Source organism: Molothrus ater, chromosome 4 (assembly GCF_012460135.2).
Source record: "Molothrus ater isolate BHLD 08-10-18 breed brown headed cowbird chromosome 4, BPBGC_Mater_1.1, whole genome shotgun sequence".
Classification (NCBI taxonomy): Eukaryota; Metazoa; Chordata; class Aves; order Passeriformes; family Icteridae; genus Molothrus; species Molothrus ater.
This window is the reverse complement of record NC_050481.2, coordinates 6,608,839-6,753,017: the sequence shown is the minus strand read 5'-3', so window position 1 is coordinate 6,753,017 and position 144,179 is coordinate 6,608,839. Positions and strand designations below refer to the sequence as shown.

The following is a 144,179-nucleotide window of genomic DNA, read 5'->3' as shown; positions in this document are numbered from 1 at the left end:
CACCGGGACCGCTGAGCGAGGCCGAGGCACCGGGCGGACGCCCCTTCCGCGCCGCTCGGCTCCGTGCGGGCGGCCGGCCGGAGGCTTCGCCCCTCCAGCGTCGCTGCCGCGGCTCCGTCCCGCGCGGGAGAGGCGCCGGGAGCTCCCCGCGCCCAGCCCGCTCCCCCGGCGCGCGGCCGCCTCGGCCCGCCAGCCATTCCTACGGCGCGTCGGCCGTTGCGTCAGACGCCGCGCTTTACGGCCGCAGGGCCTGCCGGGAGTTGTAGTCTCGGACTGACAGCCACCGCTCCGTTTTCCGCCACCGGGAGCTGCGCTCCCGCCGGGGGATCAAACGGCTCCTTCGCTCCTGGGCGCGGAAGCACCTTAGGCAGCACCGCCCCTCCCGAATGTCCTTTCTTTTCCACTCCAACTCTTTTTTCTTTTTTTCACTCTGTTTTTCACCCCCTTTTACACTCTCACTCCTCCTTTTCCACTCTCATCCTTTTCCTTTTTCACTTTCTTTTCTTCCTTTCTCTTCCTTCTTTTTATTTCTTCCTTTCCTTTCCTTTTCCCTTTTCTTTTTTCTTTCTTTCTTTCTTTCTTTCTTTCTTTCTTTCTTTCTTTCTTTCTTTCTTTCTTTCTTTCTTTCTTTCTTTCTTTCTTTCTTTCTTTCTTTCTTTCTTTCTTTCTTTCTTTCTTTCTTTCTTTCTTTCTTTCTTTCTTTCTTTTCTTTCTTTCTTTTCTTTCTTTCCCTATATTTTTAATCTTGGCTTTCCATTCTAGCTTTGGAATAAAAAAGCAGCAGTAGAAACGTTCAGGCTACCTAGGAGTGCAAAAAACCCCAAAACGGTAATGATTTTAGGAAAACTATTTCCTCCATGGGAGCCTGAAATTTTCTACAGCTGCAGGTGACATAGAGCTTTTATTTCTTCTTCTGTATAGTTTATACATTACACTCTATTTATACAGCGCCCCCTGCCGTCTGCACCGGCGAACTGCAGGCACAGCGCCCCCTGCCGTCTGCTTTGGCGCACTGCAGGCACAGCGCCCCCTGCCGTCTGCACCGGCGAACTGCAGGCACAGCGCCCCCTACCGTCTGCACCGGCGCACTGCAGGCACAGCGCCCCCTGCCGTCTGCACCGGCGAACTGCAGGCACAGCGCCCCCTGCCGTCTGCATCGGCGAACTGCAGGCACAGCGCCCCCTGCCGTCTGCACCGGCGAACTGCAGGCACAGCGCCCCCGGCCGTCTGCTTTGGCGAACTGCAGGCACAGCGCCCCCCGGCGTCTGCATCGGCGCACTGCAGGCACAGCGCCCCCTGCCGTCTGCACCGGCGCACCTTTTACGACCGTCGCGCTTTACGACCCCTTTTGCGACAGTCGCGCTTTACGGCCCGTTTTACGACAGTCGCGCTTTACGGCACCTTTTGCGACAGTCGCGCTTTACGGCCCCCTTTACGACAGTCGCGCTTTACGGCCCCTTTTACGACAGTCGCGCTTTACGGCCCCTTTTGCGACAGTCGCGCTTTACGGCAGCTTTTGCGACAGTCGCGCTTTACGGCCCGTTTTGCGACAGTCGCGCTTTACGGCCCCTTTTACGACAGTCGCGCTTTACGGCCCCTTTTGCGACAGTCTCGTTTAAGGCACCTTTTACGACAGTCGCGCTTTACGGCAGCTTTTGCGACAGTCGCGCTTTACGGCCCGTTTTACGACAGTCGCGCTTTACGGCCCCTTTTACGACAGTCGCGCTTTACGGCCCGTTTTACGACAGTCGCGCTTTACGGCACCTTTTACGACAGTCGCGCTTTACGGCACCTTTTACGACAGTCGCGCTTTACGGCAGCTTTTGCGACAGTCGCGCTTTACGGCCCGTTTTACGACAGTCGCGCTTTACGGCACCTTTTACGACAGTCGCGCTTTACGGCCCGTTTTACGACACTCGCGCTTTACGGCCCCTTTTGCGACAGTCGCGCTTTACGGCAGCTTTTGCGACAGTCGCGCTTTACGGCCCGTTTTACGACAGTCGCGCTTTACGGCAGCTTTTGCGACAGTCGCGCTTTACGGCAGCTTTTGCGACAGTCGCGCTTTACGGCCCCTTTTACGACAGTCGCGCTTTACGGCACCTTTTGCGACAGTCGCGCTTTACGGCCCGTTTTACGACACTCGCGCTTTACGCCCCCTTTTGCGACAGTCGCGCTTTACGGCACCTTTTACGACAGTCGCGCTTTACGGCAGCTTTTGCGACAGTCGCGCTTTACGGCCCCTTTTGCGACAGTCGCGCTTTACGGCACCTTTTGCGACAGTCGCGCTTTACGGCCCCTTTTGCGACAGTCGCGCTTTACGGCCCCCTTTACGACAGTCGCGCTTTACGGCACTACCCTTTATGGAAATTTTATGATACTTTAGAGCACTTTACAGTTTTTATTTTGTTTTTCATTTATTTTTAATTAATTTTTTTTATTTCTAATTTTTATATTTTTAAAGCTTTTTATTCTTTTATTTTTATTTACTTATTATTTTTAATTTTTCTATTTTTAAAGCTTTTTATTTTATTCTTCTAAGTTTATTTTTATTTAATTTTTAATTTTAATTTTTCTATTTTTAAAGCTTTTAATTTTATTTTTCAAATTTTATTTTTTATTTACTTATTATTTTTAATTTTTCTTTTTAAAGCTTTTTATTTTATTTTTTTAATTTAATTTTTAATTTAATTTTTATTTCTAATTTTTCTATTTTTAAAGCTTTTAAATTTAGTTTTTAATTTAATTTTTATTTACTTATTATTTTTAATTTTTCTATTTTTGAAGCTTTTTATTTTATTTTTCTAATTTTATTTTTTATTTAGTTTTTATTTTTAACTTTTCTATTTTTAAAGTATTTATTTTATTTTTTATTTTATTTTTTATTAAATTTTTATTTTTAATTTTTTAATTTTTAAAGTTTTTATTTTATTTTTTTAATTTTATTTTTTATTTTTAATTTTTCTATTTTTAAAGCTTTTCAGTGTTTTTTTTATTTGCTGCTGCCCAGACCAACTGAAGCTGGTGATTGTGGTGGTGTTTGGGGGTCTTGCATTACGGCACTACCTTTTATGTAATTCTTACAGCACTTTACAGTTTTTATTTTGTTTTTCATTTATTTTGGATTAATTTTGTTTTTTTAAAATTTTATTTAATTTCTATTTTTAATTTTTCTATTTCCAAAGCATTTTATTACATTTTATTTGGTGCTGCCCAAACCTGCTGTAGTGCATTTTTATACTTTGTAATACTTTGAAGTCATTTTGTTTTGTATCCCCATATTTTTCCCAAATGGTTTATCCCCAACTGTACCCCCCTCCTTCTACCTGTGTTATCCCTCTCCCGGGATGTGATCATCCCCAAACGCCCACCCTGGCTCTCTGTCAATCACTCAGCCTCCCATCCCCCCCATGCAGAAGTTTCGGTCCAAGTCGTCGAGTGATCAGCCAGAGGCCAGGGGTCAGCCCCCCAAGCCTTGCCCCATACGCTGTCCTGTATGTCTGGATCCCCCAGCATTCATCCCTTAGGGTCACTTAATGGTTGGTAGATGTTATCTACTTTGGGTTTCCACCTCCCTTTAAATGTGACCTTGGCACATCTCCCTGGGGCTCTCGGCAGGAGGCCCCTGAGGTGCAGGAGCTCCTTTGGGACTCCTAATAAAACCTTGGATTAACCCCTGCTAAGAGTTGGCCCTTTATCATCTACCGCTGTCTCTGGTGTCTCTTGTGCTGCACAGGGGCCCAGCCCAGGTGCCCTCAGCACCCTCGGGGCACAGAGAGTGTCTCCCCCCAGCCCAGGTGCCCTCAGCACCCTCGGGGCACAGAGAGTGTCTCCCCCCAGCCCAGGTGCCCTCAGCACCCTCGGGGCACACACAGAGAGTGTCTCCCCCCAGCCCAGGTGCCCTCAGCACCCTCGGGGCACACACAGAGAGTGTCTCCCCTCAGCCCAGGTGCCCTCAGCACCCTCGGGGCACACACAGAGAGTGTCTCCCCCCAGCCCAGGTGCCCTCAGCACCCTCGGGGCACAGAGGGTGTCTCCCTGCTCTCGGCCGTGTCGGGGCTGCCCCCCCTGTGTCTGCCGACTCGGGACTGGCCGAGGGTTACTGAGAGGCTTGCACAAACCCACTCGGCCGCTGATTGTGGTGGTGTTTGAGGGTCCCCAGGACGAGGGAAGAGACGAGAATCTTGACTCCACCTTTCAGAAGGCTGAAATATTATTTTATGATCTCTATTATATTAAAAGAAAATGAGATATTAGAACTATACTAAAAGAGCAAGGAGACATCAGAAAGCTGGAAAGGAATGAATAATAAAAACCTGGGACTGCTCACAGCCCCAACACAGCTGGACCATGATTGGTCATCAAGTAGAAACAATGCACAGGAGACCAATCCAAGATGCCCCTGTTGCTAAACCATCTCCAGCCCACACTCCACAGCCAGCAGATTGTTACTGGTTCCATTTCTGTTCTGAGGCTTCTCAGGAGAAAAATCCCAGCAAAAGGATTTTCATCAAACACGTCAGTGCCAGGTGATGGCACAGGCAGCATCGGCCGGCCGAGGTCACTGTGTCATCCCTGCCAGCCCAGGTGTCACAGCAAGGAGCAGAGAGTTCACCCTGTACTCACCCTGTGCTCACCCAGCCCTGCCAAGGGACCGGCTGCCAAAACAGAGCCGTGCCATGCATGCCAGTGTCTGCATGGCAGAGAGAGGACATGAAAAGCCACTGAGGAAGCTGCCACCTCCTCCCTGAGCTCTGCCCTGCAGGCCGGGCCATGGGCAGCCACTTTGGGAAGGCTGCATTTGCTGCCCATCAGCTGCTCTGTGTCTGACAGGAATTGAAATAGCCCAGGTTTGGGTTGGTGCTGAGCAGAGGGCAGGGAGGAGAAAGGGAGAAGGCTGTGCTGCAGGCCAGGTGGATCCAGGCAGAGCCAATTTGGGCAGCAGCCTTGTCTAACAGCATTTCATTTTCCACTTCTACTACATTACGTTTCATTTTGCACTTCTGCTAGAACTGCATGTCAACAGCTTTCAAATATCCTCCTCAGTCCCAGCAGCCTGCTTGAAAGTGCTGTGTCTTTATCAGACCATTGATGGTCCTTCTGAAATGTGAGTCTCACTGGCTGCATCCAAACCTTGTGCTTGAAGAGCATTCCTAAAAATTAAAGCAGATTGGGCCTTTGGGGACAAAGGGGCTGCAAAGCATCTGCTAAAGCATTTTCTACTCCAATTTCATTGTGAGGAAACACACCTGAAGGATGATGCAGGGATTAGGATTGAGACAAAGATGAGTTTGGTAGGTCAATTTTACTTTGAGAGCTTGAGAAGCACAGGAAGCCCAAGTGATGATCCCAGAGGGTTGAACACAGAGGTTTCACCCTCCCAGATATACAAGGGCCTTACCTTAAAACCACTGCTCATAGCACGCAGCTGTCTCAACACTGCATTAATGTTTTCTCCTCTTTGTGCACGTGTAGAATTGAAATCCCTCTTAGGGAAGAAGCTTATTCCAAGTAAATTCCTAAACAATCAGCTGAAAAAAAACCTGAAATGTTCTTTCATAGCCTTGTATATTTTTAAAGCCTTTGACATTTGAAACACTGTTCCCCTGCAAGGCCTTCTCCTAAATCCCAGCTTCTCAGAAGGCCCAAGGGGACAGGGTTGGCCAAGGGTGGAGCTGTTCTGGGTTTGTTGGTGGTGCCTTGTAGCGAACGGTGTGTTCAGAGCTGCTCTGCTGCTTCTGCCCATCATTTGACAGGGAAGGAGTGTGCTGGGATATGATAAATCACTAAATTGTCACTTCTAAATGCTGCTTGCAATGAAAACACTGTGCATAAACCCTCCTAAATGGTGTTAAATTTGTCTCCTATATTTCTTCCCTCCCACCCCACCACTGCTGCTCTAAGATCCCTTAGTAGCTCAGTCTTTCTCTGGGTTTTGTTTGACATTTATGCCCACTTTCCCCAAAGCTCTGGGGGTTCTTTTTAAAATATGATATTGATTTTTTTTCTTGGTTTAAAAAAAACCCCTGAAATACACACACTAAAGAAGCAGGTCTCCATGGCTCAGCCCTGAGTGGTAAAGGAAGAGCAGCAGGAAGGGTGGTTTGTGGTGCTGGAGAAAGTCTCTGCCAGGCTTAAAGGAGCATCCCATTTCCACAGATGGCTTTTTTTTTTTTTTTTAATGAGTTATGGTGCTGGGAAGATCTGGAAAGAGTGCAAGTCCCTCATTCCAGTTTGGATGTCTTGTTTTAAGAAATGTGTTCTTTCAGTTCTTGGAGAGCATAGTTTTGGATTCATCCTCACATCCTCCAGTCTTTGCACCTGTGCACAAACCTGTTTGTGCTTTGTTCAGAGGAGTGGAATTCAGGCTCCAAACCTGAATGAGCAGTTTGGAGATGATCATGGAAGTTAACTGGAAGTAAGTAATGGAATTAATTTTAGAATATTCAGCTAGCTTTCTATGCCCTGCTATAGATTTTAGTATCCTGAGAGCACTCTAAAAAGGGATACATGAACAATTCAAGCCCATTGCATTGAAAAAAATCTCTGAATCCTGTGGCTTTATAAAGATACACTGAGTAATCTGAAAAGGACAGATAAATGAACCACTCTTTCTGTATATAGTAGAAAAGGTCTTTTCTCCTTGCAAAATTACCGAAACTGGTGGCAACTTTATTGCTTTAACAGAAATGGCAACTGTATAATGGGCTCAATGTTAAACTAATATGGAAGAGAGCTGCACTAATCCTTTTCATAACAGGGTCATTTTCATGGGCTGAAAAAAAAGCAGCAGGCAAGTTCTGTGAAACACAAAGTAATTTTGAGTATAATTACTGCAGCAATGAAAAAGGAGAAAAAAAAAAAAAGCCCTAATTTGTGTAAAACTGAGTTAAATACTCAGCCCTGCAGTTTATGGTGAAGCCAGGCAGTGCACTTGTAGTATGTCTGTGTGATGCTTGTCACTGCCATGACAGCTGTCATCATGTGCAGTTTTCTCCACCGTGATGCCTCAGTGTGGCTAACACTACCTGGGCAGGCCAGAGCTCTGCTGCAGTAGCTCCAGCTTTGGCTTACCTGAGCTTGCCTCTGAACAGCCCCTCTTGGAGACACTTGGCTTCACTTGGATTGTGTCTTCTCACCATAGCCATGGGTGGTGACAGCAGCAGAAACACACTGAAAATGCTTGAGGCCATGTAAGCTGCCTGTCTTGAGAGTCACAGTAGGAGAAGGTGACCTACAGTGAACTCACTGCTGGATGCCATGGCCATAAAACCTTGGAGAACTTGGGATGTATGAAAGAATAAACACACACACAGATTATATTTAATAATTGCTTATTTCTTTACACAAATGTTGCTGGTGTCATTTTACAAATGAAATGGCAACGAATACTTTTTACAGGGTAATGTCTACAGCTAAAAAGTGCTTGTCTTGGCAGCTGAATCCGGGCTGAGGACCCTTTTGTAATACAGCCACTTATTTCAAGAGCTCTTGGTCAATCACAAGAATGACTGTATAGATAAGCTGTTGAACCAAAAAACTATGCATTTTCACTGCTTATTGTGGATATTAAATGATTAATATAAGTAGCAACACTAACATGTTTAAAGGCACTTTTTTCTTTACTGAGGCTTAGCCTTACTTTTGAGTGTTTTTTGGCTATCTTTGAAACACTAATTTATTTAATAATAGCTTTTCAAGCTTGGCAAAGTTCAAACCTCACATTCAGAGGCATTGGTCCTAAAGAGACAGAGAGACTGATGAAGTATCTGAGGTAAACAGCCATTCCAAAGGCTCTGGCTTTCCAAATACTACCTTCAATATTGGTATTAGCAAAGGCTAGTTTTTCAAAGCAGTGACCATTGATTAAATCAGTCATAGGAGAGGAGGTCACTGTAATAGAATTGGTATTAAATAAGAGGTTTTATAGCACCACAGATAACCTTTGGTTAATGTGTCAACTGTCTCACAGCTGATCTGCCACAGAAATTTTGAGGGACAGGTTTTTCTGAGCTGTGTTGGGAATATTCCAGTTAGCAAATGTACTAAATAAAGCCTAACCTGTGCAATTTTGAAAATGTAATTAAGTTGTACGCTAATTGCTGCCCCCAAGTGGACAGAATTGTACCGTAATAGTGTGACATCATCTGCCAAAGGTGGCAAAAGGATTGTTTGATTACTGTTCTTCCTGTGATCCCTGTTGTTGTTACACTTACTCAAGTCCAGTTACAAAACTGAGGCATTTATGTCTCCTGGATAACCCTGGCTGTGGAAGGGTCCCTGGAGCTCTACTTCTGTATACAGTAACACTTGTCCCTTCCAAGGAAAAAGGGATTTACTTTACAGAGATTTGATTCACAGGAAGGACTTTGAAATCCTTCAAACTGAACTACATGTTTATTTCAAATCTGATTAAACTCCATGTCCTCACTTAGAAAAAGAAGTGTTTTGTCTTTTATCTTCTGTACAGATTCTGATCATCTTTCCCAGCTCTGGTACAACTTATGACTAGCAAAAGGAATAACTGAGAGTTTCTACATTGTCTTTTAAGAAAGGTATACCATATATGCTCTTAAGCACTGGTAGTCTGAAATCTTGGCAATTCATGTAGAGAGTCACTACTCCCAGAAGATTAATACCTGAGTGCAGAACTTCCTATTCTACAGCTTAAGAAGTAAGCAGAATACTCAGGGAGAGGTGGGATCAAATGAAACTGTACAAGAAGAGCACAGAAAAGGGTCAGTAAAGCACAGCAGAAGGCCTGGGTCTGGTGGAGCTGTGGGCCAGCCTTCAGGCACCAAAAACTGTCCCTCCTGCAAAGGCAAAAAGGAACTGAACGTATTACTTGAGTTGCCTTAGCTGAGCAGCTGGCTGATCTCTTTGTGAATGCACACGAGGAAATCCACATATGAGGCTCCTCCATAAATATTCTTGTCTTCTACTAGGAACTGGCGGAAAAGCATCTCTGGCTGCTCCCGCTGCTTCACTATCATCAGCTGGAGAGATAAAGGATACAGACAGATAATTTTAGGATGTAGTCAGACTAGATGGCAGCACAGTTTTCCTATGTAAGGAAAACTGTGACATAGTAAGAGACATAGTGGATGCTCTTGAGGTGGGGAGAACCCCCAAAACTAATAAATCTCCACATTGCAGAAGCTGGAGAGACTAAGGGAATAAGAGTGCAGAATAAAATGGTTATCCTTTAAACCTGAGTACCTTTGAAAATCAGCCTTGATTTGGAATAAAGCACATTTGAGATGCCTGTGCCTACAAATCATGCTCGAACTCATCTACGTGCAGGAAGAATCCCCATACCTAAAAAACCTTTTACAGCCACTGGTAAGTTTTGGCAAAGCCTGGAACGTTCCTTTGAACAAGTATCAAGAAGGAGTTGAGGCAAAAAGCAGTTACCTTCATAGTGTAGGGCTTTTGGCTCTGGATTTGCTCCAGGATATGCTTCAGTTTCTTAGAAAATGGATTGTCCAGGTTAGGCAGGGATGTCTGTCAGAAGGAAAGCAAATTGTTATAGTCCAGTCACATCTTTAACCAAGAATAGCTGCTGATAGTTACATGCTAAGGTACTGTGGATTTCATACTAAACCAGGAAAATCCATGTCTTTCACTAGAAGGTGTTATCTTGAGGACTCATTTTGCAATTTAAAATAATTACTACATGAAAATGCATCACCAGGAAAACTTAACCATTGCAAAGTGTTTTGTTCTAATTTTAGTAAGACACAGTTGAAAGGACTTGAAGAAGATTAAAGAAGTTGTGAAAACTTCTGTCCTCTTAGTGTTGGGAGTGTCCAAGTGTCAAGTTTTATGTAACTTAAAGCAATTCTGGTGTCTCAAGACCTTCTGCTGGCCACCTGCTCTTGTTTTAAGGCTGATGGATGAGAAAAGCCCTCACTTGTTTCTCTGATCTGGTCTTGCTAAATCCTCAATTCTTAGCGTGCATCTACTCACGGCCTCGGTGCTGATGTGTGCGAAGGAGGGCACGTTGAAAAGGCCCTGGATGAGCTCTGGGGACACGCTGGCTCCCAGCCACAGGAACATGCTCAGCCCGTTGGCCAGCAGGAAGGCCCCTCCCTCGGAGAGCCGCTCCTCGGAGCAGCGCACGGCGGCTGGCACCGCGTCACTCTTCAGATCCAGGCTGTGCTGTGGGGCAAGAGACACAAGAGCTCTCTGTGGGATTCACTTGAAAAGTAACTACTGAAAGGTTTGGTACAACTTAGTGGCTCCTTTCCAGGTAAGAGGGGGTAGAAATTAAAGTGAAAAAATGACCAGTGACTCACAATTGGCAGCAGCAAGGGGTAGAAGTAGAGCTGTGTGTCAGCCACCCCCATGGCCATGACCAGCTGGCGGTGGAAAGCCCTCTCATCAGTGGGGATCTCGGGCCTGCCAGCCAGCACACAGCTCTTCAGCAGGCAGTTCATGTACACAGGCAGCACCTTCATTGTGTCTGGCAGGATCAGCTGAGAAAACAAGACATTTAAAAAGAATCCAACAGAAATTATTTGCTGTGTAAGCTGCAGTTGCTGTCTTGGCTGCTGTCATCTCCCTGGAACACTGTTAGTTTTTGGGGCATTCTCTGGAGAATTAGGAAGAGAAATAGTGGTCCACAATAAATGACTCTGGTTTTTGACATATTTGGTCCTCACCAACAATGAACAGTTCACTGCCCAGGCTTGTGGTTACTGACGGCACCTCTGGGATGGAAAAGCCTGAATCTTTCTTTGAGTTGAATCACTAAAATGTGACTGAATAAATTAAATGGAAACAAATCAGTCACTCTGCTTAGTCAAAAATTAGAATACTACAACCATCCATAACAACCTAAGAATTAAAAATGAAAGCTTTGTGAGTCAGTGCGTAATCCCAGCAGGAAGAAAAAGGCTGGCTGAGCTCCTTTGTGTGAGTACAGGCATCAGTTTCATCAGTGGCATTGCCTTTTGTTCCAGAACAACAGTTTCTGTGTGCTCTAAGTGCCACCACTGAATCCCACCTGTCATTAATTCTGTTTGAAAGAAAAGGACAAGTCTGTCCTGAAATTTTGCTTTCTGGCTCTGCTGATGTTGTGGGGTGGTTGTGCACTTGTGGCAAAGCCTGGGTGGGTAGGACTGGGTGCAGGTTTTACCTGGCTGACAGCTGCTGGGCTGGCACAGTTCTTCTTGTAGCAGGCCAGCATGTGAGCAGTCTGATTCATTAGGATGTCCCTGACTGTCTTCAGCGGCTGGCTCAGAATGGCTTTAAAAGCTGCAAGCACAGAACAAAAGTGTGTGTTAAAAAAGACACTCTCTCAAAGTAGCTTTGTCTGCTGCTAGTTTCTCATTTTACAGACCTGAGGGCTGAGGCTGCTTTTCAGTCTCTTCTACAGACATCCAAAAACCCCACCAAACCCCCAACCTGCAGTAGGATGCCCACTGCCACTTACTGTACCTGCCCAGTTCTGTGTATTACCTATACACAAGTACTACTTTCATGGCACTTTGTCTAAAATAGGTAATTATTTGTCTTTTCAATTTCATAATACTTCAGGAATTGCTCAGGCATGGAGCAGCAAATTATAAAAAATTATTTCCCACTAGGTAATCACTTCAGCCCCCTTTGCTTCCCCTTCATTCATGCCAAAGTAAAAAAGGAAAAAATTGCTCTGTTGCTGTACCTGACTTAGCAAAGAAGTTGATAAGTGCATCAGTCTCACAAGTCCTGTAGACATCAGCTAACTGGGAGCTGCAATTCAAACCAAGGTTGTGTATGCGGATTCGCCTCTGCCCGCTCATCGAAGTGTACAGCACAGCACACTGCAACACAGGCACAAAGTGTCACCATGGGCCACCTTCTCTGGGCACACAAGGCAGATGACAACTTCTGCAGCCAGGGCAGCCAGGCAGTGCTGCTGGCAGCACTGGTGGTTCTTAGGGACATCCATCAGACATTACAGAATCAGTTACTCATATTAAAATTATTAAATATCCTACAGTCCCTAGAGGGGGAAGTGAGGTTTAGCAATAGAGCTGCCCTTGAATAGAGAGGTCACAAGGAATGCCACAGCAATAACAACTGCCATATAAGTAGCAATGAATCTCTGTCTCCACATAAACTTAATTACAGTGAAATGGAAAAAATGAACAGCTGATGAGGTCTCAGTGAGTGTTTAGAAAGGATTTGGGTACCCCTGAATAGAACATGCAGCACAGGTGTAGGGGAACACACTTTTTACTAGTGGTGTTATGGCACAAGAGTCTGTGCAAGTTGTGCCTTGTTCCCATCACTCCTACACCATCCCTCTGGCTGCAGAATGTCTTGCTTACCATTTTATGGTAGACATGAATTAAGGTTTTTTTACCTGAATTAAGGCCCCAGTGTCTTCATTCAGTTTGTCATCATGTTTGAACTCCACTGTCACTGCTTTGTCACAGTCAACTGCTGCCATCTCCACATCTGTGGTGTTGTTCATGTAAATGGCCCCAAAGAAGTCTGTAGCCCTGAAGCCTGCAGCCAGATTAAAACAGAGCATTTCATTTAAAAATGGCAAATTGACATCACTTACTGAAGCAGGAGCCACTTCCCCTCAGGGCTTTATGGCCTCAGGAGTCCCAACAACTGTCCCTGCTGATGGCATTTGTGAGAGCTGGAGAAAGGGAAAAGCTGTGACTTGGACACCCAGAGCTTCTGCCCAGCTGGCTTGGCCTCTGCGTGTGTCCCTTTCTCTAATACTTGCGTTTGAGCTAAGAATGAATGAAAGAAGCTGGATAGACACAGGAATGTCATTTGAGTACAAAAATGAAGGCACAGGTCAGTATCCAGCAGCAACACCTTCTTCTACAACTTCCTTGCAGCCAATGCTGTGTGCAGAGTGAGCAGAAGCCTTCAGACTTGAGAATCAGTTATTAAGGAGGCACATACAGCAAGTGCATGTGTGTGTGTACATATATATGTATATAAGTACCAATATATACACACACAGCCGTGGATTTTGCCAGTCTATTAAATTCATTTTCAAGAGGTACATAATGAAATTAAACCAGCCTGATCTTGCAGCGATTTGCATGGCACTACATTATTTAAAGTTCATTCCCATGGGTCCTATTACCTGTACTTGTCCGAACCCTCATTGTTGCATCAAATCCCATCTTTTTTTGGATGTCCTTCCTGAGGTCACTTAAGAACTGGGGGCTGTCAGTTTCAAGCTGCAAACACAAAGCACAAGGTTCAGAGGTTCAATACCGAAGGGCAGCAGCACAGCAGTGACCCAACATCCCCTGCCATGATCCCCATCTCCCCACAGCAAATCTGCTCACAGCTCTTGAGTCCTTTAAAAAGGATTTTAAATGTGATTAATAGAATCAGGATATGCAAGTGTCCACCACTCATCACCAGGCCTGAACATTAACTGGACATTCCTGCACTTAATCTTTCACAAAATTTTAGGATGCCAACCAGCTTATTGCTGCTTCAAGATCCAAAGTTGAGCTTGACCTGCCACTGTTAAATTTGGATTTTATCCCCTGTAATTAATAACCAGGTTTTCCAGACTCACTCTGCTTTTATGTTAAATGTCCAAGGACACACTGAAATGAGATGAAAAACAACAGCAACCCTGCAGCAGTTACTATGTGAAAGGCAGGAAACCCACACCACTGACCTGGAAATTGTTGTACTTGTACAGTGTTCCACCAGTGTACATTGTGACAAGGCCCATGGAGGCTACATCCATGTACTGATTTGGGAAGAGGAACAAATTCACACAGCAGCCATTGGCCACACAATCCTTGGCTAAGGCTTCATAATTTCCCTGTGGCTGGAAGAGGGTCTGCACAGGAATAAAAATGCAAGTGCCATCATATTAGATATTAATCACAACTCAAAGGGCCAGATGAAGACAAAAGGATGAAGTGGAAGTTTGAAGTGAGGCATGGCTATCATCAAAAACATGCTTCCCTGCTCATGGATACAGGGAACACGTCAGTATGTTCTTGGAGAACCCATCACTACAGAGGTATCATATAACCAAACCTTTTGTGTGAAAGAAAAAAGATAAGAAAGGATCAATGCCCTATTAAAGAAGTACAGTGTAACAGCAATCCCCGCTTTGCTCAGAGCAGAAAATACCTTTTCCTTATCTGTATTGAGCAGCTTTTTGTCATCTCTGTTTTTCAGCTTCCCTGGTGCTTCCGCAGTTGGCAGAGAAGAGTGGAAGATGAACAATTTCCCAGCACATTCTGCAGCCTGTTCCAAAGACACCACATTGGCACGTTTATTGCTGCAGGGTTAAGGGGCCCACACTCGCACCCTGGGGGCTCAGGGAACAGTGGGTGCTTCCTGCAAGCTCCTCTCAGCTCAGGAATTCATCTCCAGGCTCACAGCCTGATGGAATAAGCCCCCAGGGAAACGGGGCCTTTTCTCTCAGGAAGCAGCACTCCAGCACACAGGTTTGCTGCCTGAGCCATTCCAGCAGCACTTTCTCCAGAGGCAAAAGGAGGAGCTCCTCTCTTGGAGACTTTCCAATTGGACACAAGCATTATGCAATGGGCACAAAATACAAATACTCAGATGGGATTAAATTAAAAGGAAATGCAGCTGAACAGAAAAACTCAGTTCAGGCACACTGGTGCTCCATACATTTTTATAAATGGGTGACGATTCCATCCCTGTAGCAGGTTCCACATTGAAATCTACACTGCCAAGATGCAGGCACAAATCAGAAATCACCACGTTCACAAAGTATTCCACCTTTCAAAATCAGCTGTGGCATTCTGGCAAAACCAGAAGTCTCTCTGCTATGGCAGACACACAACTGAAGGCAGCACCTGACTTTTCAAATGGCTTAAATTTCACCCCTGATATTTCAAGAACAGTTACTTTTGATCACCAATGACAATTTCTTCAATTTCTTTGAAGAAGACTTCTGCTGAAGGCTGAAAGACTTCCCAAATACCTGTTTGTCCTGATATGCATCATGAATTAGTGATACCGGTTTGACAAAATTTCTAAAATGTATGTATTTTTAACTGAAGCCATTTATTCTTTTTAGACAAGGACTGCTTTCTTGAGCAAAGGTATTTGCAGATTAATAATTCAGAGAGAAAATCCTTAGAAATTATAACTTAAAAATCCTGAGCTAAATAAAATGTTTAATTAAGAGCTGCTTTCTTTTATAGCCACCATCAAAGGCAATTTACAATTACGGCCCTTACATTTGTTTTGTAGAAGTCAAATATTAGGAAAAAGCATTCAGCTGTGCTTTGCACACATACCTGCTGGTAATATGAATAAATAACAAGAAAGCAGGTATTAAATCAAAATATAAAAAAAACATATTTGAGAAATTTTTGTTCTGACAAATTTATGTACTCACAGTTCATGCATTATTCATACAAAGCTCCCAAATCAACCATTTTAAAGCACCACTCGCTGTTCTCTGCCCCTACAAATCTTGTGGTGAAGCAGGGTGGTGTGCATTTAACTGGCAATGCTCCATGGCAATGTCAGCACTTCAGGGGATGTCCCAGACAAACAGAAAGCAGCTGGGGAGAACCTCGGGCTGTGGATCCCCTGCCAGCTGTATCCAAGCTGGGAGAACTTGTCAGTTAAAGGAAACCCTCCAGCCATGGCCTGATTTGGTCACAGACAGATAGTTATAAATATTCTGTTTTGCACAACAAGTTTTGCAGAAGCAAGAGAATAACCAGAGCAAAGTCTGATGCTTATTATTATTATACTGACTTTCCTGCCCTTCACACGTGCAAGGACTGGGTATCTGTGCAGACACAAGAGTATTGATTTGTTCTGCTGCGGTAACTAAACGTGTCTTTATTTCTCTTAAATGCTGAACAAGAACCTGACTCCTGCTCCTCATCTTCTCCTAAACATCTCTCCTACACAGAATAGACTCTGGGGGCTGGTTTCCCTCAATAAGAACATCTGGGAACAGATGTTATGCTTGTCAGCTCTTATTCTGACTACAGCGGTTGGAAGGTACTGTTAGAAGAATGGAACATTAGTGCTGGAAACACTCAACACCTTTTTTCCCCTAATTTCCAGTTGTGATGGGACTGGCTTTTAGCAAACCTGATTTCAAGCTGCTTCTCTGACAGCTTCCTCTCTGACATAGAGGAATGTTCTAACCTTTAGTGCCTCCATGCCAGCCTGGATAACTGGAGCGAAGATGGTCTCACTCTCGTTAGTGTCTGCAAACAGCTCTGGAATCTGGTCCAACAAGCTATGAAAGAGAGAGGATCAGTGTCTCAGCTGGTCAGTGTAAGGTAATCCCCAAACACACCTTGTCTTCACACAGGAAGATGTTGATCATGAAAATTTATAGTGCAAAAAATAATACAAATTTTCCTTGTTCAATTTCTTAGGATCTAAGCCAGAATAAAAGAAAATATGCATTTTTTTATTTCCATGAGATGCATTGTTTCAAAGCTTGTAACCTAAAGGAACATGCAATAAATAAATAGCTAACCATTAAGTAGTTCTGCTGTCCTGTAAGGACTCCACATCATGTGCACTGCAAGAGGGAAAACACCATGTGGCTCAGAGCCTCACCCCCCTCCCAGCTCTGAAGCAGCACAGCTGAAAGGTGCCTTACACCTGGCCTACTAACTTTTCCAGTTTGGCACTGGAATGCCATGGCTACTGCTTTTTCTTTGCCTCAGAGGAGCAAACACAGGGCTTTGAAGCATCTGCAGGCTTCTGAAGTACTTCAATAGATACCTGTATGTCCCCAAACCCAACTGACTAAAAGGCATAATGCACATCATAAGCATTGACATCTTACTCTCGTGAAGTATAATTGTACTTTACTTGGTAACAACTGATCGGGATTCCTCAAAGTCAACCAGGAAGCCATCCAGCAAAGGAACAAAAACTTCTGCCACATCTGTGACCACCATCATCTGAGGCTGAGCTAAGCTGCTTTTTACATTGAAGAAGTGGAGAACCTTGTTATAAGTGACAAAACCAACTCGAATTGCTGAGGATTCTTCTTGCTCTTCTCTGTAAGAAAAACAAAACCCAACTGGTTGTAATTCTGAAATCCTGACCTTGCAATAAAAGCATCCCTTTGACATGCAACGCTGCTCTCTGATCATTATCTGTACTGGGGACAACAAAGCAAACAACAACCAAGCAGATATAATGGACTCAAGCTTGGCCTTAGGTCAAATTCCAACACCTCAATAAAATCAACTTCTCTATTGTTTACTCTTTAAAAAAAGGTAATAAAGTTACATCAACCCTATCAATGGTGCATCCCATTCAAACAGTCAAAAATCCCAAAGATAAAGAATAAACCAGGTTGACATCATAACATGGCAAAGAAAGAGCAGCACAATTACTTATGGAGCTTGATGAGCACAAAGTGCTATTCAATTTCAATACATACACCTCTTTGCTACTTCAAAGAGAAGCATCCACATCACCCCAGTCCCAAAGGTGCTACAGACCAGGTGTTTGGGACCTTTATTCCAGATATTGCTCTTACCAGTGTCAGTCTGCACTGCCCCACTTCCATCAAGTCCCATCATTGTTTCAAGGGTTAGCTTTAAGCAGCCAATTGTCTCTGTAGCTCACACTCTAGTTATTTTGGAAGACTCACAAGGAGAAACCTGACCCATATGCACAGAAATGCATTAAAATACTTTTTGTTTTTTATTTTTAATTATATACCTAAAAATCATAATTGCATAACTCATTACTCTGGTTTTCTGAACTCATAAGCACATTTCTACAAACACATTTCTCAGTATTTCTCAAGATACAGTCAGGGAGGGGGTTCTTGTTTGGAACACAGGTTTGAAAACATCTGCTGTAAAACTTCAGCAATTCTTTTTCTGCACACATTTCTTTGGTACCCAAAGTCCTTCCTCTCAAAGATACAAGTTCAAGGTGAATTCCCTGCCGAGGGCTTTTCCCTTGTGTGGGAACAGCAGAATATTTCTGCTGGTGTCTTTGCCCAGCAACAGAAAATGACCACACAGTGACCTCTGTGTCTAAGCAACATAGTAAAATTTTCACCATAGATTTTGGTGGAATGCCTTATGTTTGTCTTCTTTTAAATTAATATTGCTTAAGCCAACAGAAAAATCTGTGGAAAACGAAGGGCCTGGCTTTCTTTTTTCAATTGCTTTTTCAGGAGACATAAAAACTTTGGCCCAAATTATTTCACAACACATCTCTCAGAGTGCTGGTGAGAAGGATGAGTATGTCTCTTTTGTGATATGGATACACTTGCTTTCATTCCTCTTCTGCTTGCCCCATTCAAATTTCCAAACTGCCAAATGTTTTTTGTTACTCCACTCATGCCTCTTATTCTCTTCAGAATCATGACCAATCCTGATGGAAAACTCTGAGATATGCCCAGGATAGTATCAACCACTTGTGTCTCCAGTGTAATCTTCAGTGAAAAACTACTTGAGAGATGGCCTTACATGGGCATCTGATAAAATAAACCCCCACCCCGGACTGGAATTTCTTTCCGGCACTGGGATCCCAGAAGGCCATAAGAAAAAAGATTTTTAACATATCCCAGATTGTCCCAAGGAAGTCATCTCCCACCCTTCCTCACACTGCTCTCTCCACTTCTTAAGTCTGTTTTCTCTCTGCATTTTGTTATTTAGAAAGCATTTTAATTTTTTTATATGCCTTTATATGTAGACAAGAAACATCTTGTCTACTTCATTTTTCAGTCTTTCACTGCTCTCATTTCCCTATGTGTCTGTGCTATTTAAACTCTATTGAAAACTACATTGATACACTAAAATTTACACCAAAATACACTAAAATCATACACTATCAATAATATTGATGAGCATTAACAGTGCTGCTGTGTTTCATGCTCACAAAGCACATGTGCTCTATTTCATAAAATTGTTGCTGCCTACAAGATTTGTTCTCTCAGATACAAAGCAGGACAGAAAAGTCTCACAGAGCAGCAAGAAGCTTTAAAAGTTGTGCTAATTAACAGTAAGAGCTAAGATACAAGCCACCAGCACTATGGCTTTAGAGAGACTGGCTACTCCTGAGGATTCTGGTTTGGGTGTTTCCCTGTTGGATTCAATGAGAAAAGCAGGGCCCCAGCAAACACAACTGCTGCCAGTGAAGTGGAAGCTATGAGCTGTGGCTGAGCTGGTAACACCACTAGAGTTCACTGCAAGCAAGGAAAAGAATACAAGCTCCACATACAGAAGCATGGCAGATTCTTTCTGTTCATACAGTAAGGCCAGACATCCAAGTGTAACAATTGCCAGCAGCATTAAAATTAACATTTGGTCACTATCACTCAAAAAACTCCTGTTCTGGAAATTCTGACATTACCCATAGCTTAGTTTTGCCTTTCATCATGCAAAGCTGTATGAGAAGTGCAGTATAGTGAGTTTAAGCCAAGGACACTAATGCCTGTTTACCTTGGAAGTTTATCTAGCAGAGTCTTCAGTTCATCACATATGAGTTTCACTAGGCCACTCTTTATGTTTCTGTATGATACATCAATCATGAAGATAAAAGCTGGTGGTTTAGGAGGCTTCTTGTCCTATACAGGGGAAAAAAAAAGATTATTCACAGGGAAAATTAGACAGTGTCCTGTTATGAGGAAAAAATTTAGAGGTGATACCATAACACAATGCAAATACAGTGTTCAGTTGTTTGAAAAATGCTGTGAATCGTAAATAGTAACTACTGCAGAGAGCTGACACATATTGGGTAAAGCCCAGCCCTGGAATAGAACACTAGCACTAGAAAACAGCATCCTAATGGAATAAAATCTCTAAAGATAACAGTTCATTAGATAAGATTAAGCACCAACTTTTCTGCTGGAACTCAAGTGTTTAAAAAAATTTGTATTTTGGCTTTTTTCTGTACTCCTGTTTTCCTTAGGGAGTTCCTCTTATCCACAGTGTAAGTGGCACACAAATTGGGCCTACGCTACTGACACAAGCCTCTGTAAGTAAGAAAAAAGTAAGAGGAAGGTTTGTTTTAAAAAAAAAGTAATGCCAGGAGATGTACCTTGGAAGTTACTACAAAATGAACAGAGCAAGAGTGAACATCACACTCCCTGAAATGGGTTTTCTTAATTCCCATTAGATGAGTAGTGGTCATTATTTGGAGTCAAATTCAGGACAGCTTTTTCATTACAGTTTCACTTCCTTCATATAGAGTTCTGAGCCCTTAAACAAATCATACTTGTTAAACTAAACCCTAGAAAAATTACAGTTAAGAAAAATTAATCTAACCCTTGAATTATGACTTATCCCTAGTCCCTGGCAAACTTTAAACTGAACTGAACATTATTCCCTGCATCTCACTCATTTGGCTCTGCAAATCAGGACTAATTCCAGCGAACCAAAACCTGTTCTGTTTACTGTACTTGGATTCAGAAACTGCACCAAAAACTGCTTCTAAACTCTTGTATCAGATCAGCATTTAGAAAGAATCTCTAAGGTCTGACAAATATATGGCAGAAACATGGACTTGTACTCTCACCACATCCGCTTAGCAGGAGTGCAGTAATGCAAACCAGCTGGGATTTGTTAACATTCTTTGTAGCTCTTCATCCTTGTCATTTGATAAGCACAAAAGGAAATGACTTCTCAGTTCTGGTCTTGTACTGGATTTATAAAAGAAGGGAACCACTGCAACTTGGAGCCAATTGAAAAGTCCATTACAAAATAATGCTACATTTAATGACTTAGCATTTCCAGAGCAGAGTGTTATTTTCTAAGAGATTTCTTTTTTGTAACATCGCAGTAAGTCTGAGGATGCATCTTTGTAGCAAGCAGGCAGACGAGACTGGATAACCTGTAGAGGAAACTCTCTGGTTTAAGACAGGTGGCAGAAGTTGAGGCTTCAGATTTGATGGAGCTTCACTAGATGCATACTTAGTGTCCCACACTGTATTTCTGCAGCATCTCACCAAAATTCTCTCCTGCTTTGGGATTTAACCCAGGTTTCAATCAAATCTTAGAGGTTGGCTCAGAGATCTCACTGGATTTTGGAGCAGTACTCTAGTGAGCAAGCAGAACCAAACCTTTCCATGTTCTTCATCCCAGCAATATTTTGATGGTCTGAAGAGGGTACTGGTAGCTACTCCAAGATTTTGTATGACCCAGTTGTCTTTTCCAACCTTATGACGGCCTCAGCTCCACTCACAGGAAAAAAATTCTGCCTGATTCCAGCAAGAACAGAAAAATGTGTCCGTGCTGCAGTCAGATGAAGTCACACTTGCAGTTTTGTAAAATGAGCTGAAGTTTGAAAAGATTAAGTAATTTATGCTTTCAGAAGTATCAAATAGAGTTCTGTAATAAAACCAATTACAAATATTTAGAGTAACATGAGTGGGCTCTGGATTGAGTTCCTCACTGAGTTGATATTAAAAAGAGAGAACCAATTCTACTGTAACTTATCGGTCAGAATACTAAGAAGACTCTTGCCAGGAACAAATTCCAAAGTCAAATTCCTTTGCTAGGGTTTTGGATATTAGGAAGGCAATTTAGGCATGTGTTGGTCTTAAAAAATCAGTAGAAGACATACATCTAAAATGCAACAATGCACCAGAATTTCAAAGCTATCCCCTGAACAGTGCAACATGCTGGTAAACATGTGCACATGTCTCACTTAAAGACTGGTCATCCATGATTTTGCTGCACTGCTTGTTACTCTCACTTGCTTGTATCATGTTCTGCAGCACCAAAGAACAAACCACTGTATCCTCTACACCTATCCATATTTCCTAGAATGCTCCTGGAAGCTGATATGCAGCTTACAAGTGCATTTACTCTGAGGAGCTTGTTTGTTTTGCCATAACAGTGTACACTGGTTTGCACACTGGCAATACTCACTCTGCAATAATCCAAAGTAGCCACGTACTCATAGGATCCCAGGGACAGCTCAGGCCTCTCATAGTGGTCTATCCTTCTGCCCATGTGGTCCAGGTGTTGAAAGAAGAATGGGGGGACTACAAGCCAACACAAGAACAGGAACAAACATTTCAAACTAGGCAAATAGAGCAACAACACAACAAATCCTCTCAGCAGATGTGATATACTCCAAAGCAGTAAGAAATCAAATGGGTTTGCACCAACAATTTACACAGAGCCAGTCTTATGGTTCCTCAATGAGTACATATTCAGAATGCTTATTTTTCACATTTTTGCCTGTAAAAGTGCATGTGTGTGTGAGTGAGGGGAATATCAACCTACTTTCTTAGCCATTTTTAGTCCTTATCAATGATTTTCTTTTTGCTAAGTGCTTTCTGACTAAGTCACTGTAGTAATACCAGCATGATTTAAAATGATACTGCAACTTAAATGTCTTTCTTAAAGTGCTCCCAGTGCATCTAAATTTCCCTTTATGAGAGTTTAAATTGTTAACAAACGATGAAATTTATTATCTGCTATGCCTGCACAAACATTAGAGCTCCAGGCAGCAAAGCAGTTGGAGGGAGTCTGACAAGGTTCATGTTTCAGAGTTGAAAAGATGACTGTATTAGGGAAAGCACCCTAGCCCTCTGATCCAGCTGAGGAAATGCAGCTTGATACAAATGTCTAGAAAGGCTCATTCTGGCCAAGATTTGGGATTTTGCCAGGAGCACAAGAACAGTTATGAGTCACATGCAGCACACTTGAACAAATATGGCATGGTATCTTCTGTGAAAACCAACACTTGTCACAGCAAGATGAATAGATTATTTAACCATTGCACCCACAGTTATACACAGGAAGAAGCTAACATGGGTCTAAATATTTGCTTCTTACTGTAAATTTGCATTTCTTAAAGAAATTAATGTTTTCTTTCAGCACAAAAATTGCTTTCAATTAACAACACAAGTAGTTCTGTATCCTGTGCTGTCACAACACTTTTAAAATAAAGTTTTGATCATACCAGGCTGGATTTCATGAGTCAGCATTATTTTTCATATATTTTTTTAAACTATACTGAACAAGTATTTCCCTCTACTATTCTTGGGAATTTTTTTTTTTTTTAAATTTTGAAATAAGCCTAATTACTGCATCTCCCTGAACTATTTTTTGTTAAATCAGCAAGTCAAGAAAATAATTTCAGGGATGCAGTTTCTTTTTAGACTTATGGAATTGACAAGAATGCCAGATGAGAGAAACATGACTTACCATCATTTATACAGTTACAGAAGCCACACTGGTACCTCCTGCCCCCTTCAATGAACTGCATGAAGGGACACATGTAAGCTTTGCAGCGGTTGCACCGGATGGGGCCGGTCTCCCCATGGTTTACGAGATAAAGAGGGGTCTGTGGAGGAAGAGGTACAGAGAGAGCAATGTCAACATGACACCAAGGAGAGCTCCAAAGAGTTAATTCAGATTTAACTCCTTAGAGACCACCTGATTGATAGATCATTTATTGTTCAGCACTCACACAAAAGCTGTTGAGCCCCAGAGATCCCCTCAGGGGCTCTGTGGTGGTGTTCACAGGGGTCCCAGGATGAGGGGAGAGACAAGAATGTTGACTGAAACCAGAATGTTTCAGAAGGCTTGATTTATTATTTTATGATATATATTATATTAAAACTACACTAAAAGAATAGAAGAAAGGATTTCATCAGAAGGCTGGCTAAGAATAGAAAGGAATGATAACAAAGGCTTGTGGCTGACCACGACAGTCCGAACAGCTGGACTGTGATTGGCCATTAATTAGAAACAACCACATGAGACCAATCCCAGATCCACCTGCTGCATTCCACAGCAGCAGATAACCATTGTTTACATTTTGTTTCTGAGGCCTCTCAGCTTCTCAGGAGAAAAAATCCTAAGGAAAGGATTTTTCATAAAACATGTCTGTGGCAGGGCTAAATTCACAAGTTCATGGGCTGTATTCTGATGTTTATCAGAAAAAGAATAGATTCAGACCAAAACCCCACAAAGTTTTGCAAGCATTGGAAGTTTAGGGCTCCAGGCTGATTTTCTCCAGCAAAGGGTAATTTTTACAGCTCACTAAGAAAAATCTGTTGGAGTCAGGTCTTTTGGTTTCTGTATCAGGTGGAACTTTTACTAAAGAAATCTACTGCTGCTTGTCAGTTGCAAAGGGGTATTTGCTGAGAAAGCCCTTATTATTCTTAATATTTTGTCCTAAATGCTGCCCCCTGTGCTGCCTTGTTACATGTTACACTCGAGCTGAAACGATGTCAGGGTCACCAGCTAGAGGGGAGATTTAGGATAAATACTAATATTTCTTGAAGGAAAGCACATACAGCAAACAAGTACAGTACCTCAAGCAGTTGTCAGTTTAATTCCACTGACCACGCTCGCTTGCAGCGCCTGCCAAAACCCACGGCTAAGGGAAGACATTTTCCAGATGCCTCCTTCCATAAAAACTGCAGCAACTGAAAGCCTCCTGTGATTATTCTTAAGAGTTAGAAAATTCATACTTGAAACGATTGCAGAAATGGAAGTTCCCTCAATTATTGGTGAAACAATACTTTTTAATCTTTTTTTCCTTACTCCTGTCATCCCCAGCTAAAAATCTCAAAAGGCAGGAATAAGAAATGTCCAGAGTTTGGATACAGCAGATCCCTACAGGAAGAAAAATGCTGACAATGCCTTTCAATGCTAACACATCACACTAGCACCTTCTTTTTTTTCTTTAAAATAATTATTCTGTCTCTTCTTAAGGAATGGGTGTATTTCATCTATTATACAATTTATTTTTTACTGCTGCATAAGGATGCATTTTGCCAAGGATTTTCTACATACAAGTAGATTTTTACTACATGGGTTTTAAGTGCTCCCTCCTGCTCCACTGAAATATTCTTTTACTTTGTGTTCTTTCCTCTTTGCAAATTGAGTTTAACCCAAATTAACCAATAATGCCAGCTGGCAAACATCAGGGTCATTTTTCAGACATGAAAGCCTTGGCCATGAAACCTGCTCATCAGCCACAATGGCTTAATAAGGTTTAAAAGTTCTGGGTTTTGTTCATTACTTGGCAATTTTCTGATTATCATTCTGCTGTATTAGTTTAATGAGACCTGGATCTGGTTTGCAGTTAGTATTATCATAACATCTGACCTGGTATGGGAAAAAGCCAAGACTAAACCAACTCCTGATGTATTTATACACATTGATGCAGTAACTTTCAACCTTGGTTTGATGCATTTAATATTTAATATCCAAGAAAAAATTACTCCCCAAAAATGTTCACATTTTGATATATCAAAATTAAGACTTCTACATAAAAGGCATAAACAAGAACAATTAAAAAATAAATGCCATGAAGGTTCAGAGCCCAAGTATCTACATTCTTACACACATGTAATAAATTACCTCCTTGAAGACAAAAAATTAAGAGCAAAAAAAAAAAAACCAAGAAATGACAACTAAAAATGTACATAACAGAATTAAGGAGTTTGTCTAAAAAATATTTTTTTTAAAGCAGCCCTATTTGCCTCCTAAACTAATTTATTAATTGGAATTTTTAGAAAATAAATGAATTTACAGCTTTAAATCTGAAGTGTTTTCTTTAACACTTCAGAACATTACATCAATAATTAAAATATTTAATGAAAAAGCTATCTGCATGATAACTGCAGAAGAACTCAGACCAAAAGCATTCAGAATCCACTTCTTGATGAGAACAATGAAGTTGTGAAAGAATCTTCATCTCCAAAAAGCTGCCTTTCAGTGCATTGCACTGTAGAGCCCAGCATCCCACCACCCAATCAAGAGAAAGGAATTCCTATTTCTGTGTGCAAACTGCTATTGCACTTCCAAACATCAAAGTCCTTTCTGTCATAGTAAAACAACTTTTTAAAAAAAGTAGATTTCTGTGGGAACGTAAGTAATACTGTGCATGTAAAAAGTCCTGAGTTTAAATTAAGGATACATAAAAGAAAAAGAGTAATTAAAAAAAAAAAAAAGTGATACAGAATGGGAAAGTTTTGTTTGGTGTGCTCCACTCTCTGTAGATGTCACTGTACACCAGAAGAAAAAGCAGAGAGATCTCGTTATGATCCCATCAAAATCAGTGGCAAACTCTCATAGCAGCAGGGGAATGGGGTAAAATTTAGTAAGAGTTTTTTATATTGGGGGTGGGGGTTGTTTTTCTTTTGTTTTTGGTGTTTTTTTTTTGTTTTTTGTTGGTTTTTTTTTTTTGTTTTTTTTTTTTTGTTTTGTTTTGTTGGTTTTTTTTTTTTTTAGTAAATGCAATACTCGTGTTTCTTTTGCCTTTGCACCAACCAAGTATCAGCATTTTCTCTTGTCTCAGAAAGAATCTCCCAGTTTTGCTGGGAGGCACAACATTGTAATTTTATGTTAAAGCAAAGGAGGATTGGGCAGAAGATGGAAAATGCTGCAAGGGACCTGCACAAACCTAAATTTCTCAGGAACCTTGAGGCCCCACTGAAGTGCAAGCCCTGAGTGCTGATCTGATAAACCATAACTTAACCCCAAATATAGCTGCAATAAGAGGAGTTTTATTTTGGAAATATTTCAGCAAGACCATCTCTCAGGAGTCAGAAAAATATCACAAAGCAACAGACAGACATTGGTGGCACAGCTCCAAGATAAAACACATCCATAAAAATTTCCAAAGGGACTTGAACCTGCACTTTAAAGTCTGAGAAAGCTGAATTTCTATTGCTTGCTATAAAAATGAAGTCCTGACATGCTCCTGAGGGTGATGCCTGCAAACTATCACCATATTCCTATTGCAGGATGTGGACCACAGCTGCAAATTTGAAGTGTAGGAGTAAGGACTGTGCTAAAGCTCCAGATCATCATGGCACACCTCTGGGAAAGCACTGTAAAGAGAAAAAATCCTAAGGGAGAGATCCTCTGGAGAACAAGAGAGGCACATACAGATACTGAAGAAAATGACCCATTTCTCAGACAACAAAATCAACAGATCAGTGTCTCTATCACACCCTTACAGTGTAAGCAGTGCTTCTAGAGTTAGTGACAGTTACATTGATGAAAATCTGGTCACTAAAATATTCCTAGGAAAATGTCAATATATGCTATACAACATAACCTTCTAATGAACAAAGGAGAAGGCTTTGTCCAAGCATGGCACTGCTGCCCCAGGAAAATGTTGTGTTTAATTAGCACAGTAAAAAGATGACAAAAACCTCCACTGGATAATCAAAGGGAATTCTGAAATATAACACTGATGTTTTTGGAAAAAAACTAGGTCATGAACCAAAGTGTCTCTGTTTCCTAGCACTGTTGAAGGGGTTTGTTTTCTTTTTTTCTATCATCATAGATTGCTTTTGAGAAAGATTAACCAGTCTACAAATAATCCCTTGGTTTTGAGTTGCTTTACTGATTCACATTAAAACGTCAAGAAAGCATTTCCCTTGGTGATGTTCCCACTGTGTTTTATCAGAAGCCATTCCCTCTGAAGGCAGGAGTTATTCTGCCTATTCTTGGTTTTCAGATGTTGAACAGCTGATGACTCAGGCCAGTTTGGACTATCTCATCTGCAAGGTTCACAGCAGGTTCAACTATTTATTGTACCACGCTTTTCCATTGATTTCCTTGTTTGCTTGCAAGACTGCAGCAAGGCTAAAGCATCCCCCACGTGATGCAGACTCTCCTGCCTCAAGCCTGGTTTTCTCAGACCACATAAAAACGCCAAAAGCATGTTCAAACCTCCTTGCTCAAAGCCCCTCCAGGCCCAGGCTGCACATTCCTCTGCATACACAGCACTGCAAAACACACCATGGCATGGGAGCTGAATTTCAAGTGGACCCTGCACATGGGATATGATTCAGTATGTAGGAAAAAACCCAGAAAACCATTTATCACTTTCTGTGTATCATACCTCAGCCAAGCCCTGAAATCCTTCCTCAGCATTCCCTTTTTAAGGGGAATATAGCAATTAACTGAACAGAGCTGGCAGTGTGAAGAGTCTAAATACAGACTACACTCTATTCAACATGAGAAGGATTTGTGCGAGTTTGGGGATGGGGGAAAACACATGTAATAATGACACATGTATCATACAGGGGACAGAAGGAGAGGAAAAAAAAGGGACAGAAGTTCATTATCCATGCCTGAGAGAGGCGCCCCAAGTTCTGCTGGTCATGATCCCAGGCTGGGAGCCCCAGGCATTAAGAGGGCAGGGCTCTGCAGCCCCTCTCAGCTTTGCAGTGCTCAGTGCTCTTTGGATGCAGGCACAGGCTGTATCTGGAGGCACGGCCAGCAGCCAGGATTCACTGATGACAGAAGCAAGAGTGTGAAATTGGTCATCAAGAGATGGTGCTGCACAACACACTTCCACAATGGTAGCACTTGGAACCCATCAGTTCAGCCAGACCTGCCTCAGCCCAGGGCACCTCAACCCAGCAGGAGGGAGCTGCTGCAGAGGCACAAACCCACGGCAAGAACAAGAGCCAGACCAAACTGCCCCAGGACAGCGCTGTCACTGCTGTTGGCACCCCTGAGGGCGATAAGCACAGGTTCCATCACATGCCAGGGCTGTACCAATCCACAGTTCCACTTCCCCTCTTATCAGTATCACAGGTGGTGCAGCACTGCACCCCTGCTCCCAGACTCTAAGGCAGGATTGTTACACTAGCTGTAAAACCACTGACAAGCAAGACAGGCAATGTTCAAAGAGCTTCTCTACAGAAATGCTAAGTAGTAATTACAAGGGATTAGCTTTACTGGTCATAAGATTTTCACATTAAAATTGAAGTAGGATTTTCAGTGACATATCTGTCTGGCTTATTTTACAAAACCAAACAGAACTCTTAAAGACACCTCATTCAGGTATGATTTCTGTTTTTCTGCAAATCACTGTTGCAGAGTTCTAGAGAATCTTCCAAATGTCAGACTGAATTTGGGCATGAAATATTAATTTCTGGACAGAACCAGTCTCTTACTGTTTGGTGCTGTATGATTTATCAAGGTAAGTTTATCCTCTCATAATTTTTTTTAAGCTAGCTAAATAAATTATCAGCTCAACACCATAGTTTAAAACACAGGCACAGCTTGTAAAATACAGAGATAATTGCTTACTTGGCACATCAATTCTGTTTTAAAAAGTCCAAGACCATTTAATGCAGACAAAGCTGTGACCATTTCTACCTCCTTAGGACAGGCAATAAAGCAACACTCCAAACAGTGCTCATGGAACATGCAGCTCTAGGTTTACAGAACAGCTATTTCATGATACATGATTCATTATACATGAATCTAAGTGTGCTATAGTGACCTCTGATGCAGCACTCTCCTAGAGGAAATCCTGTGCCAGAACATTATCAATGTTGTTCATGTCTTCACAGCAACAACAAAACTAAAACTCCACATTGGATTTCAGATCCATTTTGGCCTGCTGGGCTATCAGCAACTTTAGGGACCAATCAGGTGTTGGGAATTTTTCCTTTTTATACACACACAGGTGGAGAGGCAGATGTGTATCCATAGACATAATGGATTTTATCAGCATATGAGAGAAAAGCAATTGCTGAGCTGAGACCATGCATGAGAATCTAATGAGTGGAAGGTTTTCCTCCTTCTCAAAACCAAGGCTGTTTCTCTTTTGTTAGAAGACATTACTGTGACTTTTTAAACTGACTATTCATGTTTGCATTCCTGAGAACTTTCACAATAGGAACTGTATGGTTCCCATTTCTGCACAGCCAAATATATTAAAGAAAGAAACTTTAATTAGGAAAAAAAGCATAGAAATGTTTAGGAGTATTTTAATTAGAGATGGAAAGAACAGCTCTGCTTATGTGCAGCCTTTCCTGGACAATATTTATTAGTGAACATATTTCCAAGGCTAATTAATTTATTTCCACAGAGATCAGTAAGAACTGAGCATAGTTGAAGCATCATGCTGCATTCCCAAGCCAACTAGAGCTAGCCAATTGCCACAGGAGAACTTAGAAAGTACAAGGAGAATTTTTGCTATGTGAAAAAAAAACAGCACTAAATTTCACCTCTGTAGCAAGGACATTTGGGATGAGTTTAATGCCCTTTATAACAAAGTCAAGTCCTTTCTAGGATGGTGGTTTTGAAGGTCAATAGTAAAACTAACTGTTACTTCACAAATACCACATCAGGTCACAATGTTCCCATTCTGTCTCTCCTTCATGAATATATTTGCTACTACAATAGCTGGGATGCTTCAAGCAGACTCCAGACCCTTGAAACATTAATAATATTTGTTTGTGACTTGCAACCACCCTTCTCTCTTTTATTAGTGCAGCTGAGTGTCACAACTGGGTGGAACTGAGTTAGAGCAGCGTGCTGCTTTGGGCTGTGTACAGTTACTTTTCAGTTACAGTTCAGTTTCAGTTACAGTTCCTTTTCCTCACAGTGCATGGAATGGAGCTGTGTTTTGGATATGTGCTGAACACAGGAGATAATATAGAGATGGTTCTGTTCCTGCTGAGCCAAGGCCTTTCCTGCTTTCCACAGTGCCACACTGGGAGCAGAGTGAGAGGGGAGACAGCCAGGAGAGCTGACCCTGCTGACCAGAGGGATATTCCAGACCTCATGGTCAGTAAGTAGAAGTGGGGAACAAGGAGCATTGGGGGGAACAAGGAGGAAAAGGGACACTTGGAATGATGGAGTTTGTCTTCCCAAGGCACCATTACTGTGAGGGGGCCCTGCTCTCCTGGGGATGGCTGAACACCTGGCTGCCCATGGGAAGTGTGAACAAATTCCTTGATTTGATTTGCTGGCACTTGTGGCTTTTGCTTTCCCTATTAATCTTTGTGTCAAGGCATGAGTTTTCCAGCTTTTACCCTTCCCATTCTCCCCCTGGCCCCACTGGTGGGGGAGTGAACTGCCTGGGGTTCAACCATGAGAGGAGGAAAGCAATCCTGTGAAGGACACAGAGCTGCCCTCCTGAGGAGATGATCTGTGCCTCTATTTAGCAAGCACACAACTTCCATGTAATAACACACCTCACATGGTGACATCCAAAATTCAACATTGCATAATATGCATACATAGATAAAATATGCAAGAAGAACTCCAGTTTAAAAAGCAAAATACAAACCTTTCCTCTGGAACTTACTCAATACCAGTGTGTTCTGACTCTCTGAAGTTTTCAAGGAATAGATCAATAGCCCAAGTGATTTTTAACTTGAGCGTCATTTTTGTTGGCAAAACAAATTATCAGTATTATTGGCCAGTTAATTAAATGGATATAACTATTACTTTTTATTTCCCTTTTATATGTACTGCTGTAAAGTTATGCTTTTCTTCTGTCATTACAATTCTGAAGGACAGTCAGAGTCTCTGACTTACCAGAAACTGTATTACATCATCCTTATAAAGGCTTCTTCTTGGTTTAAATTTCAGATTTGTATAAAATCAGTCAGGAACTCTGATTAGAACACAAATAAAATTTATATAAATGTCACATTTTCAGGTCATTGCTCTCATCTCTATCAGAATTACATCCTTACCCTAACACCAGTGATGCAGGGACCAACATACCACAGAAGTATTTTCAAGGGTACATTTTAGGACTATTTTTCAATGTACACTAAAAACCAAAAGACAGAAGAAAGTAAATGAGAAAATTTGCTTCAATTAGAAGAAGCTCTGCTGCAAAAGCCATTGCAAAAGCTAATGCAAAAGCCATTGCTAAACCTGCCTCTGAATTCTCATTCTAGTTACAGGCTAACAAAAAACTTGCCTCTTGATGAGGAAGTCTTGGGAAGCAATCCAATTCCAAATGATTTCCTACCAAGTGCACACTAGCACAGGGCATACTCCATAAAGAAAGCCTCATCTAATACAGGATTTATGCACCTCTAAATTAGGCATTGTGAAACCAAGCTTACAGGCACTGATCTCCAGAGGGGGGGTAACACTTGTGTAACACTTCCTGGGTGAAGCACCTGCAAGTGCTTGCAGGTTCTGAGCCCTCCACACCATGAATGGCAGAGTCTGGCACCTCAGAGGAGCTCAGCAAAACCCCAAACATTAACCTGCCAATAGTCAGCTAAAAAAAAAAAAAATAAAACAGCTTTGACACAGCAACAAAGATGGTCCTGCCCCAAGCAGACTCAAAACTATGAGCTCAAAGTCTCAGTCCTCTCCCAAAGGAGACCACCAAAAAGGATTCATTGGAAGTGGTTTTACTTTAATACCTGGAAAATGTGTGTATAGGCTCACACAGCATGGTATGCAGCAACATGTATTAAGTACCTCCCATATGCAGGGCTTCTACTCCCATCATGTTTTAGAACAAACACAACAACCCAAAGACACTGACAAAATCATTCCCTGCTGGATCGTGGACAATCCAGACACCAGAACATGCAAAATAATCCATAGTGACAACAGGGCAGAAGTGTCAACAGCAGCTCTTTTCTTCAATTTCCTTAGAACTATCATCTTACTAGCATTATGGACAATTTTACTGTCTAACTCTGCTCTTGTGGAGGGGTGTCATGACAGAGATGTCCTCATCTGTGTCAAGCCAGCCACCATGCAGATAAGCATGACCCAGTTGATATAATGTAACCCTTTTGAAGGAAGAACCTTTCAACAGAATCCCTCCTTAAAAGCTCTTAAATTAGCCGAGCTCCCATGCTCTAAGCAGTAACAGCCTCCTGTGAATCAGTAACCAAATAGAAGACACAAATCAAAGGGTAAAACCCAAATGATGGCTTTTTACAGTGCATAGGTGTTAGCAGCAAGCACCTCTGCTCCTCAGAGCCAGCTTATTAACACATTCCTAATAGAAAGGAGCCCTCAGCAGGATGTTTAGGTGGAATAATTTCATCTTGCAGACTAAGCATTCCTCACTCTCCTCAAATCCAAGTTCTGCACAAGCACAGAGCTGCTAATGAATGTGTGTGTCTGTGCAAACCTGTGCTTCAAACTGCAGCCACAGCCTGCCTGCCCTGCTCACTAGCTGTGAAATCAGGGACAACAGGACCTGGGTCCCACAGAGTCCAATCACATTTTGAGTTATCCACCTCAATTTTTAGCTGCTGCCGACCTTACAGCTCCATCTAGGAGCCCATCCTATCATCTCTGTAAAAATCACAGCTTTCCAAACAGCTTAGCTGCACTGAGCCTCATCAAATTTCACTATTCTGACAAGTTCTGAAAAGGTAAAATGGCTTTTAGCTCATGAACCAGCATTTCTGAGAAGCAATTCCCTTCTCTTAACTAATTCATTAACTGAGGAGAAAATGGAAGTGATATATTAGATTCCCACCAATAAATATTTCTAAAAGCTAATAAATTAAAATAAATAAGAAAGAACATGGCAGAGAACAATGACACAAAATTACTAAGAAGCAAAGAAGGCAAATAACTAAAGCTAGAGGTAAGTATTTTGAATTGTTTATTTTGGATTTTACAACATGAAATACTCTTTTAACTAACTTTTGATATCAAGTAGTATTAATGCTAAATCAAGATCACATGGTTTATTCAGGCTGTGGAAATATTCATCCATCTCCAAAACAAATTCATGCAGGGCTTGGTCTAGGATGATAACTGTGAGAGTTAGTTTATTTTTATGGACTGTTGCTAAAGCACTGGTGGACTAAAAATAAGTTCTGTCAAACAATGATACTGTACTCTCAATCTATAACAAACAAATACTTTCCATAGATCATCCAAATCAGGAGAGTGAAAATGAACTGTTACTTCTGAGAAATAATAAATAGGGACTTGGAAAGATAGGACTGTGAAATTTGTACTGCTTCTAAGACCCTGGCAGAGGAGGGAAGGCATGAATGTTTCAACAGCCTTTATTTCCAGTGATAAATAGTGCACATGCAATGTTCTCTAGTTCATGATTTTCTAGATTGGCTGCAGGCTTTTTGTAGCAACCTCTAACAGACTCTGTGCCCTCCATGGATTTTCCTCCACTAACTTTCAGCTTGAGGGTTTTTCTGAATAAATCCCTTTCACTTGCCCTTCTGAGGCTCAGTGCCTGCATGCCAAGTGCTGCTGCCTCACCTGTTCTTGGGGTATCAAATACAACCCTACAACCTTCTTTACCCAGTGGTCTCCACTAATGCCTTAAATTCACTCTCGTGTAATTTCACATTTCTGAAGTAAAGCTTCATTTGTGACCTTTTCCTCAGTGTGTCCTGTTACTGTCTCAATTTTAATTATGGCTTCTCCACAACGCTTTCATTGTGCAGCTTTACCAGGTTACATTTTTCATTTTTTTCTTTCTCACTGCAGGGGAGATTTGTTTGTTTGGGGATTACATTTATTCAAAGACATGCATGACATCCTTTCACTTAACGTCCTTATCTACCAACATTATGATTTCATTTTCTGCTCTTATTTTCTCCTACAGAGATAACTTGTAATCCTATTCCTTGTATCCTATTCCTTACTAGAAATGGAGATAACTGGTGTACACCTATTAAAAAGACATTCCTGTTCATTTTTTGGACAATTTTCTGTTCCTGACAATTTCTTATCAGATCTTAGCTAAAATAAATTTTAAAAAAATAATGCACTTTCATGTTAATATTCCCACTTCACTTTTGGAGGCAGGACACCAGCCCTGTGTAGACATTCCACTTGGCCAAAAAGAACCCACAGTGAATAATGAACTTAAATCTGCCTTTCAGACTTTTTGAAATCCCAAATTACCTTTTCCCCTTTGGAAAACCTTCCAAATCAAAGTGTGAGAATACTGTTGAGTCCCCAGATGGCAACTTTTTAGTTGAAAGCTCCCAGGATCTTTTATCTCTATCTCCTCTTGTATGCTTAGTGAAAGGAAGCAAATCCCCAGAACTCAATTTCCAGCTGAGTTACTGTCTCCATGAAGGCAACTGACAGCTTATTTTCTAAAAACAAAATCCATTACATTTACAAGTCATCCACCCGAACGGTGACAGTGTTCAATTAAGGAAGAGAGTTAAGATCTGTACAACTGGGCTCTCCCTTTCATACACATTCCTAACTCTGCTACTGCCAGAAGACTTAGCTATTTCTCTTCGTTCTTAACTAAATTTTGCTGCAGTTATTGTGTAAAACATGCTTTTTTATCAAGAAATAAAGAAAATAAGACATATTTTCACCTTGTAACCCAACAGCACATGATGAGCATCACCTGTAGACACTGTTAAGAGGCACTATCTCTAAAATAGGGTGGATACTCTGAAACAAAGAAATTGCTGTGCCTTGCAGTCACCAGTTTCAGGCAGAACACACCATACTAGGAAGTTCAGAAACACAAATAAGCCCCTGAATCTATTTTACCTCTATAAAAAGCCCAGTTCTTTCAAATTAAGTGGCTTTTCAAAATTAAAGTAGTTATAAATCCCATATGGAAGACCATTTTTATTAGGATATCTTAAGAGTAAGATCTTATTTTGGCAGCAGCAGTGAAGACAAAGGGCACACGCAAGCCGTGGAAAAACTGCCTCAGCTGAGACTGCCCAGCTCTTCCCACTCCAACACTATCTCCTTAGCTCTTACAATTTTACCAAGCTAGAATTGTTCTGACTAGAATTTTCCACACTGGGCTTTTGCCAATTTTGAGAGCCATTTTTCAGGCTCCTCCAAAGGAGAGGCTAGGGAAAAACACACTGCTCCTTCCAGATTAATGAGCCCCAGTGACCTTTGCAACAGCTCAAGAGCACTCACACTTCACAACGGGTGGATCACTGAGCACATCTTCTTGGCAACCCCAGGAAAACCCCCCTGAACTTGGCCAAGGACAAATGTTTGGACATACTGCAAATTGATGTATGCAGAAGAGATTTAGATTTTAGCAACTCATTGATCACCCTGTCCAAACACAATGCAGGAGACAAGGAAGCCATGTGTGGGAAATGTAAAGGACTAGAGGCAGACTCTGAGTGCAAGATGCACAAATGAAGAGCCAACGTGAAAATGGATTTTCTAAGTGCCACTTGGGCACAGAAACTGGGATCAAGGGTGGTAAAGAGCAAAGTGTGCCTGATAAAGTGAAGGCGTGGAGAAGCAGCAGCAGGAGTTTCATCTAGGAGAAAATGCAGGGGGGTGGCAACAAGCCAAGGGTGCACGTTTCCCTCAAGAACTGGAATGAAACCCGAAGTTGCTGTCTAGCAGACAAATGGTGAGACTTGGTATCTGCAGAGCCATCAGTAATACATCCTATTTCCCTGTGGACCACAGAGAAGATAACTGCAATCTACCCTGCTGAAATAATACTCTCAACTCAAACTGCAGAGGTCTGCTGGATTGGAAGTTATCCATCCTGATAAAGAGCAACATCTGCTTTTTTCCAACATATATTGAAAAAAAAACTACCAAGAATTTATAGTTAAAGAAAAATCAGACTGCAAAACCAAGCACTGAATGTCTTAGCAATTTTAATAAGGCTTTCCTCTGCAGGGAGTTTATGAGGAGTTTTTGAAGACACAATCACATACTACAATTTGATGAAATCCCTACTTTTTCCCCCATGACACAGCACTCTGGAGTAAATCAATGAAAGACACGAAAAGGAAATGCGTTTTGCAGACCTTGCAGAATTTGGAAGCTGAAGAATTTAGAAGCAATGGAGGACACAGCAGATGAAGACCAAGCAAGATAATCCCACAGATGATGTAGCTAAATGCTGCAGTAGAAAAATGCATTTATCCCTGCCACTGATAGAATCCTCTGGGGTGCCAGGAAACCTGGGTAATTGTTTTAAGACCAGAGAATACTGCAGAAGAGATCTGCAGAAGAACTAGGGATATGTTTTGAATATGGAGGGTCATTAGAGATGGTTATGTGAGAAAAGGTTAGTGCCTTCAAATGAGTGCTAAAAATGGCTGGTTACGTTTGTCCTCTTTCTATGACTCAGCTCATCCAAGTAGAAAACCCAATTATCTTCTTGTGAAATTCAATTATTTTGTAAAGATCTCAACGGAAAAATGTTGTTTCTTCAAATCTAGCTCTCCACACCTTAAAATTAACTTCATGCAGTTTGTGGTCATCCTCTTATAATACCTGTTCCTAAAACTACGGAGTTCCAGCAGAGTAATGGAACTGACAAAGCTGGCATGAACAAGAGGCAGTTGGGGAAACACCAGGAATCCAGGGGAGTCATCACTACTGTACCTTTTCCAAATGAAAACTTCTGTCCTTTGAAGTTACACCATGACCCAAGCACGCCTCAGTCTTCTGCCACCTCTTGACGAATTGGTCGTAGCAATTCCCAGTGTGGCTAAAACACCCTCCCCACCAACCCCGCGGCCCGAGGAGCGAGCCCAGCGCTCCGTACCTCGTTCGGGGGCACAGCCGCGAAGGGCTGGATGACGGCCGCCAGGGGGATGCGGGCCTGCCTGGCCATGTCTGCCGTCAGCGGGAAGCAGTAGGTGCTGCAGCGCAGGTACCGGGGGCTGGCGTGGCCTGCAAACACCACAGAGCATGAGAGGCTGCTAGGAGGAACCTGCCCAGCCCAGCACCCAGCAGGAAAATCAGAACACAAAGCAACAAGTGCATGTGCCACATTCAACACATTCCTTCTTTTCCTCCCATGCAGGCTTTACCCATCTTTCCTCCTTATATCCCAGCTCACTGCCCCTCCCTCTGGTTAAATCTTTTCTTCCTGAGTTTAAAGCAGAGATTTAGAGATTTAAACATGACAAGAATAAGGCAACAACTACTTGCAAGAAGAATCTCAGTAGAGATTACTTGGAAACATCCCATATGTAGGATCTTAGAAGAAAATGTGGATGCTATCCCAGTGGACATGTCAACACTGTACATAAAGGGACGAGGCAGACTGATCTCTACTGTTAAGACTGCTCTCATGAGCTACCTCTGATTCAGAAAACACTGTGTCTGTCTTAACATCACCATGCTCACCTACATTGCAAAATACAGGGTGCAAAGCCACCACCACAGTTCCAAGAGGACACTCAGCACAGGCCCCTCAAGGAGAAACTGCTGTGAGATGCAGGCAAGAGCATAGACAGGAGTTCAGGAATCAGCTTCCTGATGCTCCCTTTGTAACCAACAAACTGCAGCTCTGCTCAGTTTGTTGAAAGGAATTTCTTGGATCATCAGAATGGGTTTATCCCATTCTCAGATAATGCCAAAAAATCTTAGTGTATTTGTACATTTTATTCAAGTTATCTCAGCATTGATAAATTACTGTTGGGCTGAGTAGACCACCAGTTTAACCTGTATTAAAATATTGAGCCTGCTGTCAAGAGTGGCATGTGGAAGACTGCAACCCCAGGCTCCAGGCAGAAGCAAAGGCAGATAAATTTTTCCTTTGGCCAGTGTACATCAACTAGACAGCTTGCACACTGCCTCTATCACTTGAATAGAAATTAATATCCTAAAAGGTAACAGTACTGCTTCTTCCAATGTCCACCTTTCAAATTTTCAGAATAATCCAGAAAGGATTTTTAACTTGAAATGTAACACCTTCAAAAATTTTAAGTTAAAAAGGAAAGTTGTCTCAATTATTCATATTCTTTGAAAGGCCCGGAAGGGTAGAGGAGGTGTTAAGTCAAGGTGTAAGAACTCAGCTCCCACTTCCCTCCTCCCCCCCTTTTTTCCTGTTCAAATGAAGTTTGCAATTTCATGTACAATTTAGAGCAAATACCATCATTTTCAGATGAGAAATTTGGAAATTTAACCTTTTTTTATTAAATGATATTAGATTTCCCCTGGAAGACTCCCAACACAGCAACAAGGACAGTTACCTTGGTCCTGGATCACGCAGTTGGTGGTGACGAGGGGAGGAACCTGTCCTCTCGTGTTTGTGGCATAGACCTGCCCTCCCCTGGCAGCCTTATCATTCTCAATCACTTGGATCTGATGAGGAAGAAGCAAGAACAGCATGAGGAAGGTAAGTCATGCATTCGGCTACACTCATGAACAGGCTAAGATCTACACAAAGAAAGACTCTGGCTGAAGCCTCATTTATAACCATTTACAGTATAATGTCAGGAAATATTTACGCAGCTGACTTTGCTGCCCAAATTCCTTTCCCATAGGCTGTTCCCTGTTACTTCTGCATGATCCCTCACTCAGGTTTAATGCTGACGCTTTTCAGGATATAATCAAAGTTATGTAAAGCTGTGTTTTGTTCCACACCAGAAATCCAATCACTGATACCATCATTCCTCCTCTCTCCTCAGCAACCTGGTTTAGAGTGCAGCCAAACAGCTGTGGGAGGCAAGAGGAACAAGACAGGGAATTTCTCAAACTGGCTTTGCCACTGCTGCTGGTACCTCATGGAATTGTGCCTTTACACTGCACATGAACTTCTAATAATAGCTAGGCAACTTCAGAAGCCTCTGTTGGAAAGCAAACAGAGAAGAAAAACTAAATTAGTTGCATGAAGTCTACTGATCAATGTCCAAGAGCTATTTCCTAACACACTGAAAATAGTCTGGGCCTATAATTTTTTTTTTCATCAATAAAGTTTTCTGTACTGCAATTTAAATATACAAGACATTCCTCAGAGAGCTTGTTAGATCTTCTGCTTGATTACTTTTCCCTGCCTCCCTGGCTTGTATACTTATAGCTAACTCTTGCATTAGAAGGAAAAAGGTTTTGCTCTAAAAAGGTCCACTGGCTCAAGAAAGCAAACCACTCTGAGACTTAGCTCTGCAAAGGATCAATGTGCCACGGTATTCTGCAGCTAACTGACCTAAATATATCATTGTTCTTGGAAATAATTGTTGACAAAGTCCAGATGCAAGTTTTCATAGATGTTGTCAGGGTACAAATCAGCCTCTAACATATATAAGAGAAATATAAATCAACAATGGCTACAGATAAGAAGTAAATTTATCTGGCAACACTACTATAATTATATAATGTAAATATAACAACAGAAATACACATGGTCATACTTATTCCTCATTCTGAATTAGCTTTTTGTCCTTTACAGACGTTGACCCAGATCATGTTTCTTTTAAACATACCTTCTGATCCTCTCTGGAAGGCTTAAACAAACCTTTTAACCTATTTTAACATGGCTGTTGCAGTCACGGCTGTTTATACTGTGTGCATAACTGAAACAAGACATCAGCCCATGTTTTCATGCCAGACCTCCTTCCCTCCCTGCCCTTTGTTTTTTAATTAGACAAGATCATTTTATCCCTCTACTGTAAAAAGCATTGCACTGAAACACTAGGAATGATTGACTTAAGGGCATTTGTTATTTATACAGACACTTGATTCAGGGGATTTTTTACACAGTGCTTTTCAGTTAAAATTGCCTTTAACAAGGCAATTGCAGATGTTACATTAACCCCTAAGGGATTATCAACAAGTGTTTTTCCAAAGTTACGGGGGGTTTGCATCAAATTCATCACTGGGTAAAGAAAAAAAAATCTTTTCTAGAAGGACAAAAGAATACCCAAATTTAAAGGAGCAAGACAGTTTCATACCAAACAGTGTGAGGCTTCTGCAAAAATGTTTCTCCTGTACAGCAAACTTGCCTCAGCGAGAAGTGTAAAATTCCTTCACCCAGACTAGCCTGCTGTGCAGTGGTGAAAACATTTTTTAAAGTAGCAAGTTCTAGGTTGAAGCTGCTTTAAGAATTCTGAGTCTCTGAGGTCCTTCTGACCTGCCCAGGTGATTGCTAGAACCACTCCAAGCGTGGGCACCAGAACATTTTCTCCATGAGTTTAGCACACTATTGCTTTCTATTTCCATCAGCTGTTTCCAATAAAGAAGTTAAGTGCTGCCTGTGCCTGACCAGCCCTTTCTCTGCATACAAATTAGACTATTTCACAAAGATGGATGCAAGCATAACCTTCTTTTCTCTAGCACCATCCTAAGAAGAGACACTGTCCCACCAGTGCGTGCTCAACAGCTGAGCCTCTTCAGCCTGCAGGAAGCTTAAGCACCAGGAACATTCCAGGCTACTGAAATCTTTACAAGGCTGCAGCAACTGAAATGATGGCTCAGGCAAATAACTCCAGTTGCCTGAGAAACTCTTGAAATCAAAAGGCAAAGTGGCTTCTGAGCACATGACTTCTCAGCCTTGCCAGGACTGCACTTCCAGAGTTCATGTACCTGTATTGTGTACAAATCCTACTTCTGGTATCTGGTACTAAGTTCAAGCCTTCAAACTTTTCAGAGTGAAAAGGAAAGGTGATAAGCTGCAGTGAACACAAGCAGTTCTTCAGTACTGGTCACTGTCTCATTAAGAATCCTGTTGAGAATTCCTAGTGAAGTATTTCCTATAAACTATTTGGGACATACTCATGTATGAGTGTCCCATGTTAGATAAAGTTATAAAGCCTCTTCAGTACTCCAACTAATTTCATACACTAATTGATCCAAAACTGACAGCACAGAGTACAAAATTGCATTAATTAGAAATTGGAAGAACTAGAAGGTATGTTGAGAACCAAGCCATATAAGTCACATCTAAGTGCCAAAGTATGTTTGGCAAAAAAACCCCCACCAGCTAAAACGAACACAATGTTAGCATTTGTCATTGCTTTATTTTAAATGCAGCAGCAAGTTACATTTATAAAAAACTAGAGCCAAAGTACTTACTGGGCTTGGAATAGAGTCAGGATCAAGCTTCTTCTGTGGTGGGCCTGAGAGCTGTGCTGGACCACCAGGAAAAGCACCAGGATAGGACAGCTGAGATGCTGCCATCTGAGGACCATAGTTTGCTGCAGAGTTACAAACGATAATTCATTTCAAGTATTTAAGTTCCATTATCAATGCTTAGCATCAACTTCTGCCATGCAATTAATTCTTACTCAGCTAAGTGCAACTCCTCTTTCCCCTCTGTTTTCAGCAACTAAAAGAATTGGATTTCTGTGGCTCAGTTTGGCTTTAGTTTGTGTTTTTAAAAAGCAAGACCAACACCAGATGTGACAACTTTGGCTCCAAAGTTTTCAGGTTTATGTCAAGTAGGACAGTTAGTAGAGATTACCACAGCTACTCACGCCAGGCCATTACCTCAGTGACAACCTCTCCACTAACATCAGTCAGTGCAAACTGATATCATTAGTTGGCTTCTTGTATTCAGTTACAATCCATTACTGCTATAGCAAAGCATTTTTGAAAGCTGCTTATGACACTACTCTACAAGACAGAAAGCAGCCTATACCTCTACAGAGTGTAAGAAAAACACCTTCCTGTAGTGTGGTGTGCCTTCACCAATTACTAACTACTAATTCTGATTCTGATCCTAATTAATCTCCTTTTTCTTGTTACAGTCTCAACAGTGCTCAACTTGTGAGCAAAAGCAGAGCCTGTCTCAGGTGTACTGACTGACAATGCACATCCTTCCCTTCTACAGAAAGGGAACTCATATTTCATTTTCCCCAGTCAGCTGAAGATTCAGTCATGAATGGACACAGTTCCACCAGTGATTGCTCTTGCACCTTTGTTTTCAAACACATAACAAACATCCTTCCCTACCTTGCTGAGGATGATATCCAGGCCCTGGAGGCTGTCCCGGAAGGTGCTGCAAGTTAGGATTTGGAGGGACAGGCCCAGGGACTCCACCCTGCCTGGCCACAGGAGGCAATGCTGGCTGAGCACCAAGGCCATTGACACTGTTTGCTGGTGGAGGAGGCAGCTGTGGTGCAGGAGGCAAACCCATCTGCTGCTGGCTTGGGGGCAGCAGCCGCGGGCCCTGGAAAGCCGCCGGGTGCCCGGGAGACATGCCAGAGCCTGGAGCAGTGCCAGGACCTGAGCGAGAGATGACATCAGGTGAGTCAGGAATGGAAACCTCCCAAACCTGTGTCCAAGGTGCTCTAGTTCTGCTCAGTACATTTCTACGGCGTACAACCAACACTGGATCCCACACTGACAGCGCTGCCTTATGCGACTCTGTGTGCCAGACCACATGACAAATCACGGTTTAGGCCTCAGCTGATTCGGTCATTTTATTTCTTTTGGCTCTACTTGCAATAAAATCCTGCAGCTGGGGCAGATAGGCAAAGAGTGAGAGAAGCCAGAGTTGGACAGTTCTTCACCAGAACACACATAGGTCACTCAGCTTTCAAAATACTACTTCATTTCAGAATGTGAAACAACGTTCTTTTTGCTCAAGAATCCATTTCTCTTATGTGGCATGTTTTTGTTAGTCTGCTATTTGTATTTCACCATTACAGGTTTGATGGAAAATAAACCCACTTGATACTAAAAGATGAAACATGTGGGAATTATTTTGTAGACACTGGCAAGGAATTGTTGGTTGTTTATAAGATCCAGATTTCAATTAGAATTAAGAAGACTCTAGAAAGAGAGGTTTTTGAGACTTACAATCTGTAAACACTTATTACTTTACAAAACCTGCATTTTTTAATCAGATTTTCCCCTAAAGACAACACAACTTTAAAGAGAGCTAGAAGAATAACCAATATTAGGTTTGAAGCAAAAGAACGTGTTCATATACAAACATTGAAATACGTCTTCTGTCACATATGTTAACTGAAAAAAATCTTTACAATTAAAATTCAAGCCTCCCAGTACATAACATGAGAACACTGTATTTTATATAACTGTTTTTAAATTGTTTATATAATATATTTTGCATAATTAAAATACATATCAGCATTTGTTGTTGGAAGTCATTTACATGGAAGCATCACATGATCACATCTTTATGGCCTAGGTTTGAGATGGTATAACACCAAAATAAATGCAGATAAATTTAGATTAAAACCCAACAATGTTTAGTCAAGAAAAGAAAATAGTTTTGTAACTAGAGAACCCGTAAAAAGTTGAGAAAAATTAAACCCTGTCTGCATATTATTGCTCATGCCTTGGCTGTTACTGACACATTCACTGAGTATTTTGAGAAACAACTTTTGGGGTATCAGAATTTTATGGAAGGTTTGTCAAACATCAATTGAGAATTAACCCAATACTACTCATTTAAGGAACTGGATGAGATAAAATGCTAAGAACTTAAGCCAATGATGGTGGTCAAAGGTCTCATTTTCTGTTTATACAGAAGTTCAGTAAGTTTCAATTATCATAGTCTTAATGCTGTAACTGAGAAGAAGTCAATCAGATAAACCAATTACCATAGCTATTTATCTGCATGCTGTTGAGCTGGTCAGCAAGTTGTGCTGGAGAGGAAGCAGGTGCAGTACTTGGAAAGGCTGCTTGGGATTGATGACTGTAGGGAGGATAGGAAGCTCCTGTGTTAGTTGGAGGTGAAGGACCTTGAAACCTAAAGGAAAAAAATCAGTGCAGTTATGCAAAAAAATTACAACTCTCAAAGATCTCATACCTCCTCAGATGGTGCTGAAACAATTAATTAGGACAAAACCCTAATGGAGTATGCCCACATTCTGCTCAGAAAATGTACGCTTGTATTAAAATACACAAAGGACACAGAGATTGCACACTTGTTTAATAAAAACAGGCAGTCCATGTTCGGTTGCACACTTGTTAGAAACAAAGCAGAGTGAGTGTGATATGGCAAAGTGAGAGCAGTAGTAACTGTAAGCCTGAAGATTAAGAAACACAAGCTTCTGAACATATCACAGCACTCCATGGCTTGTCCAAGCTTATAAAGAAAGACTCCCTACCAAGGATGGATGAAGAAGATTAGGAGAAAAATCTGTGAAGAGAAGAAAAGGAAGTGAGGAATGCTTGAGGAGTTCTCTGTAGTAGAGGAAAAAAGAAGATGCAGGTAGAGAAAAACTTCATGACTGTCAGATATGGAATATGTGAATGCAAGAAAAATAATCAAAGAAAAGAAAGCAGTAACACACACATGGCTTAAAAAGGCATTTTCTACCAGACTATTTCACTCTGGTAAAATAAGATCCCAGGCTATGTCTCAGAGACAGATCAACATGGATTTTTCCCTTGTAAAACTGAGGATGAGCCCAGCTATTTTAAGAGAAGTAGAGCTCGCTTTACTTGAAATTTTTGTCTAGATACTTCCTGGCCTAGAACAGCAGCTCTGAGCAATTCTGAAAAAAAACAAGACCAAGTGAAGAACAGGAGATGTGCAGCTGTCAGGGCAATGATGGGAAGCTACAGAAGAGAACCAGTATTTTGCTAGCTAGGTCATGTCAACCTGACTCTATTCACCCTGTTTTGTCATCTTCAGGACAACCACCACTCCTCCCTATGCAGGAGTACAGCATCCTGAACAACTAATCACCAGTCTTTTTGGGTCCTCCTTCCCACAGAGAAAATGAAATAGCTACACAAAAAGCACAGAAGGAGATGAAGATTTCAACCAAGTACAAGAAGAATGTTGTTAAACAGTGTCTAAGTTCACTAAAACCAGAGGAGCTATGGGTACACAAACTAATTTTGCCACTCCTGGGAAATGTGGAAAATAACTAATATTTGACAGAATTAAATAAAAGAGCTGCATATTGACTCAAATACTGACTCATATTTACCTGCAACACAAATAATAAAATAAAGCTTGTGTAATAAAGCTTGGCTATCCCCTCATACAACCTTTTTGCAATGATTTCTTTCTACAGCTTTCACCTGTCCCTGTTTTCTCCCCTTCCCATTCCTGCCTCCTTCACAGAGAGGTAACAGAGGTCAAACAGCTCAGGTGTTGATCCTTTCCAGTCACCTGTGTGGCTGCTGTCCTGGTGTACCAGAGCCATTCTGGAAACTGGTCTGGCTCAATTGCTGTGCACCAGGTGGTGGAGGCCCAACAGGAGCTGGAGATCCAAAAGGCACAGTTGATTTGGACACACCTGCAAAAGATTAAGCACTTTTATGTAAAACCCTGTAAAAAGAACAAGATGGGCAAGAAATGCAAGTGTGCAGCTCTGCTCTGGCATTAAGAATAACAGGTTTGGGTCACCCTGCTTAAGCAGAGGGGTTGGACCAAAGGTCCCTTCCAATCTCAGTGATTCTGTTGGAAAGCACAGATTTCTGCTCAGTTATAAAAGCAGATACAAAAAACTAAGAGAGAGTAAAAAGCAAACAAACAGCAGTTCATAACTTTCCAGCAAAGAACCCAAGAGGAATAGTAAGAAAAAAACAATGAACAAACAGACACAGCTATCAGCAGTTTGGGGCAGTGCTAATTCTCTGTCACCCAGTTATATTTCAAGGTAGAAACAAGAGGTCCCTTTGATTTCAGAGGCCAAGGTAAGAATGAAAACTTGAAACAACTTGTTAAAGTAAAAACAAAAAGAGCTTCCATATGTAGAACCTGCTCTCCTGTGCTGAAAAGTGTTCCTAATTCAGACCTAGTATAGTGACTGTGAAGAAACTGTGGTTTATGTAAACAGCAGTGTTGAATGAACAACCTTTCAAGAAACTGTATTTCTTGAACTAATTTCCCTTTACACTACTCTAACACAAAAAAAATCATCTGGTATGAAAACCAGTATTTACCCCAAGTATTCCAATAAGTCAATTACCAGAAGCATTTCTATCAGAATTCTGACTATATTCAGCATTTGATTAGAGGAACACAACTCCTGCTGTCTTTTTAGAGAAACTGGGTAAAACTTGTTTTCTGTTTCCAGTTGCAGTATCAGTGTAAAATTTACACACAGTAGAAAGAGATGCAAAACACTGGTAGATAAAGGTAGAGTCTGAAAACAAATTTTAAGCCAAAATAATACCTGGTTGAGGTGCTGAGTATGAAGAGTTAGGGTCCCCATAATGTCCATAATGAATTGAAGAACTGGGTGGTCCAAAGCCTCCTATTCCTGGCTGGGATTGGGAATATGGAGGAGCTGCAACATATCCTTGTTGACTCATAATGGCAATTTTCTCATTCCAAGTATTGTGTCCTATACAGCAACCTGCAAAAAGGAAAATGACATTCACTCATATTCATCACTCTCTCTGCATTTTAAAAGGCTATGAATAGTATTCTCCCCCCAAAAAAGATAAAAGACACATTTGAAGGCAAAAAATTACCTGAAGTCAGGGGCAAATATTGGTTTTGCTCGATAGCTTAGTTTGCTCAGCATTATCACATGCTGCATTTAAATGGGATTCACCTATCCCAAGCTCACAGAGAGAACTGTAAGCAATGGATGTGCAGATGGAAAAAACTCTCAAAGGAAATTCCCATACTATTCTTTTTACTGGGAGAGCCTTGACTTCAACTACACATGGAAAATACCCTGTGACTCCTGCTCCTCAAATACCAGCCATGCCAAAGAACACAGAACTCACTGAGAAATCAGCAAAGGCAGAGTGACCACAGCAGAAGACACCCCCTAGCAACGACTTCTCCTGTGCTAGCACGCCTTATTTTACAGGAGGTGTGGAATACAACACCAGTTTTCCACCAAACCTTTTACAAACCTTCTGCATCAACCCCACCCCAAGCAAGTGATGGAAGACTCCTTGCTTTTGATGCTGGTGAAACAGAGAATAAAGTACAGGATACAGAGAGTTCCTAATTCTGGCTGTCTTCTGCATTACTGGCCCAGGCCTGAGCAGCCTTTTCACTCCAGAACTCCCCAGTGTGCCAAAACTGAGCACAAGGCATCCCATGAGGGACAGCTGAGCCAGTATGGCCTCAACAGCACTGTATGCTGCCCTTGCTTTTATCAGACATCTTCTCCTAAGTTTCACATCTTCATCTTGTTGTTGTTAAATAAATGAAACAAGCAACCCCCAAAGTCTGATAGATAGCAATTCAGAAAGAGTTTTTTAATGATGAGAGCATTCACAAGATATGTAATTTCTTTCTTGGAGTCAGATTTTGTTTAACAGGACAGAGTAACATTTTAGAAAACTTTCAGGAAAGAGTGTCCTCGTAATTGCCATCATTTTTAGAAGCAAAAAATCTCAAGAATCCTGCATTGACAAACCATATAGATTGTATTTCACCAGATTAGTTTTCAGATACAGAGCCCTTGCCACCAAGGGATCTGAAAAGTTATTAAAGTTGCACACTCTGCAGCCTTGATAACAAGATTCCTCTTTTTCACGTCAGAGCTTCCATTTTGATAGCAGACTGAATTTAACAGTAACAGAATTTCGCTTTCTTGAGGCCCAAATTAAACTGTTATGAGAAATGCTGAGGATCCAGCCTGAACAAGCATTTACTACTCTTGTAGAGTCCCAAGCACATAAGCCACTCATTCCAAAGAACTACACAATATAAATTAGCATTTCAGGTGTTAGGTGTTCCTTTGAAATAGCTTTCCCAACCACCTGTACTTCAGATTCTTAAACTCAAGCCATGGAGTCATTTTTAAACATGGAAACTGGATGAAAACAAAACACTACTTGAGTTTCAGAAGCACACACAAAGGCACCTTGAAATTACAACCCCAAGAACACACAGATAAATTTATGCTGCACTGGCACATGTCAGTAGAAAAGTTATCCCTACCAGAAAGCCCATTCCTAGGCTTCCCAAACTAAACAGATATTTCTGAAGAAAAAAACCTCAACAGTTTTATTGATCATCCACATCAGACAAGAAATTCCTCAGAGCTGGTTACAGGGCCTGGCCCTCTCCACATTCCTCACTGCAGCACAAGACTTCTCAGATGCAGTGGTTAACTGCTCCCAGGAGTTAATCCTATGGAGTTTTCTCCTATTTATTGGTTAACAAGGTAAGCACAGGGAGAAGAAAGAAAAATGTTTAATCAGAAGCTTGCTGAGGCCAGCTGCACCTTCTTCCCTCCCCCACCTCCATCAGGGAAGACGCGGCAGTAAGAGCTTTAGTTGTTCCAAAAGACACTAAATTAGCATTAAATTACCTACGCACCAGCACAGACGTACACACACTTTATATCTACGTAAAGGAAGAGATTTTCACTTAGAGCCAGCTGCACCTTAAGCTGCAAGAGCATTCGGAGGAAATTACTTCCTCAACAGCTTACTCACACACACACAAGAAAAAAAAAATCTTGCCACGTCAAACTTCCCACAGACAGTATAAACACAGAGAGCTTGTGCTGAAGTGAGACAGAAGCTCTAAGCAGAGATGAAATAATACAAGTTCTTCAACACAGTTCCAGACTCTATTTAGCACCAAGGACACTTATTCTCCTCTCAGGATAGGTATATATACCAACTACCACAAATGAGTGTTTTAAGGTTGCCCGAAGGATTACGAGCATTTCAGAAATTATACCGTGGGGGTGTGGATGCACCACCACACCATGAAAAGAGTTCATAGAGAAGGTCATGAAAACTTTTTTTCTCCTTGTCTCGACACTAGTTTACCTTGTATCCCATAACCTGGGGAACAACACCAACACTGAAGAACAGCTGCAGAATTTAATAAACCTCTATTACCGAATAGGCTGTCAACTTTCTCAGAGGATCGCTGCACCTATGCAACGCTCTGCTGTCGTTGGGAATATGTAAAAGCTAACTATGTGCAAACAGAAGTAGGACAACAGAAACAAAAAGAGGCTCGAGTCCTTGGCTCCCTGAAGGAGAAGTATCAACTTTGTATTTGTTGGGAGACACTGCTCTCCCCAGCACGTCGCGCAGGCAGCGGCGCCGTCCCTTCCCTTGCAGGGTCAGTGCGGTGCCCATGCCGGGGTGCGCGCCCCTATCACACCCGCCGAGCGAACACCGCTGCACGCACACACCGCATGCAGCACAGCCACACACCTATTTCTGGGCTCTTTTCCGGTACCACGCTGCTATGAAAGCAAAATCTCATTTTTCCCCGTTCGCTGCCAAGCTTTACTACATCTTTGCATGCACGTAACTTTTCTATCCCCATCGCCTACGAGCTTTCAGCCACCGTAAGCTCGCAACAGGTCCGGCCCCGCGCTCGGAGCCACCGCCCGCCCCGCGGCAGTCGGTACCTGTGCCCGCCCGGGGCCGGGCTCCGCCGCCGGCCGCAGCCCCCGGGCTCGGCGCTGCTGAGGGCGGCCGCAGCCCCGCGCCCGCCGCGCCGCCCGCGCTGTCCCCGCGCCGTCCCCTCAGCCGGCGGGGCCGGTTGGGACCGTTACCTGCGGCCGCGCGCCCGCTCCCTCACGCGCCCGAGTGCCACGTCTGAGGCGGCCCGGCGCGGGCCGCGCCTGCGCAGTGCGGGCAGCGAGGCCGCGCCCGCGGCCGGGCCGTGCCCTCCCGGCGGGGGCGAAGGGCAGCCCGGGGCGGTCAGCCTGCCACGGAGCTTCCTCTGGCCCGGGGGATCCATCCCGCTCCCATCACAGAGCCCGGTTACTAAAGGGACACTTGTTTTGCTTCGATATGTGCTTGAAAAACAGAATCACGGAATCAGTTAGGTTGGAAAAGACCTCTGAGGTCGTCGAGTCCGACCTATGACCGAACGCCACCACGTCAACTAAACCATGTCCCTCGGTGCCACGTCCAGGCTTTCCTGAAACGCCTCCAGGGACGGTGACTGCACCGCCTCCCCGGGCAGCCCATTCCAATGGCTGGTTATCGATTCTGGGAGAAATTCTTCCTAATGTCCTACCTAAACCCCCTCTAAAGCAGCTTAAGACTGTATCCTCTCATCCTGTGGCTAGCTGCCTGGTCGAAGGCGTATATATGTATATTTACAACTACATTTTACACATATATATCTTGCATATCTGTATGCAAAATTATGCCACCTGAATATCTCCAGTGAAATATGATGCAGGTACTTTACCTGTTTGCATACTCTGGTTTTAATTACTGTCCAAGTGCATTTAAAAATGCTGCCTTGGTTACAGGATAGGTAATGTTTTTCTAATTAACAAAGTAGAAACATGGGAGTAACATGAGAGAGATTTGGAAGTAACATGAGGAAGATGTCTTTGTAAAGTTACTTTTCTTCCCTATCACAAATAAACATAATTGTGTTAAAGTAAAAAGAGACTGGAAAAAAAGTAATCACTCAAAAACTCACAGAATCATAGAAAATCCTGAATTAGAAGGGACCCACAAGGATCATCAAAATCCATCTCCTGGCCCTGCACAGGACAGCCCCAAGAATCACATGACAACAGCTACGTAACTCACGTGTATCTGGAATTCAGGCTCCAGAGGCTTTCTTGTCCTTGCTCTACAACCTTATTAAATCTTCTGAAAGTTCTAAACAGTTTTACCTAGAGCTATACCTCAGTAATGGCTGTGAGCTCAAAACAAACTGTCCAAAGCATTCATTGCTGTACAAAAATATTCTGAAAAAACCCCCAGGACCTTTGAAGCAGATGTCATGATGAAGATACACGGTGGCATCCTTTACATGAAAGATTAACTAGAAACCTCAACAAGCAACACAAAGCAGGCAAGAACAGGGCTTGATCAGTCTTATTCTTGCTAACCAGAGCTAGATTCACCACTAAATAATATAAGCTGTTTTTCTATGTGTTATCAGAGCCAATACATTGGATATGTCAGGGGCAGTCTAAAAGCTTTCAAATCTCTCCCAACTGTCTAATCAGAATGGAAAATGTCATCCCTGAGGTGACAAGCATCGGTTAAACTGGATGTGGTTTTGTGGTTTTGATACTGCAGGGTATCAGTGACGCTTTCATAAGCAGGGTGCAAACTAATGCCTTTCATCATTGCTGTGCTGTAGTTCCACTCCTCACCCTTATCTCTTTTCCTGGTTATAACAGACACATTAAAGTTATGCAAAAGCTCTTCTGAAATACCACGCCACTGAGGAAAATAACCGGTTTAAGTTTGGACATTCCCTATTTTGCCAGGGAGACAGGCAGCCACTGTCCCAGCAGTCCTGCTGTGTCTCTCTCTCTGAGCTATTAACAGTGAGCAGCTGTGGATAACTCAGCACTGAGGAACCCTGCACGTACTTGGCCACTGAATCCTTACTATCAGATTTCTCCTCCCAGAAATCAGCTCCAGTGAAACCGAAACATGAGATCAGCAAAAGATACCAAGGAGAAGCCATGGCACTGGAAGTTCCTCCCTTAATTCAGGCCCACTCTGGAAATGGATCCAGATGCCTCTTTTTTTCAAGGATGCTCCTGTTGTCCTTTAGCCTGGCACACTGAGACAAAAGACATGCAGCATGTCACAGTCTGCATGTTTCTAGTAGGATTTATCTTCTGTTTTCACCTATAACATTTAAAGTAATTTAAGATTTTCAATTTCAGAAACGTGGAAACATCATTAAAGACTAAAGTGTGTTTTAGGAATATAATTTCACATGAGAATGTGAATGAAATGAGAATGCAGGATTGCTAAACTATTGTAAGTAATTGTATTAAATAATTTTAATTAAACTGTGCCATAAAATCTGAGAATCAGACTGGTTTGGTCTTGATCATTGTCAGCAATGATGAACTTGTAGGTTAAATTACCTTTCTTAACAGAATCAATTAAGTTGGAAAATTTATCCTGTAGTGGTACCTATGCAATGCTACTGATAATGAATGTGATTTCATACATTTCAGACCTAATTTGGAGTAGTATACAGGCTCTAGAAAAGGCTACCTCAAATCTTTCAGAGACCATTATAAAATTTGGTTTTTAGTTATTATTACTTTTCAAATAATTTGAGATTAGACCGTTCCCGGAAATTACTACTGGAGGTCTATAAAAGCCCCAGTTGAGCAAACCATGCAGATCTCCTGTCTCTATCTCATAGCACAGCCCATTTAGACAATGTGTGTGTGATTCCAGGAAACCTAAATCCTATCCTAACCTGTTCAGTTACTGCATTGCTACAAGGTGCCAGGAAGAATCAGAACAAACCTTTCCCTAGGGGAAGATGTGGGCAATATTTGGTATGTTTTTTAAAGTAAACACTATTTCATCCCAAGGAATAGTTCATAAAACTCCAAGGATTACACATTTTAAAAGGTGCTTCTTTTTGTTGAAACTGGTTTTCTTCTTTTATTTCATTTGTATGTCCTTCAGGCAAGCTACAGGTTTGCTTTTGCACATCAGAAGGGTCCCAAGAGCTATTTACATAAAAATATACTTTGTTTTCTTATCTTGCTTACCTATATTCACTAAAATCTCCTTTAATGCTTTGCTTACTGTATATTTAAGGTCTATAAAAACCAGCTTACAGCTCAGTGTAAAGTGCTTTACAAGAAAAATGGAAATTATATTTAAAAATATTATTTGATTAAAATGAAGGCAAGGACTTTGGTATAAAAAAACCAATGAAAGTTTGAAGGTATGTTGTTCCTCTCAAAAAATCATGTGTCAGATTAGAAAATGCTATATGAAGAAAAAGAAAAGATGTAATATTTCAGAAATCAGAACACTACTGTCAGAAGAAACACATCAGTGCTGTGACTCAGCTGCATTTCTAATATAAAAAGCTAAACACAGTAGAAACCTGAAAGAGAGTACAGCAGAAGTGAATACTGATATTTTGATTCAACAGTCTCAAAGGCAATTAGAAAATATTATTGGAGTGCACCCTTTAAACACTGCCCTATAGGGAATGAAAACATCCAAGGGTTTTCAGAATACCAGACTGATGTCTGCAGGCCTTGTTATTCAGCACAAACAATACAGGAATGTTAAAATCCTGGCCATGCATTTATTGCTGTATATTTTATGTACCCCATGTTAATAGATACTTCCTACAGGGACTATCCACTATCACAAATGTCAGCTCAGGCCACAGTAAAGGAAGAATAATTCCTGACTGGTTTGTTGGGTTTTTGTTCACCAAGGTAACTCAGGCTGTGGATCAGAGCACCCAGGACCACGGTGAGTCCTGGCCAGTCGAGGAGGTCACTGGGAGGCCATTAGGGACTGCTGAGCACATGGATCATGCCAGGGAATCTCCCTTTTTCCTTCTGCTGAGTGCTGACCTCCCACTCCACAGTGATGGTAAAGCTGTGCTACCCCTCAGGCTGCTTCCAGCATAAAGACATCCTGGCACCTTGTGCTCATTAAAGTTTCCAAACTATTTTTGGATGAGAAGAAGTGTGAATCCAATTCCAATTAATAAACTTGTATTCTGTTTGTCTGAATTCATCTGCAAATTCATTTTGACTGATTATACATTCTATTCCCTGCTGTGAACTGGGATGTTTTGTTGGTTGCTGGTAAGCTTTAGAGCAGCTGCACTGCTTCACCCTAGAAATGGCTGAATTTTGTTATATCCTGCAGAGGATGGGAGGACTGGGAGTGCTTCATTTCTTCCCTGCCCCAACCCTTTTCAACATCACTGGCAACTGGGAAATCCACAATGACTGCCCCTGCTGTCTCCATGCTCCCTAACTCCCCCAGAGGACAAAAACCAACCAGCACAGAGAGCATTCACTGCCTACCTCAGAGACTGTTGGTAGAGTTTGCTGGCACTTGTGCAAAGCAAAAAATTCTATTTAGGCATGAAAAACTACATGCAAGTGAAAGAGTACTTAATGCTATTATTTATTAATGCTATTATTTACTCAGGAGACACTCTGGGTCTTGAGAACAGGGCACTTGCCTTAAAGCCAAGGTCCTGATCTCCTGTTAAGTTGGTCCCCTTTTAACTAAAACCACTTTCTTTTCCTGAAACTAAGTTAAACAGAAATTTTTATAAAATGCTTTATGGTCCACATGTGGTAAGTTCTATGCAAGCCACACGTTACAAAAGCAAATGTGCTTGAGAAAAATGACTGGCTGTTTTCTCCCAAAAAATACTCTCTGGCTAGTTCAAGACTCTGGATTTCCCAATATCTGCAAGCTGTGAGACTCCTCTGCTTACTCTCACTGACTGTTGCTATTTTGGTTTTCTAATGAAATCAACATTCTGGCAACTTGATCCAGAGCATTTACAGGAGATAGATGTGGTGTTCTGAGAAAACTGCTGTGATGTTTCAGTTGGAGAATTTAGATTCTGTTTAAAATTCATTTACTACTGTCTAAGATGCATGAGAGTGGAAGACTGCACTACCTGTGCTTAACAAAAAAAACCCCAAGACTTGATTATCCTGCTGTAATTGCTACTTAATGAACTCTAACATAAAAACAAAGATGAGGTCTTAGTATAATCTGATTAATAATGTATCCCTTATAAAGAACTGTGAATAAACATTAGGCCATCAGTCTGAAAGAACAGCAGAAAGTTGAACCAGCCTTTCTCTGTTTACCTGCTGAATGTATGGAATTTCTCAAACATTGATATATTTCACTTTAACACTCAAAAGCATCTGAAGCAGCTTTATTTAGACTAGATTTCATTTTGCTTCCTGCTTGTCTTTAAAATGTCTGATGTAGTAGTGGAGTTTTGCTACAGAGCAGTACTCAAACTTACTAGCAATAAAAAAAAGAGTAGCTGACTGAGTTCTTCATAAGAAACTGGTGATTTGATTGAGTTACTTAAGATGCAAATACTTCTATGTGTGTTCTTACTTTGACTGTGCTTCTGCTTTACTCCACCATTGACGTTAAATATTAGTCTTGATCACAAAGTAATCTGTAAGTTAACCCAAAAATACTGGGTTCATGCTATATGGATACCTTTAATATAAAGCAATTGATGCCTTCCCCATGATCAACAAAAATAAACATCAGAATTATTTTAAAAAAAAATCCATCAGGTTATTTTTACACCATAGGAGCAACAGAGGGATAGGACATGCACCTGGAGTTAAAATTAAGGGCAGGAGCAAAATTCCATGCCATGCTTGGTGTCACAGCATGTGTGGTAGCTTTGCCCTGTGGAGGCACATAAACCACTTGTTCAGCATTTGCAAACACAGGCAGTTGCCTGGAAAACAGACAGATCCATGTCAAGGCCAGCTACAGAGTACATGAGCACCAAAAGCAGAGGCCTGTACCAGAGGCAGAAGGAGCAGAGAAGTTTGGAAACTGGTTCCTGGCAAGAAGATGCAGTGCAGCAGGCAAGGCTGCAGGATCAGCAGGGGTTAAATATCAAGGTGTTTTTGGAGGGCAGATTTTTCCAATAGAATCTGCTCCACTTGGAAAGGAATTATTTATCAAAGAGTTGGAATTCTTGTTCCTATTGCCAGGAATGAAGATAGCTGGATTGCTTTTTAATCTATCGCAGTTATTTGGATGGAAGGTAACATTTCATGCAGGGAGGTCCTGGTTGTGTCACCTCTGGTTCTCTGGTAAAGCCTAACCAGAACCATTCAGAGGCAGAGTGAGCAATGCTGTCTGCCTTTTGCAGGCAGGACTTGATGCCAAGGTGACTTTTTATGCCCTGCCCTTTTGCCAGATGCTGTAGTTGGAACCACCAACATCAGACCCTCTGGGGCACACACTGAGCAAAACCCTTCCCTGCAGCTGTGAGCTTCACAAACCTTACAGCTTATTTTGTAATACAGAGCAAAGAGGGAAGGAAAGGATACTCCAGGAGGACTCAAACTATCAAACTACAAGCAGAGAATTTCAGAGGTTATCATATTCCTCAAGGTTTCTAGCAGCTATTTCTCCCATTTTCCAGGCCCAGACCAAAAAATGAGAATTTTTCAGTGTAGTAACAGAACCCAAACTTCCTGAGCGCTGTACTATAACTCAGTTTTTCTCTGCTTCTCCTGTTCTTGTTTTCACTATGGAAAAAATCATTCTTAGGAGCCTTCCAAGTAAGAAACAATACTTGCTTTAAACTGCAATGCAAAAATAGTTGATTTTTATGCTGGACTGCAGCCATGCATGTAATTGAGCCCTTTCCAAGCAACCAGTCAAGGGGAGTGAATCACCTCTACACTTGCTAACAGGAAACAAAATTTAAAAGATAAAATCTGATGCAGGAGAGTATTCATCAGACTAATTTTAAATATTTGTATTCAATCCTAAATCCCCACTAAACCATATATTTAGTAGATTATTTGGACCTACTTCATATCTCAGCTATGATGAAAACATATTTTCTAACTGAATATGATGTGATTACTCTTGATTAATTTCACTGTTGTACCTCAGAGGAGAATTTGGCATGGTGAATTTCTTTAGCCCAACACGCTGGCATGAAATGTTCTTTCAATAGGAAGAGAGGAGAGCATAAAATCCAACTGTTTTAGATGAACAGATGGCTAAAAGGTGCCGTGTTACTTAACTGCCCCCCTTGAAATGACAATTCAAAGAGCAGGATGAAGCATTAGGGCAGAGGTGAGGAAAGTGAAACACCTGCTTGCATTACTTACATGCGTGTTCCATTCAAGGCTCTTCCAAGCTTTGGCAGAGAAGATCAATTTTGATTCTCATAGGCTCTGTTAGGAAGAATGTGATGCAGCATCTCCCTGCCAAAACCAGAACAAAAATGACATGTAAATAGCTTTCTTTTTACTTTAGAGGCTTTTATCAGAATTTTTCCAACTACTGAAGCCAAAAATGTAGTCATCCCATCTCCTGGGAATCAAAATGAAAAGGAAATACACACCTAAGAGTCTTTCCAAGTCCCAAGAGTAAATTAGTTCTTACTTGCTAAAACACAGGGATAAGTAAAACCAGCAGTGGAATGGCACCTGGAAACATGAATTCTAGCCCAAAACATTACTCCTAGATTAATAAGAAACAGTAATTTCAGCATCACAATTTTTTCCCCATGTTCACAATGAACGTGTTTTACTTTCTCTCACAACAAAGTCTTGTAGCTATTTTGTGAATTAATTTTTGGACACAATCTGAAATCCTTGTCTTTTCATAAAGGAAAACCTCAAAAGAATTTTCTCCAGAAGTCCAGGGGAAAAAAAAAGTTAACTTCTCTTTAGCTAGTTTAGGAAAGTATTTCCTGATTATCCAAGACTGGCTGTGGTAGGAACAGGTAGGACAAACACCAAAGAAACATGAGAGGCCTCTTCCCCAAATTCTTATCTCTTTGAGTTATCTATATATTTTTATACATTCTTATGTCTTATATTTCATGGTGCAGGTCTTTGGCTGCATAGGCCCTGTGTACATGATTTGAGAGCTGCTCCTTAATTGGACTGTAGTTACATTCTCTACACAAATTTCCATTTACTCTTGTATAATTCAGCAATGCTCAATGCTAACAACATTGTTTCTGTGTTTTGGAGGAAAGTGGCTTCTTTTGCCTGTTTATTTGGATTTTCCTCCTCACAAGAGATCCAGAACTCCTGATCTAGGATGACACCCAGTAACCTAAATGCTGAGAAATAAGCTCCTGTACTTTTCTACGCTTATTCCACTGTGCTTCATTTGCCAGTCTTGAAGCTGGGGAAAAAAAAAAAAAAGGAAAGCAGGGCTAGTTCTAAAATTCCAACCCATCATACAGTACCTTGCCATATAATCCACTTTAGGAATTAAAATTAAAAGCTTTTACCTTCACTGGTGAGGAACTACTCATGCCTAATATGAGTGTGAGCAGAGTTTTCCTGTCTAGCCTTAGAGGTAGCTAAGATTTATCTATGACTTGTATATTTGATTTGTTTTCACTAAGAACTTGGTATTACTGGTTTTGGTACCCTTGCCACTTAATGTCTGTACTTCCAGTGAGCAAATCTGTCTGGCAGTGCACTGCAATGTTCCTCATGCAATCAACACATCTGGATTTTATTAATTTGTCTTGTAGGACAAGAGAGTTTTGTTGGGAAAAGATGAAGAGAATCAGCTTTAATGGACGTTAGCTGGAGCCATGCATTTGAAGCTTCCATCAATATATTTAATTCACATTGTCATTTTATACCTCTTTTGAAAATTAAATCCTTTCCATGTGTCTCTATTCCTTGTTGCTTCTTAAGTCAGGAGAAAAAAGACTTAAGGGTAGCAATTAAGCAGAAGTTTATTTTTCTATTTCTGTAACATTTGTGGAAAATGATATTTGCTTTTGCCTTATGTAACTACTGAATTGTAGGACTACAAAAGAAGGTATGTTACTAGGCAATGATTTGGGAAAAGAACATGGGCTGAGGTGCCTGACATTGCCCAGTTTGCAGAAGTCACTTAAAAAAATAATTTGAAGGGATATATTGGAAGAGGTTGTCTTCCCTTCATTGGAAGAGACTATGTGCCGTGATTTCTTAAGTGGCATGGCTGTGATTTTATAATTTTTTTCATTAAACCAGCTATATATTTACAAGTGAGGGATTTTCTCCACATAATTAACAACACAAAACAAAAACAAACAGAAAAAGCCCCCGAAAACCAATCCGAAGTAACAAACAAACAAACAAAAAAACCACCAAGAACCCACCAAGCAAATAAGCACTGACTTTTTTTTTTCCTCCCCCCCCCCCTGCTGATTCTACCATTTGGCTAAAATCACATTCTACAATTAATTGGGTATTTTGTTAAATTGTTTACAGATGATACAGTTAAATCTAGAAAGCAGTTAAAATAACTATTATTGGAGAACTAGCTTTTGTTGATTTTAATGTGGAAAAAAATCAGATATGAAAAGAAAATGAAATGCAGATAAAGGAGGAAGCCAGACCATCTGGGTACTTACAGCAGTAAAATGCTGCCCATAAATTAGAGATCATGATATCCCCTTTCCCTCTGTCTCTTCCTCATTACTAAGGAATGGGTGGAAATGTTTGCATTTTTAAAGAATCCACAGACCTGGGATACTACTGTAGGTGAAATGAAAGCTTTGCTTTTATTGCTGGATGAAAAGACAAACATATGTCTTATTTCTTCTCACATTTGAAGAATGTCTTCTGAACTCAGCTGCAGAAATACTTGATTATTAGATTTTAGATAAATCCACTTGTAATAAAACTGTTCAGTATCATAAATTATGACAGCACAAGGAGAAAATATATGGACAAGTGGCAGCAGATGAGGCAAAAAAACCTAAGAAGTGGTCACCAAGACCACACAGAGCTTTAAAGGAATTAAAAGCTGAAATAGCTGACCATTACTGAGATTAGAGAGTGCCATTTTTTAGCTCAAGTCTTCCAAGAGAGACTCAGAAAACAAGAAGTCTGTCAGCCTGATATCTATCCAAAAGAAAGAGGTGGAAGCTGTATTATGGAACAGTGGACATCTGGATGAATATGACTTATCTGGGAAGAGTTAAAACAGTTTTCATAAAAGGAACTCCTGCCTCACAAACATAAGGCAGCTCTTTGAGGGGATCAAAAAACACGTGGATAAGGGTGATCTGATTGATCTTGGATTTACAAAAGGCTTTCAACAAATTCCTTCACCAAAGGCTTTTAAGAAAACTAAGCAGCCATACCATAACATGGCTTAGAAGTATAAGGTGATACACATTGGGGAAAAAACCATTAATTCACATATAAAACTATGTGCTTTGAACTAAGCAGCAACAGACAAGATTTGAAGATTTTGAAAGGTAATTCCAGGAACACATTAACTCTACAGTGTCTGAAAAAGCAAATTAGGACTGTTGGGGTTAGCAACCAGAGAACAAAATAGATATCATCGTGTTATTGCACAAATCCCAACCTTGTCTGCTCCCTGAAGCATATGTGGTGCTGCAGATCCTCATTTCAAAAAGGACTTAGAACTAAACAGGACGTAGAGAAAATGAAAGGTGTGAGATAGTAAAGGATGACTAATTATTCTATTCTCTCTTTGAAAAAAAAGGCAGATATGCAAAAGGTCTGTAAAATAAGTGCCTGGGGATTGCTTGGTCAGTTTTCCTCGATCCATGAACCAGGGGACATTAAATGAATCTATAGGATCCAGATTCAAGGCAGAGAAGGTGATTCTTTATGTCAGTATTTAGTTAGGGATGACCTTCCCATGCTAAACTAAAGATACTAGAAGTTATGTGGGCTCAAGAGCAAACAACATGCAGAATTCATGGAAGAGAAATTCCTCTTACAAAGTACAGAGCTGCCACTTCCAGCTGAGGAAATCCTTGAGTGGAGGCTCCCTGGGGAAAGACATGCACCACTTTCCATGTTCCATTTTCCATCTATTATCAGAGACAATATTTCAGGATAGATGGTCTCACTTTGGCTATTCTACAAGTGTGGCTATTCCTACCTTATCACAGCTCATCCAGGCTGTTGTGCTGGGTTTCTCGACTGGCAGTTCTTGAAGGGAGATGAGCAAGGGGAAGTTTGACCTGGAAATGTTGTAATACAGATCTCATCATACAAGATGAGACTGAAGCCAAGGCCTTGCCTGTATTTGGACACAAGACAGATTTTGAGTGAGTTCTGCCACTTGTCATTTTCCCAGTTTATAGGATTATTCGTGACCCAAAGTTTTATCACTTGTTGCCTAAAACTGGATCTTTAGGTTTTAGTGAAACAATGAAGATGGTGGGAGTGGTTAAATGGCTGTAGTTAACATTACCTTGAAATTCTCCAGTGTATTTTGAAAATAATCTCAGAATTGATGCAATTTAGTTAAGATCTAGAAATCAGAGACCAAAAGTCATAAACTCGATTATGGACTCCACTTTAATCTTGATGCCCAGTTTCTGACCAGCATTCAGAAATCCCAAAGGATGCAGGAGTGTAAAAAAGGATATGAGTTGTATCAAAAAGCAAAACATGCTTCAGCAAAAGCATTTAAGAAATTCATATAAAGCACCTGGGAATTGTTAAGGCCTATGGAATGTTCTTTGAGAGACTAAGACATAGGAAGCTTTGGGTGTCCCCATCATGGCAATAGTTTAGTTACAGACTTCAAATGGTTACCTGCAGAGCAAACAAGAAATTAGCCCTTAGAGGAAAGCAGCAATTTGTTTGAAATTGTTGTTAGAAAACTCCCTCAACATGCTGACAAAAGTAATTTCTCCTATTTTTTTTCTCCTATCAGGATCACAGCTCTTGTCAGTTCAAGCGAAGAGTCCTGTATCACTTTAAATGGACCAGGTTAAAATATCCCCAAAGCTTTATCATACACCAAAATCACACAGATCCTGATGTTCTGACTGGTCATTTTTTCAGCTGAGTAATCACTAATCAAGGTTGTTCTGTTCTAATATTATACACAGTACAGTTATGTGGTCAAAAGTGACAGAGACATCTCTATCTAGTACAAATTACCATCACATATGTGAGCATCCAAATGCAGGGGTGATTCTCTTTAGCTTGGTTTCTCCAATAAGTAGATGAAGAAGTTCAGAAGCAGAGATCAAATTTGATTATTGTCCTTTTTACCAAAATGATGAGAGACTAATACAAGCTCAAAACACCCTAACAGTAATTAAGTATTTTATCACAAACTTCTAACATTTGAAGGACTAATAATTATGTGATAAATTCTGCTCAAACAGATTTGTAATTTTTGTATTTAACAGAGTGTCATGGAGCATTTGTTGCAGCTATTTACTGAAGAGATTTATTGCCATAAAATCTATAAATACTTGCATCATTAGGTTAAAAGGAGAGAATTTTGTCTAAAGCAAGATTCTCCCTAGAGAAAGACTAAAAATCTGTCTGCTACCACAACGTATCAACACTGCAGAAGATAACAAGCAGTTAGCTACCTTGAACTACTTCAAGTGAGGTGTCTGCACTCAAAGGTTGTCTAGCAAAGTCTCTTTAAAGGCCATCCCCCTCCCTAGTATGGCTTCTCTGATGGTGTTTTCCTAAAGTATTTCATTATATGGCAACCTGTGCCTGTTTTGCTTCTCCAGAGCTGTTGACTTGTAGTCAATAAAGAAAGCACTCTTGCTCCTACTAAATCCTGTTATTGAGAGAGTGACATTTTCCTCTGTTTGATCAGGGATCTTCTCCCCACCCAGCCTTTGTGGTACCTTAGTGTCTTAGAGGACTAATCAAGTGTTCAGGCTCCTAAAAGTCTGTCTATTTTTCCAGCCAGAATATTTCAGTTTGACACAAGATCCTGTCTCTACCTTGATATTTTGCCTTTGAAGCGTCATTCAAGGGGTCACTTAATTGACAGATGCACTGGATAGGTTTAAGCCCTCAGTGGTTACCTGCTGCTGAGATGCAAAGTCATGTAATCTAAATGATGAGGCTTTCCTGTAGCCCCAACATCTCTGACAGCTTAGAACCAACCAAATGGAAACACTTCAGAGAGGGACCTGAGTGAATGTATACTCTGAGAATCTGTGTCCCAGTACCCTGGGTTCAAAGCAAAAGGTGTTTCTTTCAGAAACTTGTCCAGACATAAAGACTGCTCACCTGCTGAACTCTCCTTTAGAACCAGCATAGTTCAAAATGCAATTTTGTGATTTAAACCAGGCTACCTGAATTTGGGCTAAGGTGATAGGAGATAATGCTGTCAGTTTTTAACACCCAGCTAGAGGAATATTCATCCAGTGCTGAAGAACAGTCACCTCTTAAACCATCCCACCGAATTCCTTTTTTTCTTTTTGGTGCTTATAGTAAGGTTCCCCTTGAACAACATAATGCAAACCATCCATTGTTAGCATCTGTAGAGGGATCTGATACTTCATTTTACTAACCCCCTTCCCCTCTCTGGTAGGAAAGGCAGCAGGCTGCATAAGAACAGGTATTATTAGGGTCCAATAGTAATTCAGGTCATTGCTAAATTGCAGTACATGTTAAACTATACTGAGGCCAGAGAGAGCTAGAAAAAGAAGCAATTCTATGACAGGGAAATTACAAAGCTTTTCTCCTGCAGTGCTGCAGAAAGTACATGCAGAGTAGAGATGAAAATCCTGAAGCCAGTTCACTCTAAGTGAATCAGTTATTCAGAGGATGTACATGATGTTTCACTTGAGATTCTGCTTGTAGTAAAAACGCAAGAAACTGGTAAATTAGAGTTTAAAACATCTGGCACCATTTACTAAAGTGAATTGTCACAGGGAAATGCACACTTTTTGCCGTTGTTTTGATTTAGCTGGCAGGATAATCATGTTCAAAGCCAGCCTTCTCTGCCTCACGGCAGAGCCTCTGCCTGCATTCCCTTCAGCTCCAAGTTCACTTACTTTACTTTGAAGGTGGGCTGAGCATCGGAATCTGACGACAGAGTGGGCTGTGCCCTCGGGGCGAGGGAGCTCTTCCCTTCCCCTCAATGACTGCATTTGCTCGTGCAGTACACAGCAGCAGCAACAGTGTGGTGCTCTGGGTCTCCAGCTCTGCCCGGCAGACGGATCTGCAGCTCGCTGAACATCTGCAAGCCAAGTTTTTCATGTTCTCCCGCCTGTGAATGCTGCCCAACTGCGCCGGAAAGATGGGCACAGGGGATTATCTCTGCATTGCTATGAGCGGAGGGGCGCCGTGGGGCTTCAGGCTGCAAGGGGGCAAGGAGCAGAAGCAGCCCTTGCAAATCGCCAAGGTAGGAGCATGACAGAAAGATGTTGTTGGAGTTTTGTGGGCACGGATGACACGAGCACTTGGTTGAAATCCATCCTGCTTCCAGGGAAATGGTGTGGATCTTGTTGTGATGCTTGTTTGAATTTGCTAACGGGTTTTGCAGAGATTCTACAGGTGCTGATTCTGTCAGTTTCAATAAAAAAGGATTATTACTTTTGGGTAGCTTGCAAATTTTGTTAGATGCTGAATGTTTCACTTGTGACACGATGTGTGCCTTTCAGCTCCTGTTTGCCTCTCTCTCTGGCTCTGAGTGCACTCAGCACATCGCAAAACTCAATCTCATATTAGGAAATGCTGCTTCAGTCATCTATTTATGATAGTTTTTCTACTCTGGTCATAGAATAAATACAGTTTTATCATGAGAAAACGTTCTTACTATTTTGGGAATCCTGGAAAGCATTACACTGACTTATCTCTGGTTTTGGAAAGTTATCCAGTCTCAGAAGCAGCTTTAATAGATGCCAAACATCCCCTCTTATATTTCATGAGCAACGCTGAAAATTACTGGACACTTTATAAATTATCTGCACGTATAGAAAGAGGGCAAGACAGACAGTAGAAGTTGACAATAAATTAAAAATAGGAACTGGTAGTCCCAACTTGCAGAAATAATTTTTCAAAGGTAGTTTTGTTAAAAATCAGCGCTCACTCCAGTGCAACAATGAAGATTTGTCACGGTTATTAAGGCTTATGTAACTGTATGGAGCCGCATTCTGTTCCCTTAGACAAGAGGGACAAATTTTGTCCAGAGCTCTGAGCTCAGCAAAATACCACTGGCTGAAACAGTACAGGGACTGACCATCATCCCATGAGCTCTGCCTAGTTAAACCCAGGAAGAGAGTTTAAAATGTGCCTTATCTCCTTCCAGGATCTGGGTAATGCACTACACTAAGTGTGTTTGACTTGGGTATGGTGTTTTCCATCAGTAGTTTACTATTTTAGCTGTACCTTTCTCAGGCTGTCAATACACTTGGTTATTAGTTAACTTTAATTACTGTATCAGTCAACTTTTTCACAAACAGCAGAAACAATAAATCGACCTCATTTTATGGGAGAAGGTACTTTTTAGCTCCTCTGTCAAGAAAAGAACATCTTTCACTATTCTTTTCACTTATTTCCAGCCTATCCTATTAATCATATCCAGTAACAGAACTGTGATTTATTGAGGGTCTGAATAATTTTTCTAATTTCTGTTAAGTTTTTTGTTTGTTTTTCTATGTGTTACAAAACTTGAAAATTTTTCACTATTTTCCTACCAATGGGCAACTGTTGCTGTGCAAGTAAAGCCTCTAAGAACAGATGGCAGTGGACTCCTGCCATCTAGTGAAAACTTGTAGCTAGAACTTAAAAATGGAGAGCAACAGTAAAAGGCAAGGGGCCTTGATTACATAAAATCAAAAGTAAAACCCACAAGATTCTGACTAAACTTCAGTTTTCCTGATAAAAATGGTCGATTCAAGGGTGGGTCGGTTTTTTTTTTTTCCCCTCATGTTCACATCCTAGACTGGGCCATTTAAGGCTGGGTACTAAAGGCTGGGACTCAAGATAGCTGTACCTTACTTGAATGCATTTTCAGTAATACATAGCATTTTCTAATGGGAAAATCCCCAGGAAAATATGCTCACATTTAGAAAATAATAATATGCATTTTTAGGAAAAAACTCACAGGTACAAGTTTGTTTTCCTGTAAATGAAAGGGAAAGCTCCAGAGGGGTTGCTTACCTTTGTTAGAGCAGAGGAAAGGGCACTCAGGTACTGGTCTTGAGTGGAGAAGTGACTGTGATAGAGATCTAAAGTGGAGAGGGATGTGAAATAAAGAGAAATGAGATAATCCATTAAAATATGTCAGAACACAAAATTCCCAAATTCACCCTACCTACTCTTTGATAAAGGAAACATATTGCTTTTAAAGCTGATGGGATAAGTCACTGCCACTCACTGCCAGGAGCAGCTTTTACCATTTTCTTTATGCATTTTAAAATAGTTTTATTACATGTATAAAGAATATGTAAACCACCCCCCCTCTGCCTAGCTCCTAAAGCATAAGTTCAAGTAGCATTCCCACTAAAATCCATGAGTTTTGCCTGCAGTATAAATTATTGTCTTCCATTACCATGCAAAATATTAATGGAGAGATAAAGACAAAATTTTTACCAAAAAATATCTCGGTACTTTTTCACAAGTACTTTTGCAGATAAAACAGGCAATTTTCATCAGCAAATAATTTTACAACCACTAAATTAGATTCAAGACCTTTCAGTAATTTTTAAGTGTGAGATTGCAACAAATGGATTTTTCTGAAGTATGAGAAAGTATCATTCTGCTTGTCTATTTCAAACCTTTATTCAATACATAAATTTGACTCACTTTCTGTAGATGTATAAGAATTTATATTTATTTATATTTAACAATTCTCCTCCTCTAAACCCTGTCTCTGTACACCAACTTACTTTGTGAAGTCCAATAATGTTGCAAATAATTAATGAAAACTTATTTTCGGTTAAAAAGAATTTGCATATTCTATATACTGTTGCAATATAAAATAAAATGCTATGTCCAAAGAAAGTTATCTAATAAATGGATGTTTTTTTAAAAAAAAAGTTTAATCATGACTCCAAAGACAAGGAAAACAGTGGTTGTATGTATCCCTTAACTAAAGCATGTCAGTGCTGTCCTGTAGGATGGCTTTCCCAAAGCAGGAGATGGGAAATCTCAGTGTAGCAGTGACCCTAGAAGGATAAGTATTCAAGGTACATAAAAGCTAAGCAATGCATGATGTCCTTTTACCATGAGATATATGAAAGAATATTTTTGAAATGAGTATCATGGTGGTTTTTCTTGAAAATTTCTTTGAGGTTTTTAATTTAAAATATATAGAAAATAATGGCTGATTTTCTGAACTAGTATTTGAAAGAAAGTCCTGTGACTTTTCCTATGAATACTTAACAAAAGTTAACAGTAAAGTTATATCCTTAAAGAAGCATTTATTTTGTAACAGGTAATTTAACAGAGTTGTCCCATAGATGATTTAGATTTATATTCATCTACAATGTGACTCTATTAAATCATCTTTGCAAGAGAGGTAGATTATTCTGAGCATATTTGTTACCTGCACCAAACAGTAATTTAATGGACTCGCTGGTTTTATCTGTCAAAGTCTTGGTAACTCACGTTTGGGAACTTAACCAAATAGTTCTAATATTTAAGGGAGGCAAGTTGCATGACTCTGACCTATAAGCACTTCAAGGGAAATCTAGACCAGTGTCCTAAAAGTAAAAATGAATGGTTGCTTACAAGGAGGCTTCTGCTACTGCTTCCCAAATTGTAGCTTTACCTTTGGCTCAGTAATGGCATGTGACAACTGGCTGCCTGGTCATTTTAGACTTGTGCCCTTGTCCATCAACATGCTCAGATTTCAAGCCTCAGTTTCATCATTTTGGATTCATTGCAACCTGAAACAGAAAGTGAAACTCAAAGACTTGGGAATAACCTGAACCAACAGCGTGAAAAGTAATATCTGAATATGATTATTGAACACTGGATGTAAACAGAGGTGGACTATGTCGTGGTAGTTTGGATTTTTCTCTGCATTTGTCCAAAATACTTGACACATACAGAGCAACAACAAGAGCTTTTCATCAAGTTGACCTCTACACTTTGTCTAGTGGAAAAAAAAATAAGGAGTGAGAGATGTTAGCACAGTTATGCTTTGGATCCTGAGGTAAGGCAAAACACGCCGCTGTCACATACACATGTGGAATGTATATATTAGCAAACACTTGGTCTGCCCACAAAAGACATCACAGCTGGGTTGAAGGAAACCTTTTTTAAGTTGTCATACTCCTAAATTGTCACCCTGCCTGCTCCCACTTGCAGGCAGGTAAAGGAGGTTGGTGAAAGCAGGATCTTCCTCTCCACCACTGCTTGCAACTGCATTTCTCAGCAAGCTGGGGGAAGGCTCAGCACTGAGCTAATACCACCCTGCTGATCCCACTGAGTTTGTATCACTTGATGTCTTAAGCAGGATTTGAGCACAACTTTATGCAATAGCAATCAGCAGAACAAGTCATATTCAAAACGTGCTGTTTGAACTTTGGCAGCAAAGGAGGGGAGTTTAGAGTCAACCTACATGATTTTAAACACAACTTGCCTTACTTGGCCTGTATTTAAAACTGTTTGTTTAAATTTGCTGGCTAATACATTTCCAAACATAGTTTGTTTTTGCAGCCTGGACAGACTCTTATTCTCAAATTCACCCTTCTGACCATCTGACACAGCTGGTATTTGCTGATATTCAGAAAATCCTGTAAGGCATATTTACATATTCTTTCACACAAGCAGTTATGTGGAAGATTGTGGGTTTATCTATCTTTTCTGGAGAGGATTTTGACTGTGTTACAAAGCCTTGACCCAATTTAATAACCAATACATTTTTGCACGTGTTTAGATGACATCGTTCAGCTTGTATTTAAGTAGATTATCAAACTTCCATTGACAGAAGGGAAGAAGCTGGGCTTTCTGGAGCTTAAGTTAATTTATTTTGCAAAACAGAGGAACAAAGTGAGGTTCCTCAAATCTAGCTAAAATAGACCACTGTTAAATAACTTTTTTCTGAAAAATCTGCTAGTGCCAGTTGGAAAGATAATGAAGAAAAAAATCCATTCACCTTAACCAACAAAGGTTTACATGTTCTTCTAAAGGTTAGGGCTCTGTGTTCCCTACTTTCAAGCTTTTGCATTCCAGTCATTGTGCCAGTGGAAATGTTTAGCACTGGAGTCCCATCTAGTTGTTTAAAAGCTGCAGGCTGAACTAGCACATGAGTGTATAGCCCATTTTGGATATACAGGACTACATACCAAGCTGCTCTTGGCATGCTTCCCACAGTATTTAGCCAAATACAAGCATGTTTTGGATACATGGTATTATTCATTTGTGCTTATTTCCAACTGATGCTTTTCCAGCTCTCACGCTAGGCGAGTTTTCAATGGAATAGAACGAACACCATAATTCACACTGATTTAAACTAAACAAACTCAAAGAACCAAACAGTGTATTCCTACTAAATTAGATTAGCTGCTTTGTATAGAGCTTTGCATAATTTTGTACTTTCTTTGCTGGAAACATTTAAAATACCCTGCAAGACATTATTACTTGTCATTGTTCTGTATTTTCTGCCATGGCATTCTTATTGTGAATGTGAATGTAATAGTAAGACTTCTGGCCAAGTTCACATTAAAATATCACAACAGGAAATATTATTTACAGAGTCCTCTAGGATTGTGTCTGATTGTTTAAGAGGACACAGCTAACAATTTATGCATATCATGGAAGGCTTTTCTTTCAAATGCAGAACTCAATGTTCTTCCTATTTGCAGCAGAAATATTTAGAGCAGAAATTACTTTAAGGGACCACATTTCCTAAGTTAAATGCTTAGCACTCTATAAAGAGAGAAGGATTAGCAGAGATAGCTTCAGCTTTAAGAGGAACAATTCTGTGCATGGAATTAGCTATGGACAGAAATGATAACATTTAGACTGCAACCAGTACTCATGAGCACTGGCTGGAACAAAACTGGCAGTAAGAAAACTCCTGGATATCAGCTTGAAGGTTTTAAATTTCAAACCTAATGTACACAAGTTACACAGTGGATTTTTTTTCCCTTTTCAGTAATTTATCCCATCTGCACCATTTCATTAGAATCTGTAGGCCATAGTCAGTAGGAATTTTAGGATCAGACTAACACACATTTAGACTGGAACATTTCAGTATGCACCAAAATCAAAGTGCTGTGTTTTGGTTACTTGCCAATACAACCTGGTATTGAGCATCAAGGCCAAAAATCTTCGAAACACCTCAGGACCTTGCTCTCAGCGGAGGGCTAAGAACAGTGAAAAGTGGCTGTCTTATTTGTGGCTTATGTGGAAGGTAAATTCTAATAAAAACCTGACTCTAAGCTTGCCAGAGACAACAGGCATAGACCCCGAGCTCTCTACAGTGTTCTGCAGTCCTGGGCACAGCACAAACCGTCCCTCTATTATTTAGCAGGGAAACTGTCTGCAAGTTGTCATTCTACTTTACAGAAATTGACTTTGAATCTTTTAAGGATCTTTCTTTGTTTTACATCTCTTTCCTACATCTGGGACTGGGCACTGAATGCACGGGTAACCTTTTGCTTCAAAAGAATTATGTCATCCTGGACTGAGTAGCTGAGGAATCATTATTTTATGAACTTGCCTTTTTGCAAGTATATTTTAGAAATATGGTCCTATTTAGGAAACTGGATGCTTTGGGTTTTGAAGCATGTTTTATATTACAACTCATTAGCAGAGGAACTGGTGATGGGTCAAAACTATGAAGAAAGTAGATAAACTGTGGTGTTCTATACTGCTGATTTCATTTGATGCCTTTCTCCATAGCATAAACATGCCACGTATGGCATAAATTGCTGCAATATTGAATTTCTAGTAAGTTTCTGAAATAAAAATAATGTAGACACCATCTGTCCATTGTGGCTCTTGACAGCAACAGAAAGAAAAGCAAACAGAATGACAGGGGAGCATAATTCAATAAGACTAAATTTGCCTTTCCTAGCACTCTCTGCCTAATACAGGAATATCAGGAGCTGTTTGTTGTCTGATGGCAAAAAGATGGCAAAGCTGAAACCCTCTTTTAAAAACCTAACAGTTGAAATTTCACTAAAGGAAGCCTCAGCAGAGGAATTGCTTTTAAACCCATGAACTCATTGGGAGCTTTGTCATTGACTTCAAAGGGCAAAGGATTGGACCTTAGTATGTATAATATAGTGCAGTTATTTAATTGGAAGCAGATATCATGAATAAAAATCCTCATTGGGAAAAGTGTAGGAGATTTTGTTATGGACCTATTTAGTACAGACTTCTGTGTCTAGCAGAAGTAATTTCCTTCTAAGGAACAAAATATCACCTTAGACTTTGGGGCATTGTGATAACACGATTATATGATGCAATTTTTATTCAAGTTATTTGGTAATTATTTGATATATTTCTTTTCCCATCTGTTTTGGAAGTCTGTGTGAGGACAAGGATACTTACTTGAGCTGAGAGCATTTCAATCTGCTTATTTCTAAGAGAAAGAAATGATTGCTAATAGTACAGAGTAGACTGGCATCACTGGAAACTAGAAGCCATAAATTAAAGGACTGATAACGTATCAGTGTAAGCTAAGGAAAAACTTTAGGCAGTGGGCCTCAGTTGCAAATGTTTACTGGTTGAAGGCACTCCTTGTAACTGCCCTCTCACTTGCTTTAGCTCTGCCAACAGACTGACCTGGGTTGGATGAATGGTATTCCCTAAACAATTTAGATATCAGGGCTTTGCTAACTCACCTCATTTTGCCTGACAGCTCAGGCAACACTGGAGCAGTTTATCTGTCAGGTTTGAGGTGCAGAAACCCCCAGGTGAGGAAAGGCAGGAGGAAAGGGAGAGAAGTGCCAGGCAGCCTGAGGGGGGACGTTTTCCAGCAGGCACAGGTGTGGCTGGACAAGTCTGTAACTCCCTGACACACTCACCTTGTAGATTCTCCAACAGTTTAAGTGGCATCCCTTTGGAAAGGCTCTAAGGTCCTGCTTGTCATCTGTAAGAAAAGCACCTCCGTGGAGAATTGTGCAACAGTAACTGCAACTGTTGTCTGTGCCTGTGTAGTAGGAGGCGTTCCCAAGATGTGCTGCCATCTGTTGTCATTATATTGCAACAATTCTATTGTCATCACATTGCAAAGGTTCCACATTGCTAGAGTTTGGTACCTCCTTGATGTTTCTTGTAGGCAGCTCCTCTAAGCACTGACTCTTCCTCCTTCTCACAGCAGCCAAGTGACTCCAGTTCCCCTCAACCAACCAATCCACTCTTTTCTAACACTCTCCTTATTGGCTACAGCTGTGGCCTATTAAAGTCAGCCCTGCTCCTAATCTTCAATAATTAACCCAGCTGCATCTCTTTAGGGGGTAAGATTACTTTCTAAACTACCTTTATTTACTTATATTCTATCCCCCTACAGCTATCAAGGGGAATCACATAATGAGTTCTGACATCTTTATTCATCCACCACCACTGAAACAGTCATCTCTCTACTTACCTCTAAATTCTCATCTTCTCTGCCAGGAATTCTTGTTCTGCTTTCTCTTATCATTCTCTCTGTAGTACTTCTATTTAAATAGAAAAGTACAGCTACTTACTTAAACACGAGTTTCAGTGAATTCACTGCAAATTGTGGGAAAAAATGCCACTGACTTCAAACCTTGTTATTTGGTTAGAATAGTTCCCATCACTTCCATTGATTTTCCTTTGGACTGAAAGAAACACAGAAAACTTTCTACTTTCATGAGCTCTCTCAGCACAGAAATCTCTGAACTACTAGAGCTTAACAGATGTGGCTGGAATAGAGTGATCAGCATTTTGTTCCACAAATTACATTTTCCTATTCTACAGAGATCACTTCAAAGGCCAGCTGCTATAAGGCACTGATTTAATTACAGGGGATGCATATGGAAGTCATCTGAAAGGGATAAATAGCTTTCTTTATTATCATATATTCATAATGACCTTTCTGCATGCTGAAATAATACTTGCAGGATGGATAGTCTAAGACTCACTGGCAAAATCCTTCAAATTAGGATAAACTATCATTAAGCATGAATGTTATAAGCAAATTCCAACATGTGATACCATTTAATGCCTAAGATCCTCATGAAGGAGGAGCAGCTGTTAGACATCATTCATAGAAAAAGAAACCAAAGTTTCAGAATTGTTGGCTTCCCAAAAAAAAAAAAAAAAGGATATCTAGGAAATTAGAAGTGTTTCACCTAAATTGTCAGTCAGTGGAATAAGTATATTATATACATACTTATATATATATAAGTAATATAATATATTATATGCTGATCAATATAAAATAAGCCATTCACAGAAGTGGAGAGTTTCATTATAGCATGCATAATAAGATTACATAATTAGCTTTTAAACAAAATTTTAGTTTTAAAAGTTTATCTCATTGTATTCATACTGTTAGTCAAAGTCAGTCTTGAGATGCATTGTGCATTTTTGGGGGTATCTGAGGGAAAGTACCTGACATTTGAAAATCACAACAAGGACACTGTTTCCTTTGGAGCCCCCCAGTCTCTTTGGTAAATGAATTTGAAGTGTACCTTTAAGTCCACTTTAAATAATCACCTTTTCATGATATTGACACTATTGATTATCACTAGATGGTGCTCTTCACAATCCCCAAAATCATAGGTAAGTGAATGTAAAGACAGTTCTACCTTGGAGAAGTTTTCATGGAGAGGTTTAATGTTTTCTTCCTCAAGCTGAAAGTATTGTTTGGCTCAGCTCCCCTCAGACCACATGGCAGAATTAATGCCCTCAGGAAAATTTGTATATAAACCAAGTCAAGAATCACAGAATATCAAATTAATCAAAATCTTAATGTCAAATTAGTAATTCCAAATCTTCCTTTCACTTCTACTTATTAGTCCCTGCACACAAATAAAATGCAATCCCCTTAAGGGGGCTCCATAAGTTTGTACTAGGCTTTGACTTGTGGTTTCATAACACTACAGTTAGGACAAAATTTGATCCTACAAAACAAACCTGACAAAAATTATTTCAGTCGTATTGCAGAAGGAGGAAGCAGCTATAATCCTTTAAAGAGAAAACAAAAGTGTTTCTGCACCTATCTGACACCACATTATAAACAGTAAATAGTAATATTACACACAACTATTGATTACATGCAGTGAAATAACAATTAAAAAGAGTATGAAAAACATTATCTCAAACCTCAGTTCCTTGCAGCCCAATATGATGACAGCCTGAGCAGACAGGGCTGGGAGCCCTGGAGGTGTAAGAACTCTCCCAGGTCTTGCATCCAATTTAAAACAAATTTTGAGCTATATTAAAATGGTGTTTTTAATAAATTCCTCATTATCCTTTCTCTGCCCTCACTTTTAGTCATGACTTCAAGTCTGTAACACTAGCTCTTCATTTTACTAATTTGATTTACAATAGACTAACATGAAGTACACCAAATCCAAGACTTGCCTCATTGACCAGTATTGGAAATCTACCGGAGTTTTGTAGCCTAAGCCCATTTTTACTCAAATAGTTTAAAATTAACAGATCAGTAGTACAGGTGTGATGGGACTAAATTTTTCATGGTTGAATCTTCCTTTCAAGGGCCCTGATGCAGCTCCTAAATGTGCTACATTTTAAAGTCAGTTTCCACATCCCTAGGATAACGTTACCTAAGCATTTCTGATTTCATGACACAATTTGTGACTACAGAAGGGGTTTGACTTTAAAACCTCTTGTCATTCTGTTTCAGTTTTCTTCCTCTATATTTACAGGAACATTGAGAAACAATCCAATGAATCTTAATGTAGTAAAAGACCCATGAATGCTTCTTTTTCTGCACTGGCAAGAACAGCACAAAGGCTACAATAATTAAGCCTGAGGAGGCAGTGAGGGTTGTGGCCTGTCATTTTTTTAGAGTTACACTCTGAACAAACAGAGCACTGAAATGCACGGCCTGACAACAATAGTACCCAGCCCTGTACCAGCCTCCTGGGTCACTCACTGCTTGTTTGCTTCCAGGCCTGATTTGCATAAGAGGCCTGGAAAAGTTGCAGAGGCTGGGAATTAGCACAAGTTGATATGGGGTGCTAATTGACTCAGGCAAAAACTAAAGATGCACTGACCTGTTCAAATCAGACTTGCATTCAGGCTTCTGGATTCCTGCATCATCCAGTGCTGAAGAATTCAACCCTGGCATGGTTCATCAGCTGCTGGGCCCTGGGATAAAAATAGACAAGCAGAAATGGGATCATGTTTTAGCATAGTCAGCTGAAACTGCAGAGGGTGGGAAAGAGCCCTTCCTCTTGTAGGAAATGCTTTCTTTTTGGGTGTCTTGGGTGTTGCTGTAGGCAACAGCATGGCAATGGAGCTCACCTAAAATGAGAGCCAAACCAAATCTTTCCCCAAAATATTTTACTGCCCTAGACCCAAATACTTTCTTAAAGGTTGTAAAATCCTCATCGTTCCGTGTTTGTGAGCAGGTATGGTCCATCAAGAGGAAGGAATGTGATTTATTTCAGTGACTGGATCAAATGTGCCAGATGCAGACCCAGTGATGGACAGCTGTAGGAGTTAGCTATTGCCTCAGCCCTATGCAGCGCCTCTCCTGTCTGATAAACACCTAAAAAGCTTCTTCCAATAGCTGTCCATCAGATCATTATGAGAAGAAAGGTATGTTATGAAATCCTCTCTGCTTTTTGAGGTCTGTAGTACTACAGAAAGCAGTGCCCACCCATGGGGATTCAAGTTAGACCTGTATGTCCCTTAAAGCAAAAATTGCACTGTTTAGCTTAGTTTAAAAGTTTCATGAACTTCCGTGGATTTCTTCAGTTTTATATTTGCAAGATGCTCTCAGGCCAGATATTTTCATGTGCTTGGGTTTCCTTTTGGACATTAAACTTGGCTCACAGAGGCCTTTTGTACCTCTAGTTTCTCCATTATTTGAACACATTTCGTCCCACCCTAAAGCAGTATCTCAAATACAGATCCTGACACAACTGCACTTGGCTGGTTTTGACTAGTTTCTTCCATGCTAAAAGAATGTACAATCCTTTCCATCACAGTGACATTAAAATGCTTTTGCAATTAATTGCATAAGTTAATAAGAAAAAGGTAAGTTTCGGGGCAAAATAATAATGAGAAAAGGAAACTGGACACTGATTCTAACAGTGAATTTAATTTATGGAGGTGCTGGCCCCTGACATCTTTTTAAAGACTACACAATCCTTAAAAAGTGTGCTTCCCAGAGAAACTTGAGGAGATACTAGCAGTTCATATAATAGGAGCTTTCTCTCAAAATTTTATTAGTAAGAGGTGCCAGCAAAGTCTTCTGAAGCAATCTGAGTCAGTTTATCACCTTTTAGGTGAAAAAGAGCACTGCACATGTTCACATTCCTATTCAGTTGTTTAAAAGGTCACTCCTGATCTTCAGTCAGTTTTTAAATTATTCCTTACATCACCAGCATGCTGAAAACTGTGGCTATAAGAGTTTCTCAAAAAGCTAAAATCAGTGCCATAAGATAAGGAGTTATACAACCTATCAATTTTCAATGTACGTAGTAATTTGAATTGTTGGGAAGCACTTGCTCAGGAAACAAATACAGAATTATGGAACCCATTCACATATAAATGTCTTTTCAGTTAATACCTGTGCCTTCACACATTCCTCCTGACCTCTACTCCTTGTGTTTGGTGCTTGGCATTTGGGAAAATGCTGCAGATCAGGGCTGACTTGGTCATTACCAGGGGCTTCCTTACACTCTTTGGAAAATTCACCCTATGCCGTATTGCTGAAGGAACATCATATTGCCAGATGTTCCTTCAGACTGCTTTTTCTCCCAGAAATAAGCTCTGAAAGCAGCACAGCGCATTTGAGAGGGGAAGGCAGTGATGTCCATTTCCTCTTCTGCTTTTGGATCCTGTTTTAAAGTTACTATTTGACCCTTGCTGGGATTTGACACACTTTCCATAGGGAAAGGTCACACGGAGGATTTTGGATTTGTAGCTGCCATAGCCTTAATTTCAGAAGCACTTACGAAAGGTGCCTCTTAATTGGTACAAGATGCAGTTATTTGTTGCTTTCCTATGCAGTTTTCAGCCTAAAAATCAAGTCCTGAGGATGTGGTACTGTTTAGGATTTAAACATAGTAAAGTTACTTGGAGGTTCCACAACAATGCAGCCGAGTCAGATGCATAATTTAATAGTTGAAAAATATGCAAGAGATCTTGGAGCAAAGTTGGAGCAACAGTAGCCACACAAAATGAGAAGGGATGCTGCTATGCTAGAGTAACACAACTAGGGCTATCTGGAATATTTCTATGACCATGTTGGGGTGAAATCTGACAGCAAGCAGTTTTTTTATGGCCATGTGTTAATCTTCTTGGGCAGGATGAGTTATTAAATTAAATCCTCAAAATAAGCAGCTCTTTCATGTGCACTTATATTTTCCAGATGTATGATACAGTCAAGATTATCTCTGCATTTGCATGTGCTTATTTCTTTTGTTGTTAATTTTAGAAAATTCTTTAAAATTATTATTATTCTTACATCTGAGTAAGATTTGAAAATATTTTTTATTTTAGTCTCATAGCATTTTCCTGTTATGCTTCTTAATCCTTATTTCTATTATTCAAAGTTTTGGAAGAGACCAGGAATTAATTTAATGAAGCAAGTAGGAATTTTGTCCTAGGTTTCACTCATTTGAGGGATTCAGCAACATCAGTAATATTTACCTGTCACGTTTAGCAGTATGGTTTTATAAAAATTACATCCATGCTCAAAGTAAGAGCTGTGCCTCAACATGAATAATAGCACTTCAGATGGTGATGTTTTTCAAGGCCCTTCCTCCTTGACAGAACCAGTGTTGCAGAAAGTCAGCACTGTGTGTTCAGCACGAGGCCGTTCCCTGCTGAGTCCATCCCTCAGTGATCCTGGCAAGAAACGTGCACCTGCAGGTTCTGACCCTCTGCAGGAATCTCACTTCTAAAAAATATTTTAAACTAAGCTTCCAACTCATGCCCATGATCTAACGGCATCAGTTACCCTGCATCCCCTTGCTCTGTGAAAGGTTTGTTAGGAAAACATTCCTGCAGCTCCCAGAAGGAGCACATGTGGCTGGGCTTGCTATAGGATCGATGCTTTTCATCTTCTGTCTGTGGAACTGCAGCCTTGACTTAGCAAATGTCTTAAAGCTGGCACAGATCTTAGACAAAGACCATGAAAGTATTTCAGGATCTATCTGGGATGAGAGATGCCATATTATGTTTGGGTTAATATATAAAAATAATAATTCAGAGGAAGAAAATGAAATAAAATCATAAATATGTATGCCAAAAGTCTGCTTGAAACAATACTCCAGCTTCTTATATTAAGAATTGTCAAAAATGGCAGCATTAAAAACAACCCCAACTGGCTCCTTCCCAAGCTCCATGCCTTTTGGATTTCCTTAAAAATTCAATCTACAGTTTCTGAATAATGCAACCATTGTAATTCAGGGACGCTCCCCTGCTGGTTTTGATTAATTTATTTTAACAACACAGAAAAAGTCTGCTGTAACTCCTCTGGTAACATAAATCCCTTTTACAAAGGATTCTGTTGTCTCCACCTCTCTAATAAACTATAGTGTCAGGGGTTCAGAGCTAAATGGATGGCAATACAACTTGAACAATTCATCTCTGCTTATGTGTCTGAATTAATATCAGGTTTTTGTCCCCTTCTACCTTTGACTAATGTGTAACTCTACTCTTACCTTCCTATAGAAGTAACAGATCCATTGAAATAGCTTAATTTGTATGCAATCACACATTTTATACTTGAAAAATTAGTATCTTGAAAAAAAGTCAGATATCTAAAAAAAATCCCCGTAGCCCAACTTATTAAAACTTACTATGGTTCTCCTGACAAATGCACCTTTCCTTACAGTACCAGCTACTGGAATCTGGTTCTTACCCAAGTTCCAGCTTCCAATAAAATTAGAATAAATTTCAGGATGTCCTGGATTGCAATGTAATCCCACTCTCAAGGGAGAAAAAACCCAAGTAATCCCAAGTTTTTAATGTTTTATTCTTTTTTCATGTGGTACTAGAGAAACTGGCATTTGCTGGTTGCAGGGCTAATGGAATAAGCCTGGCAAGCCCATGGTCTGAGAACAAAATGCCCAGTGAGGACACTTAAATACCTGTTACAGTTTCTCAGGCTCAGAAATGGAGTAGCACAACAAAGCTGCTATTAAAATAACAGTGGCTTTCAGAGGTTCATAGATTGTCACAGCAAATTATGGCATGCAGATATTTTCCCAAATCCTAAGAGCATATGTATTTTCTAGCATTCAAGCAGCATGATTCCTTTTGGGAACCGTACAGCACTTTAAAAGAAATTGCTGTTAGCTTACTTATACAATTACATACTCTTGAACTGTTTTCATTTCACATAAATATTAAATACTCCTTTGTTTAAACTAATCGATTTTAAAATATTCTATGAAAGGAAATCAAAGAAATGTCAAGCTGTTTCTTACAGATTTCTGGTGAACTTGCTGCTCATTTGACATGTTGCATGTGTCGTTTCAACAATACCCTTATGTGTGAGTGTATATACAGATGCTTTAGGCTAACATTACACAATGTCCTATAGCTAGCACTGTTTTTGTAGTCCAAATAAAGTAGGTAGTGTTTTTATAACTATCAATTCTTGGGTTATGGAGAATGTCTTCAAATAGAAACAGAAAGAGGTTTATCTTTATAAACAGGTCTCATTCCCTTAAAAGGAAGTTGTTTCTTTTTTCTGCTTCTTTGGAGAACTGACTACAAACTGGGAATGGTTATTGTATGACTCATTTGGGAAGAATAGCTACAGTGTAAAAAGTTCAGAAAGGATTTTAATAAAACCAAACCAAATTATCTTCTCTTTTGGGCACGATAAGAATAGTTTGAAAGAGCAAAAGAAGAAGATTTTCAGAATGCTGTAAGTCAACCTAATACTGTAGTGTTTTGAAGGGAAGGTGGAAAAGGTTGGGAAAGACTAAAACATTATGCCCTAGTTTCAGTTCTATAGATAAGACAGAAATCCCCTTTCTTAAGGAAATTTTAATTTACTTTATTCTGGTCTGGTCTAGTCTGGCAGTGAGCTCCTGCATGCACCCAGCAAATCAGTGGCTGCCAAAACCAGACATGGAGCTGGGGAACCATCTCCTACTCAGCTATGGGCACTAGTGGGACTTTCCTGCTGCAGCCCAAGTACTTCAGGTGCTTGGGAATTCCCCCAAACACCAACACTTTCAGTTAAACTGTTAAAAATTGTAACATTATTCCAATAAAAGAACATTGATGCTGTGCACAGTAGAGACTGCAAATGCCACATGGAAATATTATTCTATTATTTGCTGCACTGCCTTCCCTGCAATGCCACAAAGGATACAATAGTAAAGTTAGGACAGAAAAACTTCTGTTAATGTTTATGGTTCAGCATCCTTTCCTTACAGCCCGCCCTCATCTTAGTTTTTTACAGTTTTATAAATGAAATCATGTCTTCAACATGCCACTTACAGTTCTGCTTCTCTCAGTGCTGCAGCACTTGAGTATCCTGCCTTTCAGGGGGAGAACCTGGGGTTATGTCTCATAAAGCAAAGTTTTAACAGGGTTTGTTAACCCTCTTATCACCTTAGGAACATGCATTGAAAAAGTGCAGGCTTGCTCATGCAATAGCTGGGTGAGAGATGCTGGCTGTTTAGCAGGTGCTCCATGCAAAACATGGAAAAATGCCATTTTTTTTTCCCAGTTCAGCACTAGTTATTTGCAAATTGCTAATCTAGCAAGAGAATTTTATAATTTTTTTATTTTCTTTCTCCTTGTGTACATACAATATAAAGGAATTTGTCCTGTGTAGTCAGGCCACATTCCCTTCAATTTTGGACTATCAGGTGGTTTTTGTCTGAAAGTTCATTTCCAATGTTGTCCATTATATAAAAGTTGCCCAAAATGCTAGTAGAATTTTTTTTTATCATTCTCTCATGCTTGAAGCACTATGAAACTTTTCCCTGAGCTGTTTCTCCTAAGTTTGGTTCAATTGAGGATGAAGTTTATAGAAAGTGACCAAGTGATTTCAAAGGGAGTTTCACATTTGGAAAGCAAAATCACAACTCTAATTTGGCAAGACTATTCCTGTATCTGGACTCCCATTCCCAGGAATTTTACAGGAAAATGATGAGCATTTCAAACTGCCATGAGGCTGACTGCATTTGAATCTTCTGAACATATCTAGAATGTGCTGTAGTTTTCAAGTTAAGTTAAAAAAAAAAGCTTCAATACCCTCTTCACCCCACTTCCAGCTTGCTCATGTTGGACCATTTGGGAATGTCCTGGCCAAACAAGGTCCATGGATGTGTCACAAGCATTCAGTTCTTTCTGCAAACCCAGAAATAATGACTCTGTGCTTTACAGTCCAGCCCAGATTTTACAGTAGAGCTTAGACATACACTGCTGATGCTTTATGAGGTACCTTTGATGGTGGGAGATCTCCAGGCAAAGTCATAATTTACCACTGCAGTAAATTGTGGATAGACAAATGATAGAATTTGGCTATTTTAATAGATTAAAAAAAACAAAATATACATATATATATATTATAGATTTCACATTTTAAAAATATGTGGGTGAAACTGTTGTTGCTGCTGCTGTCCCAAAGTGCTGCTCATTGTGAGGACCTAGGAGGTTGCTATTTGGGAAGGGTCCTGCTGCTGGGAACAGGAGGCCAGCTGGGACAGGAGGCTCATTCTTGACAATAGTCTGGATAGTGCTCTGTCTGATAATGAGGGGAGTGATATTTCAACAGGCTGCAGAAGAGTCTGCAGTGCCTCTTGTAAAGGCCTACCCTGGACCTGGTTGCCAGGGAGCTGCAGGAGGGCCAAGGCTGGCAGCAGAGAGGGAAATAATGCAGCTGAATTCAATTAGAGTGCATCAGTAGAACCAAGTGAACTATTAAAATAAACAGTTGCCCTAAATCAGAAAGGGTTATGACCACAGAAATTGGAGCCTTTACAGATTTCTTTAGACCATATTGAGCTATTCATGCTTTCTAACATAAGCCACTGCACTGCACAGTTGCAAATGTGCCGAGGATGTGATTTTGTTTAGGCTGGCACACATGGCAGGGACCCACCTTGGCCATTTTTCAGAATCAAAGATACAGCAAGGCACTGCTTTGCCCACAGACTGAGGAGCTGCTGCCTTGGTTTGTGATCAAAGGGAACCAGCAGTACCAGCAGGAGAGAACAGGACTGTGAACAAACCCTTCCTTCCCCCTTCTGCTGAGGACTCCTGCTGAACACCTGCAGAGAGGGCAAGGGTTCCTCTGGTGGAATGGCTCCAGATTTCCCAAATATCCTGATCAAACCACTGGCCAGGATATAACCCTAATGGAGGAGAAACAACCCAACACTTTACTAATGCCTTCGCATATCCTGGATCAATTTTCCTCTAAGCACTACCTAATTGATTTAATGAGAGCAATTTTCTTGATTTAAAAGGAAGCATTCTGAGCATTTCCTGGACTGTAGATTTAATTTGTTTGGTATTGGTATTCATCAGCCAGCAAACACCTAGTATTTATTTATAACAGCCATTGCACTGCATGCTAAAGACAGAGGTTTAGGGACAATCTGGGTGTGAGAAAGTGCTGCTTGCAGTTGAGACAAGTGGGTTCTTTGAGCAATACAGAGTGCATTTCCCTACTGCTTAGACTTCTTGATGGCAGCTTTTGCAGATACTTATGTCTAAGTGAAAAATCAAAGTGAAAAAAACTAGTAATACACAGTAATAGCTATAAGAAGAGCACATACTGCAAGAGATTGCTAGGTCATATATTCAGGGCAATAATACCATGTTCAGCAAAGACAACAGAAATACTTAGAAGTACCTTGGCTTTTAGGTGGTATTCTCAAATTATGATTTCCTGCCTAAAAGAAGAAAAGGATAATGAAGATAAAGACAAGGCAAAGACAAGAAATAAAGGAAACAATCTTATCAAAAATGATAGGGCAGGAAGCATCATACATTTTTGCATACGAAAAAAGACTTCAAAGAAAGTGTAGGGATAGTCCATAAAAGCGTTACCTCAAACTGCTGTGGAATTTGCAGTTGAGTTCCCATTTCCTCCAAAGCTTGAAAATGCCAAGTTCCTGTAAAGCAGCCTCCTCAAAGCTGCAAAGGCCAATGGTTTAGTTTATATTTTCCCTACTGCAGAGCAAATGAGTGACAGAGGTCAAGCACACAACTCGAAAGTTAAGTCCTTTCCCCTAGTCCCTTTCCCATTGCTGCCTCCCCTTAGTGTTCCACTCTCTTGGTTTCTGAGTTCTCCTATGCATTAGTTGGCAGCCTCAGCTTGTAGCAACACAAATTTACACACAGCACCACCAGAATTCCAACTTGGTCTATTTTGAAAGCCTAAATTCAAACCAACCCTTATGGAAGAAAACTTATCAGATACTTTTGCTGGAGGAAAATCTCCATGCTCAAAATGTAAAATATCTTTTGCCTGCTTTTTTTCCACTCAGGAGCAGAAACCTAAATTGTTTGAAAGATTTTTTTTTCTCCAAGTAATACCTTTTTTGGTTATGGACCAGTGGTGCTGACAAGTATCCAACTCTTGCCAGGAGCTAAACTACTAAATGTCAATCTAGTCCATTTTTGACAGTACACATGCAAGGTACGGCCATAACTGTAAAACAACATTTTTAGCATGCTCCTTTGAATAGCTAAAATCAAAACTGCAAGAGAAAGCATAGCCAGTTTCAAACCTTGTTGTGTAACAGCAATAATTATTTCTGAAAGAAAATAGCCTGATGCACAGAACAAGGGTGACAACAGGTTCTATTTATCAAAGTGTACCCTACTGGAACTAAAGATGGAGTACAAACCAGAAAGTCAGAAATATTATTCAAATTTCCTAGTTTGACTCATTTTAAACGCCTGCAATGTGGGTGAGAAGCCTGTAATATTTTGTGCTTATATATTTTGAAGCGTATGGATGCCAGGACCTAATTCTTAGCTTGAGCCCAAGACTGCTCCAGCCAACTCACTTTAGAAACACCAAGTTTAGTTTTCATATTGATGTGGTCAGCAGAACTAATTAATGGCAATGCAACGTGCTGAAGGGCTCCATTGGAAGAGCTGGTTGCAGTAATTATTGCAGCAGTTACAAAGAGCTGCTGAGGGGCAGGGATGAGTTAGGAATCCACACAGAACAGTCCCACACTACAGCCCAGGACCTAAACTTATGAGTCAGATACAGTTTTTCTGGAAATAGTTAGGGGTTGGGTTTCCAACTACTGCTCTTACCTGCAAACCTGCCTTTATCACATCTGAGTTGTTAAGTGGATCAGCTCTGAACACATCCTGCAGTCAGAACCTCATCTAGTGTCTCACTGTCCCTCATCCCTCTGTAGGCTCTGACCCCCAGCATGTGCTCCCCTGATTTCCTTCTGCACAGACACACGAGCACACAACTTCCACCCTTGAATTATCCAAGGGTAATTGGATAATTACCTTGGTCTAAAAAGCTGTCTTCAAACACCTCATATTGCTTAGTCTAACCTAACTCCTAACCTGGGCCCTTATTTTCTTCTCCTCTCTCCTTGGTTTTCTGGTCCTTTTCTTCTAAATCCTTCCACATATATCAACTACATCAATTCTGACATCAGCTGGGCTGTTAGAGTTGTCTTTTTGGTCATTTCTACCAGGGGAAACAGCTCCACTATGCTTCCCCCTATTTAATGGCATATACATGCCTTTCCTGACACATCCCATTCCTTCATCTGTCAGGTGTTTTAAGGAAGGGAATTCAACTAGCAGGTTTGAAAGAAACCATTCCAAGTAAAGGTACTGGGAAGCCCTGATGCATGATGAACACAAAAGTTCAGTCTGGGATTGTGAGGGTTATCATACAGGGAAGAACAGTAACTAAAATGTATTAACTGCTTCACTACAAACACTGTGTGCACAAGAAGATGTAAATGATGATGACAGTAGATTACACTTGCCTTCAAACATACTCAGTATGAAATTCTTTCTCATTTATGCAGCTGAGCAAATTTACTTCAGCCAGCAGGTGGGGGGTGGGTCTAAGAAAACTGTTTGGACTATAGAACAACAAGGCATCTGCACAGCTGAAAGCTTTGAAGGCATGCCAATTTATTTGGGGGGTTTTGTCTTTCAATAAGGTTAAAGCTTTTCTAGAAAAATCCTAGTATTATTTCTACTCCTTACACCAAAATTAAACCCCAAATGAAAACAGCATCAGGGACAGTCATAAAAGAACTTTTACAGCCCTATAGACAGGGTGTCCCAAAACAGAACAGTATACAAATGATATATTGAATAATTTATATGTTATACATTCAAACAACCATCAGCCATGCATGTCTTTAGAAGTGTTGATATGAAATACAGAAGTTGCCAGTTCCCAGCAAAAATCACCTAGAGATGCTTGCAAATAGCAACATCCTGTTACTGGATGCTATTACTATTATGCTTCAGTATTTAACTAGGCTTGGCAGGCAAAAGGAAAAACAAAAATATACTCACGTTCTGGCAATCTACTGCATGCTGAATTTTAGAGCATTGGCCATGCAACCGTCTTGTCCTATTTAGGAAATTTTTCTGTCTAGGTTTCTTTGTCTGGGTTCGATAATGTAACTGCAAGCTGATCCAAAATGACAATAAGCTTCATTCCAAGTGCAGTAGGAGAACACAAGCACAAATGCTGCTTCACTGCTTGTCCATAAGGAGGATTGCAAAGGATCTGTCAGGCTCCTAAAGGAAGAAGTCTGTTGCTAGCACCTATCAGACAGAATTTGCTAGTATTGCTGATTTGCTACATTTGCACACAAAATAGCAGGGTATGTAAATCTCAAGATCAAATTCTCACACAACATAGATGTTCTAAGGATGAAGCTTGGCAAGACTGGATTGTATTCAAAGCTTGGGTGAAAAAAAAAGTAGCAATTCCTCTTGCACAGCTAAATTTGGAAAACAAGTGATCCTAGGTGTGCTCTGCAGTGGTTTGTGGGCTTCTTTAAGAACATAACGCTACTCAGTGCAAGTCAGGCCCACAGTATCCCATTCCTCAACAGTGGGCATTGGGGCTCCCTTGCCTAATAAGTGCAAATACTGGAAAGGTGTTTGGTATTTTCCTTCTGTTTTCTCTGTCCCCTGCATTGCCTAAACCTAAATTTCCAATTTAAGATCACTAGAGATTCAAATAACCTTAAATGTGCAACTACCTTTTGGCCCCATCTGGACAATTGCCTGGCCTCCTCCTTTTATGATAGTCCTTCATCATTAAATCTTTCATGTCAAGAGAGATAACTGGAAATTCCAGGCTTCCAGTGCTCTGTTCAAACTTGCTTTTGAGTTTCTGAAGGATGCAAGGGGTAAAGCACATTGGAATTTCTTTATGAATCCCTACTGGAAGCTGTGCTGTTAGATCTCCTGTGGCCACTGTGGGGGAGATGGCTCCAGTCCCCATGGAGACATCCAGCAATCCTCTTTGCTAAGAAACTGGACAAGCAGCCACTGGTGCAGGATCACACTAAGTGCCGTCATATGTTACTGCAGTCTTATCTTTGAGCTTTTTCTCCTCAGATGAGTTCATTTTTTTAATCCTAACATGAATTTGGCACAATTTTTGGCCAAAAAACAAGGTTACTTCTGTGCCAGAAAAGCCCAGGATAAATGTGTCAGAACCTATTTTCATCTGCTTAGTTAAGTCTTACAGAACAACATTTAAGCCCTTCTCCCCATCCAGAGCTATGCCTACCTTGAATGCTTTGTTTATTTGTACTCAGGATAGCTAGGCAACAAGGGAACAAGTGCCCATGACCTGGTAAAACTGCATTGTATTAAGCTGTCTGCGTCCAACTCTATTTTAATGTCAAGAGATTAAATCAAACGCAAAACCTAGACCAAAACAATGGAGCTGTGGGTTTCTAATGTTATCTTCATCTTTTTTTTCCAAAAAATTAATACTGCTACTACTCAGCATCGACAGAAACAACTGTAGCTTTAACTTCTGGTCCACATCCTGCACACTGAACTCACATTCACTTTTTTACCATCAGCTGAAGATGCAGTTGTGATGAATCTTTATCCCCTCCCTATGAGAGTGCAGAGAAAGCAATGCATCATCGCCTCTGAGACACCCAAAATGAGCTCTTGCCAGAGGAAGTGTGGGGTACCTGACGAGCTGTGGCTCTGCAAAGGGCTCTGGCGTATGTGAAGTCTGTCAGGGTGAGTGTGAGGTAGGTTTGTCTGCCCCTGTATTCCAGTCTGGGATCTGGGAGTACTGGGGAGCACCACGGAAGGCACAGGGGCCAATTGCACACGTTCATTCAGGTGGAACCAGATTGATGAGCCCAAGCTCAGGGCTGTGCCTGCAGCCAGCAGAGGCAAGGAGGATGCTGCAGCCAGCTGTGGGAGCAGGGTGAAGTGGATATAATAGAGAACAAATCTGGCCAAGTTTTTCAAGTGTGGTTTGGCCTCAGAACTGCTCAGTATCATTACTGTGTAATACTTTAGATGTGCCTGAACAAGTTAAATTTCTCATTTTCTTGGACAATGAAACAATATTCCTTCTCTTCTGTACTATAAATGACTGTAAAATACAAATTGAGATATCCTGTTGATATGTGGGTTTTCTTTCTGGTTTGCTTTGGTTGTTATGCCTGGTTTCTAACAAAGCATAACTTTCAGTGCACATTCATGTCAGCAATGGCCTTATTTGAAACAGCAGTTCTTCTCAAGGTGCCTCGCAGGGTGGTGACCCTTAATTCCAGGCATCCCAGCTTTGATTAAAACCACATGAAACAAGTTCATCTTTGTAACCCTGCACTAGTGGATTTTCTACTTTCATCAAACACACAAAAATCCTGCATTAAGACTACCCTAACTCATCTTTATGTTGGTCACATTTTCTTAAAGTTGTCTGTCTCTCACAGTTCGAGCTCTGAACAATTATTACAATCACAAGCATTCCTCCTGAATGAGCAGCAGAGTCATTTTGATTTTAAATCCAAGAACAAAACCATAATTTCCTAAAAGAAAAGATTTCCTGTTCTCTCCTTCTACAGAAGTAAACTGCCTATCATCTTCCCATGGGTTATAAGATGAAATCATGTACTGCAAGTCAGTGGCTACTCCTGTCCCTCCCAAAAGTAGCTGGCTAGAGTGGAGAGGAGAAGGAGAAGAAAGGAACGTGGAATGCAAGAACAAAACCACAAAGCTCTTTGGGGAATTGAAAATTTTAAAAAAGGGTAAAAAAAAGGAGGAAACGCACAACTGCCACCACCAGTAACTGCAAAATCCTTAAAGAGGAGCTGTGAGGAACTGCTATGGTTTCATTTTAAGACAAGACCAACAAATATGATACAAGACTTGTCAACACAAGCCAAACCATGGCCACATTTGCATCATCACAGTGACACAGGGCACCCAAATCCAACAAAGACCACCTTTTCTGAATTCTCTTTCCCTCTGAGCAATCACTACCTTCAGTACTGCTGTTTTCTTTTTGTTTAGAGGTCAAAAATCTTGTTGGTTAGGTCTTTCTCTCTCAGGCTTTCACAGAGGGTTTATGACAAGTTGGTATCATCTTTCATGATCATAGTTCTGCGATTGCCATTTGAATACCCACACCCTTTTCTTTCCTTCTAAAGCAGCTGCTCTGATCATACAGGCCCTGTATCAATTCAAGTGTTTAAAACTGCACTGGAGATGCCTCAATCCAATCAGACACTTGTGGAAATTGATTAATAATGACAGCTTTACTGTTCCTACCCACATAAACATCTTTTTATCCATCTTTCCTCTTCCTAGGAGAAAAAAAAAAGGTACCACTTAGCTTTTAGAGATAAACAAATGAAGCATTTCTAAAGTGTCAGCAGATTCCCAACTCCATCTGAGGAACCCAGAGTGAGTACAAAAGACATGAAAACCTATGTGAGTGATCCTCTAATAGAATAGTATCTAATTTCTAAAATCTAGTAGCTGTTTCTGGCCTCTGGTCAACAAACTGATGTAGATTGGGGGTTTTTTTTTTGAGAGGACCATACAGTGTTATGTGCTTTTGTGACTTTCAAAGTGTATCCATTGCAATAAGAAGCCATTTCTAAACCAGTGTAGAATAATTATAGCACATAGAGCAAAATCTTGTGTTCTGAATATATTAAGCACAGCCACAGAAATTATCTTGAGCACCTGCTCTCAAAAGTTAAATAAAGAAATGCAGACAGAAGACTTAATTGCTAAAATATCAAAAAAGAAGCTTTCTGATTTACCTTCTGTCCATATGTGTGTAGATGTTTTCTCAAGATTGTGAAATACTAATTATCCCCAAGGCTAAAAGCAAATTCCTCATATAATAAATCCTAAGCATAAAGCAGCCACTACAGCTACAATACTTTGAGAAAAATCAGTTGATCCTCCAATAGTTCAAATTCTGGCTGCAAAAATACTTCTGTTCATTGAGTTATGAGACAGGAACCCTTTATGAGCCCCTGAAAATAATTCAGCCTTACTAATCTTCCATCAGAGCTTGTAATCTTACCAAAACATTAAATTCCAGATTTAAAAAATTAAAAAGAACCTTAAAACCAGAAAAGTAATTGAATACTGTTTTTTAAATTGTGGTTTAACTTTCTGTAGGAAGCAAGTGTTCCTGTGGGGATCACCTGAAGAAATGCCAAATATCCATAACAGACTTCAGCACTGCATTTCATAGAGTAGTGCAAACCTTTTCACAAATAAGCAAGCTTGGAGGAGCTTAGTTCAGTTTGAAATAAGCATGAAATTGCTTTGTTGTTTCTTCAGTTTTCATGTGGAACTAAGTGAAACAGAGCAATTTCAACAGAATTCTGCAAGGAGATTTGTATTAGTTAATTTTAATTCAATTATCAAGCATATAAGCTACTAACATGGACATACCCAGAGAAAGCAAAATTTAAGTTTCCACAACCATGCTTGTGACTTTGAAATTTGAAACTATAAAAACCACATAATTCAGAGTTTATAATTAAATGAAGGACAAGTGTCACCTCTACCTCCCTCTTTTAAACATCTGTAAAAAATAAAGCTCATTTATTACAACATTTGATTTCCTCAACATTAGGGTCAGTTATGCTTATAGAAGAAGCATCTTTGTACAAGCTATATATAGAGCAATTCCAAAATGTACAGACAACAATATATGTGCTTATAATCTGGAGCAATAAGTAAGCAACCAACACAACATGAAGCATTATGCTGTGCTAATGTAATGAAGGACAAGGTTTGTCAAAACATCTTGGAAGCTGTGTTTTTCAGCTGTTTTGGGACTGAACCTATAACTCACAAACATTGATTCCTACCTACTCTCTCAGCCATTAGTTCACCATGTGAACTAAAAACAATCACAACCTGCTGTCATTACATTGCAAGGGTTCCATATTGCTGGAGTTTGGTACCTCCTTGATGTTTCTCGTAGGCAGCTCCTCTAAGTACTGACTCTTCCTTCTTCTCACAGCAGCCAAGTGACTCCAGATCCCCTCAACCAACCCATCCACTCTTTTATAGCACTCTTCTTATTATTGGCTACAGCTGTGACCTGTTCAAGTCAGCCCTGCTCCTAATCTTTAATAATTAACCCAGCTGCATCTCTTTAGGGGGTAAGATGACTTTCTATACCACCTTTATTTAATTATATTCTATCCCCCTACAATAACCCACCAGAGTGCTCAAGCACATCATTTGTATAAATATACACCATTAATTTATACAGCAGCTGTCTGCTTAGGCTCACAATAATGCTGATACAGCTGGCTGAACCACAGTGCTCAGAACTGTTACACAGTTACAATCCTGAAATGAAACAAAATAGAACCAACAGGAGTAAAAATTTCTTTGTAAGGATTCTGTTGCCACAAAACTGGAGGTTTTCACAAGCCCTTATGAGACTACAAATTAATGCTGGTGTTATTTGCTAAACTGGTCCAAAAAAAAAAATCCTCTCAGCATCTAAAACCCATGGATTTTTTTCTTTCCTTTTGCAAGAGAATTGTAACTTGAGTTCTATCTTTAACCTGCTAAAGTGATTTCGAGTGTCAAACCTCTGTCTGTACTAAGGAATGGGACAGAATAGAAAGCACAGAACAGCCTCACACAGGCCATTGGGGAAATGCTGTGTCCTTGTTGCCATCTTATTGCAAAAGTCCCATACCTTCTTGGTGACTTCTCACAGGCAGCTCCTTGCAGCACTGACTCCTTCTTCACAGCACAGCCAACAAACTCCATCTCTCCCCTCACCCAGCTAACCCACCCTTTTATAGCACTCTTCCTCTTATTGGACACAGCTGTGGCCTGTTAAGGGCAGGCCTGTTCCTAATCTTTGGTGATTTGTACAGCTGCAACTCCTCAGGTGTGAGACTACCTTCTGCACTATTCTCTTACATTCTATCCCTCATCCCTCCACATGTCCTAGTGACAACAACAGTGGAGAGGCTAGGTTTCTGCAGCTAAAACCTGGAGCCAAACAGGTGCAGATATGTTGTTTCCACTGCCATGAGTTTAGGTATCCATTCATAGGGTTTAGAAATGGAGATGTGGAAAAATGGTTATGCCAGCAAAAATTTTTGTGTAGACATAGTCCAAACTGAATAAATCAACTGCCTGGAGACCCTGTGCTCAGAAACCTGGCACTCATCTTCTCCCACCTTCTACAACACATGTAGACACGATTGTTTTTTGTTTGTTTGTTTGTTTGTTTGTTTGTTTCTAGAGACATAAGTTTAATAATTTAAAAAAAGATATCACATTGAATACAAAAAGAGATGACAAGATATCTCGGGAATGAATGTATCCACATAAAAAAATAAACATTGAAAAAGAGGAGAGCAGAGCAGAGTGAAGGAATTTTTAGCAGCAGGAGACCATAGTGTGTAGGTAAAAATGTACAATGATAAAATGGTGAGAGTTAATAACCTTAGTCTTGCACAGCCAAAAAAAAATAAGAGATAAAAAGCCTGAGCGTTGTTAAACTTTAGAAGTGTAATATAGATGTAAAGCACTAAAAATTATTGCTCTCATCTTATTCACATATCACTTTCTACAGAGTTCAGGCAGTGCCTTTAGATCAAAGAGAGCTGGAATGAAGCCTGGTCGGGCAGCCTGGTGTCTGGCTGAGCCCGAGTTCCCTGTGGATTTATACAAGTGCTACAGCCCAGAGCTGGGCTGGCATGCTCTGGTTGCCAATCATCAGTTTATCTTTTAGGGTAGCAATGATGGACACTCAAGGGCTGGGCTTGAGCAGAAGCTCAGCTGTCCCTTGCACTGCTGAGGATACAAATCCAGAGAACCCTTCCCAGAGGACCTTGCACTAGTGCTGAGCAGCAGAAGGGCAGAGTTACAGAGGAAAATACACAATGAGTAATGCTAACTGCAGTTGGTTTAGCACAGAAAATTTTCAGGGCTGAAGCTAAAACAAAAGTTTGGAAAGAAGAGTTTATAGATTCCAAATGGAACATGAAACTGCTGTACAAGGTGTGGATTCTGCTCCAGCTGCAGCCATTGCAAGCTCCCCATACTGTATGTATGTCTATTCACATCTGATCTGTCTGGAGAGAAAAAAAGATTAAGGAAAAAAATCCCCCAAAACCACTAGTGAGCTAATGAGGACTTCTGGACAAAATGACTTGGAAGTTTTCTAACTTGCTTCACTCTTTAACACAGTTTATGGATTCTCCTGCTATTTAGCTTCAGTAGACCACAAGGAACCAGGCTTCCAAACTAACTGGATCCCATTTTTTGGTGACATATTTAGGCAACAGTTTCCTGAGGATCTTCTTTCCTTGTTCAATTTCCCTGGCCCACGTACTACTGAGATGTACTCAACTTTCTTACTGAAAGAACACATTTAACAGTTTCCACAATACTTTCATCTTTTTGTGGAGAATACTAAGGATAGTAAACAGTAATTCCCACTCTCTCACAGCAGAATATGAGCAATTTTGACTGGAATTAGTATACCTTTTTCTACCCAGCTTTGGATGAATCAGCACTGAGTGAGGTCCAATTACAAGCAGATTTGTTGGATGCATTTTCCTTTCAGTAACACCATTAGTCATCTGAAAATGTGTGGGTGTCCATGCACTTATATTTTTCTATACTTCATAAAGGAACTCTCCCTGATAGTTTTAAGCTGCAATAAGCAGGCAAAAATGTCAATAAATATCTTTGTCATCAGGGTAAATCAGCTGTTTGAGACCAGGGAGATCCCAGTGTGTTCCCTGATAAGGAAATTACATAGGATGGGCAGCACTGCTAAGATATCCACTGTAATTATAGAACATTAAAGTATGTGTTCAATATTTATATCTATCTGCTTACCTTAAGAACACATCATGAAAGAAGGTATTTGAGGGCAAGATATGGTCTGAGGAAAAAATAACTGACTTTGCCATTAAATAAAAACAACAATCTAACCCGTTTAAAACAGTCAATACAGGGTCACATAAAATGTGACAGCCTCATTCTGTGGAAAAAGGGATAACTGTAAAAATGATCTCTTAAATCTGCTTTATTTTGAGAGTTCAGGATATGAGAAAATTCGTATTAATAACATCCTTTGTTAAAAAAAAATACTGACCACGAGGCACATGGGATTGCCATGACTGTAAGTTTATATTTTAGGATAATGCTCTCCAAAGACTCCTTGTACATTTCCTTGCTTGGCTTTTGTACAGTAAGTGTGCTGTGAGATTTCAGGCTGACCTTTAGCTTTTGGAAATCCCTGAGTCTGTGCTTGCAGAACAAGCCTGCACATTTCAGCTAAACAGAAGAAGGAAAACAGCGAGGAATGTTTTGTTATGGGATAGACAAATTTCTTTTAAACCAAGGAAACATTGCTGATTCAACAGAATACAGCTAGAGATGTGTTAAGTGGAAAGTAGGAGAAATGTCTGATCTGGCAAGCAAAATTCAAGGAAGGGGACATTTTTCTACAGCTGGTTGACAATGGTTGCCATCACACAGAGGGAGAGTGCAAAGATATTGCTTTTGCCTTGCCTTTTCTTGGGCCTGCAATGCATACAGCCTGAAGAACCAATGCTTTTTCCAGATGCATGTCACATCCAGCACATTATCCTTTATGAGGGAATGGAATAAGGCATCTCACTGACTTGTTGGGTGCAATCAATCTGCTGTGGAGGAGCAGATAACATGCAAGGGAACTGTAGGATCATCACCATCATCATGGTTGCCAAGCTCCCTGCTGGATGTGCCCTTGCAACTCGTCTCTCTCAGGCTGTACTGTGAGATAAAAAGGAGTAACACAAAGGTAATGCCCTTTGATCATTACCTTATCTGCAGGGAGATGTGTACCTATGCCCTAAGCAATATTTATATCATCTGAGCTGCTTCTTAGGGAAAAAAAAAAACAAACCACAGCTGAAAGTTGCTTTATTAAGAATGAGCAACCTCAATCCTCTTTTGAATTCTCACAAGCCTACTTAAAACACCACTAAAATTAGAATTTTGTCCTTTTTAATTCATTACAACCCAAATAGCTGAGACAATGCCAGTGGTTTCCACACTCACTTTTCCCAGTAGATTGCTTTAAGGGACTTTTATACTGGGAAATAAAACTAATGTCTTGTTTGTTCTCATATCTGACTGGGGACAGCAGAGTTCCAAAAGAAATACAAGAGTTATTTGTTTATGTTAAGATAAAGCCCTGATGTAAGATGTCATCTCATTTATGATTTCTCCCATAAATTTAGTACACTCAGAACCAGATGCTTCTTATTCAGAGTGATTAATTGTAAGAAAACTTCCTAATATCTGGGTTTAAGGTTTCTTAGTTCATTTCATTTGGGTGTGAAAACAGAGAAGAACGAAGTGCAGAGAACAAATATGGTTCCAAAAAAAAAAAAGAATAATTTTTCACTTCACAGTCTGCAGTACTCTCAGCTCTTTTAAGTACAATACTTTAGGTCAGTCAAAACTGGTTTGAACTGCTCATATTTCCTGCTGGCATTACTCAAATAATTTATAATTGAAAATCATTAGTGCTTTAAATGGAAAAGTTGAGTTAGAGAAAAATGAGAAGCAGGGGTATAGAAAAGAGAAGTCTGAGGGCCTTAACAGTAAGAGGAATAGTGAGCTCCAGTGCCTTGTGTGTGCCTATGTTCAGGTTACTTGATGATTTCCTCATCTTCCTCAGCATGAGAATTAGAGCAGATGAGCCATACGAGGGTTGTGCAATCCATACAAGCATAGCATGCTTCCAGCTATTCCCTCTTTTTGTAATGTACCAAAAAGCAAGGAATAATTCAGGATAACCATCAAGCAGGGGGATTCTCTGATAAAAACAGGGGTCTTCTGTAGGTGATCTCCCTGAATGCAAGACCACTATAATGCCCAGAGGCAGAGAAGAAATGGCTTAGAAAGGAAATAAAGTAAAAACTAAACCACTGTCAGAATTGGACAGGAAATAGAACTTCCATTCCACTGCTTTTGTTTAGGTCTATCTTCAAGTATAAGAAGTTTCATTTTTTATGAATCGTGTTAGAACTGCTGGAGTCTTTGTAAAGGACAACTGACATAATTAAACCAACTTCCTCTAAGCAAGGTAATCATCAAAAACCCCTTGATTTCTGCTTTTTTACAAGAGATTTTGAGAAAACATGTTAATAACAAATACCCAGCTGGTCTACAAGCAAGCATTAAAGGACAAGTGACTGGTGCCTTATAAGAATGTATCTTGCATGTTGCAAACTTCTGTTGTCATATGCTATGCTTCTAAATACATAGGTACTTTCCCTTAAGGAAAACCTGGAGAACAGATCTGGATGAACCATAAATCTCTACATTAGTCATAATTAACTGTAGGGAAAGATTTTATCATTTCATGGTCCACACATATCTGTGCATACTTGAGGGGTGGTATACAACATTCCCATATTTATTGCTCAGAGCTGAAGCTACAGTTTACACATATCCAATGACTCTCTACAAGGCATTAGTCTTTGAATCAAACTCCTGCCATTTTGGTACATGACAGTCTGAACAGGAAGCCAGCACAGCTGTTGTGACACAGAGCTCAGAGCAAGTCTAGATGCAGCATTGATTGAGAGGATAGACAGCACTGCTAAATCAAACTGTTAAATTTCCTTACATTATTCACATCAGGAATTGTTTGGGTTTCCTACATCTCACTGCATACATACAGTACCAAGAAGAGACTTCCAGAAGTTTTTTGTGTGTGTGCCTGTTCTCTCCTCAATGTTTCAGTCTTGAGCTGCTCTTTCTCAGTGTGCAGGGCCTCTGCAATACAGATGACTTGTAATGAAGTACTCTCCAACTGCAAGGTGAGCGAGCATCTGCAGTGGATTAGGGTGACGTCAAAGCCATTCCAGACTCTCCATATTAGATATGAACTTGGGTCAGGAAAGAAATGAAGCACTTGTTCACTGAGTCATCCAGACACTTCACTCATCTCAGCCATACTTTGGGAGCAGTTACACTCCCAAATGCGAAAGTGATCTGAAATCTGTTTTGCCAGATGAGTCCAGATGCCTGATAAAGGCTCTGGGAGTTACAGAAGTCTTACTTTCCATAACCAGACCTTGTTAGAGTCACCAACAAGTGCAGTAACCTTTTCAAGATGATGGCAGAACCCCTCTCTAGCACAGACTGTAGCTTCTGCACTGACCCCAGAAGAATGGCAGAGATTATATAACACCCTCTCTCCTGTGGCTGCTGCCCTCTTGAGTGAAGTCAGCCTGGGCCTTATGGAGTCTCAATTCTGTGCTAAGTTATTCAGGAAGGAATACACTATTTCTTCTCTTATGCTATTTCTTTTCAGACACAGAGGTAAAGGGGCTCTGTGTTTTCAAGTATTCATGTTGCAGGCACTCCTTCTCTCAAAAATATGGCTGAGATGAACCAAGGCTGTTTGGCACCATTCATGACGTGTTTGTGTGGGCCTTCTCAGTTCTGTGGCAACTACACCTTCAGTCAGGTCCTGTAAACTGGGCTCCTGGCTGGTTTGCCCCTTGCCCATAAGATTGTTTGGGTGGTTGCTAGCATTGAGCAGAGATTTGTGGGGCTGCTGGAGCCCTGAGGGGCTGTCACTCCACTGACTGGAGCTGAAACACCTCACATCTACCAGCCACACTGATGACCTCTTGCACTGGGGCTTTGTCAAAACCTCAGTCACCATAAATCAGGACTTGTGGCCAGAGCTAAACTTCACTCAAGAACCACTGAAACCAGCTTCTAGCCCAGAGGATTAAACCAGCATAGGCAATTGCTGACAGAAATTTGCTTAAACTCTTAAAATCCTTCAGTGAAGGAGTTTCTGGGACTCCTAACTTCACAAAATCCTTCACTGTCCCCAAAAACACTGAATATATAAGCCTACATTTTCTTCACTGCAAAGCTGATTGCTGTTTTAAGCCTACAAACAAGAACCAAAAATTTTCCTGCCTTCTTTATAATACTTTCCTGCTGTGAAGAGGTTAAATCCTCCCTCCCATCTTATTTTTGGTTTTGTGGGTTTGTTTTCCCAAAAGAGAAAGACTGAATACAGTAAATTCCTCCCCAGCCTCTTCATAGGTCATGTTATCTAACTCTATGAGCACTGTAATGATCTACTTTGGACCCTTTACAATTTGCCCACATCTTTCGGAACTCGACAGGGTACTCACAGCACCAAGATAAATAATGACCTCCCATGTTCTGCAGATTGAGCTATCCTGTTAATATGGCCCAGGGTCACATCTCCCTCCATTCCTAAGGAAAGAACCCAACAGACAACATAAAACACAACCACCTACCTCCTGCCCCAGGCTTCCCTTATTCAGTTTGGAACCACACTCAGCACCCCCAGAACCTCTGTGGCTGAACCGGTGTCCATAAGACACTTCTTGATTTCTAAATTCCATTTTCCAAGTGAAACAGTTTGCGTTACTCTAACAAACGATCAAAATCCACTTGTTGTCTTGCCAGATCATTTTGCATGTGGCTCTTCTACAATGCCAACAATCACACCTTGTGGGCTCTCATTAGTCAATTATATGTGTACACTCTTGCTTCAGTGAGGGATTAATGAAAAGAAGTAATAAAAGGGCATTCTTTACATAAGTGTATGTAAACAGTATATCCAGTATATGTAAATAGTATATCCAGTATATAACAGTAAACAGTACATGTAAACAGTAAATCCAATACTGCTTGGATGTTGAATGTTACTTCAAATTCAGAAAATAATGATAAATGCTTTCAAAGGCTTGTAAGGAAATTCCTTCCCTGGTGTCTCAGAGTACAACATGAGTAGTTTTCCAATCCAAGATAGAATCTTCTGGCAATAAATTGTGGTATGCTTTGTGTAAGGAAATACAGAAACTCACAGGAGATCTGCCATTAATGATAACAGCCAATTTTCAATCCCCTGGGGATACTTTCCTGCACAGAGAGATTTGGTGAAAAGCCTCACGTTCTCACATCAAAGAACACGTGAGAAGACAGAGGAGCATAAGAAATGCTCTATCAGAATGGTCTTAGTAAGGATAAAAAAAAAAAAAGACAAAATGTCCCTATCTCAGCTAGATCAAACTTGTGATTCTTACTGTTAATCTGAAGAGACTGTAAAAAGAGATTAAGAAATGTGAAAATGGTGCTGAAGAATTTGCAATGCTTTAAATGTGCAATATGGATGTGCCTACCTCCATCAGAAATTATGTCTTAATAAAGAGCTGCTGGAATATTTCACATCAAATGACTCCTCTTTGCAAAGCTGAGTTTTAAAGTCAATAGCTTTGAGGAGCAAAGAGTTTTAATGAAGGAAAGTCCCAAGCTTTCTGGGTTTTTTTGATTGATTGTGCTTTGTTGGTTTGTGGTTTTTTTATCATCCTCAGCCTATCTGAACAGATCTTAGTGTTCATATTTCACTTCTGCCAAAAAATATTCAGACATGGAAAATTACAAAAAAGCCACCCACTACTGTGGCTGCAGCTAATGTTTTTTGTGGCTGTAGTAGTCCTTTTCCTGACTCTTAATTTTGACTTTATCTCCTTTTCTTTTTCCCTTGTCCTTGTTTCTCTGCTCCCTTTTACAATATATCAAGATAACAACATATGCAGTGTAGCAAACAGTACTCTGACCTTCAAGTTACACTTACTTACAAAATCATCTTATTCAATTGTTTTTTGAATTGAATTATGACTATTAAGCAAAAAAAAAACAACCCAAACCATAAAACCCAAACCAAACCAAAAAAAAACCCAACAAAATATCATGATACCTATACATGTAATTTATTGTAATTTACTTTGAATATGCCCTACAATGGCCATTTCTCATAGGGAATGACTAGGATTGCATAGAAAGGGAACGATAATTTTTTTCTGAGCGGACATTTTCATTTTCTTTACAGGGGGATTTGCTGCCCTCTGGTGTTTGAGACAAGCGCAGAGCGGTCAGGGAACAGATTAACTTCAGCTGCAACGCCAGCTGGCTCGGGAACCCTCTAATCAGAAAATATCAGGCTCACCTGACAAGCACAATTAAACTTTGCACCGGTGGCAAAGCTTCCCACTAAAATAAGGCTCCATTACCGTGCAGGTGTTTGTTATTATCTCATTAAAGTAAAGCTACATTATATTGCATTGTACAAATGCACAGCATGTGTATGTGTGTGCACCTTAGCAACAAGATAAAAAAAAAATTAAAAATCAGTAATTATCAAAACGGACCAAATTTCACTACCCTATTTTAATACATAATCTGGTTTGTTCTAAGAGAGACTGGGGCCCTCTGGTGGTGATCAACATTCATATAAATCCAGAACTTTCTAAAGCTAGAGACAGCAGTTAAATTCATCAAAGTATGGTTTTAATAGTGTCAGTTACGTTTTTTATATGCATGCTTTATGATAATTCCATAAAACTTTTATAATATTTTTTTCTGTATCAAAAAAAAAAAAAAAGCAAGGATAGTGGGGTAAAAGGCAAAAAACCTATCCTACATTTGCCTGGTGTTCTCTATGTGTGATGTTTATATATTCCGTCCTAATGACAAACACTTATGGTCATGTACAATCAGACAACACTTAAAGGTACTCAACAGAAAAAGAACTATTTAGCATTTCCCCTCAATCTCATTTCTTTTACCCAGTTTGTTTACTCCTTTCTTGGATACTCAGAGCAAGTATCACAGCAAATATGTTTCAAAACAACTACACAAAAGGACTCCAGGAGTAGTAAGATGTTTATAAATATTTTGGAAATTGATGGCTTCTCAAATAAATCTTTATCCTTAACTAAATTCAGGCTTGTACAAACACATGCACAGTGCAGCTGGTTTTTGTAGCATTGTGCATTTTGTGCTGCTGAGTCAACCTTCAGCTAATAAGAGGAGGCCTGAGGAAATAATTGTACACTCATGGCTTACAGACTACTGGTGTTTGTTTACAACACAGTGGTGTTGCTTAATCCCATTTGTCTCCTACAGCAGCATTTCAGTAAGAAAATGTTTCTTCTTTTGTGCTAAAGAAGTGCTTGGGCTCAATATATCATTTAGGAACTTTATAACGTGCAGAATATGTTACTGTTTTACATGACTGGAGACTACTGAGCCCAGAAAACACAAGTGTGCTTATCTAGCGGGGCATGAGAGACAGACATTGGAACAAAGCTTCAGAAAAAACTGCAGACTGAGTTTGTACTGGCAGCAAAATCTTTAAGTTAATATTTTAAAAAGAGTTTGCAATGGAAATATAAATATAAACCAATTTAGGTTATCAAATATGTATTCTTGTACTAACCATTTCAGATGCTCAATAGATGATGATTGAAATTTCAGGTGTGATGCTGCGTCTCCCTTGTTTTCAGGACTTCCAAGCTTTTTCTTTGACATATCCAACCAATGCCAAAAGCTCAGGTGATGCAGGATTATATACCTTGCTGTAATCAAACAAAAAAGAGTTAATACTTCAATTTCTCAGGTCCAAAAGTGCCTTGGAGCTTATAGTCCTTTATTATCATCTTGGAATAGACATTTGTACTTACATTTTACTAATGGAAACGTGTGATTATTAAAAAGGTAGTGTTGATCAAATGGAAGCTTTTAGTTATTTAGCAACTATCAGTTCTGATCTCCCTATGGACAAAATACAAACAAATTCAAGTGCAGAACAGTATCTTACAAGTGAAGCATGAAAATTTCAGTGGAAACCACACTGAAGAAATTATTTAAGACTACATTAAGACAAATGACTGACCAGATGTACAACATTTTAAGAAACGGCTTGTCAATATCAGAAAATCCGTGTGTGTTATTAAAAACGAGAAGGAAAAAGTTCATTGCCATGTGAATGCACAGCAAGCAAAAGTCAGAATTAATTACCAAACCTTCAGCCAGTTACTCGTTCGGGAAACAGTGTGGGGATTTGTTTAATCCCAGAAGGAAACTGTCCAGGAACTGTGGAAAGACAGCCCGGGATTCCTGCCTGGAGCCAGCTGCCAAGGGGATCGAGTGAGGAACGCGCCTTTGCGGCAGGGCTGGCCGGCACAGCGGGCACACGGGGAAGGACGAGGGGACGGCCATGGAGACATTTCTGGGGCGGCTTCCTCAGGGGAGGGACAGAGGCGCCTCAGGGGGAAGAGACACTTCCGACTCCTGTACGGGTTAGGGGCTGCTTTGTGTGGAGCCCCTCCTGGAGAACGCATAAGGCCTCTAGCAGGACGGCATAGCAAAGTTAGGGCCACGTTCCTCAGGTTTTTCAGGAATGACGCCTCAGAATTCCTGCAATTCCCTGACGGCGGGCGGGCCCTCAGCCGCCAGGGAGCAGCAGGGGACCGCGAAAAGCGCGGGAAGCGGGGCCCGCTCCCTGGCTCTCGGTTCGGCCCCTCAGGCGCAGCCCCCAAACTCCCGCTCGACAAGGGCCAGCTGGGCCGAGCCGCAGCCGTGTCGGGCATCAACGCTGATTGCACCAATTACTCTGCAAAGGCACCCCTGGGCCCCCACATGCTTGAACTGCTTCTCATGCTGCTAATAATAAGGCAGGATCAGTATGCCGTGTGCTTCTAAATATCCGTAATTTTATTTCTTTTGAATAAAAATAATAAAAAATATCAAAGTAGAGACGTTATTTCTCCTGCTATTCCTGGCTCAGTGCACTGAGTGGATTAAAGAATTTCCCTCGTTCAAGCTGTTCAGCCATTGCTGCCTATACTCCAGCTTTGCCACCACCTAGTCTGCCCTGTGTTACCCTCTGCACAACCCACGGGCACTGTCTTTCCTTTTGTTACAGGAATGCACACATTACTTCCAGCTGCTGTTTTTCACCCCTCATTCAGTGTAGGTGTTCCCCACTTTATTCCCCTGAAGCCAAAGAGGTTATGTCACAGCTAGCCAGACAATATAAAAACAGAAGTAGAAACCCTGGGCAAGATAAGACCAGCATGATTTCAGTCCCATCCCTAACTCAGAATTCATCACAGGAGCTGTGTTGGACTACAGAAGAAGTGGATCCACTGTCCTTAATTTAGTTCTCTTACCTCATTGAGTCCATACTCAAGCAAAAAGCAAATTGGCTCCAGCTGCTGTGCTAACATTGGCAACAGCTACTAAAACCAGTGTCACCTGGGCTGCACTTCTTTAACACAAAGGAAGAAACATTTTCTTACTGAAATGCTGCTGTAGGAGACAAATAGGATTAAGCAGCACCATTGTGTTGTAAACAAACACCAGCAGTCTGTAAGTCATGACTGTCCAACCAGACCAGAAGCCCAACAGTTCCTCTCCAAACTGTGGGAGAAATCACAGTGGGAACATGAATTGAGAGCACAAGTTTGTTCAATTCTGTACAGATCTTTTTCCTCTCTATTAATACAAAGCCAGAGATTAAGGGTAACAGAGTTAGGTGTTTCCTGGATGATTCTATGTGACTAAAAACCAAGCTTCAGAAGAAGGCTCCCCAGCAAAGCCAGAACTTCAGATACTCTCCCATTTTCCTGCTATGAGCTGTGACTACTATTCTGAGCCCACCTGACCACTGTCTCTGATGGCTTTGCTGCAGCACCAATTCAGTTTAGGTGCACTTTGTACTCAGGATAACTAATAAATATGCACCTGTAAAGGCTGAATCTGTAACATCAAGTTTTACTTAGTTTCCCCATGAATAAAACATTGATTATTTGTGGAGTTTTCCCTTGTGTTGTCACATGCTAGCATAGCAAGTTGTCTTTTGGCATCAAACTCTGCTTGGAGTTATCTCTTCCCTCTTGCATCATGACTTCAGATCAAGAGCCTTGTCTGACATTTTAAATGCCTAAAGCACTTGTTTCAAGAAGTTGAGAGAACCTGGAATATTGAAAAGCAAATACTGAGTCTTCAGTTTTCAGCTCAGTTCCTTCTCACCCACAAAAGACAACCAGATGAGAATATCTTTGTGGCTTTCACTTTTATACAGAATTTTTCTTCCCAATTGAGTAACTAATACTCTCATTATAATAAAAAAGTAATGGTCTCCCCAGCACAGCCTTATATAGTTCTTTGAGTAGAAACTCTCTCTAAAAATAGAAATCTCTTTGACATTGAAGCTCCAGGCAGCAAGGAAACTGTTGCATTTCAAGCTGAAGCTTTTGGAAAGCGCGCTCTATATTTCCTTTACGAGTGTCCCACAAATGTTCAAAATGCATGACCTGTCCTGTGGTGAACGTGGAGCAAACAAGATTTTGTTTGCAGCCGGTGCTCTTGCAGCAATACCTTCTTAGAAACAAGCAATAAAAAAAGATGCAGCACTGGCAAAAGGTGCTGGATTTACAGCTCTGCAAAAATAACACTTTCTTTCCCCCCCCAGCCCTGCCTCCAGACACAACTGCCAGCTTTTCCCAGACTGCCTGACTGGGCACGATATCCTGAGTTAAGCCCAACACTTGCACTGAGGACAACAGGACAAAAACAAACAAACAGAAATCTCACACATCGGGGTAGCAGTTTTTTCCAGTTCTCAGGCAGACATTCCTCTTGGGAATACACAGAAAGGAATGGGCAGGGGGAGCACAAATCCTCTTCATCCAGCCTTTGAAGATGTTGACAACTTGCTCTTACTAAAGTCAGGGACTAAACAAGCCAACTCTGCCAGCATGCTGGAATTGGAGACTGTAAGAATAGGAGGTCTAATTCCTGGGAGCACTAAGTCCAGGAGCATTAAACAGAGCTCAGCACCTCTGTGTTAGACTGGCCTCAGACACAAATGTGCAAGGACAACAGCCACAGTTGGACATGGGAGCCAGAAGTCTGGCTCAGCTTCCACAATTAGTGTTGGAGTAAAACAGCAGTTCCTCAGTGTTCTGACTACTACTATCAATTTGCCATACCACAACAGTTCACCTTCTACCCCTGTAATATTCTCCTGAAAGCATATTTAACATGAATTTGAAATTGCTGGTATTTCCAAATTATGAAATGTGAGTACTGATCTTAAAATCTGAATGAGGAGATGGGGATATTATTCTAGCCTACCCTGGGAGAGATTCATTCTTCATTCAGCCTTCAGTTCCACGGCAAGTCTCAGGCTCTACTTGTAAGATACTTCGGTTTTTGTCTGGTTGGTCCCACACCTGACTTAGACAGGATTTTATTTAGGAGCTGAAAGAGAGATCATTAATACTATGCTCTATGTCCATTTCATGAAACCTGCATGATTGTCACATGTGTTCAAGAGCTGTCTTCACAAGAAAGGATTAAGGGGGTGACAAAGTGATCCTTTCAGTAGAAATACTTATTCCTGTGTATAATTATCTTTGGTTAAAGCCACTTCAGATTAAGCCACTGAAAAAGAAAGATGAATTCTTGTGACAGTTTGCATCAATCCATCTATGGCCATTTTAGAGCTTGATAAAATGGATAAAATTAAAACTAGGAAAATTCTGGAAATATTATTTAAAAATTGAGACTCAGATAAGGAAATCTTCATGACAGATTATAGGCTTTAATTTTTTGGTTAAAAGCACAGGTTAAAAATCTTGCCCAGTGTTGTTGCCCAGGCGTATGAGAAAGCCTACAGAGGGAATACTTTTGTGTCTCAATTCCCTGGAGCTTTTAAAAACATCTCTCAGGAGTCTCCAGCCTCCATTTTCCCCATCATTAGGGCTTCCAGCACAAGCACAGAAACCTTGTCTCCTTTTCTGGGAGGAGAAATAGACCACTGACCTCCCCAGATTTCTGGCCTCTTCCAGGCTTGGATATCCTTGGTGTTCATCCGCTCTCAGAGCCATCATTGCTCTGGCCAGCTTTATTTGAGTCACCAGGGAGAGGTGAGGCTGATGAACATCCAAATTTCCTGATGAGTCACAAAACAGGAGCTGTCCAGGACAGCAGCCAGGCAACACTGGAAGGCCTTCCCATGAACCTAAGTGTTGGCGCTCACAGAACATTCACCAGCTTTGGCAGAGCTTTTCCTCCTAAACACCAAGGTGGGTTGGCCTGAGGCCGCCTCAGTTCTAAAAGGTTGTTTCAAAACATTACACCCTAAGCATGAGGCATGCTAAGGAAATTAAAAGATTGGTAATTGATTCTGCATGCTTTCTTTGAGTGTTTGTTTAAATTGTGAGTGTTGGGAGACTTGTCTGAAACTGTACCTCATGGCTAAAGCTACTAGTCAATATAAATTTGTACACCACCTGTCTCAGATATGAAGAATTGAGCAATTAGAGAAACGTCAAGGAAGAGTGAAAATTCAGTGAAACAGGCATTTTTGAAATTTGGCAGTAAGAACTTTCCTGGGAAGTGTAGGGAAGCTTGAATCTAGCTGACTTATTTTGAGAAGTGGAAGGAATAGATACAGTTCAAGAGAGAATGACATGGTAGAGTTCCACGTGAAGCCCTGGTAAATAAATCTAGCAGCTTTCACACAGGACCATTTTTCTATAGGCTAATTCTAAGTTTTATTTAGATGAACAGTCCAGGTAAAGATAACCAAACAGTCCAGGTAAAGATGACCACAAGCACTAGGAGCTGGAATACAGCCCCTGTAAGGAGCTCTCAGTTGAGTTTGGGCCACTGTTTGATTCATACTTCTCAAATGACTTGGAAGACTGTGCTTTCCTGTGAAGATTATTTGGCATTGGGTACTTTGCTTGTACACAGCACAATAACTGTTTAATGTATATTATCTAGATGCTGCCTTTACCAGATGCTCATGTTATTTGGTTTCTTTGAGCAAAGTCTCTCATTTGTGCTAATACAGCCACCAAAGCCCCCCTACCCTGTAATCTGAGATGTGGCCCAGTTGTGCTGAGCTTTGTATACACAGAAAGCTCCCACAATAAATACGGGGCCGCTGCTTTCTCCACTGGGAGTGAGGCAAAGCTTCCAGTTACCTCTGCATGGTGTTGACTGAATTGCTGCCTCAGCAGTGAGGCAAGTAGCAAGAAATACATCACTGGGCACACATTTCAGGATAACCTTGACATCACTGACAGTGATAGCTGCAGCCCTTGCTGAAACAGAAACCTGTAAGACGGCATTTGTTCCTTCTTGCTGCCTTTGCTATTCCTTTTGGGAGGATGATCATATGGCATGCTCATGTATTTGCAAGCTCATGACATAATGTTAAGGGATTGTAATAAACAATACCATTTCGGGGAATAGACTGGGGAGACTGAACATTTTAACTGTCACTGGAGCAGTTTTGCTTTAAGGATTAAATGTGTTGTCTCAAATCCTGTCTTTCCTTCTCTGCCTGTTCCCATCCCCCCTGCATCAAGAGAATTTGGGCAGGTGACCAATGGAGTGAAAATGAGACAGGGGAGCCACACAGAACAGAGTAATTGATACAGGATATGAGGCTAGGAATGAGTGGATTTGACGAAGTGCACACCAGTAAACTGAGTGGCTCATTTGCCTGCCAGCAGGATGGATTTATAGGCTGTGTGTCACTAAGAAGCCAGTCATCCCCCCTACTGCTACCTCCCCAAAAAACCCTCATGCCCCTCGTGTCCCCCCCCAGAACGTTGCTTAATCTGAAAGGCAAGTCACAAGTCAAAGCATCAAATTACACAAACATGCTTTGGACTAAACTGGGGAAAGTACAAAGACCTCCAGCAGACTAATTTATTTTTCTTTTTTTAAGAAACTGAAGGGTTCAGTTACCTCACATACATTTGCTATTTTCTCCCAGCAACCCCAAATCTAGGCTAGAAATGTTCTCTTTGTAACAGTGTGCATATATTATATACCATCATTCTTTTAGCAGCACCAGCAGGTAAGTACTTTCAGGTAGCTTTTTACCTTTCATTTACTGGTGCTTTGACTGCAATTTTGGTATAAGAAAGGTGTCCCTTTTCCTACTGGAAACTCCCAGTGTATGGTCTTGGAACTGTACAAATACTTCAAGCATATTGCAGTTCCTCTACTCAGCAGTGACAAGAGCTCAGCCCCAGGTTAGGCAGTGGATATACTTATCCCAAGAACTGTCTATTGTAGCACTTGGTGCCTCCAGCTGTTCAGTAGCAGATAATAAAGACATTTTAGATCTCTATTTATTCTCCCTTGACCTTATCGTTGTAGAAATTCTAATCTCCAGGACATAAGGTATACTGCAGTTAAAGACTTTTGATTCTACCTTTATACCAAAGCACTCAGTAAAGCTGCATTATTTTCTCAATCCCAAAGAAGCACTGACAATGCCATTATCTCTCTGCATGGGGAGCAGTGGGAAGGAAGAAATGAAAACATAGCTACAGTGTTCATGGAGAGACCAAAGTTGGTTAGGACTCAGAAATAAGGCAGGAAGCATACAGCCAGTCACTGCTCAAGCAGTGCAAGAAGGAAAGGGGAATGGAAATAGAACAATCAATGCACATCTACCAAACTGAAAAGCTACGGCATCATTCCTCCCCTTGTCACATGTTCCACCATAGCAAAAATTCACTGTAAAAAGTTAAAGCAGCATGACAAAATTTTGATTTTGACACATCAGCTACGAGTATGCAATGGTACACTCCAAGAAAGGCTATGCACTGGATCTGCTGTACAAAATGAAGCAGACTTTAAGTGCCGTACACCCAAGCTCACTGTTGGGAAATCTGCTGTGTCGCCAGCATACCACATCAATATTTCAGAGGTCATTATCTCATCTCTTCTTCAGCTGCTAACTTTGGGTTTCTGCCAGAAAAAGGCAACCGCCAGTAAGATGATACACCAGTACATTAGGCAAGGCTTTTGGGAATTTGAGCAGGCTTTTCTTCTCACTGCTCTCTGAGTCCAAATGGCACAAGTGCTCTGTCAATATATAAATGGCCAAACAGGTTCTGTAACCCTCCCACGAGAGAATGTGCAAGAAGTTCTACCAAACTGCATTTGTCAAATAGACAGTGCAAAGATCTGAACCTTTATGTAAGTAATTCTGACACTGTGGGAAGGAGGAGACAACAGTCATTGAACTGATCCAGAATCAAGAAGTATGATTTCACATGTCCAGTCCAGCAGAAGAACTGGAGACAGAGTTAATCAAAAAGTAAAACAATATGGTACCATATCCCCTCTGCAGGAATGTCCCAGAATGAACTTAGAATGTCCCAGAATGAACTTAGAATGAACTTCTACATGAGCAAACCATGATTAAAAGTCTGCTTTAGCTGTGAGTTGCTAAGTAAAACCAGAACCTTTCCAATGGGATCCATGGATTATAAAGTTAAAAAGTACCTCTGTTTTACATGCCTTAGCATCCTAGATCTCCTGTGTTGCCATAAGCTACAATAATAATATACCAGCATTCAATTTTTTCTACGATGATCTTAATGATAATCAATGCCAGCAGTCCTGTGCATTCAAAGAGTGCTTTCCTACCTCCCCTTCTGGAAAGGCTTTTTGAACATTTAGTAATAAAACTATGTCTGGGCATATTAACTATTTTCTGCTTTGATGTCTTTAATGTTATTTTGTCTCATAACCCATTTAGAAAGATAATTACCTTTACAGACAGACATGAAAGTGGATGTCTCTAGGAGGTTTCCTTTAAGACCAGAAGGAGAAAAGAGTGAGCTGAACTGCCTAATTCCCAATATCATTGTCCTGTGACTGGGAAGAATTTGGTGAGGGGAAATATTCTGTGCTTACCTTACAAGCCAAAGATACTTCATTATTCAAAGCTTGCTCTCAGGAAAACTGTTTGGGAGATAACTTAGAAGCATCTTTGTTTAACCCAGTTAATTAACAGGCATTTCCATTGTCTCACTAATCTTACTGTGCAAATCCTGCATACAATCCCCAAAGGAAGGGACACAGAGACTACAAGGTAAAATATAAAGGAGTTTATACTCATAATGTCTCTATTCATATTATCTATATTTATAGTAGCTAAAGTCACAGCACTTGAGCTGTAGCTCTGGGGCAAGGCTCCTCATTGCATTCCCATACATTCAGAGGAGCTAGGGAGCGGTTGGATCTCACAATCCCAGGGAACTTGCCCTGTCTGAAGCTTTTACTCTGTAGCTTTTTCCCTGACTGATTCTGAAAGAAAGTAGCTTATCTGGTAGAGAAATTCAGTCCAGAGAGGATGAGAACTGGAATCAGCTTGACGCAAAGTCACCTCCAGGCAGCACAGATGGAAATAGCTTGAGCCACATCATGCAGCAGATTCATGCTCAAGTACAGGCATGGCTAATGAAAGCAGACTAAAATTTGGTATGCCAGCTCTAAAGAGGCCCTTTCTAAGAGTAAAATGCATGCAGCCATCGTGGAGTCTGTATACAGAATATATACACCCAGGTAAATCATCCCACTCCAGCTCCATCAATGACACTGTTACCTCTATAGCACTTTACCCATTTTGCTCAAAATGCAATCCATAAGCTTGAGCCCTGTCCTGCCAAAAATGCCTTCAGTTTAGACCAGAACCTGGTATTTCCAATGAATTTATGTGGATGTAAAGCAAGAGTTCTAGGCAAGAATATTTCCTAATTATATGGCTTTTAAAACCTCTCAAGGAACTCCTCTGCTACCATTACTCAGTGAAATCTACAAGTGGCTCCAATTCCCTCCCTGAAGATCTGATGACTCTTTCCTGTCTGCACATCACTGTCTCTCTACTGACAGCTACTTTCTCATTATATACATGGTAAAACAGAAATTTAAGAGCACAGAGGTCTTCTAATTTTCCTCATTTATGGCCACTTTTTCCCTTAAGAGTCATTATTTATACAGCCCACATTATAACTTGTGATGGCAGTGCTTGGGGATGGGGAAGAAAGCGTTAAGGTGGAAATACATTTGGATGTTCTCATTGTAAACCTGACTGAAATCCCCTCCAGAAACCATGGAGAAAACAAGGGATGTGAACTTGTCCCTTCATCACCCCCTCTGATTTAGCAATAGCACTGTTTACCAGCCTGGAGCCTCTGAGCTATTTAAAGGATCTACGGAGATGCCTAAAAAACCCAAGCACATTAGGAGGTAGGCTTAACTTACTGTACAGTCCTTCATATCTAACCCCCAAAAAGCTCACTAACTGAAGGCTACTTGTCTGTCTAAAGAACTCCTGCACGCATAACCATTGCCAAACAAGGCCCTAGAGCCTTATTTATAAACTGTGGCTGAATTAATTTGATTTGTAACTTCATTTTTAATTCCCTAACCTCATACAAGTCAAACTACTTATAGACTAACATTTGTCACTCCGAGTGCTTTTGCTTCCTTCTCATAGCAAAGCATTGTTCATTTTATTAGAGTGACAGATAACTTTCAAATACTTTTAAATACATTTACCAGCCACTGTCCTTGATGTAGGATTTTTAACAGAAGAGATGAAATGCCTTTTTTGGTGGGTTTTGGGATTTTTTAAATAGACTGTCTACAGGAAACACTGATCTTTGATTGCTGAACTTCATGACTAACACTTAGCTAATCAATTAATCAGAAAAAATAACTTCTGGAAAGTATGACCTAATGCCTGATAAAATTAAGCTAAATAGTGAATACATTACTTTATTTATGCTGGCGTCAAAACATATTTAAGAAAAACATGTTAGCCAGATAAATTTATTGCAGCAATTAACAGGCAGGCCTTTAATTGTTGCAATACTAATTTGTATTTAGTTAAGTAGCAAAGCTGAGTTCCACTATACTTTGGATACTTTCACATCTGTCACTTTGTCAGCAAGCAGAATAAAACTTTCTCTGATGTCTCAGATTTTTGATCACTTCATCACTTCTCCTGTCTTTTCAATCACTTTGAATCACCACCTCTTTTATGGCCAGGAGTAGGCCTATTCAAGTCAGTTGACTTCATTGTTATTTCTGACACATAAAACCCATTTAACTTGGATTCTTAACTTAATTATACTTTCTCTCAAAATTAAGGTATCTGACGGTAAATAAAAAAATAGATTTAGAAACATCCAAACTGTATTCAGGGTATCCAAGTTATAGTGCAAGTTATTTCTTTTAGAGAGAGTATGACTTGTGAAAGGAGTGCCTCAAAGACTTACTGCTTTAATATTAGTATGATCATCAAAAGAAGCAGCAGTGTCTCTCCAGCCCCACTTTCTTGCATACTGACCCCTATTTTCTCTGCTTCTTTAGCATTTCATATCTCTGGCAATACAACAGAACAATGAAAAAACCCTCAATACAAGGCACATTTAAACAATGCCACTATATTAATAGTTAGTTAGTTAGTTAGTTAGTTAGTTAGTTAGTTAGTTAGTTAGTTAGTTAGTTAGTTAGTTAGTTAGTTCTACACAGTAAGGGTACTAATCCCAAGATTTAGGTTAATGATTACTTTAAAAAGGCTTTAGATAGAAATTTATTAAACACATTTCTGCAAGACATCAAAGGGCACAGTTTGCTACTGTAGTAAAAATTACTTCTTTAAAAGCTGGCTAGTTGTTGGGTCTGAGAAGGTAACATTAATCTGGGGAATCATTATTCAGTAAGGGTATAACAGCAGCCAAAGGCCATGTCCTTTGTTATTGATGTTTAATCACCAGTTTAAAAGAAAACAAAAAGGTCACTGCTGGTAAAGTTTGCAGTTGACATAACTAAAGTAGTAAACAATAATGAGGATGGACAACTGATCTAGAGAAGTCCCTTGCCTGGTAAGCCTTGCTATTTTGGGCAACATATTTCATCACAGCAGAGCACAAGGCCAGCCACCAAAGACCCAAACCTACCACTGAGGACACACATGTAAATAAGGTTCCAGGAACCAGCTTCAAACCTTGAGGGGCAACAGCAGCTCAAATGAGGCTTCAGGATCAGACAGGAGATCCAACTGAATAGGCTCTTCCAGAGGTGACCCCTCAATGGAAGAAACGACTCTGTTTGTATGAGCAAGGTGCCTGAAATGCAGGGAAGGATATTTCCACTGGCAGTGGCAGTATTTCCTGTTCTGCTGTTTGTAAGCTGCTGGCAAACTGAAAAAGGATGAGTAAATAATTCTGAAAATAACTCATGGTTTTGGAAAGCTTGCTTTAAATTCAAAACTTTGCAGTACAAATATATGTATACTTTAAAACTACATAAGTCTTATTTTATTAGATAAAATTTTAGGCTAAATGGATTGTGCTCATGGTCGCAGTGCTCATTTCCTCAGATTGCTTGCTCACTCAGGCTATACCTGCTGCACAGCACTTAGACACATCCCAGATAAAAGTGTGTACTCCTAGCTCCAGAATAAATTAACTCCAGGACAAGATTAAGATACACATCATCCTTAACAAAAAGCACTGATAAAGATGATGAAAAGATGATGAAAAATCCTAATAATTCCTCATTGTGCCATTAGAGAACCTGGACTGCAGAGTGCCCTCAAGTCCATTTGCCTGACTTTAAACTCCAACTCGCTGACCTTGTTACCAGGTTCAACATACCTCAACCCTCATCTGCTTATTATAGGGCTCAAACATGCACCCAAAATCATCAGCTGGTCAGCTGAGCCCCAGTTGCTGTCTGTGCATCCACTTGTAGCCACAGTAAGTAACAGGTGCATCTACTCCAGCTTTTTAGCTTCATTGGGATAACATTTTTGAAGCAAATTTCTCTGTTATTCCTGATTTACCATACTTTGTTTCATAGCATGGAACAGTTCTGGGTTGTAACTGGAGTGCTTTCAGATTAAATCAAAGGAGATCTAGTTATGTGGGAAGGAGCCTCCAGTTGGCAGAAGGAGACTTGATCTAGTTTAAATTAAAAGCACTACAGTATACCTAGGATGAGGGCTGGGCCCTCCCATTTGCTTTCTCTAAAAATGCATTTTCCCCACACTGCCATGAGCACAGCCACTGTGTATCCATCCATTTATTCTTTACTGGTGAAGAAACTGACTGGAACTGCCCCATGCTCTGAGCATCCATGGCTACTCCAGCCCCAGAGGCATCCCACAGCCACCACCAAAGCTCCTGTCCTACACTTTCCCCCAGGTGTAGAACATCTCCCTGTTCTTTGGGAGATGATCTCTCACCAGGCCAGCACAGCACCCAGACCTTGCTCACTCACCTTTTCCACCTGAAGTCTTCACAGATCCTCCTGAGCAGCCTCTGGACAGCCCCCAGTCCCTGCTGCCTCTGAACTGGTGCCGGGGGTCCTGGATTGCCTGGGGTGCTCAGATAACAGTGAACACCCAGGCCAAGTTCTTTGCATAGCATGGAAGAGTTTTCTCCTAAGTTTAATATTTCTGTGGATGTGAGGAATCGCTCAGCACTTGACATTTTAATCATCAAAGAGCACTCCTGATAGTGGGAAATTCTAGATACAGGAGAAATCTGGGAATAAAAAGAAATTACTCTTCAGGTACATGAATAATAAAGAGTCCTGACTGAGGGGGAGCAGGAAATAGAGGCAGCACCAGCTGAAAATGGAGTGGAACTGTTCAAGGTGCCCACTAGCAGCTGGTATCTTGACAGGTTCAGCACTAACAGCACCAGCCCAGTTCTGCTGTTTTATACTGGTATTGCAGACATTGGAAAGCAAAGAAAATATTTTCAAGCTTATTTTTCTTTTGGTGAGATCTCATTCAAAAAAATTTATTGGGAAACTCACATTTTCTTCCTCAGAAAAACTTCAAGTACAAAGAAGTAGCAAGTACCTGAGAAAGCCAGGGCTGCACTCAAGAGCAATCACTGGTTTTATAAGAATCTCTCCTGCTTTACATCCAAATAACCTTGCCTTAAGTCCCCAAAAACTGGATAAAGGTTTCTTACTGTTCCCTGTGTGACCAAGTTGCATTTCTGCTAACAGAAGCAGCTTTTGTTTCCCAGTGGGCTCCTCAAAGACTTTCTGCCAAAACTTTGAGAGAAAACTATCCACTGAACACATATTTTACCAGGGAAATCTTTCTTTCCACAAATCTTCTTGGAATTTTGTTGTTGTTGTTCTGGGTGGGTCTTCTTTCTTTATTATTTATTTATTTATATTATTTTTCCCAGAAATCTGAAAAGTGTTGGTTTACATGAGTACATTTTTATTCATTTTTGTGGGTTTCCAGTGAAAACAAATAAAGAAAGCCAGAAACAATTGCAGCTTGCCTGGCAAAGCAGTCTACATATTGTTGGGTAAGTGGGTGTTATGCTGAGGCTGAAATAACATGAATGATGATGGAATATTCTATCCTAAAAGCAAACTGCTATAATTTACCACATAATCTGCCCTTGACTATTTTCTTCTGGGTGCTCTCCCTTCCATTTTATTACCCCAACAGAAACATAAAAAAAAAAAAAGGTTAATACCGAGGTGATTTTATACAGATATTGTTCAAATTTGGGAGGGTGTTTTTGCATGCAGTTTCATATTTCTCAGAATTGTGATCTCTCAACAATTCACAAGGCAGAAAAAATGGACTGAGAGAACCTTTTAAGAACTTTGAAAAGAAAATCAATCTATCTCCTTGTCTGTTGTTTCTTCTTTTTAATGCTATCAAGGAGTCCCTCAAACACTAAATAAAGAAAGAGAAACAAGTTCTCTTCTCACAGTGTAGGTATCACATTATGCTGTTTTGGAGTTCACAGGTTTCTATAATGGGTGTTTATAGATTTTCTGGAAAAGGCTCACTCAAAATTCTTCATGGCATCTACATTAAATATTTACATTCAGGCCAAGAATGTCTTGTAAAATTTTAATACCATACCCCCCTATTTAAAAAAAAAGACAGTAACTAGACCTCATCCCGAATTCTAGCTCTTATATGAAACAAAACCTTCCAAGCACTGTCCAAAGTGTCATTTCTTCCCAAGGCACAAGGATGTTTATGCTCTTGTCCAAGGGGAGATAAACAGAGCAGCATACCACTCCATATTTGTAAATGTTAACTCTGCAAGGTAGAAACTGGCTTCTGTATGCACCAGGCTTCTGTTCCTTCACTGCTGCAAGAGCCATAATGTGACATATAGGAATGTGTAAGTTGAAACAGCAGAGATAGACACGGTGGCCCTGCCACAGAAAAATGTGCAGTCTTACTGTTGTGGCCCACATCATCCTGACTCCAAGGAACTTCCCTTCAGAAATGTATCTTAGGTACCAGCCCAGTGGCTTAATAGAAAATCTGGGACAATTCCATGAGTCTGCAGGGCAGTTCCACTCTCAGGTCCAGAGTATATCAGAAGTAGCTTTTCTACAGTGAGTAGGAACTGATTCTGCTACTGGGAGTGTGGTAGAAATGCTACTTCTCTAAAAAATTTCAGAAAACACTGTAAGAATTAACAAGGGAAACATGCTGAATGAACTGGATGTGGTATAAGGCCAAAGTACTCACACCAACAGGTGAAATGGAGCTCAAAGAACTCAAGGCCAGCCTTTTTTTGTGTATATGTCATTCCAAAATAGACTTGTGCAAGAATCCTGGTTAATATAACACACTCTTTGCCAAATATGTACTTTAAAAATAGCCATCAACTGTAGGCATACCTTGAGTGGTGTTAGAGCTGTCTGGGTTTTGTTATGCAAAGACTGTGATAAGTTATAACACACTGCCAGTGGAAAAAGGAGTGAAAATGAAAAACTGAGCTGCACAGGATTCTTGATGAGAACTTAACAGGGAAGTTTAGACCATAACAGGCGGGCTTTAATAAATCAGGGCACTTACTCACATGACTAAACATGGATTTAGGATCTCCAGGGATGCAGATGTCTTTAGTTTGGAGACTAAAACTACAGTTGGGCTTCTAAGGAAAAAGTGACCAGCATGTAGGTATTGATACTCTGCCCAGAGAGGCCTGAATTTACAGACTCTTCTTTTACAATCTCAGTGCAGATTTCAGCTCTTAGTAGTCTCCACTTTCAGAGAAACTAATGGGGCAGTTTTTTGCAGTTGTGCTAAACTGTGATCAATTGATTGTCTGTCTCAAACTTCCATGTCTCCCAGTTTTAAAATAATTCATCCATCCTGTTTGACACCTAGCTCACAAGCTCAGTAAAGCAGAAGGTTTTGTATTATTAGTGGCCAGAATACTATTAACCTCAACTGAGGCAAGTTATTAATTTGTGTTACTGTAAATTTGTTTATGATCACTATTATCAGTCCTTTTTCACAGACAAAAAGTATGCTGAGGACATGGTTGCTGCTGTTTTCAAATAAACACTCATTGTGCAATTTGGAATTTTTCTTTGACTCGTTGTAGGTTCGCAGCAAAAGCAAAGCAGCCAAGGCTGGACTGTGTGAGGGGGATGAGGTGGTGTCCATCAATGGCAAGCCTTGTGGAGACCTGACCTATGCTGAAGTCATTGTTCTGATGGAAAGCCTGACTGACGTCCTGCAGATGCTTATCAAGAGGTACAGGAATGCTCAGGATGCTTTGGTGCAATTCAGTGAATCACCTGGAAAATGCTGGCTTTGTTTTGCAGACTTATACTGAGAGGTTCTGATAGTCCTGTTGTTAATGTCTGTAACTCTGCTTGGATGGAAAAGGAAGACAGAGAATTTGAGCTGAAGGAATTAATGTATATAATTTGAACAGCAGCAGTCAGGCACAGAATTAATAGTACAGTCTCCAAATGTAAGTATTAATACCTGCAAGGTGTCTACTACCATATATGCATACTGCAGAGCCTTGAGTTCAGTTATTCCCTGCACCCCTTTGAAGCAGTGAAGTGTTGTTATTCCCTACAGATAGGGAAGTGAGGCTTACATAAAACAAAGGCTGTATAGATGGAGAAACTGTGCTACCCAGATAGGCCTTGATGATGACATGGCAAATGGTCTTCTTGGGTGGCAAAATGTGTTAGTGGTCAGGAGGAGGAGAGGGTCTGGAAGTCATGAGTTCTATTTCTGTAGCTGTTATCACCTCACTAGGTGAGGTGGGGGAAGTCACAGCTCTCCGGGTCTCGGTTTCTGCCTTTGCAAAATAGTGAGAGGGAATTTTAGCTTTTGAAAAAGCTTTGAGTTTCTTAGAGCAGAGATGCTTCATGCAAACTTGCAATCAGGCCAGCATTACTGCTCGCTGAACATCAGTCTATTCCAATGCCTGTTCTGTAATTGCCATCAGTGTAATAAAGGCAACCTGAGTTCAGAGCCACCTACAGTAAAGCACATTCTCCCCAGACTGTGAATTCAGACAGGATGAACTCTGAGTTGCCTTCAGTGGGGGTAAGAAGAGGGAGAAAATTCTTGAAACTCCCACACTCCTTGTAAGGGCTTAAGGCTCCCCCCAGAGCTACTGCAGCTCCCTCTCACAGGCAGGACCAGGAAAGGATCAGAATTCATCATGACAGCTACCAGAGCAGTGTCCCTGGAAAGGCTGAAAACAGGCACTTGTCTCTGGTTACCAGGATGTCTACACAGCATATGGAATTCCTCATGATTCCTGCAACCTGCACAAAGGAGCTTTCCTCAAGTGCTTAGCAGTTCAAAGTGACAGTCTGCCTTCAAAACGAGATGCTCTCAAGGAGTGCCCATTTTATTTATCACAGACATTTTGCATGGCCTCTGATACATGTTGTCTGGGGCTGAGTAATGGATCAGTGTGACAGGATCAGGGGGACAGAGGTAGCTGAGGATTAGATCTTACCTTCCCCAGAGTGCACAGCTCCTGCTCCTGGTTCAGCAGGGGAGCAGCTGAGTGTTCCTCATGTGATAGCTGCATTCTTCTGGTTTTAATTCATAACGTGGCTATTGGAGCTGCACTTGTAAGAATGATATTTGTGGCTGACCAGCTGTCTTCTCTTCAGCCATAGAAATAGCTCCACATACTTTGACTCCTGCCTGTTGCTGTTCCATAACTGATATTTCAGTTGTCTGAAGGCCACAGGATGCTGCAGCTGAAAGGGACTCTCCATTGCCCCTGTTAGAATGCATAATGAACAGCAAGGCACGTCCTGAAAATATGAGAATATCAGAAAATATCAGAGCCAAAACGGAGTGTTTATACCATATAATTCAGGATTTCATGGACTAAAACCATGTCAGAAGTTTTAGGAAAATTGGAGTTGCTCAACACTCTGAAAGTGACTCAAATGTTCTAAAAAAATTCATTGTTTGAATTGATTCATTGAGAATCTTTAAACTTCTTCTCATTAGCTCACCTCTCCCAAATCCCAGTCCTTGCTGTCTGTATCTTCCCAGGTATGAGAGAATGGACTGAAACACTTCTCTTCTGCTCCCACCTCATTTGTGGGTACTATTCCTCTCAGCACAACCCCCAGAGGGATTTTTCAGGAAGTGTCTGAGCGTCCTTTGAGAGCAATGAGAAGCAAATCCTTCCTTTCCTTAGCAGCCACCTCAAGAAAATGCTGGAAACCATGAGGAAAGAGTAATTTAAGTGGTATTCCACTGCTGATCTTTACATCTAAGTATCTTTTGTTAGCAGGGAAGAATATTTTCCATTGGAAAGTCCCTGAATTTTTTGCATGAAGGATGGATTTTCACAGGCATTAATTGTTGACCTAATTCTGCTCTTACAAATCTTACTGAGAGGAAAATTGGGCTTTTAAAATAGTTTTTAAAATGCTACTTGGCCTTTGATGTCTACCAAAAGTTTTCCCAATGCCGTGTAAGCCACAGTGAGTTAGCGACCAGCAGCAGTGCCCAGAAAATGCTGGGTTTACAGGATGAGAGGAAAGCGACACCCTGCAGGGCGGGCACTCCCAGATGCCGTGTGGGGGAGCTTCTCTCTGACCTTCCCGGCAAATGCTGGGCAAATGCTGAGCAGATGGATCCGGGAAACATGGAGAGAGGGGACAGACACTGAAAGACCAGCCTGGCCTTCTCACATCAGTGTTAGCGGCTCCTGGGCTACTGCTGAGTCTGGAGAGAACATTTCTAGGGGGAAGAAGGGAGTGCTCAGTGCATGCCGACATGAAATACTCCATGTAGGGAGTAAAAACATGAGCCTATGACAAACCCTGCCGTGCTGACTCCAGGAGTTCTGCTTCCTTCCTGGAATTACACCAGGGCTGTTGTTCCTGCAGTGAGCTGGAAAGGCCTGAAAAAGAAACAATCACTTGACAAAACAGAATGTGAAACTACAAAAAGAAATCATTCCCAGTATTCTGCCTTTTGACACAGGATGCACAATTATGTCTATATAGAGTAGAAGTATATCCATACGTAGCAAGGGCCTTGTAAGGTGGAAATCTTTCTCTCCCACACACGCACACAATCATTCAACTACCAATAAAGGCTAACATTTAGCTGGCCCAGCCCCCAGTCCATATCTTAGAAGGAAATGTTTACAGATTTCTGTAATTTATCTGTGCTCGGGAGCACTACAATTGATCATCCAAGCAGCACCGTCCGATGGGATCCAGCAGCACTCACAAGGAGCTCCCTAAATGAAAATCTGCCTGACCTTTACCAAGCCCCATATGTGGTGAAATGGATGTTCCCCCTCTCGTGCTATTTGAGGCAGACCCAGGCTGCCACAAGCAGTGAGCTGCATGCCTGAAAAGCAAGTGATATTGAAGTTTCTTCAGCACACTGACAGATTCATTCCTTCTGCTGCTTCTTCCAGCCTTTATTTCTAGGGGGTTCCAAAGTTTCACAATAGCCAGGGCTGCTTTTGCTCTCAAAAACCTCCCTAGTACTTTACTGAGGACACCTACCACTTCCCTCATTTGAAAAAGTGCTTTCCTATCTTCTAGCAGATACAAACTCTAAATAACATGCTGCAGCCTTGCTGTACAGAGAAGATTTCTCCTCAAATTAATAGTATGGTCCAGAGTACTGAAAGAAGGTGCTAAAGAGTACACCAGGTGTCATAAGAGCAGTACATCATCTTAACTGGGCCAGAGGAATTAATAGTTCAGAAAAAGGAGCTACACTGACATATATTATAGGTTTTGTAAGTGAGAACAACAATTTCCAGCTGGAAATAGTTTATTTTTAAATAGGTAGGGAATATTGTATAGGTCCACTACCCTTTTTTCATGGATCACCAGAATAGGCCCAGAATATTTCAATTAATCCATTATATATAAGGATGATGATCTTCTCAGGAATTCTTCGAATGTGTATTTCAAATATTCATTTCCCTCCCTCTGATCCTTATCCAGTACTTCTCTATTCCTTAGAGAGTGTATGATTTGGGACAGGAACCACATGCAAGGATGGTGCCTAAAACAGTTGCAGGAGTGGCTACAGAGCCAAAAATTGGCCACTCCTGTGGTGTCATGCAAAGTCAGTTTTCTCACGGACGTGTGAAATATGAAGAAGTATTGTCTCAAAAGTCTCAGCAGCATTTCTCTGGAAACCCTGTAACAGGAATGTGTCTGTGAAAGCACACTGATGTTAAGAAAGATACAATTCCACATTTTAGCTTAGTAGTGGGGTCATAGCTCTACCAGAGTAATGTAATTTCCCTCTTAGTGCACTGCTAGGTTGAAAAATTCTGAAAGCTACAAAGATGCTTCTATTTAAGACGTCTACATTCTGGGAAAATTCTTCTATTGAAATGGACCTGCTAGGAGGTGCCACAGTTAATTTGGGTGGAGAAATACTATGCAGAAATTGCCTTTGCAACTCTATTTACAATGGCTGTACTATGCAGAAATTGCCTTTGCAACTCTATTTACAATGGCTGTGCTTACAGCAGCTTAATTTCTTCAATTGTTTCTGTATGTGCAGATCCTCCAGTGGAATAAATGAAACCTTGAACGCTGAAAGAGAAAATGGGAAGCACGAGAGCATAAAAATTGAGGACTATGGGGAGAACACCACACTGCAAATGAACACAGAGCAAGAGATACCCCACGGAGATTTATGCATCACAGAGATTTACAGTGGGACTCACCACGGAGCAGAAGAAAGCAACACACACTTTGCTGAAACAAAACAAGAGACCACACAAAGCCACAGAATTCCTCCTAAAGTGATAGCCACCCCTAAAGTGATCGTGACAGATGAGGCTGGTGTCAGAGGGGTGGCAGAAGAAGGGCCAGGTGCCATGGTTGAGCTGCAGGTGTCCCTCTCAAATGACGCCCACAAGGCCACCAGTGCTCCTGCTGTGACTCTCCTGGGGGCAGAGAAGTTCCCCCCTTCAAGCAGAGGCCCCAGTGCACAGCAGGGTGGGAGCAGCCCCCTCATCGCAGTTCCCCTGGCCGTGAAGGAGGGCAACATCCAGTGGTCAAACAAAGTAGTCCACTTTTCTAGCAGCAAGGAGGTCAAGAGGATCCAAGGTGCAGCTCCATCTATCCCCAGGGTGGAGGTGATCCTGGACTGCTCAGACAGGGAGAAAGAAGTGCCCAGGTCTCCATCTGAAAGGGGGTGTGTTGATTCTCAAGTGGAAGGAGGGCAGTCAGAAGCACCTCCTTCCCTCCTCTCCTTTGCAATCTCAGCAGAAGGCACAGTGCAGGGAGAAGACAGCAAGCACTCGGAAAAGGAGCACAGACCTCTCAAGCACAGGGCAAGGCACGCAAGTGAGTATGTCCCATCTAATATTTGCACTGCCTGGGGGCATCCTTTATAGATTTGGATAAAATCTCAGGATTTAGAATGTATTAGGAAAAAAAATGTTTAGAGATTTTTTTTCTGCAGTTTTCTAACTTTCCCTCTCTTTTTTTTCTTTTAAATGATGTTTCTGTCCTTGCTTTATGTATTTTTTCAGGGTAATACAATGCTCCTGGTGATGAGCCAAGAGTGTACCCATGCCTTAACTGCACTGAATAACTTTGCTTAGTAGACTTCCACTTTGAAATTAACTCATGACTTTGTCCAAGTCAAAATACTTACATCTCCTGAAAGGGCTGAACTCTGCTGATCTTCTAACTCACATTCAGTGGCAATCTGTAAAATATTAACAAAAAGAACAAGTTGCTTGCACATGTCTAAGTGAATCCTGTGGCTTTTTCCTTTTATAGCAAAAGCTTTGCGTTGTCATTTGCATCATCTAAAACCAAAGCCATGCCATTGCTTTGAAAAGTTAATAAAAAAGTCTAGCAGCAAAGCTTGATGTTGTCTGCAGAAGAGATTTTGACAGACACCAGCATGTGTATAACTGTTACATGATCCTTTTGGTTTTGTCAGCCTTCTCTAGACTGTAAAGTGAACATGTTATTTCTCCTGACTCCCAGACCCAGAGGTCAGTTTCAAAATGAGTCCAAGAAGTTTACATGGAAGCAAACTTGCCACTGGAGGAAATATCGATTAACTGGGTGTAGAGGTGTATTATTTATTAATTAATCTATTTATTTCTTCGTTATTTTATTCATCTGGGAGCTTGCTATTGGTTGCTTGCTCCTTCCCAGCAATGTGAAGAATCCTGTCTGGGGATTTAGCAGCAGTATGTCAAAGGTGCTTGAATGTGTGCAGTGAGATACTGTAGCAACAAACTATTTCATATGCAGCGTTGGAACTCCTCTGCTAACCCACTGCTAATTCCACTGGAAGCATATTTTTAGCATGATAACCATTTGTGTCTCATTGGCAAGTGGATTAGGCAGTTACTTATGCCTAAGTGTCTGTATGCAACCCACATATTTAGGGCATATTAAATGAAGTATAAAAGAAAAGTGCACATGCTTCACATTTTGGCTGCAAAGTCAGAACCAACTGTGGGACTGTGCCTGCATTTCTTAGGGAATTACTTGCAGTGCCTGTCTTAAAAGGAAAAAGTACAAGGAATGAACTACTTGTTACCTTATAAACTCTTCAAGAAGAAGTCCTGTCCTTTTTCCATGTCAACTATGACAATCTCAGTTTCTTATAAACCAGTGGCAGGTCATTATGCTTAGGAACAACTGATTTACTACAATTTTTTTCATTATTATTATTATTATTATTATTATTATTACTACTACTAACCTGTCTACACATTAGAAAAAACAAATTGCCTAGCCTAGTGAATGCTCTGTGTGCAGCAAGCACTATGCATGTTTTCTGCAAAAAGAGAAGTTATTACGCATTTAAGTCTGAACTAGAAAAGAACTTTTATTATGATCTCTTTAGCAGAAATTTTCTCTGCAAATATTATTCAGATTATATTTACCTGAGTAGGAAGCACTCCAACACTAAAACCCATAGTTTTGGAAAATACCTTCAGTGACTAGTGTAAGCAATTGGATTGTCACAGGACTGAGCCAAGGATTTTGTGATCCTGCTCTCCAACAATAAAATATTACAAATTGTTGGTTTGGGTGCCACGCTCTTTTCTCTTTTATAGATTCTTGTGAGGACCATTGGTCCAGTTGTGCAGTCATCTGGCATAATGGCAAAACTCCAATTGTCTTTAATAGGAGAAGTATCAGACTCCATCTACTGACATGGCTAAAAGGATCACGACTAGAAAACACAGGGCATGGATTTCTTTAAAAAGTTTGTTTTATTTATGCCAGAAAAAGATGCTAAATAATTTACTTTTATCAGAGGCATGTTTTTTCCTTGTGACTACAGATTTAGTCAGGAACAGCTTTAAATTCCAGGTTTTTTGAAGGGAGGAGCTATTGAGGCTGTAATTGATGAGGTACAGTGGTAGAGTATGAAGGAGGGAAAGCAGCAGGGACACCACCTGACTGCCATTGCCCCATGAGGGACATGCTCAGGTCCCATTACAAGGAAGCAGTCACACTGATGTCCAGTGCATCCATCACCCTTGCAGCTGCATCTGTTCCTCTTTCAGGAAAAAAGAAAACCAGTAGTTTATGCTTTCAAAAATATTGTCATTGATACTCCAGTGAATACCCTTGAGAAGTTAGTTGAGTCTCCTTGGTTCTGTTCTTAAATGTGTATACACTCTTACCACATGTCCAAAATAAATATTCTGTATATGTCATATCTTACAGAACTTATATTTCAGGCAAAGAATGCTTGTTTAAAGACTGAAACTTGCTTTCATTGCAGACCATGGACAAACTCCCACATCTACCAAGGGGCTGAAAGCTAATTCTAATATTTTCTGTCTATGCCCTTCTGGATGTATACTTGCTTTTAAACAGCTAATACACAGTAGCATACTGACTTTTAGCAAGTTTGCAATTTACAGGAATAAAAGAAGCACCTAAATGGCAGAAGCTGCTGCCACTGTCAGACAGAATCTGCTCAGTTTCATTTGGTCTTAGACATTAAGCAGTCATGGGCCTGCCTGGCTGGGAATGGCTGCTGTAAGCCTGGGAACTTGTAGTCAAATACTTGGAAAATACCAGACCAGAAGCTGGATAAATGAGAAAATATCACCTGCCTGTTGGTGCTGGGAATAAAAATTAAGAATGTTAGAAAAAATGTGTGTAATATTCCTGTTGAGCTAAGAGAGTCCTAAAGAAAGTGATGTAGCCTTTGAACTTGCATGGGTGTGTCTCCAAGGCACGCTGAGTATGGCATTCATAACCCAGCTGATATTGTGAGAAAAACTCAAGTATAATGAACTTTCCATACAAAATAAATGTTTTCATATTTAATAAATTTGCAAAATTTATGCACTTGTTCGTCTCCTTGCAGTTTGGTGGGCTGCAGGAATTAATTGTGCACTCTGATTCCTTCCCCAGGGCTCCGACGAAGCGAGAGCCTGTCAGAGAAGCAGGTGAAAGAAGCCAAATCTAAATGTAAAAGCATTGCACTGCTGCTGACAGCAGCTCCCAACCCCAATTCCAAGGGGGTGTTGATGTTCAAGAAGCGCCGCCAAAGGGCGAGGAAATACACTTTAGTCAGCTACGGGACTGGGGAGTTGGAACGTGACGAGGACGAGGAGGAAGAGGGTGAAGGTGAAGAGGGGGACAAGGAAAACACTTTTGAGGTGAGTTTGCTTGCAACGAGTGAGTCAGAAATAGATGAAGATTTTTTCTCTGACATTGACAAGGACGGCAAGATCGTGACATTCGACTGGGACAGTGGTCTGCTCGAGGTGGAAAAGAAGACAAAAAGTGGAGAGGAGATGCAGACACTTGCAGACAGCACAGGGAAAGGGGCCCTCATGTTTGCCAAGAGGCGGCAGAGGATGGATCAGATTACGGCAGAGCAAGAGGAGCTGAAGGCAAGCACAGTGCAGACAGAGGAGCACAGGGAAAGCACCGTGACAGAGAACTTCCAGAAAGTGAGCTCTTCCGTCTATCAGTCAAAAGAGGAGGAAATGTCAAGACAGCAGAGCTGTGTGAGCAAAAGTTACACAGACGTGAGCCAGAATCACAGCAAAGTGGTACAACAAAATGGCTTTGGCTTAGCACCTGGCACAAACCTCTCTTTTCAGTCCTCTGGAACTCAAAAGGCAGCATCTTTGAATAAAACAGCAAAACCCTTCCCTTCTGGAGTTCAAAACCGAGCAGCTGCACCATTTTCACCTGTAAGAAATGTCACCAGTCCCCTTTCAGATGCAGCAGCACCACCTCCTTACTGCTCTGTCAGCCCACCAGCTGAGGCTTTCTACAGACCTGTCTCAGCTCCCGTGGCCAGCAAGGCTGCCCCGCCCGCATGGGCAGCCACGGAGCCCACGGAACACATCGCATCCAGGGATGAAAGGATTGCCGTGCCAGCCAAAAGAACTGGGATATTGCAGGAGGCAAAGAGAAGAAGCACTTCCAAACCCATGTTCAATTTCAAGGACGCACCCAAAGTAAGTCCTAATCCTGCCCTGTTGTCCCTTGTACACAATGCAGAAGGCAAAAAAGGGACCGGAGCTGGTTTCGAGTCAGGACCCGAAGAAGACTACCTCAGTTTGGGAGCAGAAGCTTGCAATTTCATGCAGACTCAAGCATCTAAACAAAAGGCCCCTCCTCCTGTTGCTCCAAAGCCTTCACTCAAGGTGTCTCCTTCTGCTAGTTCTCCAGTTTCACCGGTTTGGTCACCTTCAGCTGCGGCTTCCAACAAGCCTCCTTCTTTCCCAGCACCAGCCTCACCTCAGGCAGCGTATCCTGCACCACCCAAATCTCCACAGTATCCTCATTCTCCCATCCATCCCCCAAGCACTCTCGACCTTGCTGGTCCTTTCAAAGGGCCTCAGGCCAGCCTGGCGAGTCCAAACCTTGCCCCCAAGGCAACACCAGTCACCCCAAGCTCTGGAGAAACAAAGCCTCCCTTCGAGATGCCACCAGCTATGAGTGGGAAAGGAGCACAGCTGTTTGCCAGGAGGCATTCCCGAATGGAGAAGTATGTGGTGGATTCAGAGACTGTGCAGGCAAACATGGCACGAGCAGCATCTCCAACTCCATCTTTACCAGCTTCTTGGAAATACTCATCTAACGTCCGAGCACCTCCACCCGTCGCTTATAATCCCATCCACTGCCCATCTTACCCTCCTGCTGCTACCAAGCCTTCCTCTAAAGCCCCTGCTGCTGCCAAAAACACAAAAAGAAAACCTAAGAAAGGTCTCAATGCTTTGGATATCATGAAACATCAACCTTATCAACTCGATCCATCTTTATTTACTTTCCAGCCTCCTAAGGAAAGCCTTGCCCTGAAGCAGACATCGAAGCTGTCCCCTTCAAAGCAAACACTGCCTTTACCCAGCTACCTTCCACCTGGTGCTGGCTCTCCCACGAGGGCCCGGCCCTCCTCGGTGTACTCCGTGCCAGCCTATGGGTCCCAGCCTTCGTTCCCGTCCAACGCCTCTCTCCCAGGGAATGAATCATTTTCACCCACGGGCTACTCTGTCTTTTCTAAGCCAGAAACCACCACATCCTCTTTGTTTACTGCTCCGAGGCCAAAATTTTCAGCCAAGAAAGCTGGTGTCACTGCACAGGTGTGGAAGCCATCGGTTATTCGAGAGTAAACCTGGTTTCTAAGCAGAAACTTAGTGTCCGTTTTGCTTGCAGTCACTGGCTTGCAGTGGTCACCTGGCGCACAGACTGTGCCAGTGGTTTTCCTTAGCTTACCTAAGAATGTCAGATGTATCACCTCAAATCTGGGTCCAAAATATTTGAACTTTTTAAAGGAATCAAAATAGATCTAAAATTTTTAGCACATTTTTGCATTTTATCAGGTGCTTTATAGAGATGACACCCTGAAATGGAGAGGTGCCACTGCATGAAGTGAGCAGGACACTAGGTTTTTGCTTTAGGACTACAACAATAGAAACAGTGAACAATATTCCTGGTATGTCAAATTAACAGAGAACAGCTTTCTTCCTGTCCCTCTCCCCAACTGTGTTCTAATGATCTAGGGATTAGAGGACTTTGGTGTTGTTTTTTTTAAAGAAGTGCCTTATTAACTAATAGTAATATGTATTATTAACACAGCATAAAATAGATACAGTGTTAGACTCTGACTGATCACTAGCAGAACACAACTGGAAAGACCTTTGGCCTGCACAGAGCCTCATGGAATTGACTCAGAATCTGTCCTGGCTCGAAGGTCCTTCCACAGGAATCTGATTGATCAGCCAGGGGCTTAGCTAGTAAGCTATGTGGATCAGCTGTGATCCAAAATCATGAATTGCCTCTGTGATTTCACAGAGAACGTGCTATAAGAGATGCTGGAGTGTTATGAAGACTAAAAAGAGGTGGAAAGACAGCTGGACAAATTGCTTAAAATTTCCCATTTTGGGGAAATTTCACATCCCACATGCAGGCATATTTTCAGCCAGAGTTTGCCTTGAACCCAGCAAGTAGGAGAGAAGCCTGTAAATCAAAATTATTGAGCAGTCAGAGAGGTGAGCTGGGTTTTGCAGCTGTAATGTAATGAACCAGTTTCTTGTGAAAGCACAGTGACTGAGAACTGGAGGGCTGCCTATAGTGTAGAGTGCTGATTCTTGCTCCCAGAGTACTGTGTGCCACAGAAATTACCTGTAAATCAGGATTACGACCATGTCTTCCTACTGGCCTCTTGTACACATTTAATTATCTTCTCTTGGGCCTCTACAGTGCTTCTTCACACTTTACATCTTTTTACTCTGGTCTTTACTTTATCTTTTACTTGTCATATTGGGGACTAAGGATTGAAATACTGCTACTGGGGAGAGCTTCTAAGAGCCTGTGATCTTGAAATGTACTGTATAATCCTGCAGTAAATCTAGAGCAAATATTTGAGTAGTTTAGCATGGCTTTCATCATCATCAGTGGTGCTAGGGCTAAAACAAGGTGCTGTTTCTCACAACTAAGGGAATCAAAATCTATCCCAGGTGGGAAGCTAAAGATTAAAGCATAACTCTGTGAATAAAGGTGGCAGAATTTGTTGGTATATTTGTTTGAACTATCACTCAGCTAGTTACAGACCAGATTATGGACCTTGTATATCATGGCAGGGTTTGAAGAACCATCTATCTCAATGAAGAAAACATTCCTAAGTATGAACAAAATCTCTGTAGTTTGGTCCCATGATGGTAACTCAAACTGCAATCAAAGACGAGAAGAATACATTTGGTTGCACATGCAGAAAGCAGGCTGAATTCAAACTCTAATCAAACCAATAAAAAACACTTTTATGAATTTTGGACCTCCAAAATTCTACTCTCCTCTTTAAATTTCAGATTGGGATAATGACTGCATTAGAAGAAAATGACCAAGGGGCCCATCTCCCTCTTAAAATTCAGAAAAATTATAGGATATTCAGAGGGGGAAAAAATTGGAAAACTCAAGAAATAGTTATACTGCATTTACCTGGAAATAGAAAGTAGCAATATTTTAGTCCTTTGGAGATCTCCCTTCTACCTGTTTTCCACTGTCAATACCTGTACTTTTCTTCTATCATTAAACTTGTCCCTTTCCTCTCTGCCTGTTTGTGGCTTTTTTCTTTGGTTTGGCTGCTTTTTTTTTGTTTCACTTCTATGTACAGACTGACAGTTTATTTTTGGGGGAAGTCTATTTCCTATGCTAGTCTGTCAATACAAAAGCTCCTCCCTCCCCTTCCCCACCTCTTTCCTCTTCCCTTTGCTCCTTCCTTTCTTCCCCTCTTTCCAAGATCAATCTGGAGTAGCACATACTATTTTAGGTAGACTTTAAGACACCAGGATATACGTGGAATAAAGATCCACTGGCAAAGGTAAGTAATGCTATGAAGAGACACAGAAATCCAATCAGCCTCATATTGCCTTCCATGTTTTTGCTTAGTCTCCTCCTGTAGAGCACATCTGTAAATTATAATCATACTTCTGTACTTGTTCACTCCACCACCAAAAGAATATTTCCCTAAGGAGGAGATTTATAGCAGCTTTGTCCTTCCTCCACAAGTGTTGGTATTGATGCCTGTGGCTCCAAGACACAGGAGCTTCGAAAGTGCGTCTATGCTGAAAAGCTGAATTTTGATCACATTTGCATTCAAATACAAATATTTTATATGGCCTAGAACAATGACAGAAGGATTTTTAAAGCACCAGTAAGAGTTAAAAACAAAAGTCTCAATGACATTAATGCTCATAACTCAGTTTGGATCTTTCGAAAATCTCATTCAAAGCCCAGCTCTGAATTCAATTTCTTATATACACATCATCCTACACACATGGGACTTGCATCCAGCTTGGCTTCAAGGCTCTTTTTACTAATCAGGTAAGTCTTTAATTCTTATTACTATTTTAAAAGACTGCTCTGCCTACAGGTTTATTCAAGATATAATCTCTTGTGAAGCAGATATTTAGAGGAAAGCTGAGCTGCTCATTATCATGGGTCTAGATGAAAAGCTAAAGTCAAATGTAGCTGAAATGTCAAGAAAATGAATTATTTGTGTAGAGGAGGCATCTGAAATTTCATTTGGAAAGGGCAATGAGCTTTTGTAGATGGTTTTCTGAAAAAGCTATTAGAATTATTTTATATAATATGGCCAGCCTGCCAAGATGCAATTGTTATCTTTGCTATGGAAGCATATTTAACAGTGAATTTTAAGCCATGTCCAATAACAATACTTCCAGTATGTTCACATTAAAGGAGGAATTTACGTGTTTTATGACTATTTTAACACATTTAATTAACACAGACTGGACGCATTATAATACACCAGTTTTGAACTCACATTCTAGACAGCCTTTCCATAAAAACAGCTACCTCAATCAAGGGTTAATATATCTTCAATTTATGATTAAGTTATAAACATCCTGCTACGTACCTGAATTGGAAAGTTTTGTTTTGGAGATGAGTGGCTTTCAGACAAAAAGTTAAAATTTCTGCTGCAAAAATGAAAGACAAAATTTAGTTCTTTGACTAGAATAAAGAACTAAAGAAGAACTCTTCTTCTCAAGAACTGCTTAACTCCTCCTCCCTTCTTTAGAGGAACCACTCTTACCATGTCCCTGCTTGAGAAAAAATAATATATTATGAAGCAACCAGAAAGAGATTTCAATGAATTTTTCCTGTAGGAACATTTAGAACGTAAACATTACCATCTCTTACAAGCAAGCCTCATTCTTTTGCTTTCTTCTCCTAAGGAAGAAACAAAAATAAGAGGTTGAGGTACCAGCAGGCTCCAAAAAAAAAAGGAAGTGCGGAGTTTGTGTGTGGTTCAGATAGAAAAATTAGTGCTAAGTGGCAGAGCAGAAATTTTGAGAGAAAATAATACTGGGATTAGAGGGAGGCAAGCTGGGGGGACAAAACTCCATAAAAAAAGAGTGACTACACAAGATAAAGTACCTGTCAGAGGATTTTGAAATAATGAAGGTAAAAGAACAGCAAGAGGGCCTCATTTGTTCTGCATATAGAGACAGCTGACTATTTCCGGACATTTCCTGATTTTTTTTTTTTTTGTTGAATTCTGAGAAAAGATCACAAGCAGTTATAAAGAGAACTTCACACCAGATGATGGGATCTGGGAGAAGCATTGCTTATCAAGTTTCCAGGAGGAGAGCTCAGCAAAGGACCAGCCTGACCCTGGTGTGCTGCTCCAGCTGTTCTGGAGTGGGGAATGCTCTGTACACTGTGAGGCAGGGGAGCAGCAGGGAAATGACAACAACTAACACTGTGCAAAATGTTTCTCCTCTCTTTTTTCCAGGATCCTTTTCCAGATTTGCTAGCTTTAAAATTCCAAACCCTTTGGTTCTAAAAAGGTTCCCTCTTCCAGTCTTGCCTTTTTACATGATGCAACTTTCTGTACCTGAAGTCAAACACCTGGGATTGCACTGATTGCTTTGGTGGCTTGGCATAGCAAGTGCAAATCTTAATTACACAGCTTGGCATAATGGTATTTATAATGGCTCTGCTCAGCTTGGAATGGAAACACTATATGATGAAGAAACTTGACAAGATCTTCAAAACCCTGTGGATTCACAAGCTCTGAATGAACTCACTGCTGGTAGATCTTTTGGGAAAATATGTGAGCCTGGTAATTTCATGGCAGTCTTGGTGCCCCCATCACAACTTCACAGTACCCAGTACAACAGCTGGTCTTACTTTACAGTAGACATTACTTTTGCATGCCATTACATAAAGGAGAAGTTGGGATCACTCAAGAGTTATTTTTGACAAGTGGTTTTCAGGCTGGTTGCTTACTAAAGGAAGGCCTTCAGGTTTTCATCAAATGATTTAAAAAGTAGAAAAAATCCTGAAACTCCATGTTGAAATGATCTCTACGGATGCAGACTTGAACTCTTCCTGTATGAGCTAAGACAAGCCATATGACAGTAATCCCATGGGTTTAATATTTACTTCCTTAAGTAAGGCAGGGAAAGACTTTTTCTTTGTGTGCTGATCAAGTCTCCAGTTATCCTGTACAGCATTTAAAGGAAAAATCTATTCATCTTTGTAATGATCTTGACAAACTTTTTAATTGCAGTGCATGTGAAACCTGCACAAACATCTGGGTTAATATAATAACTGCACACTCCCTTAGGCTGAGAAAACTCAGCTATGAGAGAAATGACTTCCTGAATTTACAGCTTAACTATCTGGATGAAGGCTTCCTTTGTGGGGAATTAATGTAAAACCAGCATTTTCATACAAGAATCCTCATTCTTTTGTACATTTTAAAGACAGAAATCTTAAACCAGAGGCTCCCCTCATAACTCCAGGCAATTCAAAGATAAGATGCTATGAAAATAACCAGGTCATTTCTAAATAGGTGTCAAGACTGGACTGTTGAACAGATGGAGTGTTTCTCTTGATGTTTCCATCTAGATCTGAAACAGCAGATTGTAATGGTTTTAGGAAACATACAACAAACAGAAGAAAAGGAGGAACGTTACAGAAGTAAAATACATTTCCAATCACGGGAGCACATTGGATTACAAAGGGTGACATGGAGCACAACATTCAGTTTCAGTGTGAGCTTTAACTGATTGAGAAGCAAAGATTTCAGCACATTTATATTATAAGTAAAAGTTGCCATACAGTATAAATCTATGGACAAATATTTTCAGTTTTTTAAAAGAAGGATTCTTTTTTCCCCAAAACCCATAAATAACTGCTAGTGATTTTTGGCTTTGATTTGTGAGAATGCTACTTCTCACAACCCCTCTATGCAGGTTGTTGTTGGCACATGGCTCTATACTGCAAACAAAAGCAAAATATCTGGGATCTGGGTACACTTGGTTTTCTTCCTGGAGTACTGAAGTAGAACTGATGCAAGCACCTGACACTGTGTATATAGAATTATGAGAAAAGCAATATTAAACACTGCTGTTTGGATTGCAAAGCGAGGCACTCGGAATTCTTGTTGCCTGTGTCAGCTTAATCCAATCTCCTTGGTTTGTGTGGCCAGAACATCTGCAATCATTGCAAGGATTCCCATCTGACAAACAGCTCTTTGCTGCTTTGTTTTGACATCATTCCATGCTCAGCACCATTCCTTACTCAATGCACACTCTTCAAAGGGTGCCCTTCATTCTGAATTATTTTCTTATAGGTTTTTGCTGTTAGCACCCAAATCATTCAGAAGCCAGGGTTCATCTTTGCACTGTTGCATTCTACAAATGAATAAATAATGCACAGGTTGAGCAGCACTGACACCAGGGCTCTCTGTGGCCCTGGGTGTCCAGTTCAAGGCACTTCAAGGCATCTCCAGAGCCCAGCAGCACATGCAGCAATTACTCTGTCATTGTGATCCTTAGCATCCCTCTGTGAGTGCTAACAGCTGGCAGACTCCAGGTGGAATTCCAGAAAGGGAGCTCTCAGTGAGCAGCTATGAGTTCCAACCCACAAAACCACCTTTTAATGCAATATACTCCTGTGTTAGAGAACACTAATATTTCCTAAATGAATCTCTGAAATGGCACTGGTGGGGCAGAAATCCTGAATTTAATCAAAATGCATCAGCACTGGGCAATGGTGCTTTCATTTCAGAGCTTTGGAACAGGTGACCTTCCAACTTCCCTAGCATTGCTTCAAGGCAACTTTTTAAGGGCCAAAATAAACCCTGGAATTCTATCATGGAGCACACTGTAACAGGGGGGTTGAACCACCAGATACTTGTAGGAATGAGTGAATAAAACCCTCCTACCTCACAGGATATGGGGCTGGAACAGGCTGTGCTCCTGTTGAGCCTGCATAAAGCTCTCAGCGTGAATGTTCACACACAGGGACATTTACACTGAAATATGGGGCACTTCAGAAACAAAGATTTGCGTCAAACCAGTTCTAAAGCAGGCATTGGTACCACGTCTCAAGGTAGAAAGGTCAGAAAATAGGGCCAAGTTTGCACTGGTAGCTGTGCAATGTAAAATCCAGAAGGTGGCAGCAAATATTCTTCATTACAAGAAATAAACTGTTTATTCCAAGGAAATCTAAGGTGCCTATGGCCAAAAGTTTCAGACATTTGCGTTCTGTAGTCATAAATGTACTGTATTTAGAGAACTGCAGATGGATAAAGATTAAATGATAATGAAAAGCTGGTTTTCTTTCATTTGCACAGGTCCAAAATGAGCTAACTAATTCATTAAGTTAAAAGACAAGTTAGCAACAGTCTTTTGGTTTTTAAGCACACAGGCATTTTGCAGAAGTGAAGGCCTAATTCTAATAATTTACTTTCCTCTTCTACCATTAATTGACAACTAAAAAGGACTTTATTTTCAAAGGCAAAATTTTTCACAAATTTTGTCACAAATCTTATGTGAGTTGCCACAAAACTTATGTGAGGTGGCTGACAGCAACTGCTTCCTTAGTTTGTGTACAAATTATGAAAACAAGATTCTTCTCACCTGAAATAACACCACATTTAGAAACAATCTGAATTTAGAGTAAATTAGATTCCAGTCCTAAAATTCCCTATAAATTTTCAGAATCAAGCCCTGACAAGACAGCTTTGAGGAAGACAGGATCAGGCCTGATTCTAATCTATTCCTGGTCTCAGTACAGCCACTGACAAGGTTTTAGTTCTTAGACAGGTGAGATTCCCTCCCTCCCCAGCCATTAGCCAAATTTCTTCATTCCCATTTTAGTCTACTGTAAAATAGTTTGAGAGTTTCAAATAAAAAATATTTTCCCATTTTATTTCAAAACTTTTGGTAGTTGAATTGTAAAATAGCTGTAGCATTTACTGCAGAGCTGGCAGCATTTCTGGGAGAAATTATTTTTTCATTACATAAAGTTTAAATAATAAATGATTTGGGACAAAAAAAAAGCTTTAATATTATTAACAATATGTCTCCCTTCCATACTTAGCTCAATTAAAAAAGCTGAAGTGCTTCTTTCATGTTAAAAAAATGGAAATAAGAAAAGAATTGAAAGGCATAAAAATTCAGTATTATTTATTTTGTCCTAGCATTTTCTCAGTGGTTTGGTCTCTAACTGGAGAGGCCATTGCAAGCCCATAGAAGGCCAAAGGAGAAATGCATCACTCTGGGCTTTTTATAAAGACAGAGTCACTTTTTGAGATAAAACAACTGTTTTATCTGCTTCCTCCTCCTTTGTCCCCTTTCTGTGTAAACAGCATCCAGGCACTATTGTTAACTCAGATTTTAATGTGCTTTGATATGGGATTAAGGACCAGGACCGTAATGGAAAGACAAAAATAAAATTGCTTTAATGACTTAGACACGAAGGTCCAACTTTTTCAAGTGACTTCATTAGGGAGGAGTTTATGTGGAGAGAGTTTCACTGGACTATTCAGAGTCCAACCCACTTTTGTGTCCTTGACTGGTAAAAAAGCAGTTGTGGTTTGTAAACACACACACACAGAGTTTTCTCTTACAGAGATGTGCCACCTAAGACACAAAAACAGCTGCTGGGAAATCATTTCACTAAGTAGTATTACACATTCTTATTTAGCCTGGAAAAGGAACAAGACCTTTCTGACTCCTGCCTTTAAAATTTGCACTGTTTTATGAACCTAAGTACTGTTCTTTTTGTCTTGCAGCTTTTCATAATTAAGAAGAAAATTGAAATAGCTGTAAGTTCCAAATAACCCATTTTCCAGACTAGAAGTAAAGATATTAATAAATCAAAGGCAGACAGTCACACATATCCATCTTACATTAACCAGATCTATACATGCACACACCTAAGTACTGCTTTTACATTCATTTGCTTATACATGGAAATAGTTACTTTTGGAAATAATAGTATATAAATTTTAATTTATATTAACACGTCTTATAAATATCAGAGATTCTTGCAGTGTCATGAATGTTTGCTTCAGTGAGCAGTTTATAACTAGTTTCCATTGTCAAAATCAGTGTTAATCTAAAACTAACCTAAACAGTTTCATCTGTTTGCACAGATACCCAAGGCACTCAGCAGCTGACAGGATTCTTTGATTGCAAAGGACACCTCTAAATGGCCCTTGCTCTTCTTTACATTTAGGAGTCATTTTCCCTTCAATAACTATTGTAGAAAAAGGTTTTTCCCTATGAAAACATGCAGGAACTGGAAAAGAATAAATTAAACAGTGTAGAGGGTTCTAGTTTGTCTTGCTGCATAATTCTAATAACTGTTTAACCACAAGATTATAGGAATACAAAAGGTGATAAAGTAATAATTCTGGTAGCATTTCACTTTTCTCTCCTTCCTTGATTTCTGAGGTGAAGAATGGAAAATCTCTATCCCTCTTTTTATGATTTTCTTATAGCTTAAGGGAGAAAGAAGGGAGAGTAATTATTCTCTAGTTACACTTCATGTTTTCCATTGTGTCTGGGGTTTGTGCATTGTTTCTAGTACATGCTTGTCAACAGATGTATCTCCAGAATTTAAATATAAAAAGGGGAAATATTAGAAAGTATTGGCATGTCTGGCTGCTGCTGTCCAGCAGATGAATGATGAATTCTAGTGATTTGAAGTTGCCTTAATTCCAGAATTTGTTAGTTTGAAGGGGCTGAACACCAAAGTAGTGTGTTAGTTAGTTAGTTAGTTAGTTAGTTAGTTAGTTAGTTAGTTAGTTAGTTAGTTAGTTAGTTAGTAGTTAGTTAGTTAGTTAGTTGAGATCTACTTCCTCAAATTCCTTCAGGCCCTTATGGAATTGACAAGGTTCCTCCTATGTACTTCAGCCTTCTTCCAGGTAAAACATCTGGAATGCTGTTTACCCTCACAGGTTTTGTCCTCTCACCATCCAAGAAGATAAATATTAGTTAAACCCACACACTGTTCAGTCCTTACTTCAAGGAAGCAGAGACTATCCTTACTTTACAAAAGCTAGAGGAAACAGATGTGCATTTTCACATTTTGGAATTTCAAAGTTAAAACCCAGCCTAAAGTCTTTAGTCTAAATAAGAGTCCTCAGACCTTTTTTTTCTAAAGACAAGATATCAAGTGAGAAATGGAAGACCAGACCAGGACTTCTGCATAAATAATACAATAGAATGATTCATTTTGATAAAAAAGTAGTAAAACACACTTCATAACTCACCATTCTCTGATTAAACTCTGTCAAAGAAAATTAGTTCCTGCTTTATAACTTATGGTTACACCAAAAAGATACTTCCTTACCTTAATGAGCTCTGGAGTTTTTCTCTGAACAGGACAGACTCAACAGTATCTTCATCTAAAGGTCTTGAAAAGACAGATATTTTATCCAACACTTGTTTAAACAGTATCGTTTCTCTCTGCATCTCTGAAATCCTACAAAGTACTCACAGGGCTTTGAACAGATATTTCCATTGAAAAAGGGGAACTTTTGTGCTCTAGAACTCTCCTGAGAGGAGCTAACCCAGTAAAATAATGAGGTGGGCCTGCTTGATCAATTACTTCATCTCTCTCTATGACCTTATCTTCTCGATTGCTTTACATTCTTAATAACCACCTAATTCTTGTGGTTTGGGTTATCTGATTACTTTCTAACATAGGGGGGTGTGTGGGTGGGATTAATAATGTTGGGGAGTTTTCTCTCTGAAGATGCAAACTGGAAATAGCTGATCATAGCTAAGAGATGACAGGACAGTCCTGTCATAAAGCATCAGTTGTGAAACTTGTCAAAACTCTCATGACATAACCTCTGAGTGTCACTACACTTTTTAAAAGAGATTCAGGCTAAATACCAACTGACTGAAAATTATGAAATCTGAAGTCTCTTCTTCAGTTTCCATCTCATACAAAAGGCTGATACTACAACATGATTTAAAACCTGAAGCAGTGGGTGTTCAAGTTTCTTAAGTGCAGCAAAGTCCTGTGGCAGAAAAATTTAAAATGTGACATTTCTATGTGAATCTTTGCTAGGTCATCTATATCTTGAACGATCACACACCTGGTTGGCTGCTCTCTAGTTCATGCCTACAGTGATTTAAGTTTGGGAAGCTCATTAGGAAAAGGAACACAGGGCAATGGTGTTCAGAGTAAATTCTAGCAAAGTCTCTGGCAAAAAGAGCCAGGAATTTCAGAGCAGATTTCAGAATTAAAGTAATTTAAGCCTGAGGACATGAATCAATGAGTGTGAATCAGTGAGTTTAAGAACCACATTTGTAGAAACTGTAAGAACAAGGTAATTTGTGTGACACAGAGAGCAGGTCTGGCTTGGGACAGGCTGTACCTGCTTCGTGCACTGCCAAATGGCTGCTGCAGCAGAACCTTCTCACAAACACAGTTTCTGTTTCAAAGTGCTGCTGCATTACTAAGAAGATTAGGATTTATCAAAAATGAATGGATTGCTCCTATAAGTGGGTCGGAATGTACTGAAATTCTGAGGGCATTGCCTTTTAAAGAAGCCAAAAGTAGCGTCATGTAAGGGTATTAAGTGAATGATTGCATTAACGCCTTTAATTGCTTGTGCTCACTTTTGTGCCCCAAAAAGACAAAACTGGGATCAGTCTAATAATTTTTGAGTAAGAAAAGCCTTTCTTAAAAGGAGATTGCCAAAGATATGTTCTTGGACATATGTCCTAGACAGAGCCTGTTATCAAATAAATTAGGCTGTGCCTAATGTTAGAAAGAATCTTGTGAACACACACAGAACTGTCACAACATGACTCCCTTCTGCATTAAGAATGGTCTTTGCAGAGCAAGGTACACCAGCTAAGTAGTGGGAAAGCTGCACAGTTGCTAATGCCACTGTACTTTTTCAGTAAAAGTCTCTCTTTGGTCTGCTTGCTTTCCTCAAAAATTCAATTTGCTGTCTTTGTTCCAGTTTCTTTCTCTGCCTCCTGCTTTTCCAGTAAATTAAAGTTCTAAAAGATACCCATAGACATAAAAAGGGACTGCCAGGATGTCACATGCCTTTGGTGTCTTTTGTTCCAGTTTGGAAGTGAAGAGAAGGAGCTTCCTTTCTTGCTGCTTAATAACTGTATTTGGTATTTTGTCTTCCTAGGGAAGGAGCACTGGCCGCTCACTATCGCTTCCTGGGAGACCTTCTTCATTCATCCCTCGAGCCATGTCTCCTACTTCTCCTCTTGTATTTCAGCCTGCCCCTGACTACTTCAGCAAGCCAGACACAGCAGCTGACAAGCCTGGCAAGAGACTGACTCCCTGGGAAGCAGCAGCCAGATCCCCCCTTGGCCTAGTGGATGAAGCTTTTGGCCCCCAAAGCATGCAGGAATCCGTTGCTGCTAACGTGGTGTTGGCTGCTCGCAGGAAAACGCTTCCTGAGCCACCAGATGAATGGAAACTTAAAGTTTCTTATGAGCCCCCAGCCCTGAGTGGTAGCGTAGCCTCACTGGGAGGGAAGCAATCAGGGGTTCTATCACCCCAAAAAAGCTCCCTGTCTGCCCCAAGTGCCCCCCAGGCTGGCCCTAAGCTGCAGTATCCCTACTGCACTCAGCGCTCCACAACAGATCCCGATATAATGTCCATGGATTCCAGGTCTGACTATTGCTTGTCAACAGCTGATTCAAACTACAATCCACAGCCAAGGGGATGGAGGCGTCCAACATGAGCAGCTGAAGGGCCTGGGGCATTTTCCCTTCCTCCAGCTCAGCAAGCCCTAAGATATGAGTTGGAGAAGGAAAGTTTCTTGCTAGCCTGGTGATCTCTGAAGTAAAAAAATGAAGAGACAAAATTGAATGGAGCACAGTTTTCACATGACTGCAGCGCTAGCAGCCTCTAGAATAGACTCAGTTTTACACCTAAGATTGTTCTGTTTGTCAAAAGGCAAAAATATGCATTTCTTGGGGTGAGGGGGGAGATGAAAGTGGGGCAATCCATGTACTCGATGCAAAAATCTAGCAAGGATGTAGAAAGTGACAGCAAAAATGCTTGCAGTTAAGCTAACGTGAAAAAAAAGTAAAATTAAGGGCATTTTAAAACCAAGAAGTATTTTACAGGATCTTGCAGGTTTTCTGAGTATGTTAGGCATGAGTTCTAAGTTACTAAATATAGTCAGATTTGCAAAAGTTCTAATGGAAGTGGAAGACTTTGAAGCACTGGCTTATTTGCCATATGGTTTTTTACCGCATTTCTATAATGAGCTAAGAAAGTAAATCCATGAATATTCTTACTATGGCAACAGTTAAAACACATCTGTGCATGGTACCTGAATCACCACAATATGTAGATACAGGAAATCATCAGTCAATCATTTCAGATAGATTTCAAGACAGTTCCAATGAAGTTTTACATCTTGTAATTAATGTGAAAACACCAGGAAGAGAGGCATTGTTAAGAGATACCAATAGCATGATACTTGAACAACAAAAGAGATGAGGAGTGTATTTAAACTGGATTGCAAGTTATTTTTGTAATAAACTATCAAACAAGTCAGAGGCTGAACAGCCTTTATTTCTCTGTGAAATGCACTATTTGCTGAGCATTTACTGCTCCAGTGCCTGGTAATCCAACTGGCTGGGCAGTAGTTTGTGTTTCTAAGGTAGCTCAATGTTTAGAAAGCTTTTGAGTTGTATCCTCAGTTGGGAAGACATAGATAAGTTGTTTAGCAAGGACAGTTCCTGCTCTAGAAGTTGGCATGTGGCAGAGGGTTCCTGATACGTGGTGCAGGGTGTGAGTCTAGGAGCAATTATTTGGGTGGTTGGTTATACCTAAGTGATGCTGATGGACCTGAAGGGATGCTGAGTAATTTTTGCTGGTGAGACATACCTTGCATTTGCAACTTATTTAAACAGTAGAAATATGTGGCTGAAAATGTATGTATTCCAGGCTTCCTGGGTAGTTTAGAAGTTGTTAAAGCATTAAATGAACACCCCGAGTTTCATGAAGTGCTGTCTGGGGAAATCTTGAAGGATCTGTCAAGCACAGTCAGCTGAAATTACTGCAGCAGCACTATTAACTCTCCCTAGTTTCAGTAAGGCTGTCACTGTGGGTGAAGGGATTTGATTAGAAAAAACTAAAACATATATGCAGCAAGAGAAAATATAGTACAAAATATTCCCATCTGCAATTATAAAATCCAATCGGTATGAAGGAGAAAGGAAAATGAAATCCAAGTTCAGTTGAGGTGGAACTTCCCCTAAAAGCAAATAATTACAGGAAAAAATAAAGCCTTAATGAGTTTAAGTTGGCAGAAATTCTGTAGCCAAACAGAAGTCTCCCTAAAATTAACTGATCCTTCTGACCAATCAGGAAATGAAGATGAGAGAGTGGTAAACCTTTAGAATAGGATCATATGCTATAGCACTTCACAGATTAATTTCACAATATGAATTTCCAAAAAAAAAAAAAAAGTGATTTAGAAAAATTACATGAACAAGGCTGCCATGATATGCCTGAAAATGAGCTTTGCACCTCAGAGTTATATATGCACATAATCAGAGTAAATTTTCCTGCCACACAGGCAAAAATAGGTGTCTCTCTGCAGAGTCCCTTTATGTCCCCTTTTATCACAATTGGGAATATTCCACCAGTGGGACTGTGGAAGCCCCCTTAGCCTTGAGGGCTTATCCTCACATCTAAACCTACTGCTCTGGAAGTACACGCCAAATCCTCACCTAAATTCTGTTATATCATAAATCAAATTGAAATTCAGTGAAATCTACTGAAGTTCAGGGTCATCAAGGCCTTAGATATTCAGTAAATACCAATGCATATGCATTTGACAGAAGGCCTACATTCTGAAAAGTGCACGCCTCTTACATATTTTGCCAAGCTGTGGTCCATATTACCAGAGCAAAACAAGTTCCTCTTTCCAGGTCAAGTTCAGGTTTCGGCTTTTAACTGTTTCCTTTACATCATTAGAAAGAAAAACAGATTAATGAGTTTGCATTTAAGCACATTTTTACCCAACACCATGATTTTAATTCTAAGAATTGGACACCTAACTTTTACATTCCCATTGAATGTAGTGGTGTGAATTCTGAGGTCATGCATCTACCAGAAGCAAATGTGTGCTCAATTTTAAGGTACATGCAATTAACAATTGCCAAAATGTTTTTAAATGTTGATATTGCAAAAGAAGTTATGATACCAAGTGATCTTGGAAAGGCTTTAATGCTGTGATCACATGGCATTACAGGAAAACATTATCTAGGATGAAGCCCTAATTCCCCACCCCAAATAGGCAACAAACATGGAAGTGAAGAGTTTCAGACAGGATCACGGACTTTCTGTCAACTCCCCTAGAACAAAAAATGTGCAGCCCTATAATTTCATTCTCTTCACAAGCAGGAATTAATCTGAGTACTTCTGTGAGCATGAGAATCCCTGATGCTGAGTTTCATGTAGCTTTGTATCATATCATAGATTAATTTGGGTGTTTAACATGACCTACTCCAGATTTCTTTTTTTCCTCCTGCTGAGGATTTCCTAGCTCTCTTTCCCATGTGGATTCTCCCATATCTAATATGGAATGACTTCCCAGTGCAGCATTTCCCTCAATAACAACACTGGTAAGTGGATCAGGCCTCCCCAACACCGTCTATTTTTACAAAGTCTGTGGGCAATGGATTGTCTGTGAGATCTGTTCCTCTGCTGCAGAGAAATGGAACCAATAAACAGTTTTGAAGTTATTAATGGGAGGGCAGACATGAGGGCAGGCATGCAGACAGATCACATAGCCTTGTTTGGAAGGAAATCAGCCTAAATCCAGATTGAGATCATGTAGTGATTTCAAAGAAAGCAGCAGGCCCAGACCAGTAAATGAAATATTAGTGCATCAGAGCTTTAGAAGGACCCCACAGCATTTTCCACTTTCTGTCCTTCACCCGGTTCCTCCACTAGCAAAGCATCTTTCTATAAAATAGTTGTGACTGTTGTGTGTGAGTTCTGAATATATTAATGCAAGTATTTCATACATTTGCTTTTGAATGCACAGATCTGCTCAGTAAATGTGAGGACAATTTTCGCTTGATATTTTAAATCGTTGGCTTTGTGCTCACCCTCAGAGGTGTCTCTGTTAACATGCAGAGCATTTGAATACACAATATAACTGAAAATTAGTTTCCTTAGTTATGTTAGATGATGATGTTCACAACTCTTGTTCATAGCTTGTTTTCATCTTGGCGTGCTTTAACACAACCAAATATCTATTTACACTGCATTTCTGCCTAGTAGCAAGAGACTGTGTTATCTTTATAGAAGACTTTTCACTTCTAAAGACTTTTGCTCATTGCAAAGGAGACCTTATTTGACAGTGCATGCCAGCGATGTAAATTGTATCACATAATAAAGTGATTTGACCAATCAGATGAGAAATACAATTTTGTTTTCCCTAAATTCTTGTCTGTTTGTTTAAATAATCTGAACCCAAGTAAAGCTTAATCTCTTTTTTTCTGCACCATTTTTAGACTCACTGACTTTGCCTGTCAGTGACCTCGTGCTGGTATGAGCTTCTAGAAGCTTAAATCAGTATCAGGTCAAAAGGCAACTTATCAAATTTAGTGGAATTTCATTTCCATACTGACTAAGCAGAGGAAGGAAACACAGTGAAGTATAATCTAGCCAGGTTAAATAATACAAACAGAACAGTTTTTATTGTTGGAACATTTTCAGCCCAACCACAAAAATCTGCAACTAAAATGTACTTACTGTACTTGTCTACTTTACTTGCACCTAACCCTCTGTTTAGTTCCTTGTACATTGCTGTATTCTCATTGTTTGAAACTTACTCTTCAAACGTGAAATAAATATTGTGAATAAATTGTGAACCCAGTCTGTACACTATGAAGGCTATTTGGATAAATAGCTCTTCAGGAAAAAAGGCCAGCATATACCATCTAGCTGTGGAAAGTCAGATCAGATTTTCACTATAGACATGAAATGAATCCCAAAGCAGTTTTTGCATTTGTACAGCAAGCAGGATTTTGTCCCCAGTACAAGAAAAATGATTAATGCATGTAAAACTCGAGGAACTGAAAAAGCTCCACAATAGCATTTTAAGAGCTTTGCTCTACAAAGGATTTACAAGGTTATAAGAGACCCAGTACTATTCCTTTCCATAGCTACATTTCCATTCTTTTGTAAGTTCTTAAATACATCATAAAGAAAGGAAGCATAAACCACACTCACAGCTTAACAGAACTCCCTTGAGTCCCATAATTGGCAACAGATTAACAATCTCCCTGCCAGGGGAACAGTCATAGGTTTTGTAGGATGCTTCACTGTGCAGAGAATGTACCCTGGGTTTCTTGGAATGCCTTCGATTTTCTGGTGCATTCATCAACGCTTAAGAGCATTTAAAATGACTCCAGTGTGGCAGACTGCTCCCTTACTGAATGTGAGGCTGATGGAATGGGGAATTTTAAGTCCAGAGAGGCAGACATTTCCAGGCCAGCGTCTGGTTTTCCTCAAACTGAACATTTGTGCTTTGAAATTGTTCCCTGGATATATTATTGGACCTTAAAAAGAAGCCTTGTGTTGCTGCTGAGTCAGAAACAGCACTCAAGATGCTGGAAAATGTCTGGTGTTTGTTCACACATTTTCAGTCCTAAAAAAGGACTCAAGTATTTCACACTCCAAACAAAATGACCTCGGGAGCGTTTGTGTGCGCGCACATGAAGCTGTGGGGGTTTTTGTGGAGGAAGAAAGGTAATGGTCAATTAGCAGATGTTAATGGAGAACTGGGAGAACACACTGTGCTGCACTGCAGTTCAAACAGCTGGAAGGTTACAATGCACTGACACACGTATAAAAAAGAAGG

The 144,179-nt window shown here is 40.6% G+C and overlaps 3 protein-coding genes across 3 annotated transcripts in view; 1 reads left to right on the top strand and 2 right to left on the bottom strand.

Moving 5' to 3' along the window:
• Positions 1-1,271, bottom strand: part of LOC129046664 (translation initiation factor IF-2-like) — a 3,191-nt gene extending 1,920 nt beyond the window's left edge. The window contains exons 1-2 of the mRNA XM_054514598.1: positions 1,073-1,271; positions 1-308 (exon numbers count right to left, since the gene is read on the bottom strand). The exon at positions 1-308 is cut by the window's left edge and continues 375 nt beyond it. Coding sequence (XP_054370573.1) covers positions 1-308; positions 1,073-1,271 — 507 coding nt within the window. The remainder of the gene's footprint in view (positions 309-1,072) is intronic.
• Positions 1,272-7,314: 6,043 nt separating this feature from the next.
• Positions 7,315-56,933, bottom strand: SEC24D (SEC24 homolog D, COPII coat complex component). The gene is made up of 23 exons (XM_036382769.1): positions 56,849-56,933; positions 46,463-46,645; positions 45,454-45,580; positions 43,928-44,076; positions 42,312-42,584; positions 41,433-41,554; positions 38,615-38,726; positions 37,180-37,307; positions 23,130-23,268; positions 21,843-21,958; positions 19,413-19,537; positions 16,813-17,004; positions 16,132-16,225; positions 14,116-14,232; positions 13,649-13,816; positions 13,097-13,193; positions 12,350-12,495; positions 11,666-11,804; positions 11,138-11,256; positions 10,296-10,475; positions 9,967-10,158; positions 9,412-9,501; positions 7,315-8,993 (listed from the first exon to the last, which is right to left on the bottom strand). Exons 1-23 carry the CDS (start codon positions 56,859-56,861, stop codon positions 8,853-8,855), a joined length of 3,162 nt encoding a protein of 1,053 aa, XP_036238662.1. The 5' UTR covers positions 56,862-56,933; the 3' UTR covers positions 7,315-8,852.
• Positions 56,934-63,731: 6,798 nt separating this feature from the next.
• SYNPO2 (synaptopodin 2) lies at positions 63,732-139,428 on the top strand. The gene is made up of 5 exons (XM_036383060.2): positions 63,732-63,860; positions 116,146-116,297; positions 120,585-121,375; positions 124,436-126,621; positions 138,465-139,428. The coding sequence occupies exons 1-5, from the start codon at positions 63,732-63,734 to the stop codon at positions 139,026-139,028; spliced, it is 3,822 nt and encodes a 1,273-aa protein (XP_036238953.1). The 3' UTR covers positions 139,029-139,428.
• Positions 139,429-144,179: the final 4,751 nt, after the last annotated feature.

Coding starts and splice junctions, on each gene's coding strand:
- SEC24D (XM_036382769.1), bottom strand. Junction 12,496..13,096: donor GAGGGTTCGGACAAGTACAG/GTAATAGGACCC, acceptor ATCTGGCTGCAG/GCTTCAGGGCTACAGACTTC. Junction 11,805..12,349: donor ACACTGGGGCCTTAATTCAG/GTAAAAAAACCT, acceptor CCTGTGTTGCAG/TGTGCTGTGCTGTACACTTC.
- SYNPO2 (XM_036383060.2), top strand. CDS start 63,732: ATGCTGCCCAACTGCGCCGGAAAGATGGGCACAGGGGATTATCTCTGC. Junction 116,298..120,584: donor CTGCAGATGCTTATCAAGAG/GTACAGGAATGC, acceptor CTGTATGTGCAG/ATCCTCCAGTGGAATAAATG. Junction 121,376..124,435: donor GCACAGGGCAAGGCACGCAA/GTGAGTATGTCC, acceptor TTCCTTCCCCAG/GGCTCCGACGAAGCGAGAGC.